Source organism: Sciurus vulgaris, assembly GCF_902686455.1.
Source record: "Sciurus vulgaris genome assembly, chromosome: 3".
NCBI classification, from domain to species: domain Eukaryota; kingdom Metazoa; phylum Chordata; class Mammalia; order Rodentia; family Sciuridae; genus Sciurus; species Sciurus vulgaris.
The window spans coordinates 5,471,075-5,601,881 of record NC_136463.1 but is presented as its reverse complement, the minus strand read 5'-3'; the positions used below and the strand labels follow the sequence as shown (position 1 = coordinate 5,601,881).

The following is a 130,807-nucleotide window of genomic DNA, read 5'->3' as shown; positions in this document are numbered from 1 at the left end:
CCTCTAAATATAGAATCATGTCATCAGCAAATAGGGATAGTTTGAGTTCCTCTTTTCCTATTCGTATCCCTTTAATTTCTTTAGTCTGCCTAATTGCTCTGGCTAGAGTTTCGAGGACAATGTTGAATAGAAGTGGTGAAAGAGGACATCACTGTCTTGTTCCCATTTTTAAAGGGAATGCTTTCAGTTTTTCTCCACTAAGAATGATGTTGGCTGTGGGCTTAGCATAAATAGCCTTTACAATATTCAGGTATGTTCCTACTCTCCCTATTTTTTCTAGTGTTTTGAGTATGAGGGGGTGTTGTATTTTGTCAAATGCTTTTTCTGAGTCAATTGAAATAGCCATATGATTCTTATCCTTAAGACTGTTGACATGATGGATTACGTTTATTGATTTATGAATGTTAAACCATCCTTGCATTCCAGGGATGAACCCCACTTGATCATGGTGCATGATTTTATGTTTTGGATATGGTTTGCCAATATTTTGTTAAGGATCTTTGCATCTATATTCATCAAGGATATTGGTCTAAAATTTTCTTTCCTTGATGTGTCTTTTCCTGGTTTGGGTATGAGGGTGATATTAGCTTCATAGAATGAATTTGGTAGGGTACCCTCCTTTTCTATTTCCTGGAATACTTTGAGAAGTATTGGAATAAGTTCTTTGAAGGTCTTGTAGAACCTGGCTGAGAATCCGTCTGGACCTGGGCTTTTCTTTGATGGTAGGTTTTTAATGGCTTCTTCTATTTCATTGCTCGATATTGATCTGTTTAAATTGTGTATGTCCTCCTGGTTCAGTTTGGGAGGAGCATATGTCTCTAGAAATTTGTCAGTGTCTTCAGTAGTTTCTATTTTGTTGGAATACAGATTTTCAAAGTAGCTTCTCATTATGTTCTGTATCTCAGTGGTGTCTGTCATATTTCCTTTTTCATCATGAATTTTAGTAATTTCAGTTGTCTCTTTCCTTCTCTTTGTTAGTGTGGCTAAGGGTTTGTCTATTTTCTTTACTTTTTAAGAACCAACTTTTTGTTTTGTCAATTTTTTAATTGTTTCTTTTGTTTCAATTTCATTGATTTCAGCTCTGATTTTAATTATTTCCTGTCTTCTACTACTTTTTCTGTTATTCTGTTCTTCTTTTCCTAGGGCTTTGAGCTGTAATGTGAGGTCATTTGGTTGTTGACTTTTCATTCTTTTCCAGAATGCACTCCACGCAATGAATTTTCCTCTTAGTACCGCTTTCATAGTGTCCCAGAGATTTTGATATGTTGTATTGTCATTCTCATTGACCTCTAAGAATTTTTTTATCTCCTCCCTGATGTTTTCTGTTATCCATGTTTCTTCAATAGCATATTATTTAGTCTCCAGGTGTTGGAGTAATTTCTGTTTTTTATTTTGTCATTGATTTCTACTCTCAGTCCATTATGATCTGATAGAACACAAGGCAGTATCTCTATTTTTTTGCATTTCCTAAGGGCTGCTTTGTGGCATAACATATGGTGTATTTTCGAGAAGGTTCCATGTGCTGCTGAGAAGAAAGTGAATCTGCTCATTGATGGATGGAATATTCTATATATGTCTATTAAGTCTAGGTTATTGATTGTGTTATTGAGTTCTATGGTTTCTTTGGTTGGTTTTTGTTTGGAAGATCTATCTAGTGGTGACAGCGGTGTGTTGAAGTCACCCAGAATTGTTGTGTTGTGGTCTGTGTGATTCCTGAAATTGAGAAGGATTTGTTTGATGTACAGGGATGCACCATTGTTTGGGGCATAAATACTTACTATCTTTATGTCTTCCTGATTTATGGTTCCCTGAAGCAGTATGAAATGTCCTTCTTTATCCCTTATGACTAACTTTGGCTTGAAGTCCACTTTATCTGATATAAGGATGGAAACCCCCGCTTTTTTACTGAGTCCATGTGCGTGGTAGGTTTTTTCCCATCCTTTCACCTTTAGTCTGTGGATGTCTTTTTCTATGAGATGAGTCTCTTGCAGGCAGCATATTGTTGGGTCTTTCTTTTTAATCCATTCTGCCAGTCTATGTCTTTTGATTGAGTTTAGGCCATTAACGTTCAGGGTTATTATTGAGAAATAATTTGTATTCCCAGTCATTTGGCTTATTTTTGGTTTTTAAGTCGGCTTGGTTTCTCCTTTGAGTGGTTTTTCTGTAAGGTAGTTCCTCCCTTTGCTGACCTCCATTGTTGTTTTTCATTTCCTCCTCATGGAATACTTTCTTGAGAACATTCTGCAGGCTTTCTATTTGTAAATTCTTTTAACTTTTGTTTATCATGGAAGAATTTTATTTCATCGTCAAATCTGAAGATTAGTTTTGCTGGGTATAGGATTCTTGGTTGGCAACCATGTTCTTTCAGAGCTTGAAACATGTTGTTCCAGGCCCTTCTAGCTTTTAGAGTCTGGGCTGAGAAGTCGGCTACTATCCGTATTGGTCTCCCCCTATATGTAATCTGATGCTTTTCTCTCGTGGCCTTCAAAATCCTATCTTTATTTTGAATGTTAGGCATTTTCATTATAATGTGCCTTGGTGTGGATCTGTTGTGATTCTGTGCATTTGGTGTTCCGTAAGCCTCTTGTATTTGATTTTCCATTTTATTCTTCAGGTTTGGGAAATTTTCTGCTATTATTCCGTTGAATAGGTTGTTCATTCCTTTGGTTTGTATCTCTGTGCCTTCCTCAATCCCAATAAGTCTTAAATTTGTTTTTTTCATGATGTCCCATAGTTCTTGGAGATTCTGTTCATTATTTCTTACCATCTTCTCTGTTTGGGCAACTTTATTTTCAAGATTAAATATTTTGTCTTCATTGTCTGAGGTTCTGTCTTCCAAGTGGTCTAGTCTGTTGGTGATGCTTTCCATTGAGTTTTTTATTTGGTTTATTGTTTCCTTCATTTCAAGGATTTCCGTTTGGTTATTTTTGAGAATCTCTATCTCTTTGTTGAAATGATATTTTGCTTCCTGCAGTTGCTCTTTCAGCTTATTGGTATTATCATTCATTGCCTGCATTTGCTCTCTTATCTCATCCTTTGCTTCGCGAATCATCTTAATCATGTATAATCTGAAGTCCTTTTCTGACATTTCCTCTAACATACTGTCATTGGATTCTATTAATATAGAATCTAGATTTGTTTGGATCATTTTCTTCCCTTGTTTTTTCATGTTGCTCATGTATCTTCCCCTCTAGCAGTGCAGATCTGGGGTATTGCAGATTTCCCCCTATAGGCTTATAGTGGCCCTATAGGTTTCCAAAACCTTTTCTTTAAGGAGAGATCAAAATTAGCAGTGCCCAATTCAGACACTATGCAATCCTAGACCAAATAGCCCCTATGAGGACAATAACAATATTGTCATAATAAACAGAATGAGTTCAAATATTATCTTCAGTAAAACAAACAGATTTGCAATAAGGTCTGCAGTTTCTAATGGAGGACAAAGAGGATGCAGAGGGATGTAGAATGTGGCTGTTAATGGGATAAGAAAAGAATATACAGAAGTTCTAGATATAGAAAGGGTGAGAGTGTAATCAAAAGAAATTGGATGTTAGCATGCAAAAGAGGGAGAAAGAGACTCTGAGGGAACAGGTAAACAAAAGGAAAAGAGAGCAGGAAAAGTAAAAAAACTTAAAATTTTTCAATAAGGAGAAAAAAGAAAATCTACAGTGTAACAGTCATATATATAGTAATGAAACCTCCCAGTGTTCAGTAGCCTGATATATGAGAGGTACCTGACAAAGGGCTTCAAGTCTCCAGCAGGCGTCTCAGGATGGGATTTGCCCCACCTAAAGATCGGAGCTACAGCTTCCAGGACTATCCAAGATGGCCGCTCTGGCTTCCAAATGTGTTAGTAAATGGGGAGCTGTAGCTCGGTGTGTGGACGTGGTCAACTGGAGGTCCTGGAGGTGGGGTGCAGTTGGTTAGGCAGGGGTCCTGGAGGTCGGGTGTGTTTGGTGGGGTTGCAGGATCCTGGAGGCCGGGTGCAATTAGTCGGTCTGGGTTCCCGGTGATAGGACGCAGTCAGTTGGCCTGGGGGTCCTGGCAGCAGGGAGCAGTCAGTGGATGTGAGGGCCCCAGAGGCAGGGAGTGATCGGTTGGGCTGAGGGATCCTGGAGACGGGGCTCAGTCAGTCCGGCCAGGGGTCCTATGGGACCTGGCTGTTGTCTCAAAATGGCGGCAGCCACGTGTAATCAAACCTGCAGGTACTGTAACAGTGAACTTCCAGGTGACAGCAGGCAGCTGGTGCTCCACTGGCGGTTGGCAATCAGTTTGCTGACTGTTGTTGGACGATCGGGAGGTGAACCTCAAGCGTTGGGTGATGGATAGGGGTAAGGCAGGCGATGGACAGGAGAGAGGCAGGCAAACGGTGGTTGATAGGCGCCTGACAGTGAGCAATCTGCCTTATTCTTTATTTTATGATGGGTTTTTGCTAAGTTGCTGAGGCTGTCCTCAAACTTGTGCCCTTCCTGCCTCAGCCTTTCTAGTTGCTAGAGTTACAGATGTGTACCACTGTGTCCTGCTCCAGTGATATTTTTCTTCCTTTATTTTTTCTTTCCTTTATTGTTGTTTGTTCCTTTTGATATTTAATTTCTTTTGGGGAGCAGATTTTTATTTTGTACTGTGTTGTACTCTGAATTTTTCTATTGTATTTTGTCATTTTTAAAAGTTGCTAATAGTTGAGCATGGTGGCTCACTCCTATAATCCCAGATGCTAAGGAGGCCGAGGCAGGAGGATCATAAGTTCAAAGCCAGCCTCAGCAATTTATGAGGCTCTAAGCAACTTAGTGAGACCCTGTCTCAAAATAAAATCTAAAAAAGGGCTGGGGATGTGGCTCAGTGATTAAGCGCCCTTGGTTTCAATCCTTGGTACCAAATAAATTAATTGATTAATTTAATTCAATAATTAAAATTCTAAAAATTGAAAGTCTGGGCATGTCTTTTGAAGGTTAGCGCTCCTGGCTTCAATCCCCAGTAACAAATTAACTAATTAATTAATTAATCACAAAGTGTTAGGGATATAGCTCAGTGGTTAATAGCATTCCTAAATTTCATCCATAGTACTGGGAAAAAGAAAAAAGAATTAGCTAGGTATAAAGTTAGACATGTCACATTGCTAAAAGTTAATTAGAGTTTTTTTGTCTGTTTTTTGAACTCAGGGCCTTGTGCTTGTGAGGCAAGCACTCTACCAGCTGAGCTATCTCCCCAGCCCAAAAGTTAACTAGATAACTGAAAAAGTAGAACAAAAAATTCTAAGGTGTCATAAAGATAACAACCGCAAGAGGCAGTCACCAGCCCCAGGACCAGGAGACCAAAGAAAAATGTTGGAATTTTATTAAAACAAATGAACTTGGATGAAAAACCCGGGGACTGAGGAGAGGCACCTGCCAGCGGGTGCGGGTGTCTCTGAAAAGGGCTCTGGGTGGTGGGTTCTGCAAGGGTCAGAAACACGAAAACTGGATTCCTTGGAACAGCAGCTGTCCAGGCGAAGCTGGGTGGGCAGTGTGCAGAGGGGTAGCAGGAGCTCCAGCCCTGCAGGCCTTCCTAGAGCCCCCTGCTGGCAGAGCCTGGCAGGACGCAACCGCCCAGGGAGGAATGGGGCTGAAATGGGGCTGGCGGAGTTCCAGCCGCAGTCACAGACAGAGAACGTGCTGACTGTGTTCCTTTCCCCCAGATTCGTATGTTGAAGTTCCAACCCCAAACCCCTCAGAATGTGACCTTGTTGGAATTAGGGTTGTTGAAGACATGACTAGTTAAGGTGAGGTCGTTGAGGGGGGACCTAATTCACTATGACTGGTGGTGCCCCATAAGTCATATGGGGCACCGTATGAAAACTCAGACACAGACCTCTGCAGGAGGTCTACCAGTCACGGGTGGTAGACGGCTCACCCTGTCAGCCAGCCACCACCAGGAGCTAGGAGAGCAGCACGGGCCTGTCATCTCTCAGTCTCCAGAAGGAACCAAGCCTGTGGATACCTTGATTTTGGACGCTTGACCTCCAGCTTTGTGCAATGCAACTGGATTGCTTAGGCCACCCAGTTCGTGATACTTTGTCGTGACAGCCCTCATAAACCAATACTGTGGGTTTGGAGAAAGAGACCATGGTATGGGACAATCCCCAAACCTTGACCCAGGAGAGCGAGGCCTTGGCCACAGCAAGGAGCACTAGGGTTGGGACAGTGAGCCTTCCAGCAGCAGCCCTGGTGGACAGGAGATTAGAAGTTCTCCCACCCTCAAGGCACCATGTAAACCCCAGATTACTATTCCACCAGAGGAGAAGGCCCCCAACCAGCTGGGGTTGAATTTTTTACCCTCTTAGCAGAGTAGCTCATAAACCAATTTTTACTTTTTGTATTTATTTGGTACCGGGGATTGAACCTAGGGGTACTTAACCACTGAGACACATTCCCAGCCCTTTTTTAATACTTTATTTTGAGAAAGGGTCTTGTTAAGTTTCTTAGGGCCTCGCTAAGTTGCTGAGGCTGACCTCAAACTTGCAATCCTGCCGACACAGTCTTCAAAGTTGCTGGGATGATAGGTGTGCACCGCAGTGCCCAGCTTCAAGTTTTATCAGACTTAGGATAAATATAAGAGTGGACATTTCTTGTACCGGAGTGTTGTGGAACAGATTCATGCTTGATACACTGAGTTTTTTTCCACCCAGCCAGTTATAGTCTTCCAAATAAGTCAGACAGAAAAAAAGAAAGCTCTCGGTAACCCTCAACATTCTGCCCTTTGCACTAGCTGAGCTGTGATGGAGTGGCAGATACAAGTGACAAGTTGGTGATGTGGATGTGAGTTATTTCAGGGCAGGTCCTTTTTTGGCTGTGGGTATTATGGGAACATAAGTTCCCTGCTCCTTCATCAGGCGGCAGGGCCAACACTCATCTGCTCATCTGGGGCTATTTCTGGTTGCTATGGAGATGGGCCCCACCCTGAGGCTCCCAGCCCGGATCTCCTGGCTCTGTAAAGTTCAACTTCCCCAGACACAGCTGCCAGGTCTGTTCTGAGCGATTCCCGCTGGAGGGGTGTTTATACAAACCTCTGCTGTCCATTTCCACGTTTGTGCCTCCCAAACCCCAGAAAGCTGGAGAGAGGTGGGGTCATTTCTGAAGACGCTGAACCCCTACACTGAGGAGCAAGGCTGGAGGGACACCTCTGTACCAGGGAGCTCAAGGACAGGAGCGACAGGGGAGGCTGAGACACAGAGGGGCCAAGTGGCTTGCTCAAAGGCACACAGTTAGGAAAAGATCGAAGTAGAATTTTTAGCCAAGATTTTCTGATTCTCACTGTTTGTTTTGTGTTTGTTTGATTTTGTTTCATGTTGCTGGGGATTGAATCCAGGGCCCCATGCACACTAAGCATGCGTGGGACCAGCTGTACCTTGAACTGTATACCCCCAGTTTAAATTTCCGATTCCAAAGCTCACACACAAAACCACTTTTCCATGCTGGACCCAAAAAAGCATTGTTTGTATATTAAATCAAGATATGAGGTATTATGTGGTAAAATTCAATATTTGAACGTCATGTAAAGATAAGATATACAAAACAGCATAGAATATTGCCTTCCTGCCCCAGTGCTGGCTTGGTGTACCACTGGGTCTGTGTCATCCGTGGTATGGGCTCCCTCTGCCACCCCTTCTCTAAGAGTTCTTTCAAAGGACATCGAGGTTCTCCATCCGGAGCCCATGAAGATGACCAACGGCCTTCTGCTGTTCTCTTTGGGGGTTTGTTCATTTGCTTTTGGTTGTTCTGCAGTGCTGGGAATCGAACCCAAGACTTCTTACATGCTAGGCAAGCAGTCTACACCCCCAGCCCCAGCCCTGCCCTTCTTCCCCCCAACCCCAGGTACTGGGGATTGAACCCAGGGGTGCTTAATCAGTGAGCTACATCTCTGGCCCTTTTTGTTTTTATTTTTAGACAGAGTCTTGCTAAGTGGCCCAGGTTGGTCTTGAACATGTGATCCACCTGCCTCCTGAGCTGCCGGGATGACAGGCGTGTGTTTCCAAGCCCAGCAGTCCTGAGTTCTTATGCATCTTCCAGAAGGTATGACTGTGCAGAAAGTGAATGAACCCATGTTCCAGATTCGGAATGCTGGCCTGCAGGGGAGCGTGCGCTGGGTGTGGACTTGAGTGGGATACTGACGCTGCAGCTCAACGCTCTTTTCCTCCCAGAGGCAAAAACAAGCTACAGCCCAACGGAGCTGTCTGCAAACCTCAACCACGCCCAGGTCGGCCCCATCTTCCTGGCCAGGCCTCCAGTTTAGCCACAGTCTCGGGTCCAGCCTCACCCTCTCTCCCTGGGAGGAGGGGAGGTGATGTTCCTTGGGCCTTGGGAGGGGACAGAAGAGAGCCAGAAGAGGACTGTGGGCCTCCCTGCGCTCCGGGAGGGCTTCAGGACCTGGCAGTCTCCAGCTGCCAAGAGGCGGGGGATGCAGAAGGCCCTCTCTCCGCGGGTTGTTTGGAGCGCTGGAGCATATTTCCCACAGAAACAAGACTCAAGTAGAGGTTGGCTCCACGCCTGGCCCAGAAGTGCCGTGTTCGGCTCACAGCACCATAGCTCCAAACCTTCACCCTCCGCCATTGTCTAGACTGGCAGGGGCTCTGGCAGGGGCTGCTGAGACCACAGACCCTGGGGCAGCTCTGCCAAGACTCTGGGGACCGTGGGAACAGGGCCTGGCGAAGGGCAGCTCTTATACAGCCACAGTGCTGGGAGGCAGGGCTGTGAGTGTGTGTGTGTTTAGACATTTCTAAGCACAGGACACACCTAAGCTGTGGAGTGCGGAGAGTGGCCTGGACAGGGCCGCCTTGAGCAACTCCTTGCTGCCTCTGTGCCTGGGATTCATCTATAAATGGTAGTGGGACTAGATCTGTGGTTCAGATTTTTTTGAATAAAATCATCTCTGTCTAAAGTGTTGGCAGGGGGTGAGGGGGCAGCTCCCACCCTGTTTCCTTCTCCTCTTAGCCCACCTAGCCCATCCTCCTAGGTCTTCTCAGAATATCGTTGCAAGGCCCTGGGCTGCAACCACACACTTGCACCACACAGGCATACACCCAGAAGGCTGCCGCCGCACAAAGGCACTCCTCCCACACCTTCCCCTCTAGCGCTATCCTAGGGTCACAGAAGAAGAGCAGAGTCCTGGGTCGCACTTCAGACTTGAGGTTCTGCAACCTGGGCCCCAGCCCCAGCCCCAGCCCCTTGCTAGCTGCGCAGCCACAGGAGAACCAATCCCCCACTCTAAGTTGTAAGACCATGGTGCTGGGATTTGGGATTGAGAAGCTTGTTGCACAAGGCTCTGTGCCCATCTCCAAAATCTGAAAGTGGCACACTTGTGAGTGGTTGTGGCAAGAATGTGATCAGTCAGGTCAAATTCCACCAAGGAAGCTCCGGGCCTATTTGTCAAACTCACATTCCAGAACATGTCAGGGCTTCCTGCAGGGTCTGGGAGCAGAGGGTTCCCCAGTAAGAGAAGCATGTGGGGTGGATGGTGCCAAGCTGAGGGAGGAGATGGGACAGAGCAGGTAGCCAAGGGGCAGGCCAGGCCTGAGGAAGGTGGCGACTAGCAGCAGGTGGGGAGGGGCTGGAGGAAGCCCCTGACAGCCACACTGGGCAGTGGAGTGGCCCCCTTGCTGGGTGACTGGGGAGCTGTGGGACCTGTGGGTGCCATGGGAACGAGGTTGAAACACAAAGCCAGGAGCAGGGAGGCCCCGCCCGGAAAAACAACATCCTGGCTGTGCCGCCCCCAGGCTGGGAGGGAGGGCCTATTTTTAGCTGCCCAGGGCTGGGGCAGGACTTGTTTGGCCTTGCTGTCTGGCTGTATAACTCACCCATTGTCCCGCCTGACCTTACGGGACGCTGGGAGGCCTCTCTGTCTGCCCCTTACCCTCCAGGCCCACTCTGGGGTGCACTGGGCCATGGAGAACAGAGAGGGAGCCGGCCTAGAAACACAGGTGCCCAGAAGGCTGTGGAGACCCAGGCCAGGTGGGGCGAGGGAGGTGCTGAGGCAGCAGAGACTGCCCTGGGGTCCCCAGACTGGAGGACCAGCGTTGTGGTGCAGATACACAGCTGCCTGCGGAGACCCGAGGCTGAGGCTGTCCTCTCCCGGAGACGTAGGACCTAGTGTGTCAGTGTGCCACCCTGGGTGGGCTCAGGCACATGGCTCCCTGGGCTGAGGGGTGGATGTGAAAGAAGCCTCGGTTGCCACTCCTGCCCTTCCCCAGGTGTCCTGCCCTGCTCTTGGGAGGTGACCTCTGTGTTTTATTCTGGCCACAACCAGCAAAGGGCAGGTCCAGAACTGGCTGTGGCTTCAAGGATGAAAAGCTGGTAGGAGCTGGCCTGTCCAAAGCAAATACAGGAGCCTCCAGGACGACCACGGGGCTGGAGCCTGTGGAAGAAGCCACCTCTGGCTGCCCCTGCCGAGAACTAGGGAGTGGGGGTGCCCTGAAGGGGCTCGGTTCCATCTCTCACCTGCCCACGTTAGGCCAGCTGTTGAAAGCTGAGAAGTCCTGAGAATTCTTTTTAAAAGGGACTGAAAAAGGAGTCATTCATTCAGCAAACGTTTATTGAGCACCTACTGTGTGCCAGGCACTGTTCTAAAAACCTGGAAAAGGAGGGGTTGGGGCAGACTGGATCCGTCCCAGTTGAAGCTTTCTCTTCCAGAAACAAGACTAAAGGTCCTCCTCCCTGAGCGGTGGAAGGCCAAATTATAGGAGGTGGAAGCCTCTAGAGAGGCTGCAGGAGGCCTCGAAGGAGGATGCCTTCCCTGGGGGCAGGACGAGTCCCCAGACTCAAGCCCCCAAGGGCTGAGCTGCGGCAGGAGGATGGCCCCGCATCACCTCCGCTTCAGCACAGATATGCAGGACTTCTTGAGGGGCCCGATCTGCAGATGGGCATCCACACTCTCCAGGAAGAAGGCGGGCTTGAGCCTGTGAGCGAAGAGCCCTGCCAAGTGGCTGTCCAGGCGGCTCTGGAAAGGGTCAGCAGGGGAGGCCGGGGCACCCCCGCGACGTTGCCGGGAGGCCTTCAACCTCCGCAGCAGGCTCATCTTGCCATCGCGCACGGCGTAGAAAGCCAGGGCCCGGTCAGCGTACTCCAGGCAGATCCCGACCGTGGGCGAGAAGGGCTGGGGGAGAGCCAGCTCCAGCCCATGGAACCAGACGGAGAAGTTGCGTCCATTCCACTGCAGGCAGCAGGAATACGCGTTGCGGCCCAGCCGGCCCCGGTCGTAGGGCTCTTGTGGGGAGAAGCCTTCGGCCATGACCCCCACGCTGACCCAGCCCTCAATGATCTCTACCTCCCAGTAGTAGGTGCCACGGTCCAGGGCGCCTTCCCCTAGCACCTGTTCGCAGTGGGTGAAGCGAGTGGGTGACTCGGGGTAATTGATGGGACACAGCACTCTCTTGACACCTTTGGTTCCAAAGAGTTGCAGGAACTTGTCTGCCGTGTCGCTATCCAAGTCCACGATGTAGGCGACTGACCCCACAGACGGAAGAGAGATGCAGGGCTCAGGGTCAGACTCAGATGCGATGGTCCCCGCCCCGCTTAAACACAGCTTCACCCCTCTTCTGCCACCAGCTGAACTGAACACCCCAGGAGGCGACCCCAACCTGACTTCATTCACCCCAGGGACTAGGGAGGGGCGTCAGTACCACGCGGGGGCCGTTTATGAGACCCGTGGGGGAGCAGGAGGGCAGTGTCTACTTACATTTGAGGAAATAGTCCCTGGGAATGTCACTCTCCAGGAGGTTTGTGCTATCAGGGTCCTGGGACTCGCTGTCAGCTGCAGAAGAGGAGACAGTGGCAAGCATATCTCCCCAGACTGCCCGAGGCAGAGCTGAGCACAGTGCACACCCCAGAGCCTGTGACTGCAACTCCCTCCACCCACCTCCCTCTCAGAGTCACCTGGGGACAGACACACACCCTAACATGCCCCCTCATGTGCTCATACACGTCTGTGCCTGAGCTGTGCATCTCTTGCTCCTTGGGTCTCAGCCCCTCTGAAGCTAGAAGCTAGGCCAGAAGCCCCCTCTGCCCTCCAAGCTGTAGCGAAAGAGCTGACTGATCATCAGAGGTGGCGGCTCCAGTCCCTGGCAGGTTTGAGGCCCCTCCCTGTGCCAAGAACAGTTTCCCTCTTCCATTCCTGAATGGGCACCAGGCCTGGGGGCCTGTGTGAGCAGCCCAGGGGTGAGTGAGTCACCTGAGGGGACACTCACCTTCTGAGCCCGGCTTCTGCAGCCCATCATCACTGCCCAGCCCCCGCAGCTGCTCCCACTGGCTGGCACAGGCTGAGGCCAGCACATCTCTCACTGCCCGGACGGCTTGAGAGGACTTGGTGAAGCTGAGCTCCCTGGGGGGACCAGGTCCAGGGCCGCACCCCTCTTCCAGGGCCAGCCGTAGTGCCAGGAGGTCCTGCACCACGCAAATGCTGGTTAGGTCTCCACTGGTCACAGTGCCTCCAGGTGTGGGGGCAGCCCCACCCAGAGCCTGGCACTGCCCTGGCAGGCCGAGCACTCGCCCCGCCTCCACCTTCCACCCGACCCCGGTTCCACTGTGGCACATGAGCTGCCCTCACCTGCAGGAAGCTGACCGAGTCGGCTTCGGGGACCTGACTGAGGTTGTGGCGGGCCCGGCTTAGACGGCTGCGTTGTTCCTCCTGTCGCCGAAGGTCGCCCTGGGAGCGGCCCAGCATGGCAGCCTCCCCCTCCTCGATGAAGCCTAGTACCTCTGTTTGGAAGCCCTGCAGGGCGGCTGCAGCCTCAGCAAACAGCTGGCTCACCCTCTCCCGCTCTGCCACCGCGGCACTCTGTTAGGACGGCAGTGGAGACAGCAATGAGGGCAGAGAGCAGGCCTGGCCTTTGACCTCACAGGGCCAGCCTGCACTCTTAGGGGGATGGAGGAGCTGGATCTGTGACAGGTCAGGGGAGACACTCATGCTTAGTGGGGACTGACAGTGCCCTGAGCAGGATTGTACCATGCCAAACAGTCACTCTGCCAGGAGGTGCACAGGGATGGGGGTTAGGGAGGGTCTGACCTTGATGAGGGCCACCGTGCGCCGGGACTGTGCAATGCAGGCACCCAGCTCATCCATGCGGTCCTCCACAGCACTCAGGACTTTGGGCTGCTCAGCCTGTCGAGGACATCTCTTTGAGTACTGGGTCAGGCCGAGGCCCCAGCCCTACAAAGTTCCTGGGACTTGCCAGGGTAGAGGGGAGTGGTGACCAGGGAGAGATCTGTGCTTGGACGGGATTGGAGTGGCCATCATATTCCATAATGCCAGAGGTGCCTTCAGCCCAGGGGGGTGGCATTACCAAATTTCGGGTGAGGGGGCAGGCTGACCATGGGTGTCTGCCTTCCTCTGATCAGCCCCACCAATACAGGGCCATCAGCTATCCTCTGATCCCAATGTTGCTGAAATTCATTTGAGAATTTCCTCAGTAGGGAAGAAAGTGGGGTGTGAGTGTTACCACACAAGAGGGCATTAATCAGTCCTGGGGATCACTGTCTCTAAAGAGCCTGTATCCCCAACCCAGGCCTGAAAAAAGGGGATTCCAGGCAAATCCCCTGGGTCTTATGAGTCATTGCTCCAGGCAGGAGAGACGGAAAATCCCAAGGCCAGAGGCGTCTGGACCCGGCAAAGGGCCAAAGGAAACTGGGGGCGGGAAGTAGCGGACGCTGCGCACATGCTCCCACCGCAGCCTGGAACAGTTAGACAGAGGACCTGTGTGTCCAGTCCACCCTCTGTCACACTCTGTCGCCTGCCACACCCATCAGATTTGCCCTAGGCAAATCTGAGCTGGGACCGGCTGGAGCCAAGCCGCATCAGCACCGCTGCCGCTGCTGGAACTAGCAGCTCCCGGCCCCTACCAGGCTCTGGGGGCTTAACCCGGCTTCCTGCCGCCCCAGAGACACTAACCCATGTTCAAGTCCCCTGCTCGCCCTCAGTGTCCTCTTTAGAAATCTCACTAGTCCCTCCTTCCCACCTTCCCATCTCCACCACCGCGAGCAACTGACATTGTCAAGCCGGGACTGTAAAGATCCTCAGAGGAAATTAAGACATAACCCAAGAAGAGCGTGGGATCCATGGCCCTCGGCCCGCTCGCGCACGGCCAGTCACCCCCCCGCTGGCCGCCTGAGGTGCCCACACCCCACCTCCTGGAGCGCGCGCTCTTGCTCCAGTGTCACGAGCTCGTGGCCGCGGTGCTCCTGGGCGGCGCAGGCCTCGCACAGGCATACGCGCTCCACGCGGCAGTAGCGCTCCAGCGGCCGCAGGTGGCGCGGGCACAGGCTCTCCTCCAGCCGGCGCAGCGGTGGCACCAGGCGGTGCCCGCGCAGCGCGGGGCTGCGCTCGTGCGGGCCCAGGTGCGCGGGGCAGAAGGAGGCAAGGCAGGAGAGGCAAGAGAGTGCCGCGGGCAGGGCCGCGCCCTCGGGGCACGCGTCACAGCGCACGGGCTCTTCGCCGGTGGGCCATGGCTCTGGCGCGCACGGAGCGGACGGTTCCGGAGCGCTCGGCGGAGCGCTGGGTGCCGAGGGCTCCGGCGTCGTGCCCCGGGCAGGGCCGGGGGCCGGGGAGGGCATGGCTGGGCCGGAGCCCTGGCGGAGCTGCAGCAGTTCGGACAGTGTGTGGTTCTTGCGGAGCTGCAGGCCGTCAGGGAAGGGCTCCTGGCACAGAGGGCAGCGGGCTGCGCCTCCGGAACCGCTCGTGCCTCCCGCGCTGCGGTGCGGCCAGAGAGCGCCCAGGCAGGAGAGGCAGAAGTTGTGGCCGCAGGGCAGCGTCACCGGCTCCCGAAGCGGCTCCAGGCAGATGGGGCAGCTGAAGGGCCCGCTGCCGTCCATGGCTCCGCGGCCGCCTGGCGCCGCCTGTTCTGCTCCCGCCTGGGAGGGACCCGGACCGTTCGCGCCCCGGCGCCGCCCCTTGGGACAAATGCCAAGGGTCCCGCCCCCCACGTCCCTCCCTCGGCTGGGCCTGCCCTCAGCGCAGCCCGCCCGCGGGTCCTCCGACGCCGGGCCCCGCCTGACTTGAAGAGGCTCCTGCGCGCCCGCCCCTCCTACGTCCCCACCCGGAGCGCTCTGAGGGAGGCGCTGCTGAAAGGGTGTGAAAGGCAGGAACGAGGGCAGGGAATTCGAGTGGGCACACAGGAAGGAGGCTGGGAAAGTGTTCCCACCCACCCTTGGAGGAGTGGTCGGGCCCAGATCTGTCACGCCAGCACCTTTACGCTCCACTCCAGATCTCCTTGGCACCATTTAGGAAAGTTTGTGAGCTGCTGACTGCAGAGAAAGTAACTGCTGATGTCTGTATGTTTTTGCCCCTTAGCGACTTTATTTACCCCCAGTGGGGAACTTGGACTTTTCTAGACTTGGAATGGGAAGTTGACGTCAGCCTCCAAGTCCCTGGTCCATGGACTCTTGCAGGCATCTATGGTGCGCCAGGGCCGGAACTGGGAATTCCCCAAGGGGAGGCATTGGTTAAGATTCACCTAAACATGTGCTTAAAATGGTGTGTCCTCTTGTAAATTATACCTTGATAATGTTAAAAAAAATAAGAACGTCAACGAAATGAGTGTAGCATTGGATTATAACCCAAAGTATGAAAAACAAATCCATGAGTCCATGCTAATACTAATAAGTAATTGGATAAATGAATAATGGGGAAGAGTAGGCTCATTTCTCATTCAGGAGAATTCCGAATACTTTTCGTAGATTCTCCAAGGTGGAGCATAATTTCCCACTCCTTATGTGTGACTGTGCATAGAGACTTTCTTCTAAAAGAAGCAGAAGAGTATTTTCACAGTGGAGAAACCTGCTGAACCCCGTTTAACCAGGTTATCAAGTTCAACATCAAAAGTTAGTATGAACTGAACACTCCTCCCCATCCCCACAGGACCAGGAATTGAACTTAGACCCTTGAACATTCTAGGCAAGTGCTCTTGAGATGACATTCCCAGCCCACCCCCACCCCCACTTTTTTTGTGACAGAGTCTTGCTGAGTTGCTTAGGGTCTCGCAAAATTGCTGAGGCTGGCTTTGAACTTGCAATCCTCCTTTCTCAGCTTCTTGAGTCGTTGGGATTATATGTGTGCTCCAACTAGCCTGGCAGAATGTCTACTTTAGAAAGATGCTATGCTGCTGGGCATGATGGCACAGGTGTGTAATCCCATTTACTCGGGAGGCTGAGGCAGGAGCATCACAAATTCAAGACCAGCCTGGGCAACTTAGTGAGATCCTGCCTCAAACGAAAAATGCCTGGAGCTGCAGTTGAGTGGTAGAGTGCCCCTAGGTTCAATCCCTGATACCGGGGGCTGGGGAGCAGAGTCCCCCCACTCCCCGACATTCCAGGCAAGTGCCGTACCACTGAGACGACATCCCCAGGAGGGGTCGAGGTCTGTTCATCTCAGAACCTGCCACAAGAAAGGTCTAGGATCAGAGTTTCTGGGAGCTACTGTAAGAAACTGGATAGTTTAAAAACATCAGAGGCTTGGGCTCCGTGGTGAGCACCTGCCTCTCAGGCGCGAGGTCTAGGTTCACACACACACACACACACACACACACACACGCACACAGAGTTATTTTCTCACTGTTCAGTAAGGCAGAATCTGAAATCAAGGTGCCAACAGGCCATGTCCCTCCAGAGACTCCAAGATGAGCCCACTCCTGGCTCCAGCTTTTTGTTGAGCTGGCAATTCTTGGTGTTCCTTGGTTTGTCAATGTATCACTATAATATTGGTCTCTATTGTCACATGCCCTCTTCTCTGTGACAAATTTCCTCTTTTTCTTTTAAGCCAGTGCCTTGCAAATGCCAAGCATATGTTCTCCCACTGAGCTAAGCTACAACCCCAGGCCCAGATTTCCTCTTTTTATACGACATCCATTATTAGGTTAGAGTCCTCCTTACTCCAGTATGCCTTTTTTTCTTTTTCTTTTTTTGGTACAAGGAATTGAACCCAGGGGCACTTAACCTCTGAGCTACATCCCCAGCCCTTTTAATATTTTATTAGAGGCAGGATGTCCCTAAGTTGCTTAGGGCCTTGCTAAATTGTTGAGGATCCTCCTACCTTAGCCTCCCAAGCCACTGGGATTATAGGCGCACACCACCACCCTGGGCTCCAGTATGTCCTCATTTTACTTACCTATGTTTGTCGATACCTGTCACGAGCGGCAAAGAGGACTCAATGAGAGTAAATTTGGTCCAAAATCAATTGGCTTTTATTTGATGCCGATCACACAATTATTATAATTATTCTAACTTTAGTCACACCAATATCACACATTACTTAATCATTAAATTATTATAAGCCCCGAATAAGCAAGACTCACTCCTTATTGAGACCCGTTCCTAAGGTCCACTCCTGTGTGACGTGTCTTGAGTTGAAGGGCAGCAACTCCCAGAGGTCAGTCAGGAAGACAGCTCAGGAGATCTCGCTGGGGGCTCCCTCCGGCAGGAGTCCTGATCGGCCAGGATGGTTGGAAGGTAAAGGGGGGCAGCAAGGTCACAGCAGGCAGGCGAGGTGGAGATGTCTCAGGCAGGATGCGCACGGGCAGCTCCGCTGTCGTGGAAGACGAGGAAGGTCCGCAGTCACTTCCACAGGAACGTCTCGGTCACGGTCAAGACCACTGATGTTCCAGCAAGTCAGTGAGTCTCTCCAGACTTGGCACAGCATTGGCATCATTGGTGTAAAATGGGGACTGGAGCTAGGCTCAATATGAATCCTTTTAAATCCTTTTTATCAGACCCTGCCAGCCGGTCTTGGTCAGGGGGAAGTCAGTTATCTTACTCGGGGTCAGTTGCACATGTCTCCTACTTGGGGCAATGTCAATCTTATCTTGGGGCAATACCACATCATTACCTCATTACAGCACAGAGCACTCAAGTTACTTTTTGCAAGTTACACAGCACACAGAATGTCACACATTTAATTTTGCTCCTTACAGTACCCTATTTCCAAATAAAGTCACAGTCATGGGTATGGGGGTTAGCACCTGAATATTTTGAGGGGAGCACACAATTCAACCTGTAACACTGCACAAGTCAGGAGAAACGTAGAGACCACCCAGACTAGCAGTGCAAGGGGTGATGAGGGTCCCTGTTTCTCTCTTTCCGTACTCTAGGACCGTGGCCCTTCCTCAGGCTTCAGCACACACTGCAGCCACCACTGCAAACCCTTGCCCATCCCTCCTGCCTGGCATGCCTGGCTGCCTCTGCTTCTCAGGCTCTCCAGGCTTAGAAGTGGGATAATCTTAAATCCCTGAGAGCAAGTTCTTTTGTTTTTGTTTGTTTGTTTTAACTGGGGATCAAACCAGGGGTACTCTACCACTGAGTTATGTCCCCAACCCTTTTTATTTCCTCAAGACAGGATCTTGCTAAATTATCCAGGCTGGTCTTCAACATGAGATCCTCCTTCCTCAGCCTCCCAAGTTGCTGGGTTCACAGGTGTGTGCCATTGCACCTGACCAGGCTGGAAAGTTTTAGACGGCATTTAATGAGTCAGGAACCAAAGAGAAAACTCAAGCAAAAGAGTGCAGATGAAGAGAAAAGGATTGCTACTCAGACTGGACATGCCTCCAGCAGGAGCACCGCCAGGCCCCCAAGCAGGCCCTTTCAACCTGCGCCATTTTTTTATTTTGGTGCTGGGGACGAACCCAGGGCTTCATGCATGATAGGCAAGCACTATACCATTGAGCTGCACCCACATGCCTGAAGTTTTGTTTTGCTCTCTTTAAAACAGCTTTATTAAGATTAATTAACAAACTGTACAATCTGAGCATTTTAAGTGTGCAACACATTCTTTTTTTCGGTGTACACAGGATTCTTTGTCGTGGGCCGTCTTGGGCAATGCAGGATGGTGAGGAGCATACCCAGCCTCCAATCACAAGGTGCCAGTCAATCAAATTTGTCTCCAGACATTGCCCAGTGTCTGTGAAGGAACAACTCTCTCAGCTGGGGTCCCCTGTTTTATCCAAAGTTCTCAGACTTCCCTCCCACTGATGCAGAAAGCTGTTATTCTTTGGTCCCACAGAAAGACAGGGATTGTCTCCTTACTCCCACCTCCCCGTGTAGCCATCAAGGATTTGTCCTTTAAGTCCTTCATGGGCGCCTCCCCTGGGCTGTCATCCAAGGCTTTGTGGAGGGTCTGGGTTGGGGACAGTCTGTGGAAGTGAAGCAATAAGGAGGGAGCCAGTCTACTGCGGACAGGAGCCCTGTGCGTGTCAGACCCTGCCTTAGTTAGGGCTACTGTAACAGAGTACAGAGTGGGGGGCCTGTAATCAAGAGACGTTTATTTGAGTTCAGCACGGACTGGTTCTGGTGAGGGCTCTTTCCCAGGTTGCGGATTGCTTACATGCTGTGTGCCCAAACATTCTCAAGATGTTTCTGAGACAGAGGACCCGAGAGCTGGGGCTGCTTTGATTGAGACACTAACCTCCCGGGGGCTCCATTCTCAAGAACTAATCACCTCGCAAAGGTCCCTCCTTCTTGGGCGTTAGGATTTCAACATGTGAACTCTGGGGGCACAGACTCGTACTGATGAATGAAAACCCCTTTCATTTCAGGTAGGGCACACGTGCCAAAAGAGGTACAGTCCATGGCTGGGATTCATGGTGAAGACTGGGGGCGTTGTGGAAGTGGCATTTGAGCCCGGCTATCACTGGCTGCTATGGCTCAGGCAGGCAGAGAGGGTGCTGGGAGAAGATCTTCTGGACAGAATTTGTAGTGGAAGGGGGAAGCCTGGGTGTGCCCAGCTTGGCAGGAGGCTGATAATGAGTTCCATACGTTGGTTGTTGGTTTAGAAGAGGAGCTCTTGATCACGGCCGTCCCTTGTTTGCCAAGACCCCCGGGCATCTGGAGGCTCAGGCATGAGCACCACCCTGATCGGAGCTGGCTGCGTGGATTTTGGATTTGCTGAGACCACAGACCTGTGTGGTTCGGAGGGGAAGGACTGCTCTCAGGTTGCAGAGATGTGTCCCAGCCAGCCCTCTGTTCCCCTACCAGCTGCCCAAAGTCCCCTCTGCTTGAGAAACTCTGCTCCTTCAGGGTGATGCCTTTTTTTTTTTTTTTTTTTTTTTTTTGAGACAGAGGCTGGCTTTGAACTTGTGGGCTCAAGCCATCCTTGACCTAAACCTCCTGAGTATCTGGGACAACAGGCTGTACCACTGCTTCTGGCACGGTGGTGGCCTCATAATAGCACATTTCCATGATCAGAGTTTCAAAGTCGTTGCCCAGTGTCTGAAATCTTTTTGAAATAGTTGACTATCAGGGGCAAGGGTAACTGACACTTTGGGCTTAGCAGGAACTTGTTCACACCTGCCTCTGGCACCATCCTTACGAGGACTCTGTCCTATAGGGCGGCAAATGGAAATCTGACAGGTTACACGTCTTGCCATAGCTGGTTCTGCGGAGGAGGAAGGGGAAGGTGCAACCTGAATAACTAAACTGCGCACAAGAGTCTGGCTGCAGTATTGCTTAATAAACAAACCCACAAAGAGAACAATAACAAGCCAGAAACGATTCAGCCGATGAGAACAATTAGAAAGCTATTCCTAGTTTTACTGCACCTCCTTTGAAGGGGATCCAGACTGTGCCCCTAACAGCACTTGTTTTCTTTTATGCTTTTTCCCCCTCTCTAGACTGGGGATGAATCCAGGGGAGTTCTACCACTGAGCCGCAGCCCCAGCCCCTTTTAAAAAAATATTTCATTTTGAGATGGATTCTCACCAAGTTGCTGAGGCAAGCCTTGAACTTGAGATCCTTCTTCTTCGGCTTCCCTGAGTAGCTGAAATTACCTGCGAGTGGTAATCACTGAGCTTGGTTTTCTTTATGCAATTTTTTTTCCAGTGCTGGGGATCCAACCAAGGCCCCATGCATGCTAGGCAAGCATGTCACCACTGAACTTCATCTGCAGTCACGAGGTGAGAAGCAGGGCAAGAGTGGAGTTGGCAGTGTTGGCAGTGGCCGGGAATGGTTATGGTATGGAAGGAAGATCTTTTCTCTTTTTGCCAAACACAGTCGAGTATCTCTTATTTGAAAGTGTTGCAAATAAAGTGTTTCAGACTTTAGAATATTTTCATGTATATGAGGTATTTTGGGAAGAGGGCCCAAGTGTGAATATGGAATTCATTTCTTTTTGTCGTCGTTGTTCTTTCTGGTTATACATGACAGTAGAGTATATTTTGACAAACTCTACATACACAGAGTATAACTTCCCATTCTTGTGGTTGTACATGATGTGGAGTGTAATCATATGTGAACGCGGGAAAGTGATGCTGGTTCCTTCCACTGTCTTCCCCATTCCCTTCCCCCCCTTCCCTTCCTTCCCCTTTGTCTAATCCACTGAACTTCTCTTCTTCCCTCCCCTGCTATTTTAGTCAGCTTTTTCACTGCTGTGACTAAAAGACCCAACTGGCACAATTGTAGAGGAGGAAAAGTTTATTTGGGGCTCACGATTTTAGAGGTCTCAACCATAGACAGCAGGCTCCATTCCTCAGGGCTCAAGGTGAGGCAGGACATCATGGTGGAAGAGTGTGGCAGAGGGAAGCAGCTCACAGGATGATCAGGAAACAGAGAGAGACTCCACTCTCCAGATATAAAATAAATACCTCAAAGGCACACCCCCAGGGATCCACCTCCAGCCACACCTGCTGGCCTTCAGTTGCCACTCAGTTAATCCCATTCAGATTAATTAATTGATTGGGTTAAGACTCTCATATCCCAATCATTTCTCCTCTAAACCTTGCATTGTCTCACACATGAGTTTTTTGGGGGACACCTAATATTGAAACCATAACACCCCCTTATCGTGTGTTAGCATAGCAGACAGAACATTTGGCCTTTGGTTTTTTTGGGATTGGTGTATTTAAAATTCAATTCTGTTTCATGTCCACCTTACACATGAAAGGTGGCCCGTGGCTCAGTGGTTAAGTGCCCCTGGGTTCAATCCTTGATACTTAACAAAACAAAACAAAAAACCCAAACACTTCATTGTGCCAGGCACACACCTGTAATCTCAGCAACTCAGGAAGCTGAAGCAGGATGATTGCAAGTTCAAGGCCAGCCTTAGCAACTTAACAAAAACCTATCTCAAAATTTAAAAAAATCAAAGAATTGGGGATGTGCCTCTCAGTGGAAAAGTGTTCCAGGGTTTAAGCCCCAGTATGTACCCTCCAAAAAAAAACCCTCAAAATTTTTATTGTGAAATGTTTATTTATGAGTACTTAAAACACAGCTATTTAAAAATTTACAAATGCAGACATCCTTGTATACACCACCCAGACTATGAAGTAGAACATTTCAAGTAAAAAAAATGACTTTGGGCTGAGTGTGTGGCTCAGTGGTAGAGCATTTGCCTAGCATGCACAAGGCCTAGGGTTCCATCCACCCTCAGCACAGGAAAACAAAAAACAGCCCCCAAAACAAACAAAAACTCCTGCCAAATGGTCCAGCAGCCCCTCTTTGGAATGAGCACAAACATACAAGGATCTTCATGGAAACATGTTCTGGAATAGCAAAAACCAAACTGAAACAAAAGGAGCTCACGCCTGCCAGCACCTACACACTTCTCTACATCTGATATCTGTAACCCACAGGGCGGGTTAATGGGAGGTAGAGGTCTTGCCATGCCAATTTGCCTAAGTCACCTGGCTGGGCAGTGGCGGGTGGGCAGTCACATGGCTCAGTGCCGCAGATCTGCCTGTAAAAAATATCCAAATGCTCATTGTCTGAGTCAGATGCAGTGGTGCTCGTCTGTAATCCCAGCAGCTCATGAGGCTGAGGCAGGAGGATCACATGTTCAAAGCCAGCCTCAGCAATTTAGTGAGTCCTTAAGCAACTCTGTGAGACCCTCAAAATAAAAAGGGTGGGGGATGTGGCTTAGTGGTTAAAGTGTCCCTGGGTTTGATCCCTGGAACCAAAAAGAACCACAAAATGTTGTCTTATGACAAATAATTCTACTTTAGGAATTTAACCTAACCCTAAATATGGCCAAAACTTCCTGCTAAAAGTATTCATCACAGCAATATTTTTATAGCCATAAATAAAACTATTTGAATGTTCAATAATGGGTAAATAAATTTGATAGTCATTAGACTGTTTCTTGGAGTCATTTGTGGTTCACCTGCCTTCGTGGGGACTGCTTTTTTGTCTGCATGGTCTCCTGGGGGGTAAACTAGGGCTGATAGATCTTATTTGGTCACCTGTGCTCCTCTGGAAGGCCAGGAGTACCATGGGCACTGCTCTAGTCTGTGAGGCACAGGTAATGCTAAGAACTAGGTTCTGCTCAGGACTAAGGTCTCCTATTTTATCCCCTTCCGGTCCCTGTTCCCTTCAAACAGCTAGAAAAGTAAACTCAGTTTGGGCTCCCCATTGCCTCCCTCTGAGTTCATGGAGGCCAATGTCTAGTCCTTCTAGAACTCTGGCCTCGGGTCCCCAGGTCAGAGGCTGGGCTGCACTTGGGCATACAAGGCACAGTGGCACCTGTCCCTAGCCAAGAGTTCCATCCTGTGCCTTCCTCAGTTGAAACCTGAGGTCTCTCCCTGGGATCCTGCAGGGAGCTTGGCTCCAGGCCGATGGCACAGGGTGAGGGTCCTGCCCTCTAGGAGCCAGAAAACCGGGCAAAGGGGCCGGCTGAAGAGGGCATGGAAGGTGTGCAGGAGCTTGGTCTGCGGCTCCAGGCTGTAGAAGGTGAGGCAGCCTGAGGTCAGGTCCAAATCCATGCCCACGAGCCGCCCAGACAAGCTGGGGAGGCGCTGGGCCTCTCCCTCGTGCCAGGCCTGGATGCTGTCCTCCTGCACACAGAGGCCCCAGGAGGAGGGCCCACGGCCGATATTGTCTGTGTGGGTTCCCTGCTTGTGTCGCGTTAGTTCTGGGTAGGCGACACCCAGGGTCACTGAGTGGCCAGAAGCACGCACCTCCCAGTAGTGCCGTCCAGCCTGGAAGCTCTGGGAACACTGCACCTGCCAGAGCTCAAAGCTGCCTGGCCTCGCCGGTCCCCGGGGCTGGCGATGGTGCTTCACCTGCTGGTTCTGGTGGGACAGGCGAAAGTGGCGGTTGGCACTATCTGGGTCAAAGGTGAGATTGCGATAATCTGTTGGGGAGAGATGGACACAAGTGGGCAAAGGTGCCATCCTTTCCCTGGGGCGGGGGGAGAGAAACCACCAAATATCTGCCAGGCATACTGCAGGCTGAGCACTGGGTGTCATCCAGCATTTAATCCTTACTGCCCTTCTGAGGTGGAGTCGTCTATGAGCTCCACTTCACAGGCGAGAAAACTGAGGCTCGGGGTAAGCTAACTTGGTAAGGAGTGAGATGAATCATGAGGGCCTGCAGGTCTACGTGATCAGAATCTCTCCTTTAATACTATGCCGGTTTCACCTGCTGCAGGGCAGATGTGGACGAGGTGTGCATGGGAAGGACCATGGGACAGATGACTCGGACAGGACAGCCACAGCAGGTGCCTCCTGACATGCTCACACAGACATGCACAGCACAGGTACACACAGACAGGTCTTGGGCCTCCTTACTCTGCCAGAGTTTCCTCCTCAGTGGACACACCGGTGTGCTTGAGACCAGTGCCAGGGGACCTGGGGCCTCTAGGGGACAAAGCAGCGTTAGGGGAGTGGATGTGGAGGCCAGAAAGGCTGAGCCCTGCCCTTTCTGCCTCTTAGTGGGAGAACATCTGGGCCCAAAAAGGTAGGGAGAGGTCTGGGGTCAGCCTTACCCATGGGGCCCGAGTCAGCAGCCTTGGCTGGCACCCTGGGGGGGTTCCCCTCTTCCAGGAGAAGACCACATAGCAGGCTCAGCAACTCCTTTAGGTCACCCAGCTGCTGGTCTTCGTCCCACTGTGGAGGGGTCAGTGGCCCAAGGGGCCCTGGGGGCTCAAAGAGCTGCTGTGACTCCTGAGAGCCCAGGGAAAACTGCAGTGAGCCCAGGCACAAGGGCAGGGAAGCCTGGCCTGGGCCACCACCCTCGGGCCTGGTACCTGCAGGAAGGTCTGGTCATCCACTTGCTCCAGGAGACCCTGGACCCTGTGGCCATATTGAGCCAGGGCCTCCAGGTGGCTGTGCAGCCGCTGCTCCTCTTCCCCGGCCTGTGTCAGTGCCTGTGTCTTGGCGGTCTCGATGCCCTTCAGCGCTGAGGCCCTCCGCATTTCCAGGGCCTGCAGCAGGCAGCTGAACTTGCCAGAGACCACTGAGGCCAGAGTGCAGGCCGCGCTCTGTGTGGGCACAGGAGGAGCATCAGGGTGGCCAGGCCCTGCACCGCACCAAGGCAGACCTGGGCTCAGGGGGAGGATGTGGGAAACCTCTTCCCCCAGGGGCCCAGCATCCTGCCCAGTCCCTGCTGCCAGGAGGTGTGTTCAAGATAGCTCACATATCCAGAGACCCTCTGATGCTGTCCACAGGACAGTGTGAGGATATGGTGGGGTGAACATTGACAGGCCCATACCTGGATCTGGCTGCTTTGCTGCTGCAGCTCCTGGAGCTGGGCCTTGGCCTGAGTGGCCTGCTGTTGGGTGATCTCCAACTTGGCTCTCAGCTGGGCCTGTGGTGCCCACCCAGGCAACAAACAAGAGAGGGCCAAAATTGGCTGTGAAATCTCCCTTAGATCACCACCAACACCAGCAGAAGCTGGGCACCCTCCATGTGCCACCCACGTCTAGGGTGACCAGAGGGTTAGCACACAGCACCAGCCTCAGCATAAGCCTGGGAGAGCTAGGTCAAGTCCCAGGGAGGCCTGGACAAAGCCTCTGCTTCCACTGCTGCAGATGGTGCATGGGCAGCCTAGAAACCTTGGGTTGAAGATCCAACTTCCAGTTCCTGATCCACTTATGCCTCTTGAAACCTGAATAACCTGGGGCAGATCCCCTACCCCCAGGTGGGCAATAGCCTGTTCTCCACCCCCAAGCAACAAATGGGAGCAATAATGCTGGTGTAGGAGAACTTGTAGGGAAAGGGCATTTGCAAAGTACCAGAGCTATCTGACAAGTGGACACTCCAGTGCGTATGGGCCCGTGTGGCAGAGGGACCTCTCTTTGGTTGTGTTGATTCCCTTGAGGATTGAAACATGTTCTCACGGGAACAAGAAAGACCACGCTGATGCCGGAAGTCCCTGTTCCCTGGCCACTGCTAGGACTTGGTTCCTGGCACCTGGTCAAGACTTACTACTCCATTCTGCTCCTCCCAGTACCACGCTGAGGTGGAGACTAGTATCCACTCAGATGAGGAAATGGGCTAAGTGAGGCTGATAATTGGGTCAGTTCTCAGATCTTCCTAAGTCTAAAACTTGCCCAGACCCTCTGCCTCCAGCATTACAGTCCACTGAGAAATGTAGAAAGCTGGGGGACAGCCCCTCCTGGCTCACTCAACCCTCCCTGAGGGATGGGCCTCTGCCCCTTACCCCTTGGAGTATTCTCTCCAGTTGCCCATGTTACCTCCCCTCTCCAGCAAAACCGTTCCTCTGGACCATGTGCCATTTGGCAGAATCTCCTTCCCTGGCCCTGCTCCTGTTGCTGTGGTCTCATGGTCTCTGCTGCAGACTCTGGGCCTGGCTCAGTCTCCTGCACCTGCCATGAGCCACGAGGAACATCTCATTCTCATTCTCGGTGTCTTCAGCAGCCACAGGGATCGCCCTCCAATGTCCTGAAGCCCTTTCCTTCATTCCATCTCAGCCACTCACTCCTGTGACCTCCTAGCACTGCTTCCAAATCTCTGTTTCAGGCATTCATTTTCTGACCATCACCTCCTGACCCTTACTTGTTCCAGCTCATCTGTCCCTGTCTTCCCAACTCGGCAGACCCCAGCTATGCAACCCTCTTCCTCCCCATCTGATGGGCCTCCTGGCCACCATGCACCAGCATCCTGCCACTCCTTAGAGCACCTTCTCCCTGCCCGTCCCCTGAGAATTCATTCCAACAAGGGCACCAGCCATAATGGTGCCAATCCGAAGGCCATTTTTGTCCTCTCACCTCCTAGCAGCATGGCACACCCTGGATCACATTCTCCTTCCTGTAACCTACTGTCTCCCAGCCATCGTGCCACGCACTCTCCCAGTAGCTCCTGTTTGGTTTGACTGCAGGCAGGGCTTCCTCTGTCCCGGGCTCAGAAGACCTCACTCCTTTGAAGGACCATCTTTCTCCTTCCTGCTCATCTCTCCTCTGAGATCTTAACAGATGCCTATGATCCCTCTCCTGGTTTGCCCCACTGGTGTCCCCAATCCCAAACTCTGCTCTCCACTCATACTTCTCAGCACACATTAGCCCCAGCACTTGTTCAATACAGAAGCCCAGAGTCTCTAGCTGCTCACGTCCAGTCCCCTGCTTCCCACCTCCCCAAGGCACTGACTCTCTCGCATGGCTTTTCTTCCCCTGACTCCAGCTTCTCCTCGTCCCCAAGTTCCTGCTGTGGACCCACCTACTTGGGTCTCATCTCCTGCCCCCTCCATACCCCAACAGGGATCTGTCTTCATAAAGTTGGGATTTCACTGATGCCCTGTTCCTAGTCTTTGAGGGTTCCCCACCCCTGGGTCTCTAGAGACAGTCAGCTCCTCACCAGGGCCCACTGCTGCTCATGGTGTGGCCCCTGCTGATTTGGAAGACCTTCAGGAGAAGTGCCTGTTCCTTCCCACACACTGAGTGTGGCCCAGGCTGCCTGGTCACCGGGATGCTCTTCCTCAGATCCTTCTCCTCGTCTTGGCTGGCACTCCCTCAGCCCTCACAGTTACCTAAAAGCCACTCCCCCTCCCTCCTTCTGGCCCCAAGCAGGGTTGCCCTGTTGGCTATTGCACGGACACCTGCTCTCCTTTCTGCAAGTTATAATACTATGTGTTGCTGGTGGTGGTTGTTGTTTTTGGTATGGAGGAATTGAACCCAGAGGCACTTTACCACTGAGTGACATCCCCTGTCCTTTTTATTTCTGAGGCAGGGTCTCATTAAATTACTGAGGGTCTCACAAAGTTGCTGAACTTGTAATCCTCCTGCATAAGTCTTCCTAGTTGCTGGAATTACAGGCATGCGCCCTGGTGCCTGACAATGTATTCAGTGACCCCTTAAGTGGATCCTAAGTCTCTCCAGGGCAGAGACCACAGATGATTTACTTATCAGTATGTTCTCTCTCCCCTCATACTGCAGGGTTCTGCGCATTTACCCCTGCACACGACATTCCACCAGGGTCTGGAACGGAGTCGGGGCCCGTTCCAAACCCGCTGGCTTTGCATTCAACCGGAGGACTGTACTGAGCAGCTCCGGAGACCTGGTGGGCCCTGGTGGGGGCCGGTGACCCCATAACTAAGTCCGGGTTCTGGGCGCCTCCAGCCTCCTGCTGCAGCCGCCCGCCCCCGCCCGCGAGCGCCGCGCCGCGCCGCGCATCTGCAAGGTTGCGCGGCCCGGCCTCACCCGCCCGGTCGACCCGGCGGCGTCACCTCGCGCTCACGGCGCTCGGCGTCCAGCAGCGCCCGCTCGTGGAGGCCACAGTCCTGCACGGTGCAGACACTGCACACGCAGCGGCCCTCGGTGCGGCAGAAGAGCTCGAGCGGACGTCCGTGGTGAGGGCAGGGCGCGCGAGCGCTGGGGTCCGCGCCGGGGTCCGCGCCAGGGCCCGCGCGCAGCATCTCCAGCAGGTCGCTGAGCGCCACGTTGCGGCACGGCTCGGCGCCATCCGGGAAGGGCTGGCGGCACTCGGGGCACTCTTTCTGACAGCTGCGCCAACAGTTCTGGATGCAGGCCTTACAGAAGTTGTGGCCGCAGGGCAGAGTCGCCGGGTCCTGGTAGAGCCCCAGGCAGATGGCGCAGGTCAGCTTGTCCTCCAGCTGCAGCGCGGCCATGGCGGAAGCAGCAGGCAAGCAGGAAGGCAGGCAGGTCGGCACCTCTTAAAGGGACCGAGACTGGCTACTGCGGGCGTAGCTGCCGCGGGAGGAGCCAGCACCCCGCCTAAGAAGGCAACGTACCCACTAGGATAGGTGCTGGGCGCCGCGGATCTACCCTTGCGTGGTCCTTCCCTGACCGACGGTCTGCGGGGGCCCAGGCCACCCTGCTGGTCGGAGCTGGGCTCTGGTACCTCCATCCTGCTTCCCTAGGCCCAGCCTCCAGAGATCTAGAACCCCGCCAGGGCTGGAGGCTCTCTCGGCCAAGGGCCATCAAGGAACTTGGGCGGTTAAATGTAGGAGGCCTGAATAAGAACCCCAGGGCACAGCTGGAGCTCAATAAATGCTCCCTCCTGAGCAGAGGTGCTGTTGCACTTTTTCCTGGAGCTGTTTCCAGGCACTTACCAGATTGGGGCGTCTCCCTCCTCTGGGTTGAGTAATTTTGGTTCTTTTAAAATAAACAGCTAGATGGAAATTTCTGATCACCAAGAAACCAATAAACTTTTTTTTTTCAAGGGCCCCCTTAAAGGACACAGAATCACCCTCTAGCTGTCGAGCTTCATGTGACCTCCTGTTAGGGCGAGTTCCTGGCTTGGAATTTCAAGCTGTTCTGGAGCTCCAATTTTTATTGGGTAATCCAAACATTTCGCCTGTGGCTGAGCAGAGAAGGGGCTTGAGCACTTGCCCATGGCCTCCCTGGGCAACTTTCTGGCCAGGTGAGTCAGGAGGGGTAACTCCTAACCAAGCAAGCCTGATCATACCTCAGATTCGGCACCACATCCTCTGCAGTGATACACACCAGCATCTTTCTGGAAAAGGAGCTAGATCCCCCGCTTGACCTTCTGGAAGATGACCTTTAGGGAGGGGAAACACCTAGCCCCCCAGTGAGCCCTCCAGGGTCTTGGCATGGAGTGGTCTCTGCAATGAGTTGTTGCCTTGCCTGGCAGCATCTCATCCCAGGTATGGGGGCAGGAGTCTGCCACCTCGCAGAGGCACTGATGCTTAGGGCTGGCACATTTGTGTCAAGAGCTTATGGGACTAACCAAGGCCCAGGGCCCTCCTTTTCTTCTGTATGTCTCCAGAAGCCCCTGTATCATAGGTACCTGACCCCATCTGGAAGTGGAAGTGAGGGGTCACTTCCTGAGATGGGAAGAAACCCTCTTCCCACCCATGAAGCAGTACAGCTCCACCAGGGGCACTGTGGCTTCTCCTGGAATACAGACCCAGACCAGCAAGAGCAGAAACCGTCTTTATTCACACCCTTCCATTCCCACCTGACAGTCTCCTTTATTCCAAGCCTGGGGCCTGATGGGACAGGCCTGTAGAGGGGCTGCCTCAGGCAGGGGCCAGAACCCCAGAGCTTGGACCACAGGAGCGCTTTCCTTTTTCTGCCAGTCCAGCGAACCCTCCAAGGGGGGTACACTCCGACTGCTCAGTAGATGCCATAGGTGGGCTCATGACTGTCCCTATACCGGTCCAGATAGCGCAGGGGCTGACGGTGTGGGAAGCGCTTCTGCTTGGGGTGGTAAGGGGGTGGCCGCACAAACTCAAACACTGGCTCCCGCATATCTGCAAGAGAAGTGAAGGGCCCAGGGGTGGACTCCTGCCAGCAGCCATGTCCAGCCAGGGGACACAGGAAAGGTCCATGTGCTCAGGCCCACCCTGCTTCCCCTTACCCAGAAGTTGGTGGAAGGTTTGGGTGACTGAGTCATCCCAGCGGCACTGAAAGAAGGCCAAGCCAGCGGGAGTCATGGCGTCCTGGTGTTTCTTGTAGAAATCGAAAGTGTGGAAGGTCCGCTGGGCCAGTTGGTAGCTAGAAGACCGGCACATCTGAGAGGGAGGGGCACCAGAGCCTCCCCGTCACAGCAGCTGGCAGGCCTCTTAGGGCTGGCCTCTTATACTCTTCTACCAGTCTCACGGTTTAGATCAAGAGAGGACAGTGCTGGGGAGAGGGCTCAGTTGGTAAAGCGCCTGCCTCACAAGCACACGGCCCTGGGTTCGATCCCCAGCACCACAAAAAAGAAAAAAAAAAGGGACAGAGCAAGAGCCACCATGCTGGGGAAGCTACTCTGAGCCTGGGATATGTGTGGGGTACAAATTACCAGGGAGAGGGGCGGGTGTCCTCGGAGAAGTCCATTGGCTTGTCTTGCTTGAAGAGAAGAAAGGTAAAGCGGTGGAAGCCAGTGCCTCGGGCAGGGAAGGGGGGGAGGTAGGGACAAGTCTCCTGTCCATCAGTCACTCTGTTGCCTGGGATGTTGGTTCTGGTTGGAGGGAAGTATCAATTAACTGCCACTTGTAGGGTCAGAATGTAGACCCTCGAGGCTGATGTCATTCCCTGTGGGGACAGACCCTGGCCAATCTCTAGCCCCCAACATGATACAAACAGGTAAAGGGAGCAGGAAGGGCCCAGCAGCCAAAGGGAGACTGACAGCAAGGCCAGGCAGCCCATGTACCAGGACCTGGGAGCCAGGGGTCTGCTCAGGCAAGAGTTGGCCTGGCCTGGCACTGGGGTGGCAACTTTACCTGCCCAGGTACAACTCCCCAGAGGGGAGGGTCCTGCTCCACAGGTTGGTAACTGCAGTTGAATAAAAATGACAAACCAGCCTCCCACTTAACAGCTTTAATTACCCAGAAGTCCCAAAGCTGCGGTCACCTGCCTGACCTTACCCTGGCCTGGTGTTCAGAGCCAAGAGCCACTAAGAAAACAGAGGGCAGCCTGGTCTGGATTGCCTGGGGTGGGACAGCCCAGTGGCTCAACGACTGTTTGGAGATGTCGCAGCTGGCAGAGGCCTCGCCCAGTTCTTTCCCCCTTTGTCACAGGGCCCCTCGAAGGAGGTAAGACACTCGGTGTCAACATCCGGTTTTACAGGTGAGGCGATGGGCTGATGAAGAGGCTGTGGGAGCCAGCCAGGCCCACTGCTGCTTCCTTCTGTGGTCACCTTCAAGACACCACTTCATCCAAGGGCCCTGATGCCCCAGGAGGCACAGGTGCGGGCTCACCTCCTATGGTTAAAGGCTGGGGCTGGGGCTCAGTGCTAGAGCCCTTGCCTAGTGTGAGGCACAGGGTTTGATTCTCAGTACCACATAAAAATAAAAGCACTGTGTCCATCTACAACTAAAAAACATATATCTATATAAAAATAAATAAAACCTATGGCTAACCTATAGCGGAGCCAAGACTGAAATTCAGGGGCTGTTCTTTCCAGGTTCCCAGGGCGTCTCTGCATCCCCTGACCCAGCCCTGCCCCCAACCAGATACTCACAGCAGCCAGTGGACGTACTCGGCATCTGGCTCCAGCAGGTGTCCATCTGCACGGAAACACACCACTAACCAGGGTCCTCCCTTGGAAGGAGGTGGTGCTGGAGCTCTCCATCTGGTTTGGCCCAGTGCCCTGACCCAGGGGAGGCAGGAGGCTCAGCAAATCCCAGAAACCTACCCAAATTGGTGAGCAGCAATGTCCACATTGAACCCTCATCTGCCTCATAGGTCACCTCTGGGGCCTGGGCAGCCTGGCGGGGAGAGAACAGGAGAGCTGTCACTCCAACCAAGGACAGACAAGTACAAACAATTTCTGGAGGGCTACAGCTTGAGGGGGGTCTTGGAGAAGGTAGGGTTCACTTGGCTTAAATCAGGCCCCTTGACGGCTGCTCGGAGGCATGTGAGCAAAGAGACGCTTACAGAAGGAGCCCTGCAGAGTTGCCTGTCCTAAGACCTAAGTGCAAAAAGGACCACATGCCAAGGGATGAGGTCTGGGCCTGGGCTCCAAAGACAGTGGCCAGTCCCAGGAATGTGCAAAGAAGGAGCTTCTTTTTTTTTTTTTTTTTTTTTTTGGGGGGGTGCTGGGGATCGAACCCAGGGCCTTGTGCTTACAAGGCAAGCACTCTACCGACTGAGCTATCTCCCCAGCCCCAAGATGGAGCTTCTTTTTCCTGTTTTGTATTATTGTCTTTGTCACTGTCTTGTGTTGTTTCCCAGAAAATGAAAAAGACACGGAGATCAACAGAACCCTACCCAGGGGGTGTGAACGTGCGATGGGACCTGTCATGTGTGCCTGCAAGGCAGGGAGAAGGGCACACTGCATGGTACCTCAGTTGGAGTCACTTCATTGCCATGGTACACAGGCATCAGGTCCTCCTCACCCACAGCATAGGCCACGTGCAGGGGAACCCAGGGCACGAAAGTGGCACCGTGGAACAGGTCTCGGTAGAGGCCATAATACTCAGCCAGGCGCTGCTTGTGATAGGGGCCGCAGGTCCTCTCCCACTCGGCTCGCACAGCCTCCAGGGGGATGCTGGCTGGGAAGGAGCGAGGCCAATCAGGATGCAAGGTGGGGACAGGGACCCACCTGGGGCCCCTCCTCAGTGAGGGCTCACCTGTGCGGAGGCGAGCAGCCCGCTCCTCTTCCACATTGGTCCGAAGCTCCCGTAGGACCTGCTTCCGTTCCTGTAACTGTTGGGTCCGACAGACTGCGGGTGGAGGCAGTCCAATGTCAATTCTGTCTTTGGGATCTGTGGGGGAGGATGTGTTGGAGGAAGCAGGGTCCCATCTCTGGGCTGAGCTGCTGTCCCTACCTAGTCCTCCTGCTCTGCAGTTTCAGCCTCTGCTGCTCTTCCCCTTAAACACACTGTGCAGTCTGCTTCCCGGATCCGAACAGGGCCAAATAAACAACATATAAGATGCGGTTGTGCTTTCTGATTTCTAGACCAGGTCCCACTGAATCATGTGGGTCATGGGAAGTTGAAGCAGACGGACATCCTAATTAGTCAGGATTCACAACTGGCCATGGACATGCACCTGGTCCCTGGTGGGATGAACAGCTGAAGCCTGAAGGATCAATGAAGCACTTTTCACCTTTAATGGAGAGATAAACTGAATAACCTTGGAATTTTGTTAAAATTCAGATTTTGATTCAGGACCCTGCATTTCTTTCTTTTTCTGGGGTAGGGGAGTGGGACTGGGTATTGAACCTAAGTAGCCTAGTATATCCTGAGCCTTTAAAAAAATTTTTTTTTAAATTGTGGGGGCTGGTCCCCAACTTGCCATCTTCCTGCCCCTGGTGTTCCAAGTAGCTGGTATTACAGGCCTGCACCACTACACCAGCTCGGACTTTGCTGTTGTGGTTCTGGTCCCAGAACACAGTATAAGTAGTAAAGAGCTGGAGACTTTCAGTCCTATATCTTTGTCTATTTACATTAGACACACCATGTATCAAGCTCTCATCAGGAATGGTATTAGTTAAAAAATTTCTGTATCCTATAATCCTCACAGCGATTTGGTGACAAACCCACAATTATTTCATTTTACAAGGCGAGAAAACTTGAGCTCAGGAACTTCACCCGGAAAAGCTTGAGCTGTGGTTTAAATTAGGCTATTCAGAGTGCATGCGTATGCCTTTAAGCACCATAAAAACTGCCTCTATAAATGCTTTCAAAAAGGATGTGCTCAGTAAGAGTTCAGGTTGGGTCCCCAAGTCTCCTGGCCCAGGGCTTTAATTTAGCAAAGCACCGCACACCTTGTGCTAGGAACTGCGCGGGTGCAAGGATTCAATGGTGGGCAAGTCAGGCAGGATCTGCAGGGCGCTTGCTAGCTGCCGAGAGACCCAGTGGCCAGGGCTACGTGGAGTATTTTAGGAGCACAGAGGAGTCCCAACCGGAACGGTCAGGAAGGCTTTCAGGAGTGGCTATTTTAGAAGCTGGAACTCTAACTTGGCGGAGGGGATTTGCCCGGTAGGGCGCTGAACCGGCCGCAGCGCACAGAGCTGCCCGGTGCCGGGGGCTCGCCGGCCGCCTCCTCCGCGGGGGTCCGGGGCCCGCACCTGTCTTGTCCCCGAAGTGCTCCCAGTAGGTCCGCCACCAGTGCGGGGCCCGCGCCTCCTGCTCCGCCCGGCGCCGGTAGCGGTCGAAGCTCCGGTACTTCTCCAGCTGCTCCAGGCTGCTCACGTCGATGTCCGCGTTGGGCATCGGCCCCAGCGGGGGCGTCCGGCGGCTCAGGGCGGCTGCGGGCGAAGAGCGGGGCGTCACGCGGGCTCCGGCCCGGCGGAGCCCCAGGCCGCCAAGAGCTCCCCGCCCCAGGACCCTCACCCGAGGAGCCGAAGCCCCGCCACGACCGCCTCCCGCACAGCACGGTTCGCCACCAGGGCGCCGCCATCTTCGCGCAGGCCGCCGCGGGACGCCGGAGCCCGCCCAGCGCCCGCCCAGCGCCCCGCCCGGCGCCGACTCCTCCCCCGCCGGGGCCGCCTCCGGAAGTGCCCGGGGCCGGCCTGGCTGGAGTACGAGCGGCCACCAGGGGGCGACGCATCCCGGCCTTGAACCTCCTCCCGGAGCGCTCAGGGGCGCAGGCGCGAGTGCGGAGGCTGCGCTCATGGCTTCTGCAGAGCGCTCGAGGTGAGGTTTCAGATAAAGGCCTTCCCATCGCCGGTGTAGTTCCGTCACTTTGCCAAGAACCAGGTATAATAGTGCGTACCTTATAGAGCTGTTAGGAGGAGGGGATGAATTAACGTATAGAAGTTGAAGTACGTGCTAGCCCTAGATCTCCAATTTACAATTATCCACGCAGCAGCATAAGGGACTTGTTCACACGCACGCGGGATCGTCTCTGCCAGGGCTCAGCATTGCTCTGCGGATCCAGTCTAACAAGGTAGAACTTGGTAGCCGGGGTGATCTAGACCCTCTTCTGCCCCCGCCGCAGTCCCTCTGCCCTGGAACACAAGCTTCCAGCACAGCACACCCTCTGTTCCTCCACAGTTTGCTCTCCAGGCCAGAAAGCCTTTCCACACGTTTTCACTTTGGTCTTTTACCTTCTCACTTTTCCCTGTGGCCTGACTGCCTTGCAGCACCAGTAGAGAGGTCCCTCTGGAAAGTCTGCCCTGACATCCGAAACGGGGGCTGGTGGCAGGGTCAGTTGCTCTGACACTAGCAGAAGCTTGACCCTCACACTCACACTGAAATGGACTGAGGGTTCTCTCCATCCAGCAGGAAGTGGCCATACCTGTTTTCATAAACAGCAAACACCTAAACCTCTCACCATCACTTCTACTTCTAACAGTGTGCACCTGCTGTCTGCTAAGTGGTGAGGGCCATTCACAGGCCAGTAACACCTAGACCTGCCACGGAGGAGTGGCTGCTTACTGTGAGGTTCCCACCGACATACAGTGGAACTCAACAGTGTCAGCACAACTGGATTGTGCGTGGTCATTGTGGCCTCCTTTGCTGTTTCACCTTTTCATTTCTGAAACCTCTTCTGTGTGCCTGTAAAGCCACCCCAGGTCTACAGAAGGCCTCTAGCAGTACAGAGGCTTGGGGCTCAACCTGGTGGCTTGTACACTTCCTTTCTTATTCTCTCCGCCTGGAAGACCTTAAGAATGCGACTTGCTTCGACTTCAGTTATTTGAGAGTACTAGCATGGATTGCCACATGTCAACTTGAGGCAAATAATATGTATGACAACTCTTGGAACTTGAAGCAATGGCTCCACCAGTATTTCTCTAACAGGAGCTAAGCATTTGGATTATGACCATGAAGGAAATGTTAGTTTTTTCCCTCTGGTGCGGGGGATTGAACCCAGGGACATTCTACCACTGGGCTACACCCCAGCCCTTTTCAAAACTAGGAGACAGGGTCTTGCTAAATTGCCCAGGCTGGCTTCAAACTTGTGATCCTCCTGCCTCAGCCTCCCAAGTAGCTGAGATTCCAGGTGTGTCCCACTGCACCCAGCAGGAATTGTTACAGTTTTTGAATAGGGAAAGACCAGCAGATACTGACACTCCTGTATGCAGCCCTCTATGATGTCTGTGGCCTGGGAGAAAGTAATGTATAGTTAGGCTACTATGCTGGTGACAGCAATACTGAGCAGTTCCTGGCGCTGAGGAGTCAGTCAAGGGCCTGTGGGATGTCTCTTCTTGGCATGAGAGCACTGTCTCATCATGAGTGACATTACTGTCACCCGTCAGGGATCTCGGGTCCTCCTTGACACATGACCTACACCCAGGCACCATATTCCACCGGGGTACTCCTCACAGCCCTGCAGGGTGATCTTGCCTCCTTCCCTACCCAGCACCGCTGCAGACTTCTAAGACTTTCTCTAGTCCCACTTTTGCCCTCTTATCTGGTCCCTACCCCACAGTCACAATGGGTTCTCTAAAATGCAAATGAAGCTCTTCAGTGAATACTCACTTCCCTGAAGATGAAAGCTCAAACACTTTAACAAGATATACAAAGCTGCCGGGTGTGGTGGCACATGCCTATAATTCCAGCAACTCTGGAGGCAGAAGCAGGGGGATTGTAAATTCAAGGCCAGCCTAGCAATCAAGCAAGGTCCTAAGCAACTTAGTGAGACCCTATCTCAAAATAAAAAAATAATAAAAAGGGCCGGAGATGTGGCTTAGTGGTTAAGTGCCCCTCGATTCAACAATAGTACCAAAACAAAACAAAAAATCCATCATCTCCACCTGTTCCCTAGTTCTAAACTCTTCTTGTTACTCTGTCCTGAAGGCCAAAGTCCTGTGGGTCTCCCTGCACCACACTCCCTATGTGCTGGCCATCCTCCAGTTGACTACACAAACACCAGCTGTCCCCATAACTGCCAGTGGATGTGCGTTAGCAAATTCTAAGAATGCAATCATTAAGAATATGGCCGTTTATGGGCTCAGTGATAGAGCACCTGCCTAGGCGCTAGGTTCATCCTAGCCCCCAACCCCCCATTAAAAATTAAAAATACAAGGCTCAGTTGGTAGAGTGCTTGCCTCACAAGCACAAGGTCCTGGGTTCAATCCCCAAGCACTGCAAAACAAACAAACAAACACACAAACAAAAAAACCAGTTACTTGGGAGGCTGAAGCAGGAGGATTACAAATTCAAGGTCAGCCTTGATAACTTAGTGAGACCCTGACTCAAAATAAAAAAATAAAAGGGCTGGGGATATAGTTAAGTGGCAGACACCCCTGAGTTTAATCCTGTATCATAAGTAAGTAAATACAGAGTAGTTTAATGGGTTCAAGACCAAAACTACAAACTGGGTTGGCAAATAAATCAGGTCCCTCTGAAAGATGTTCTGAAGAACAGAGAGCTACGAACAGTGCCGCTTCTCCCTCCTGTCTTCCTCTCTGCCCTCCTGCTCACTTGGATGGCTTCCTCTGGGATGAATGGTGAGGAATCGCTCCTGGACAGAAGTTGCTTTAGCAGCAACTGCACGTTTATTAGTTGAGTTGATTTGTCCTGGGTCTGTTGGGTACAATGACCACCCCTCCAGCCTCTCCTGGCATCCCTCCACCTGACCTCGGCACATGGCCTGCACAGGGAGCACGGCAAAGGCAGGTGGCAGTAGAAGCCTAGGTGCGTGGGGACCCACAGGTCACCTTTCTCCCCTGCCGGGGCAAAGGCTCTGGCTGTTTTCCTTCCTGACCCTCTCCATACCCCCAGCACCCTCCAGAGTTCCCTACTCCTGCTTCTGGTGGGCGCCTAGGTGAGGAGGAAGAGGCTGCAGGCCAAAGTCCATGCTGAGCTGGTCAGTCACTTGGACAGACCTGGTAGTGAGCGGGTGGTGGTGAATCCCAGGAGCTCATCTAACTGTGAGAAGAATCTGGCACAACGTCCTCCCCGCCCCCAACCAGACCTCCCACTCCTCATAGGAGGCCTTTCTCTATGTCCCCATTAGGAAGGGGACCTCTCAAAGAAGGTAGAAGGCTGTTCATGGCACCCTCAAGAAAGCACCCGTCTCTGAAAAGGCCCAGGCACACAGACCCCAAAGCAGCCGCCTGTGCAGAAATGGAGGTGCACCAGCTGCGCGGGAGCTGGGGAGCTCGCTGCCTCCCCAGACCCTCAGACTGGGTGTGACGAGGCTGCCTCTGTCACCATGACTCCTGGGGGCTGTGGCACATCAAGCCCCAGAGGTGTAGGAGTGCCTGCCTGCGTCCGAGTGGCAGGCTGCAGGGCCTGGCAAGAGCGCACTGGCACGCTGTCCTCATGGAGAGCTGCAGCAGGTGCCGGTAGCACGGTGAGGGGAGCTCCAGGTCCAGGTGTGCGCCGAGGGGCAGCAGGTCCATGTTAGGTGGAATGGGGTGTCACATTGTAGGACGCGTTCTTCAGGGCATTCAGGAAGAACTGTTCGTTCTCCAAGAAGTCACGGTCCTGCCAGGCAGATTCAGAAGAGTGCTCAGGCTCTGGGGCACTGAGAGGCGGGCCTGGACACTGGCTGAGCAGCCTTCACTTAGGGGCCCCGCCCCCAGTTGTTGGCTGGCTCTGGGGGGTAGGTAGGGACATGAAAGAGTCAGGTGTGCAGTGAGGCAGAGCTGGCCTCAGTCCTGGGGAGGCCACTTGTAGCAGTGCGACTTTTCAGCACCTGACCTCGTCTCTATGCCTCAGTTTCCTGGAGAAACTGGAGATAAGAACCTCTCCCGGGTAGAGCCGAGTGTGGGTGAAGCTAATGCACCTAAAGCCTGAGCCTCAGGCCCAGCACACAGGACATGCTCCCTGAGTGGTGGCTGCAGTCCCAGGCTGCCGTGAGGTTTAACTGAGACGGCACATGCCAGCTGCTGCGTACAGAACCCAGCCGAGGGCACAGCCTCCAAGTTGTACACCAAGTAGTCTGCCTGCTGAGTCTCATCCAGGAGCTGGGGGCAGCTCTCCCCAGAGCTCCCCGATGCCGCTGCCCTGAGCTAGGACTCTGCACGTCCCCACGGTGAATGTGAGGACCCACGCCCAGTGGACACTCACCTGCTCGGCTGTGTGCTTCAGCAGCACCAACTTGGCAAGGAGGTGTGCAGGGCCCGGGCTGGCCAGCAGCTGGCTGCACTGAAGGGTGGTGGGTGCAGGAGTCACGAGGGCTGAGGAGGCTGAGGAGGAAGTCAGGGCCGAAGTGTTGGTAGGAAAACAGGACCCCATGGCTGTACCTCCAGGGCCTGCTCACATGCTGCCCACCAGGGGAACCGGGACAAATGCTCTGGGGGTATGTGGCTCCAACTCTCAAAAGCCTCTGAAAAATACTCATGTGCTCCCATCTGACAAGTCTGCTTCTAAGAATCAGGCAAAGGAGCCAAGATGCACAGATGAAGGTCTCCAGGGAGGCGCTGCTCCTCTCAGCCACATGGAACAGCCTCAGAGTGGAAGCTGTACTCATCAAGAATGTGAAAGTACTGACATGAAGACACGTTCCATATGTGTATCACTGAGTGGTAAAGGCCAGCTTATAAAACAACATGTGACATATTCCCAATTTTGTTTTGAAAACAACCATTGGTCTGGAACATTAGGCACCTAAATGTTCAAGGTGGTTCTCTCTGCACTGGAGACTGGGATTGAGGCTGATATTGTAAAAAAGTTTCCCCGACTATTTCTGATTTATTCTGCTGAAGTTAACATGCATTAATTGTTAAAAAAAGAAATAACAAGATGACTTTAAGACTCATGCAGCACCAGGTATGGTGGCACATACCTGTAATCCTAGCAACTTGGGAGACAGAGGCAGGAGGATTGCAAGTTCAAGGTTAGCCTCAGCAACTTAGTTTTGTCTCAAAACAAAACAAACAAAAAACAAACAGGAAAAAAACCCAGCCAGTGCTAGGCAGGTGGTGCACACCCATAATCTCAGTGACTTGAGAGGCTGAGGCAGGAAGATCCCAAGTTTGAGGTCAGCCTCAGCAAGTTAGCAAGACCCTCAGCAACTCAGAGAGACCCTATTTCTAAATAAAATACAAAAAAGGGCTGGGGATGTGGCTCAGTGGTTGAGTGCCCCTGAGTTCAATCCTTGGTACCCAAAAATAAAAATAAAAATGGCCAAGCATGGTGATGCATGCCTGTAATCCCAGTTACTCTAGAGGCTAAGGTAGGAGGATCACAGGTTTGAGGCCAGCCTCAGCAACTTAATGAGACCTTATCTTAAAAACAAAAACAAAAACCCAAACCCAGACACTCCCTAACTTGAGCAGTTGAAGGTTAGCCAGCTCTTACCTGTGCCCCTGCCCTGGGCTGGCTGAGCCCCATCCCTTCTTCCTTGAGCCACTTACCACCTGGGCTGGAGGCTGCTGGGCCCTGGCCTGTGGAGAACAGCCCTGGGAGGCTGGAGGGCAGGTCTTGTCGCACACGGTCCAGCTGTAGCCTCTGCTGCGCCAGGCTCAGGTGCTCCTGTCCCCAGCCACAGAGAGGAGAACTCAGTGGGTGTGGGGGTGGTGGGTGTGGGGACAGGAGCTGGGGGAAGGGAGCCTTGCCTGATGCACATGCTGCTCCTGCTGCTGCAGCCGCTCCTGCTGCCTCCGAACGGCCTGCAACCGGGCCTGTTGCTCAGACTGCACCTGCCGGGCCTCCTGCAGTGCCTGCTCACCCTCCTGGTACTTCTTAGAGGCCACCTGCAAGGAGGCTTCAAGGTCAGGGCTGGAGTCAGATGATGTCCCACATCCAGACACCCTTCCAGCCTCACCTTGCTCATGTGCTCCACCTCCTCAGCACGGAGCTGGAGGCGCAGGGTGGCAGCTTTGACCCTTTCCTTTTCCTGCTGCAGCTCCTGCCGCTCCCGCTCCACAGCCTCCCTCTCGGCTGCCAGCTGCTCCTCCTTGGCCCGGAGCTCGCTGGCCCTGACCTTTAGCTCTCCTTGTTCCTGGAGAAGGCAGAATCTTTGCTGCATCTGCCTCTTAGGAGCTACACCAGGCTAAGCAGCACCCAGGGGTCCCTTCTGCCTACTCTGCCTCCGGGAGCGGGTGTTGGAGCTTCCAGGATGGGCTTCCAGGATGGGCCAGAGAGCCATGAAGCCAGCTAGGGTGTTCCACCACAAGCTGTGTAACTGCAGCAGGTTCACCTTTGAACCTCAGTGTCCTTATTTCTAGACTATCAAAGTCATGGGAGCCGATGAGGATCAAACCCAGGGCCTCGTGCCTGCTAGGCAAGTACTCTACCACTACACATCCTCAGCCCTTTTTATTTTTATTTTTTGTTTTTTGGTACTGGGGGTTGAACCAAGAGGTGCTTTATCACTGAGCCTCATCCCCAGACCTTTTTGTTTTTTATTTAGAGACAGGGTCTCACTAAATTGCTTAGGACCTTACTAAGTTCCTGAGGCTGGCCTTGAACTTATGATCCTCCTACCTCAGCTTCCTGAGTCACTGGTATTACACACATGCCCACCAGGTGTGGCCTAAATCCTTTTTATTTTGAGACAGGGTCTCAGTAAATTGCCTAGGTGGGTCTTAAACTTGAAATCTTTCCACATCAGCCTCCGAAGTAGCTGGGATTACAGGTGGGCACCACCATGCCTGGCTCTAATGAGGACTGAATGAGAAAAAAAAGGGTATAAAATGCCTCTGGTGATGCAAGAGGGTTACTGTGGCGACAGTCACTTGTTTAACTACTGCACCCTAAGTATGTCATCACTATGCTCTTCTTTTGTAAGCCTAAAGCTGACACATCTCGGAGGAAGGCTCTGGGCCCTACCTTGGCCAGGCTGATGAGGGTGCCCTCCCGCCGGCTGTCCACCTGCAGTGCTCGCTCGGCCTCTCGCTCAGCCCGCTCCTTACTCAGCTTCTGTTGCGTGAAGAAGTCAGCCCACTCGGCCGCCAGGCGCCGCCTCTCCTCCCCACATTTCTGCATGACGGACTTCTGCTCCTCCAGCAAGGCACTCTGGATTTGGGAGTGGGGGCATGGTGAGTGGCCATAATGGTGGGTGAGCAGCTGAGCCTGGTGCTGGACTCACCTTGGCCCTCTCCAGCTCCTCCCTCTCGATGGTGATCTGCTGGGCCATGACCCTCCTCTGCTCCTCCAGAGCACGCTGTGTGGACTCTGCCTTGGACTGCTCGGCACTCACTCGCCAGCGTTCCTGTTACGAGCCGGTACAAACGAAAGAAAATGTTATTCCTTTTTAAAGAACAGAATTCGCTCTTTTATTTGAATACATATTGGGAGTTCAAATGAATCTGTCACAGCTTAAGAGCTTAAGTGGCATTTAGTGACACTGAGTGCACAGGAGCATCTGTCCCAGTGCCACAGCATCATCTGACATGGCAGATCTGGGTGACAGGAGGAAGCACAGTTGATGGTGGGGGAAGATGTGGAGGGGCCCTCAGGGCCAGAGGCCAAAGAATCAAGTGATAGGTGGCCCTGCTAGGTAGACTCTGCGTGCTCAGGTGGCCAGTGCTCAGGGCTGGGCAGAACTGGAAGGCACAGGCAGGAAGGGCGGAGGGACACTGAGAGGAGATATGAGAGGGTGGGTCAGGGAGGCCGACCTCCCAGGGCAGCTCTGTGGGAGGAAGCTCTGGTAGGAGGAGGCTCGCCTTCTCTAGGAGCCGGCTCTGCTCGCTCAGGCGCGCCTCCATCTTCCCGATGACCTCCTGCAGCCGAGCACGCTCCTCCTCCATGTCCTGCTGCTGCCGGCCCAGCCGCTCCTGCAGCGCTGGGGTGGCCCACAGGGTGCTCACTGCCAGCCCTCCTGGCCCCAGGGGAGCCTGGGCTACTGAGACGGGGGAGGGGTACCTCGCAGCTGCTCGTCCTGCTGCCGTAGTCCCAGTGCCCGCTCCTGCGAGGTAGTGAGGTGTGAGGCCTCCACACGGGAGGACAGCTTATTCAGGCTGCTGGAGAACTTTTCCATCTGCTCGATGATGCCGTTCAGGGACCTGGAGGACGAGAGGGGAACCTCAGCCTGCAGAGGCCAGCCCTGGGCCCCTGGGTGGGCAGTGCTGGGCCAGACACATACCGTGTGTGGGAGGTGGCACTGGTGACGGCATCGATCTCTTGGTCCTTCAGCAGCTTCAGCCGATGTAGCTGCTCCTCGTGGTCCTTGCGCATTTCCAGGATGGATGCCCTGAAGAGGGGGCAGCGGTGGGTGGCCCAGGGCTGCTCTCAAGAACCACACAGACTGGACGTGGAGAGCACACCCGGCAGCTCTCCATGGGAGCAGCGCCCCTCCCTCTTCCTCCCCCAGGCATTCTCTGTCTCCTTGACTCTTCTTTTCTTTTCTTTTTGGTGCAGGGGATTTTGATACCCAGGGGTTCTTAACCACTGAGCCACATCCCCAGTCCTTATATATAGATATTTTATTTAGAGACAGGGCCTCACTAAGTTGCTGAGGCTGGCTTCGACCTTGCGACCCTCCTGCCTCAGCCCCGAGCCACTGCGATCACCATGCCCAGCTTCCTGACTCTTCTATCTTATCTGTCCTGGTACCTCAGGGCATGTGCACCAAGATTCCTCCTATTACCAAGCAAAGTCCACTTTTCACAGAGCCAAAGAAAGCTGTGTACATAACCCCTGTGTCTGGTCCATCTGGCCAGTCTTAACAAGCCTGCTCTGCCCTCAGCAACCTGAGTCTCTCAGGCACATTCTCTTGGTTTCAATCTCATCTCGGAAGGCAAGCAGATCAATACACCAGGAATGATGAGCACAGCTTTCCAAGGGTGAAGCTAGCCTCCACGGGTGAGGTGTGTAACCTCGCCTGCTAGGTCAGGTGCTTGCTGCTACTATGCCCTGCCTCCGGGAAGGCTAGCCCTCCTTGGTTCATTCCCCCTCCTGCCTCAGCAGAAGAGATGGCACCCCGCTCAGGTGGGCCAATAGGCTGGTGTGCTTAGCACTGGCCCTCACCTCAGTGGGCCAATGGGAAGAACTCAAACTCAGGCCGAGCCACAGCTTGGGGGCTCTCAGGTGTGGCTCCCCTCCTCTCTGCCCCCAGTGTCTCCTCCTTACCGCTGCAGCTCTCGGAGCCGCTCCATCTCCTGGTCTTTTTCTTGTGCAGCTGCTGCCAAGCGCCGCTGGTGCTGGGCTGTGAGCTCGGCTCGGGCCTGCTCAGCCTCACGGCAGTGAGACAGATACTGAGCTGACAGCTCCTCATTCTCTCTCCGGAGCCGCTCCTCCCGTTGCTGGTACGATGTCTCTAGCATCTTGAGGTGGCTTCTGCCAAGAGAACAGCCACCTACAGGGCCTTTCTGAGCATATCAACATGGTCTCAAGTCTCAGGGTTCAGTGAGGAGATGCAAGCAGAGCTGAGGCATGACACCAGCCTGGGGCAACCGAGGCAGACCACGGGAAGGAGCTGGTAGGTACCTGTGCGCGTCCTCAATGAGCTCCAGGTCTGCCTGGTGCCGCTGCTGTAAGCTCCCCAGCAGCAGCTGCTGCTGGGTGCGCTCCAGCTCCAGCTTCCGCACCTAGCAGATAGTGGGAAGCCAGTGTGCTGCGGGGCCGAGGTCTGCTGGGTCTACACTCCACGCCACTTTGTGCCTGCAGTCCCTCCTCCCCTCGAGCGAAGCCTCCAACTCATTCCCCCTGGATCCCCACCTACAGGTGCCCAGGGTCCCTTACCTGGACCTCAAGCTCTGCCAGCCGTGCATGGCTTTGTAGCAGCTCTGCTTGGAGCTGGGCAGTGCCACTCTGAAGCTGCGCCTGGGCTGCCAGGAGCTGCTTCTGGTACCCCACACCTGGCAGCAGGCTCTGCTCCAGAGACTCTGGGAACAGGGACTGTGGGGGAGGATGAGAGCTGTCCCACATCAGGAGCTGAGCTTGGCTACCTCCTGGCCCTCTGCTCACTGGACTTCCTGGCTTTCCCCTCCTCTGTGGCTGCAGACAGGGGACAAGGCCAGGACAAGGTCTTAGAGAGTCCCAGGTCCTGCCACTGAGTAGTCAGCAGCATCTCCGCATCAGCTCTGGTCAGGAAAGTAAATGTCCTTCTGTCCTCCAAAATGACATCCTCCCCTTGGTGTCTCTAGCTTCTGACCAAGAAGCAGTCTCAGCTATGACACTGGCCCTTTCTATTGGGTCAGAAACTCTATAAGCCACCCCTCACCACTGTCTCCCAGGGTCACGATCCTGGGTGCCACACCTCCCAGGCCAGGTGTCAGAGGTGACTGCCACGCCTGGGGAACACAGTTGAAGGGAGGATGGCAGGAATGGAAGAGGCTTTCTAGATGGATGCAGCCCAGCTTTCTGACTGGAGCATCCCTGGCCATGGCAGCCTGGCTGCCACCAGCAATTCCCTATTGATGCTGGCAGATTTGCACCCAATGCCACCTGGGAGTAGTGAGGCTAAAAGTTCAAGACAATGCTGGTGAGGCATGCCAGAGCGCACTGGCACCACACTGGGCATATCTGACACATCTTTCCCAGAAGGTTGTCATAGTCAACTCCTGGAGTTGCCTCTGAACGTGGATGAATGCCCCAAGCCCAAGAGCTGTGCCTGTTTGTCTGCACTCCCTACCTGGACAGGTACAGAGAGCCCTGTGGACTCCTGGGAGCTTAGGGGACAAACTGCAGGCTCTGAAAAATAAACAGCAGAGAACTGAACAGGAGGCCCAGAGGAGCCCAGGGCTCTTTGCCTTGGCCTGTTGCAGGAGTGCCTTGTTACTCATCTTCCAGGGACCTCAGAGGAGCTCCAGGTACCTCTTCCTCACGCAGGACTAAACCCCAAACAAAGCAGAAAACGAACCGGTGCCAGAGGGATCTCCAGAAGCTGTTCCTCTCTTTGGGTCACCTGCAGGGAAGGCCAACGGAGGGTGGCTCCAACTCTCAGGGGACCTGGGGACACAGGGATGGGGGCAAGGTAAACAGTCTTCTATGCAGAACGCAGGGGAAGGGTGGCAGCAGGAGTCAAGGCAAACTTCAGGTGAACAACTGTTTACTAGGAGAGCAGGACCTGGCTGTGTTGCTGGCTGGTAAAGGGGATGGGACAGAGCCTGCAGCAGGTCTGCCATCAGTGGGCCCAACAGAGACAGAGAGCACTACGCCTGCTCCACCTGGTCCCAGCACGGCCACCTGCTATCCGTCTGTGGGGAAGGAGGTCTGGGCAGGCCCCACTGCCTCACCCGCTGCCAGCCCTGGCTGTGGACATACCCTGTGACGAGCGGCCTGGCAGCTGGCGTTTCTTGCACTGTTGCTCCTGAGGTCCTGCCCGCAGCTGCCTGCTCAAGCCCCTGAGTGCGGCCGACAGGTTGGCTGAGGACAGTGTGTGTTAAAGGCAGAGGTGGCAGAAGGCCCAGGTTAGGCTGGATGACACCCAGTGTGACGCTTGGGCACCCTCTCCTCTTCCTGCTTCTCCTGGCCCTCCTGTTGCCACCATCATCTTGGGGAATTCTCCCAGGCCTGAGCTCCTGGGATGTGTGGACTGTCCCTCCCTTTCAGAACCACCCCCCACCTCGGTGGCCACTATGGCAGTGACTGGATGCTGTCCGTGGAGTGACAATGGCACATCACACACACCGCAGTTAAGTTCAAGTTCAAGCCTTGTCTCACTTAGCTCCCCTCAGCCTTAAACCTCAGCTCTGCTCAGGTGACCCCAGGACAGTCGCCCTTCAGTTACTCTCTTGGGTTATTTGTACCCGCTCTGGGCTTTTCTATTTGGGTCACAGCTCTGCCTTGGTTTCAGACCAAAGTCAAAGCTGTCCTCTGGTCATCATATCCAGCCCAGGTGTGGTGGTGTCCCTGGGCTCTCTCACAGCTCTCCGGAGCATCTCCCTGCTTCCTCTGGACTCAGCCTTACCAGACCCTGTCCTCTTCCTGCCCTCAGAGGTCACTCACCAGTCTGCCCCACCAGCTGGTTACTCTGTGGCTCCCCAGGAACTATGTCTTAGCCACCATGTCTTCTCAAACACCCCCGAGAGACACGACAATCTCTACTCACATGTACTTCAGTCACTTCAGTTGGGCTGACAAAAACACTGACAGTCACACTGCTGGGTTTCCCTGCCCGCCCGAGGATGCTGTGCAGAGTCCCTGCTTAGAGGCAGAGGACAGCAGAACCTGCCACCGCGGGATCTTGCCTGATCCAGCAAGTCCCTGCTGCCATGGCAGTAGGGGCATGCATGTCCACAGTTCCCCAGCTCCCTAGCATCTGTGTCTGGGCAGATGAGCAGCCCTCTCCAGTGTGCCCAACATGAAGACAAACAGAGCTCAGAGTGGCCCATGGCACACTGCTGGCGTCTCCTAGAGAGACTACAGCACGCACATGGGAAGGCTGGCCCTTGAGACCCTGCCTGGTCCTTCCCCTAGACAAAGCAGCCCAGGCCCGTACCTGTCAGAAAGGGGACGGCCTGCTGTCCCCATTGAGTCCAGGCCCTTATAAGCCTCAGTGTGCTCCTCTCTGGTCGCACTGTGGGACTTCTTCCGAGACAAGACGTGGCTCAGCCAATCCTCCTCCTCTTTCTCCTCAGATACTCCCAGCCAGGAGGCCTGGCTGGCTTGGGCAGAGGGCCCTGTACTCTCTGCTGGTGGCTTTGGCCTCAAGGAGGGCAGCCCAGATGGGGCAGAGTATGGGTCTAGGGCTGAGTGCTGGCTCACGGGATGGGGTACAGAGGGTGTAGATATCGCCAAGCCTTCCCGGTAAGACTCCCGGATGGGAGATAGTGGCAGCAGATCCAAGTCGTCATCTTTCAGGCCCAGCCAGTCAGCTCCTCCCTTCCTGGGGGAGACTGGGCTGGAAGCCACTGGGGAGCTTTGTTTGGGGCCTGGTTCTCCCTTGGGGTCTGGGCCACCTTCTAAGACCCTGTTTCAAGACAGAGAGGAGGGCATCAGGCAGGGGAGGCATCCTGTCCCAATAGCCCCTGGCCAGTTTTTCGCCAGCAGGGACTAGGAGGCCCACAGCATGGAGTCAGCAATGCCCAGAAACTGCCCAACCAACCTGAGGCCCAATGAGCAGCAGCCCCTGGACCAGCTGCTGGGGTAGGGCAGTGGCATGCACTATGCTATTTGAGGATATAGCTCTGGGTGAAGTGCTTGCCGAGCATTCATGAAGCTCTGGGTTTGAATCCCAGAGTGGAAATTAAAGAAACAACAAAAAAGGAATATTCTGGGACTGAGAGGCTGGGGATAATGCGGCTCAGTAGTAGGATTCCATCCCCAGCACCAAGGAAAAAAAATATTCTGGGACTGGGAAGAAAAATGCACGTGGAGTAGTTATCTAGATGGAGAGAGAGGCTGACAAGGCCAGTGCAGCAGAGCCGACCATGCCGAGCCTGGTGAAGGGGAGGAGGGAGTTCTTTGGACTGTTCTTACAACTTTTCTGTCAGTCTGAAATTACATCAAAATACAGTTTAATGTAAATACTGAGAGAAAACAAATTCAGAAAATTCCATCGCTGATGTAATTTTCTGTTGTATGTCAGGAGGCTGCTGGTCGGGGCCCAATCTAGGATCAAACTTGTCTCCACCCTTCGGCTTGAGCTGCTGGGACCAGGCAGCCTTCCTCTCCCTTCAGCACCCACAGAGACTTGCACCCCGCCTCCCCACTCTGTCAGGTAGGATGGGGAGGACTGCAGGGATCTGCTCTCCAGAGGCTGGCCTCCCCAGGCCCCGCTTACCTGACAGACTGCCGCCGAGACTGCAGACCCTCAGAGGAGCCCACAGTGGGTTGGTAGGCCCCAAAAATGAGGTCCTCATTGTCCCAGCTATCTTCTTCTTCTTTGTCTGTAAAATAAGGGGCCTGTGACCCTGACCCAGAGCCAGGGCACTGGCAGCTCTGATGCAAGGTAAGCAGAGGTGGGGCTGCCCGAGAAGAAGCACTGCAGCCACAAGAACAGCAAGGGACTGTGGAGACACACGGGCCGAGAGCTGCTGGGTCACAAGAACAGATCCCAACAGGTTGCTGGTGGGATGACACTTTGAGAAACACTGGTCCACAGAAATTTTTAAGACATGAGCGGCTGCCTATCAAGAGGCTCAAGAAACCACCTTGAATAGTGTCAACCAGCAGATTCATAAATCAAGCAGCATGTGCGCAGAGCAGCAGGGTGCAGGACAGGTGGGGCAACGGTTATCTCTCGACACCTCTGTCTCCACCACAGACGTGCTGATCACGTGTATGTGTCATGAGATCACGTCAGGGTGCCGGCTGTGGTAGAGAGCAGGTTTGGAGGTGCTCCCCTTCCCTCCTAGCTTCCTCACCCTGTGGTCTCTGGTACTTTTTGTCTAGTTTGAACTCTCTCTGTTGTCCAGTACCCGGATGAGCCAGGAGTTTTGTGGCTGTGCTTCGACCCAGCAGTTCATCCAGCTTGGAGCGAGCAGGGCGGGGCCCTTCCCTAGAGAATGGGATTTGGGGAAGGAATCTGTGGCAAGGGGGCTCCCAGGGGGACCACACTGTCCCCTCTCTTGAACTTTTCTTGAGGTGGCGGCCTGGCCAGGAACCCCCCACCGGTAATCATCCTTACTGGTCACCCGTCTGTCTCCTCTCTGCCTTCGGGCTGTCTCCAAACCCCAAGGTAGCCATGATGTCATCCCCGTCATCAAACAGCAATTCCTTCTTTCGGATGGGCGTGTCTCCAGGAGTTAGAGGAACACAGGGACCTAGAAGACAGAACCAGGACCCAGTTCTCACGGACTTCCTGCCCTCTATGACTGAATGGGCCAGGAGGGCGGTTTCTGGGCAACTCTGAGCTTTGAGTGGGGGAAGAGACACTGCCCCTGTCTGGGTGCCCATAGGAACCTGACTCCCCCTCACTCCTAGGCCCATGCTTCCACCTCCCTGCTCCTGGACACTGATCATCTTTTCTGGATCTGAGACCTGTGGTCCCTGCGGGGTCCCTGCTGCGATCCCACATCAGAAAGTTCAGTAAACTTGTCTGTTTTCAACAGACTCTGCCCCCAGGATGAGGAACAAGCTTCTCCACCCCACCTTGATCTCTGACTGTGCTGGGACTCCTGTTGGAAGCTGTTTTACTCTCTGTCACAAGTGGCTTCTTGGCAATTTCTTCCTCCTCATCAGAGAGAAGTCCTGCCAATGGGTCTTCCAAGTCTCATAGCCAAAAGGGAAAGCAGAAGTTAGACTACAGCACTTTGTCCAGGAAAAAGAGCTGGAGCTGGGGCAGCTACGACCAGAAGACAAACAAGCTCTTCAGCACTGCAGGGTGGAGCCGCGGCAGGGAGCCTATTACACAGAGACAAAGCACACAGAGCCGGCCACTGGGCAACTGACTATGCTAGCTAGATGCATGGGCTCCTGGAAGCATCCCAAACATCAGAAGTAGAACATGTGTGCATTCATGAAGAGAAAGAGCCCTTTCCCTATACTTCAGAAAATCTGCGGTTTGATACCTGGTTTCCAAGTCCTTGCAACTAAGTTCCCCAAACGTCCTGGCCAATACAACACAGCTCATCCCTCCTCCAGGACTTAAGGGGAACTGCATCAGGACACCAGCTTTCTGCTCCTCCTCTGCTACTCTGATATACAGACTTGACCTCGGGCAAGCAGCAAGCGTTACACTGACTGCTCTCAGAACCAAGTGTCCAGGAGCAGTACTGGAGCAGAACCAAGTGTACCGGGCCTCTGGTACCTTCAAAGGAAAGCTTCTGGTGCTGATGTCCAAAGCTACTGGGAGAAGCAGGTGGCTGCTTGGTGGCAATGATGTCCCCTGAAGGAAGAACAGAGAGAGAGAGAGGTTGTGGGCTAGGTCTTTCCCAGCTGGGGTCCTAGTCCTTGGACTAGGGACCCTGGATGGAGAATACTTCATCCTAGGAAGCCTGAACTCGTGGGTGTGGGCACAGCCATGGAGGGGTCCACACCCCTTCTCACCAGGCTTCTGGCAGGAAAATGTGATGAGAGGCTGCTGTCAGCCCCCTGTAATGCATCTCTCCAAACAGAGGTGAGGCGCAGGGATGGGAGAGCTAGGAGATGCGGAGGCTACCATGCAATGTTCCTTTTGAAATAGAAATTATTGTTGGGCGTGGGAGCGCACACCCGTAATCCCAGCATCTCTGGACACTAAGACAGGAGGGTCACAAGTTCAAAGCCAGCCTCAGCAATGGTGAGGTGCTAAGCAACTCAGTGAGACCCTGTCTCTAAATCAAAAATACAAAATAGGGCTCAGTGGTTGAGTGCCAAGTTCAATCCCTGGTACCCCCCCCAAAACATTATTGTTCTCGGAGGTGCTGGGGACCAAATGCAGGACCTCATGCGTGTTAGACAAGTGCTCTACCACTGAGCTACACCAGCCCCAACTTCCCATTTTAACTGGAAAAGCTCCTGAGGAGCTGCGCATGTCAGACTTAGAGGAAATGGAGCCACTCCCTCCCCCCAAACACCCACCCACACAGAGGCACAGGACACGAGCGCATCCTTCTAAGCATCTCCAGGGCACTGTCCTCCACTCACCCTTCTCGCCAGCTGCGAGCTTGCTGGCAGGTTTGGGGCTGCTAGGCAGCTCCTCTTTCCCAGAACCCTTGGTAGCTGTTTTGCCAGAGGCTGGATGAGACTTCTTCAAACCCAGGACATCAGCATCCATGTCATCTAGATCCTAGACAGCAGGAGATGGGGCACAGGCCTGGGAAGACGCTATGGTTTGCATGCTCAGTGTCCTCCTAAGGTCTGTGTGAAAAGGCTTGGCCCTAGAGTGGTGGCGTTGGAAGGTGGGGCTTTGTGCAAAGTTTGTAGGTCACGCAGACTTTGAAAGGCACTGTGGGACAGCCGTCCTCTTTCATTGCTCCAGGTCCAGAAGTGATCACTTACATCTCCCTTGGGGCTTAGCTGCCATGATGTGCCACCATCCGTCACCTCAACCTAAGGCCAAACCAATCCCCACCTCCAACCTCATCTTGGACACTGAGCCTCCAAAACTGTGAGCTAAATAAACCTCATCTCTTTACAAGCGAGCCATCTTGGGTGTTTCGTTGCTGGCTAGACAGAATGGATGGAGGGGTTCTATCTAAGGAGGGTGGCAGGCACCCAGGGGACGAACTGTGAGAGGACAGAGGAAAATAAGAAAACTCTTAAGACAAATGGTGAGTTAGGAAAGAAAATAGAACTGAAGGTGAGCACAGTGGGGTCAGGGTTCACGGTTCGGGAATGGGGTGACTCAAAGTCACCACCAAAAACAGAATCAGAGGACCTGAGGGTCATGCCTGGGGTTGTGGCCAGCTGGCTTCAGGGAGGAAGATTTCAGGTTGAAGCAGCTGAATCTGGAGCCAAGAAGGGATAGGGTGCCGATTCTTTCTAGCTCCACGGAGACTGGAGCCAAGTGCTCGGCCTTCACCCAGAGAATGTGACAAATGGGGTGAATGCAATGAGTTGAAATGCATTCTGCAGTTATATGTAACTAATGAGAACAAATTTTTTAAAGATAGGGTAAATGGATGGGCCATGAAGCCTGGGGTCAGAGGGCAGGCTGCCACTGGCTGTAGGTGAGGGAGAACCAGAGGTGACCAAGGCCAAGCCACCTGAGCACTGTGTGATCATGTGCTTATACATGGTTCAGAATTTACATCTTAAGATTCCAGTGCAAAGATTAGTTCTGGGCTGGATGTGATGAGAAGGGGATCCCAGTTAGCAGGGGACGTGGAAGAAATATAAGGAACAGGCTTTAGAGGAGACATGATCCTTCTGAGTCCCTTCAGGTAGTGGCAGGTGGTGGAAGGAACCCAGCCAGGTGAGCCTCCAGGTAGAGTTGGGCCCCCTTTAACCAGAGGCCTGTGGTATAGACTTGCCAGTCTCCAGAGCAGGAAAGCTCACTGTACCCAGAGGGCAACAGTTCAGAGGAGGGGAGGTATTGGGATGGAACTGACCAGTGTGTCACATGCATGTGTGAAGCCCTGATGAAGAATCACAATTATGTATGATTATGATGCACCAATAAAAAACAATTTAAAAAAGGGCAGTAGCTCAGGGTTTTTGTGTGGTGGTACACACCTATAATCCCAGTGGCTTGGGAGGCTGGGGCAGGAGGATCTTGAGTTCAAAGCCAGCCTCAGCAACTTAGTGAGGCCCTAAGCAACTCAGTGAGACCCTGGCTCTAAATAAAATATAAAAAGGACCAGGGGTGTGGCTCAGTGGTTAAGTGCCTCTGGGTTCAATCCCCCGTATGAAAGGAGACATTAGAGGGAGAGTGAAGCCTTGGCACAAGACAACAGCAGCCCAGCCCGTCCCAGCCCTGGGGACTGGGAGCTGTTTCCCTACCTTCATGGTCTGCAGCAAGGCCTGCGGGTCTGCCTCTGACACATCAGAAATCTAAGTCCACAGGAGGCAAGGATAAGGACAAGAGGCACATTAGTCAAGGCCCAGTAACACTCAAGGATCCAGCCCCTGTTACCTTGCTTCTGTGGGAGCAGGTGGCTCAGCAGGGGTACAGCTTGGCCAATACGCATAAACAGAAGGGTCCCTTGTCCTTTTCCCTTGGGGCTTAGCTGTTGTGAAGACAAACTTGCCCAGCTCTGGAGACCCATAAAGCACTGCCACTTTCTGTTCCTCCAAAAGAGAGGTCACTTCCATCACAGCACCCCAGCTTTGCTGCTTCCCAATCATGTGACCAGACAGTGTGGAGATTTTAATGGGAATGGGCAACATCCAGCTCCCATGAGAGCTCTGTTTTCCAGCTCATGGTTCTGGTGGGTTCCCATGGCAGCCCTTGGGCATTGTTTTGCTTTAAGAACAAACTGACTTTGCAGGGATTTCTGCACCCTTCTATGAGGCTCCGTGGCCACCACACCAACTCACTGTTCTCAGGGATAAATAGAGAGGCTAAGGACTGGGGAGTGGGCCAGGCTCACCTCAGCATCAGCTCCTGTCAGGGTGTCAACAATATTGTCTTCCAGGAGGGACCTGCACAGAGATGGGTGGAATCAGCACTGACCGCTCTATACCTGGTCAGATTTTTCTCAAAAATGGAGAATGGGGGGCTAAGAGCCAGCTCAGTGGTAGAGCACATACTTGGCACATAGAAGGCCCTGGGTTCAATCGCAGCACCACCACACACAAAAAAAAAAAAAAAAAAAAAAAAAGGCAAGTGGCTTAGAGAGTCAAGTGAACTTGGACTTCTCCAAGAGGACAAACATGCAAAAAGGAATTCATGGGCCACCTAGTTCTCTCTCTCTCTCTCTCTAAAAACAAAAGGAAAGAGGAAGACAACTGCTCTAGCTAAAGTGAAGGTGGAGGTGGACCATGACAAGGTTCCTCCCTTACTGCTCACCTGTCAGGAGAGGAAACACAATTTGAAAATCACTGGCCTGGGCCAATGCCCTTATTTTGAGCATAAGGAAACTGAGGCTCAGAGAGGTTCAGGAATTGCCCAAGTAACGGATGAAGGACTGGAAGCCATGGCTTCTACCAGGTCAGGTGTCCTTCACTCCTCTAGGATCCTAGGAGCTAAGGAAAGAGGGTGGAAGTCCCTGACATCAGCAGTGGGCATGCACCAAGAGGGAAGTGTGCTGGAGGGACAGGGTGCTGGGCTGAATGGGCAGCCCAGGCCGCCCCAGTGCTCACCGTGCTCTGCTCTTTGAGGAAGGGAGCCCCTGAGATGCACGTGTGGCACCTCTGGCATGTGAAGCTAGTTCAACAGGCTTCGCAGGGAGTGTCACTGGAACAAGGGACAACACAAAAGATGTCATTCAGCTACAGAGAACTCAACTGAGATGGAAAGGATGTCAAGGGCTGGGCTGTGGCTCAGTGGCAGAGCACTTGCCTAGCATGAGTGAGGCATTGGGTTCAAGCCTCAGCATAAAAATAAACAAATAAAGGCATGCTGTCCATCTACGACTACAAAAAAAAATTAAAAAAAAGAAAAAAGGATGTTAAGTCCCTACACCCCTACACCCAGTTGTCACCCCGACCTTCCCAAGGAAAGAAGGGCAGTTCAGAGGAAGGCAACCAGTGCCAGAGGCAGGTCCCAACATTATCCCTTGGAAACCTGAATGAGGGAGGGAGTAGTACATTTCCAAGGAGGATGTCAACCCTAGACATCAGTGTGTGTCACATGGAGAGCTCAACTCAAGCCACGCCAACCGCACCCCAGGGTTGGCAGGGGCACCACGGCATATCTGCAGCCCCACACTGTAGCTTGGAAGAGGTCAGCTTAGACTTTACGAATTCTCCCTGCCAAGGAGGGGAGGCTAAGTCTCACTATCCCCAGTAAACTCTGCCCAACGTGAAGCCCTGCTCCTCAGCACAGCAACACAGACATAAAGGGTAAGGGGCCAGTCTCCAGAATATGTCAGGGGCCCACAGAGGCACAACTGCAATGGAAAGCACTTAGGTGGTTTCTCAGAGTTACCACGAGCCCCAGCAAGTCCACTCCTAGAGTTCCCTCAAAAGAACTACAAGTCCCCACAGAAACCTGTACACGGATATTCACAGTAGCCTTATTCATAATAGCCAAAGGTGGAAATAACCAAATGTCTTTCACCTGATGAACAGATAAACAAAATGTGGGATACCTGCACTATGGACTATTCTCTAGCCATAACAAGAAATGAGAGGAGGCATGGAGGTTCACTTCTGTAATCTCAGCTTCTTAGAGGCTGAGGCAGGAGGATTCCAAGTTCAATGCCAGTCTGGGTAACAGTGAGAGCCTGTCTCAAAATAAAAATTTAGAGAGCTGGGGATGTAGCCCAGAGGTAGAGCACTTGCTTAGCAAGCCTGAAGCCCTGGATTCAATTCCAGTACCTCAAAAAAAAAAATGAATAAATAAATAGGAAAACGAGGTACTGACACATGCTGCTATGTGAATGAACTTGGATAATATCATACTAAGAGAAAGAAGGTGGCTTGTCTAGCATGTGTGAGGCACTGGGTTCGATCCTCAGCACCACATACATACACACATAAATAAATAAACAAATAAGACAAAGGTATTGTGTCCATCTACAACTAAAAAAAAAAAAAGAAGTTGGTGGCAAAAGGCAAAGGCCAGATTCTATATGGTTCCATTTCATATAAAATGTCCAGAATAGGCAAATCCATAGAGACAGAGAAGAAATAAATGTGGCCTAAGGGTGGGGAAGGAGAGTGAGGACTGACTATTAATGGGCATGGAGTTTATTTACAGGGTGATGAAAATGTTCTGGAATTCAGTAGTGGTGATATTCTCGTATTTTAAATGTCACTGAATTGTACACTTTTAAAGAGTAAGTTTTAAGCTCGGTGTGGTAGTGCACACCTGTAATTCCAGCAACTCGGGAGGCTGAGGATTAGAAGCATGAGACCAACCTTGGCAACTCTGTGAGACCCTGTCTCAAAAAAAAGGGGTTATTGGTGGTGGCTGAGGATATGGCTCAGTGGTAAAGTGTCCCTGGGTTCAATCCTGTACCAGAAAAAAATAAATAAAAATAAAGAAGAGTGAATTTCATGGTCTGGCCTGTGAATTAGAGGGACACTTACTGTCATCCCCCAGGAGGTCACCAAGGACATCATCGATGGAGCCTGGAACAGAAAACGGCAGGCGTGACTTAGGAAGGAAAGAAGAGTGGTGTTCACAGACCTGGAGGCCTGGGATTCGCCCAAGGCCGTGTGGCTCTTGAATGCTGGGTCAGGCTGAGCTCTGCCTCCACCCGCCGTGAGACGTTTTCCAACCCACTGGCAACCAGTTACCACACTTTGTCGAAATACCTCACATACAAATTTAAAATAACTTTCTCAAAGGATGCTGGTGAAGATTTTCAGTAGAACCTCCTTTCTACCTGCCTCCCCCACAACACGCTGGTCAACACTCAATCCTCTGGATTCTGAAAAGTCCAGTGTGAGTCTCTGGGAAAAGCATCCAAAATTTCTAGGCACATGCAAGCTTCTTTTATGCTGATAGCCTCCTGTACCTTTCCACCTGACAACCCCCCCAAGTGCTCTGGATGCACCTTCCCTGGTGACTTCCTGATAGAGCATGTTGGGGAAACCGAGGCAAGAATACTGAATCAATTCTCCCACTTGGTGAAAGTGCCTTTACCACAGTTAACCTCAAGCATGTCATCTGAATACAGGAACTAACAAGAATTTCTTCTAAAATCTCTCTTCTTCTTCTTCTTCTTTTTACCACCAATCTATACCCTCAGCCCCACAAACCTCATTTCTTATTTGTTTCTGAATTTCTCTGAGGGCCAAAGAGGCAGAATAAGGAGCCATAAGGCACAGGCTGCCTATGGACTTAACGGAGAAACAAGACTCTCACCAAGAACATTTAAACACAGACATCTCTATGTTGCATTGGTACCAAAGAGGGAAAAAGGCACATTTGATTTAAGAGTGATGGTCCATCTCTCTACTCACCTTTCAATCCCTTCTTGGTTTTGGGTGCCTAAAAATGGGGGGAAAAAAAAAAAAACAAAAAAGCAAAAAAACACACACATTAACAAAATCAAATGGTGAGCCTGTGTTGAAGCTAGAAAACAAGAATGAATTGTTTTGCTTTAGGAAGGAACACCAATGGCATTTTGAGAAAGAAGTCCTTTATGTCTTCCTATAGTGTGTGAAAATAAACTTATTCAGAACATGGCAAGAGTCACCACTATGCAGCAGTAGCACCCATAGGTGGACAGAAATCTCTCTTCCCTGATTTCTAGATACCACATGCAAACCCTCCAAGCTGGGATACAATGTGACTAGTAATGTTTCCTTCTATTCCATCACCTGAATCCTCAGTACTACTGATGGCTGCTTAAAAGTGCTCCCAGCTGCCTGGTGTGGTTCTGCATGCCTGCAATTCCAGAGACTTGGGAGGCTGAGACAGGAGGACTGCAAGTTTGAGGCCAGCCTCAGCAACTTAGTGAGGTGCTAAAGAAACTTGGCAAAACCCTGTCTCAAAATAAAAAAGAAAAAAGACTGGGGATGTAGTTCAGTGGTAAAGTGCTCCTGGGTTTAATCCCCAGTATCAAAAAAAAAAAAAAAAACCCTCCCAGTTAGGTTAGGGATGTAGCTCAGTAGTGCTCTAGTCTTGTGTGTGTGAGGCTCTGGATTCAATCCCTAGTACCACAAAACCAAAAATGCTTCCAGTTGGAAGCTCCCAGAAACTCAGGAGAAAATCTGCTGCAGCTTAAATCTGAGAGTTTGATACAATGCTTTTTCCTATCACTCTTCTCTAGGAACCACATCCTGGTCCTTGCCACCCAGCTTCCAAAGCATTCCATGCAGTCAAGATTTTGGGGGCCTGGGGTGGGTGAAGGGGTAGTGTTCACATTCCTACACATCTTACTGTGCACTTTGCCTACCATTTTGCTCAGGGCTCTTGGGGGCTGCTTGCAGATTCTTCACAGCACTGCCCAGCTCATCTGAATTCTGCCCACATCAGGTTCATTCTTCCTAAAGAAGAAAATTGAAGTAGTTGCTTAAAAACAATGTAGCTTTAACAGAGCTTGACCCCGAGGGTTGTCAAGGTTTCTTTCACTTTATTCACTCAAGAGGACAAAATCTACTTCCACACATTAAAAGTTTCTTATGGGAGGCATGGTGCCTGTAATCCCAACAACTTGGGAGGCTGAGGCAAGAGGATTCCAAGTTTGAGGCCAGTCTCAGCAATTTAGAGGCCCTAAGCAACGTGGTGAGACCCTGCCTCAAAAACTAAAATAAATTAATAGGGCTGGGGATGTGGCTCAATGGTAAAGTGCCTCTGGGGTCAATCCCCAGTAAACCCACCACACCCAGCAAAAATTGAAGTTCCTTATGGGAAAGTGGTTCGGATGAAAAGCAAAGTATTCTGGATAATTTAATGGGTTTTCTGAGTGATTGAACAAAGTGCAGTGGTCAGTGTTCCCTGCTCTAAAAAGAGGATGCAGAAAATGACAGGAACCCACTTCAGAAAGGTGGGTTCCCAGGCAACATTCAAGATTATTTTCTTGACAGCCTTCAGCACGAAGAGCAGGCGTGCGCTCTGGTTACCCCTTGACACGATCTTCACTGATGATGGAAAATTTCCCTAGCTGTAAATCGAAGTCTTCCTCAGAAACCTGTCTCCCCCCATCTTCTTTAGGAAAACCCACCTTTGCCACGCCTTGTTAGAAAGGAGTCAGAGGCAGTCATCTCTTATTTCCCAGGTGTTGGCCTGTCCTGTTTTTAGAATGCCAAGTTTATCTGGGGTTAGGGACAAAGGCCACTTGGAATGGTCGTGTTTCTCTTTCTTTGCAATGGCAACTTCGGCGACCTACAGGTCCAAACGCGTTTTGGCTCATAACAGACACACCAGGAGACTTGTCATCTCCCACCCATTCTGTCCCAGCTTCCAGGCGGCGGGAATTTTCTGTGAGAGGTTTGTAAAGGCCAAAGGGCTCCAGAGCAACGTCGCGTCAACGCGTCTAGCCAGCCAGGTCCACGCCAGGCAGTGTTTAAACCCCGCGCCCGCCCAGGTCAGAGCCCTTCCCAGGGTCCTCGCCCGTGACACTGTGCGCTCTAAGCGTCGCCCCTCGCGCCCGTCCGTCCCGACCCCAGCGCTGCCGGCGCAGCCTGCAACCCCCAGGCCCGGCAGGTGCCCGTTACGCGCCGTCCGCTCGCAGGCCCGGCCGCGGGAATCTGGCCCGGCCGGAGCCGCCGATCCCGGCCCCACTCGGCCCTCCCGACTCAGCCAGGCCTCCCGCTCCCGAGCCCGGGACCGCGCCGTCGCCGGTGGGTTTCAGGCGGCGCGAGGCGTCCTGGGAGTTGTAGTCCGCGCCCGTTCACCCGCGGGCGGAGGCGCCCAGGAAGCCGCGCTTCCCAACATGCCCCGCGGTGAGCCCGTCCGCTGGCGCGGCGGCTCCGCGCGTTGCTAGGCGCTGCCGGGTCGCCACCTGGCGGAGGGGCGGGGCCAGGAGGGCAAGCTGGAAGTGTCGCTCACTGCGCAGGGAGGCCGAGCAGTTTGTCCTGCGCCCCTCGGGGGCTCGCTAGCGGCGGGTGAGCGTAGACTTTGTATTTATGAAAATGTTGTACCCCATTTGTGTACAATGAATCGAAGTGCAGCCTGTAAAAACTTAAAAGAAGCCCGATAGCTAACACATGGTAGGATCTCCATACTGCTTAAAATTAATTTTTTTTTTGTATTTATCCCACGCCCAAAGTTTGAGGGAGGTGACTGTGACTTTCCTGTTCATTGATCAAAGCTGAGCAGCCAGGGTGAAACCCAACACCATCACCCAACAGAAAGAGAACTCTTTTCCTTGTCTGTGCTTATTATTTATTAAGGGTTATGCAATTTCACAAAGCAAAGCATGGTTAGTGGTTTGGCTTAGCCCCAGATCAAGCAGAACCGGTGAGTCATTGCTGTCCCATGATTCCCACTCCCACCCCCACAGGATGGTCAGGCCAGGGTTTAGTAAGAATTCCAGCTAAATGCGTGGTAGGTAGGAACCAAACTTATACCCCAAAGGATACAAGTTATTTCGTTGAATCCATAGCTATTGGAAATTATATGGTTACCAACATACTCAGCAGTCGGACTATTATGTTAAAGATCACACATGTGCTACATAGAAATGATGTTATCAGTCAACAGTATTGTACCAAAAGTTTTGATTGAGAATTCTTAAAATCACGCCTAACTGTCCTTGTAGTCCCAAGACAATGAACGGTCCAATTAAAAAAAAAAAAAAAAAAAAATTTAGGGCTGGGGAGAGAGCTCAGTTGGTAAAGTGCTTGCCTTGCAAGCACAGGGCCCTGGGTTTGATCCCCGGCACCCCAAAAAAGTTTTTTTTAGTTGTCAATGGATTTTTAATTTATTTATATGTGGTGCCAAGGATCAAACCCACTACCTACCTCACATATGCTAGGCAAGTGCTCTACCACTGAGCCACAACCCTAGCTTTGGCCCACTAAGGCAAAACAAGGGATGAGGCAGTAGCTCAGTGGTGGAACACTTGCCTAGCATGTGTGAGGTTCTGGGTTCAGTCCCTAGTACTGGGTCCTGGGGGGGAGGAAACATCCTGAATCTTGGGATCTGCAACCATCAAGTGGTTTGTAACTCTAAAAACAAGACTCATTATATTCATGCTATCCTGGATCACATGACTAGGTATTGAAAATTGTGTGGAGTTACAAGCAGAACCCTACCATCACTGTTTTAACATGAAATCATTTAAGTACAGTGTGATTTGTTTTAACCATACAAGAATACAGTACTGAAAGTTAGCTGAGATGACTTCCCTGCATCATTTCATGAAAACCACTAAAACTTATCTAAAAAGAACAAGTCTTGGTCTCAGAATAGTCAATTTCCAAGCATAGTTACTGCTTGAAGACTGTAATTCCAGGTGTACCCTTCACGTATATAAAAAGTTTAGTGGTATTACAGACCACATGCAACTAGTTCACTTCCTTCCTAGTAAGATGGATGGGAAGAACTCAGAAAAAGGGGAGCAGAAACTCAGCAGCAATCGTCTAAAGAATTATTGATCCCAGAAAACTATAGGATGATGGAGAGTTGTGTATCTCCAAAGCATTATAATGAAGAATTAAGATCTGACATGTTCGCTTTAGGAACTCTAAAATGTCTGCATATATATGGAATCTGAAATCACAAGAAAACATGTGAACAGTTACTATTATAATTAAGTAAATGTTAAGATTAAAGTCCACAGGGGCTGGGGAGATAGCTCAGTCGGTAGAGTGCTTGCCTTGCAAGCACAAGGCCCTGGGTTTGATCCCCAGCACCGCACCCCCCCCCCAAAAAAAAAAAAAAAAAAAAAAAAGATTAAAGGCCACAAAGGCTGTGGGACCAACTTTTTTTTTTTTAAACATGGAATGCTTCACAAATGTGTGTCATCCTTACACAGAGGCCTTACTAATCTGTCGTTCCAATTTCAGTGTATGTGCCACCGAAGCAAGCACTCAACTGTGCTTTGAAGTCACTCATGTCCAAATGTTAGAATACCTTGGTAAAGATCTTGTGGGGCAAAAAGTGAGGAAGTTAAATTTTCATCCATTTGAAATAACAAATGTCTATAACAAATGTCTAGTTAGCTTCAAATTTTCATTTTTGTATACTGTCCAGACTACTTCTTAAAAAAGGTTTAGTATTATCTAGTAGGAAAATCTCATTAATTCTATTCTTTTACATCTGCTAATTGTTCAGGCATGTCTCCTTTTCTGTTCATTCTCAGCATTATTAAGACCTTACAAACCTATATTTAAAATTTCTTCATAAATTAAACATATTTATGTGGCATGCTTTATCTCTCAATAGTACAAAATCAATGAGGTTTTACTATATTTTTATTCTTTGATTACATTGCACAAAGTTCAAGACAAAACATTCCGATATTAGTAAAAATACTAGTATCAAATGTCAGATTTACTTTCAAAATAAAACTCAAGGTGCTGAATGAAAGTGACTCTGTGGGCCCACAATCTCTGCAAACCTGCTAAGACTGATCCCACCTCTATAGCTGGATTACGTGGGTCAGTTCAGACAGCAGATTGCTGCCCACAAATGTTCATCTGTGAATACAGCATTTAAACATTAATTCTGAAATTCTTTTTTTTGTGTGTGGTGCTAGGAACTGAACCTAGGGCCTTCCACATGCTAAGCAAGTGTCCTCCACTGAGCTATATCCCCAGCCCTTTTCCTTATTATTTATTAAATTGTGAGACAGGATCTCACTAGGCTTCTCAGGCGAATAAACTTGCAATTCTCCTGCCTCAGCCTCCCCAGTAGCTGGGATTACAGGCATGTACAATGCCTGACAATCCTACATTTAACTGATCAATATTAAGTTGTATAATTTATTTCTTAATTTTCTAGAATCTGAACTGTCAATATACTCAGTGAGTGACAGGGCAACTCTTCAATCGTAACACAATTATCAGTTGGTTCTCAGAAAGATTAAGGTTTGGGTCAACAGACAGTATTTCTGCCGAAACCTGAAAGTCTCACATTACCAGTTCCCCTGGGATAGATTTTATGTCAGGATCACAGACAGAAACTGTTTCCACTGAATTTTACCATATTCTCAGGAACTGTTTTAGAACTTTTTCACAAGGCAGGGGTCACTGATATAAATAGCTGACAAACTAAAAAACAAAAAAAAATTGGCTGGCACAGTGCCCATGCCTATAATCCCAGTTACTTGGTAGGCTGAGGCAAAAGATTCATGTTTGAGGCCAATCTTTGCAATTTAGCAAGACCCTGCCTAAAAATAAAAAATGAAAAAGGTTGGGGATTTAGTTCAGTGTAGAGAGCCCCTGGGTTCAATATCCAGTATTAAAAAAGGAAAAAATATATATATCAAGTGACATTTATTATATTAAGAAAAAAATTTCATTAACAGGTATATATTTAACCTTTAAATATAGAATAATTGTGCAAATTAGATTTCACTGGAAGAACAATTCAGGACTCAGAGAAAGCTCTTGAGACATACAACAAAATCAGATAAGAAATACTTTATGGAAATTTCATTTATCCTTTAGTCACTGTTTCAATGATTATATTTTCTAAACAAAAATCAGAATACATGGTTTCTCTCAAAGGGTTTTTCTGTTATTTCTGGATCTAACTGGTAACCTAAGTGACATTTTCATTTATCTTTCTAATGCCGAACATAGTAACCTCCAAGTATTTTAATGGCTTATGCCAAGACGACAGAATACAAAATCTGGATTGTCCCAGGAAATATGGTTAATAAGGTCACCAAAACTACAGCAGTGCCACAGCTGAGGGTTCTCCTACACGTGCTCTACCGAGGAATGCTTTTTCCTCCCTTCTTCTCCTTTCTTTCAGAGGACAAGAGGGAGGGAGGAAAAAGACGCAACACCCTGACTGAGGCCCCAGCAGTGGCCAAAAGTCATACATAGAGATAAACTTTGCTATCTATTCCTTCCTAAGAAGCTGGGGACAAAACGAGTCATAGTCCTCTGAATGACAATTAGAAATCCCTAGAGTGGTGATGAATTCCTAACTAGTAAGACAAAGGGCCCACCATGGGCCTCTCTGAAGGAGGCCTCTTGGAAATGCTAATGTGCACCAGAAAGGAGCAACACATCCCAAAGGAGGGAAGGGCACAGGAAATGTGCCAAGCACACACTCACTCACATTAAGTTTTGTATTAGTTTCTCCCCCATCCCGCTTCTTCAGGCCTACTTTTTTTTTTTTTTTTGCGGTGCTGGGGATTGAATCCAGGGCCTTGTGCTGGCCAGGCAAGCACTCTACCAGCTGAGCTATCTCCCCAGCCCTTCAGTCCTACTTTTTTTTTAGCCAAGATCCTAGTAGGATAGGTCATTTAGCAGGAAAGCCTGAAAGGGTTCTGCCCCACTTAAAAAGTACTTTTGCTTAAAGTAGCAAAATACACTTACACAGCCTGTGAGTCCAGTGATTAGCAATTAAAATTTGAAAATAATTAAGTACTCAGTAGATAAATTCTGCTAATTATCAAAAGTCAAGACCTAATGGGATCAGCAGCATTACAAATAGAAGTCACACTGCATTTCTTTAGTTTTTTTTCTGAATGCTTGAGAAGTCTCTTTCAGTGTTAATTGCACTTAGAACGCATCCTTTTTTTTCATTTAATCTCTGAAATCTGTTCATTTTTTTTCTCCATTTATAGAAAGAGAAAAAGGGCCAATTTATCATTTGCTCTACAGCTACATGAATTTGATAGAGATTCCACGCAGACGTGAGCACTGCTAGGAAGGAGATGCACACGGCTGCTTTCTGGAGCCATTATAACTTGTCCTTCTCACACTTCAGAGCTTGGACTGCAGCGGCTTCAGGTGCTTGTGGTAAGACTCATGGACCTGCAGGGAAACGAGAGGGAAGACACACTGTTAAAGAGCTTGCCAGATTGCCATGTAAAGACTACTTTATTTTATTTTTTTAAATATCTTTAGTTGTAGATGGACACAATATTTTACTTTATTTATTTATTTTCATGTGGTGCTGAGGATCAAACCTGGTGCCTCACTCATGCTAGGCAAATGCTCTACCACTGAGTTACAACCTCAGCCCAATAAACCTAACTTAACTGAGAAGTTATCTGGGCTTCATTTGGATTCAGATTCAAAGTAGAGAGAAAGAAAGAAGAAAAAAAAAGTCAAATTGAGCAAATATTGACACTGGTATTTCATGACTCAATCATTGCTTATAGGTATGAGCCTGGTACTGTGGTTGTTTTAGAGCTATGTATTGAAATGTTAGTGGACAAACTACCTGAGGAGCTGGGTGTGGTGTCACATGCCTATGGTCCTATTTACTTTGAAGACCGAGGCCAGAGGATCACTTAAGCTCCTGAATTTCAGACCAGACTGTCCAACAGAGACAGTCTCAAAACCCAAAAAAACCAAAAACCTGTAATCCCAGAAACTCAGAAGGCCAACAAAGGAAGATTCCAAGTTCTTGGCAACATAGCAAGATCCTGTCCCAAAATAAAATGTTCAATTAGTTATTAAATATTCAAGGAAATTAAAACCCTGATAACTGTGGGAATGAACCAATTCCTTTCTGAACCTGTTGCCCCAATAAAGTGGCCACAGTGCCTCTGGGCCTTCCAGAGGCCTTTTCTACCTCATACTGAAAAGAACTTCAGTGGGCTGGGAGCATGTCTCAGTGACACAGCACTTGCCTTGCTAGCATGTGCAGACCCAGGGTTCCATCTCTAGCACCACAAAAAAAGTTTCTTACCTCTGTTTGATTCAGTGGGGATTTCTTTGCCCACTCAAACAAGTTTTCATAAACATTCCCATCATAGCGGCCAAGAACAGAGCCCAGCGTCATATCCTTAAAATCAAATGCATCGACCAAAGCAACGGCATTGGGGCGAATTATAGTGAGCAACTCCATTATACGTTGGTTCACTTGGGTAATCTGAGTCCCTGTCATGATGTTCCCCTAAAGTAAACCAAAATAAATGAATAAAAATTTACATGTGGACTGAGGTTTATACACAAAAAACTGAACTAGATAATTATTTTTCTACTTAGAGAATTCTTACCTGGAGAAAATCCCCTGCCTTCTGACTGATTCCATATAGACAATATAAAAGACATAAATTCCTTAAGACAGCTTGGATGGATTTATCTTGAATTTTGTGGAGTTTTTCAGAAAACAGCTTAACTACCACATAGTGGCAATGTGCCTAAATAAAAAGAACACAATGGTGTGTGGGGACCTTGGGGAAGCCCCGTGACCAGGGCAATAAAGAAAAGTGGAGAGGGCAGAGGGAGGGGAGAGAACTACTACTGACCTCACTTGCACGAACAAGGTCAACAGAAGTTAGGTTCCATGCTATCTCCTTGCTTTTCCTATGACTCATTTCATTCTGAAGATTTTTTGCAGCAATATCGACTAGTCTGTTAAGAAATGAAGGAAAAATGGAGAGCTGAGGAAATGATCCACAGTACCTGTGCCTTCTCTTGTCTACCCAGCTCACTTCCCAGAGGCCCCCACAGCGGCTTTCAACTCCCAAGGGTAAGCTCACCTGGCTGCACGAAGCTTGTACGCTTCTGTCAGGCTGTCTGGACTGTTGATATCCACCACAGTTGGCCAGACTGCCACCTGCTGTGGTTGGATGCGCTGACTGGGCAGGTCATTCAAGTAGGACACCATGCCACACACCAGCTCTCCTGAGTGCACATGGTCATAGCTTTTCATCAAGAACCTAAAAAAATCACCAGCACAAGTGCTTTCAGTAACCCCACTCCTGAAACAGACTACACCATGTGACAGGTGCTTCACACCTGCTAGACTGCCCACAGATAAAAACAGTGAGTCAGGACAGATGCCAAACTACACCTTTTACAAACAAATATACATGTACATGCGTGAGAAAGCATGGCAACAGGAGCCGGTGGGAAGGACTCAAACCAATATGAAACATGGTGAATTCAGTTCTCACCTGGCTGTCTGGAGCATCATGACAGTGTTTTCTCCCTCGAAGGTGCAGGCTGGGGTGAAAGTGACATAAATATTTGGAATACCACTGCTATGAGAATAGCCATGACCACCACAAGCCATTCGACACTCTTCGATAGCGGCGTTTGCCGTCCAGGTGGTGAAAGCTTTAAGCCCAGCAGTGAGGGCATGAAGCTGAGGGACAAGCACAGTCCGTCAGAACACCTGTGGTGCTAAGTGATTGTGTCCCAAAGAGAAAACAGACACCCTTCTCTAACACGCTAGTCGCTGTCCAAATCAACTGAAGCTGCAGTCAGCTCACTGGCCTGAATTAACACTCTTTTGAGTGTTTTGAACATTTGATTTAGCTAAGTCACCTCTTTTCATGTTCCCTTGATTGACAATTGACCAATCTGGTTCAATACTTATGATACTTAAAAACAAAACCCACCAAATTAAAATCATGTCTTTGTATCTGACCCATTTTTAATCAGTTAAAGTTCCAAGAATATGTCATTCTGTTTTAGGAAATCCCAAGATGTAGTTTTTTTCGGGACATTTCCCAATAGGCAAATGTGAAACAGAAGGGCACCCACAAGTAAATGAGACTCAACATGTACCTCAGGCAGCTCACTCAGGTCTCCCTGGCCGATGCCCTCATTAATCCGATGGTAGGTTTCCTTCATGTATGCGCCTACAAACTGGAAGGCATAGGCAGTGGCCAGGAGTGGAAAGAGTTTATACTGCTGGGTCTGAAAATCCAAAATCTGTGGTTCTGGTTCACTAAATTATATAGAAAAATAAAAAATAAAAAAATACTTACACAGAAATTGCCATGTGCCAGGTTCTGGTCTAAGCACTCTGATACACTTATTTATCCACATAAAGACCCTGTAAAATAGCTGTTATTATCTTCATTTACACACAGGGAAATAGGCTGACTCAGAGGTCACACAGCTAACTCATGGCAACCCTCAACATAAACCTACTTTCTTTGGCTCTGTAAGACCATGCCCCTTAGCCACTTTACCACCGTAGATGGACAAAATCTTGTAGATGCAAAAGTTCCATCCATTCTAGTCTTTCCAGTACAACTAAGGAAGTCACACCTCATGAGCAACACACAAAACCAAAGCTAGATAACCTCACAAAAGGAAGGCGATGCCAACGAGGCCCAGAATTCCATGTGGTGATTCAGCTATATTTTGACCACAATCTTAAAGAAGACCAAATACATAAGAGAGAAATATTCTGTGTTAAGAATTAACAAAGGTCTGCTCTTAGTGGACTCTAATTTCTGCAGCTCTGGGGCTCAAACCTAGGTTTCATATATGCTAGGCAAGTGCTCTACCACTGAGCTACACTCTCCAGCCCCAGTTTCTTTACTAAGGGAAGCAAGTTTAATGCTACTTCCATTATACACAACTCCTAACTGTTACCAATAATTTTAATTTTCAAATGGAATTCAGTGTTTTGAACATTTCCTTTATAAACTTCAAGTAACATTATTCCTATTTACTTGGAAGGCTAAAAATAGTAAGGCAGGGCTGCAGATATAGCTCAGTGGTAAAGTCTGGCTTAAAACACTTGATGCCCTGGATTAGAGATCCAGCACTGGTGTGGGGCAGCAGTAAGGTGGTTATTCTCATCTTTCCTCTTAGAACAAGGAAGTCTAGATACTAAGTAAAAGGCCTAGTACACTGCCACCCTATTTTTTTTTTTTTTTTCACCTGGGGATCGAGTCCAAGATCTCATGCAAGGTCTTACTCAGTTGCCCAGGCTGGCCTTAAATTGCAATCCTCCTGCCTCAGCCTCCTGAGCAGCTGAGATTATAGCTATGGGTCACTGTGCCTGGCCACCCTAGCTAAGTTTTCACAGCTAATGCCTCCTCTCTACTCATATTCTGTAATTCTGATATCTCAAAAGAATCAAAGCCAGGCCATGAGTACTGCACCATCTCAGATGCCACCCTCACCCTGGCTTGATTTCAGACTGGTGCCTCACGGCGCTGTAGCGGATGGCAATGGTGCAGGCCTTGGACAGAGACCGAGCTGCTTCTCCCACAAGGAAGGACCTGACGAACACCATGGTCCCATAGGTCAGCTTGTCACTCAGGGGTTTCACATATGTGCCATCAGGTTTCACCTGGAAGAACAATATGGGACTGATGTTTCCTTCTGCGAGTCCAGTGGTACTTTAGGGTTCTCCAAGTGATGTTCCTGGAATAGCAGCATCAGCACGAGAGGAAACTTGTCTGAAACAGTGACCTCAGTCCTACGCTGACTCACTGAATCAAGAAGTTCTGGGGGCAAGGCCTGGTAATCTGGGTTTTGACCAGTCCTCCAGGTGATTCTAAGCATGTAAAACTTTGAGAATCAGGGTTTAGAAACCAGGTTATGTTCTTTACCCCTGTCAACTTCTGATTTCACTACCACAAAAGAAGCATCAGAAGTAAAAACATCATCGCCTTATAAAAGCATGGTTCTTCTAGCCCCATGGTTACCAATGTTTATCAACGGTCATTGGGACCCCACACTGGGCACCCTGGACCCTGTTTTCTATCTAAATATACCTGGGCATACTTCATCAGCATATTTTCTCTGGGAATGCGATAGTTGTCCATCTTCAGGTAGCCATTGTCCATCTCTTCATAACCAAATTTGGGGCCAATGTCTCCAACAGTAATACCTACAGCAGATGACAGAAAGACACGAGAGTCTTATGCTCTCGAATTCCTGGTGCAACTTCCTGCCTCCTGCTTAGTTGTGCCTTATACTTTTTGCAGAAGAAAGTGCTCAGTTTAATTTTTACCTTGATATCCAACGAATAATCCTTACCTGGCAAGGGCTTGTGGGTCCCAATTTCACGAATAGGTACAATGAAGGCATGTAATCCATAGCACTTCCCCTGAGTGAAAAGTTGGGCAAGAACTATAGCATGATTTGAAGTCTTCCCGACTGCATTATCAAAGAAAACAGGAGAAGAGAGTGAGCAGGCAGATGCTCTTACATTTTTACAAGGTGGAAACATAACATAAGCCAGAGCCAAGTATGTCCAGAAAGCCTTTTCTCCTTTTTTTAAAAAATATTTTTATTAGTTGTTAATGGACCTTTATTTTATTTACTTATTTATATGTGGTACTGACAATCGAACCCAGTTCCTCACACATGCTAGGCAAGTGCTCTGAGCCAAAACCCCAGCCTGCAGAAAGCCTTCTCTAAGACAGTCTTCCACGTAGTTTTCAGAAGGAAGTCACTTAGTTCAGTTATTAAAATTTATTTTGGCAAGCAATCCTTCATTTAAAAAAAGCTTTAATGTCTATTCTACTTATTTCTCATGCACCTACATAAAGAAAATTTTAGGATAACCATCAGAAAGTTAATTTAAATTACTTATTTTCTCCCTTAAAGCAGCATTGTCCAAAATTGTAGCCAGCAGCAACATGTGGTATTCACATTTAAACTAATTATAATTATGGTCTAGGTTTGTAGCTCAGTGGTAGAACATGCACTGGATTCGATCCTCAGCATAACATAAAATAAATAAAACGAAGGTATTATGTTCATTTTTAACTAAAAACGTAAAAAAAAAAAAAAAAATTAATTAAATTTAATTAAAGTTTCAGTTCCCTAATTACCCATATTTCAACTGCCCAACAGATATATGTGGCCAGTGGCTACCACACTGAGAAGCAAAGATTAAAAAACACCCCCACCATGGCATGACATCCTGTGGGGTAGGGTGGTCTCTGGCTAGCACATCCAGAAATATTCATCCTTCTGCAGTCTACTTTTCTTCACATCAAAATGTAATGTCACGTAGTAAAAACAATGTAATGATAAAATCCTTCAACCACTGATGCCATGTGAACTATACATCCCACGAAAATAACTCAGAATGAAAAACACTAAAAATAGTGGTTTGAGGGGCTAAAGCAGAGGATCCCAAGTTTAAAGCCAACCTCAGCAACTTAGCAAGACCCTGTCTCAAAATTTATTTATATATTTAAAAAAAATTTTTTTTTAAGTTGGCAGTAGACCTTTATTTTATTTATTCATTCATTTATATGCCATGCTAAGGATCAACCCAGGGTCTCACCTGTGCCAGGCAAACACTCTACCATTGAGCCCACAACGCCAGCCCTCAAAATTTAAAGAAATAAAAAGGGTTGCTCCATTACATGTGATGTATCAAAGTGCATCCTACTGTCATGCATAACTAATTCGAACAAATTAAAAAAATAAATAAAGAAAAACAACTGGGGATGTGGCTCTGTGGTAAAGCATTCCTGGGTTCAATTCCCAATACAAAAAAAAGCTATGTACAATAAAAATTTAAAAACTACTCAACTGTTCAGTAAGCTGAAACTAACAGATAATATTGTTACTGTAAAGGATGACTATGGAAAGTATGGTAATATATGGGAACATATGATGAAAAACTAAGAAAAACAGCTTAAGACAGTAATCACTTCTGTGCTAAGATGTATAAATATATATAATATGTACCATAGAGGAAGTTAAGAATAGTTTAAGACTATTTTTCTGTATTTCAAAAGAATATTCTCATATAAGGTCTACACTACACATACAATCTCATTATAAATCTTCAAACTATCCAACGAATGCTAAAATATTCACTTACGCCCACCAGGCCACCACTTAATGGAGGTCACCGTAGGACTGTTGAGAATGAACTCTTGGGTTTTGGGGTCATATGTGGCAGTGGTTTCCAAGCCTCGAAGATGAGTTCCTGTGGAAATAAATTACATTTCCCTCAGATAAATTACGGGTAACAATACTGGTGCAGGGTAAAATTTCCTGCCCAGTTCATAGCTCTAGTATCTCGAAGAAAAGCGAAACCTAACAACCACATATTTGTAAATGAGTACAAATAGTTGGTAAGCAAGGTACTTAAATTTTCCATAGGCTGAAAAGGTAGCATGCATGTTCCTTTTCTACATTTGATTTAGTGAATTTGTAACAGTTCTTTAGACCAATCAAAAGAAAATGCAAAGGTAGCTTGGAACCATATTTTCCTAAGATTGCAATATATGAACCTACCTGGCAAGTTTACTATCCTTTTAAACCCATCTCTGAGTTTCAACTGTGCCAATTTCAACTAGGTGTTCTGCGTTTACCATACCACTTCCACATCTGGGAACTTTGTACTACTGAAAATTAAAGATAATGAGTGACAGGAACAGACTTCAGCTAGTTTTTTTTGTAAATTGATAATTTATTTCAGAATGACTGCTAGGATGGAAAATAAGAACTTAAAAAGGTATAATCACTGAGGAAAAAGACCTTCAAAAGTAACTCGAAGTCCTCGCTTGGGTCACGAGTGTTCCCAGTTTCATCTTTTACTGAAGAAAGAAGGGGACTTCTGTTTTAAAGCCTAATACAAATATGCTAAAGTTCTTCAAAAATAACCATAGAAAAATGTCCTTGATGGTACTCTAATAAAACTCTACGGAAGCAAATGCTGAGGACCTTTTACCAAACTACTTGGATAATGTTAGATCTCACCGAACGCTTAAACTATGAAATATTTAGAAATTTCCAAGACAAATAACAGAAATGGCTAGTTTATGTGTAATTCAGTCTTTCCCTGCAGGGGAGTCGAGAACCCAGGCACTTAAGAGTCTTTTCACCAAAGAGGCTTTTACAGAAATAAATAAAAAAATATACTGAACAGAACAAAGACAAAATGTTTTCAAATGCACAATGAACTGAATTACTCTGCTGTGCCTCTTGTGAAAATCCTATGAAATACTACTTAGCACTGAGTAGTAAGAGATAATTATAAGAGGCAATACATTAGGTTTCCTGAAATCTCAGAGCAGGAAAAAAGTAGGAAGAACTAAAGGAATGGCAAACAGAGACACTGATTCAGTTTAATAATTAAATAAGAGGAACAGCTACTACCTTCAGCCCCATTTAGGTCATGAAACAAGGCTGATGGGGGTGAAGAAAAAAGAAAGGTGCTATATACAAAGTCTGAAGCCAATGGCCTGAAAATATTGCTTATCTTAACTTTTCTGGCCAAGTCACCTTCAGAACTTTTCTGGATTTACTGACTCAAAATACAAATAACTTTAAGGCATAAAATGTCGCAAATTTTCATTATAGTAAGCTACTCATTTCCCTCAAGCAAACCAAAGAGCATACATACAGTTAAACATGTACTTCTGGGATCTGTCAAGGCACATGAGGGTATCAATAGTAATCAGACAAGAACAAAGAAAACACATGGGTTCAGATTCTATGTGTAAATTCTATACAATATGAATGAACTTGAAAAATCATTTGGTAAACAAGGCCTGATTTGTCATTCTTGACCTTCTGCATAGGAACCATAAAAAATTAATCATAAAAATCACAATAACATAACCTTTAATTTCCATGACCAAACCATTATCTATGCCCAAACCTGGCCTCTGCAGAAGGAGCTCATTTAAACAGCCATTGTTGGCTCATACGCCCCTCCTAACACGGGATGGGCGCTCCAGACCTGCCCAGCTGGCAGGTGCCCGCCCCACCCAGAAGGTAGACTGAATACACTGTACCATGACCCATCTCTGTCTGGGCATAAGTGCCAGTGATCTCCAAATTCCAGGCAGGCATGAAGAAGCGCTCCTGCTGCTCCGCAGTGGCCTGGTGAAGCAAGGTGGGTAGGAACATGCCCAAGTGAAGATCCAAAGGCTCAGGTCGCCCTCGGTGCACAAAGCTTCGGAGAAATATCAAGGATGGGCATTTGACAGAAGCATCATCAGGTGTGAAAGAATCATCAATTTGAACAGAGAGAGTGAGGGAAGGAGAAAAAAGAGAAAAGCTGGGTGAGTATCAGTGAGTGGCTGCACTTCGTGGGGTGGGAGCACTGCTGCTTTCTGTATTACTTCAGGACTCGCAGCCACCGTCACCGTTCCTACGTGGCACGGAGGACAGCCGGGACAGCTGCCCGTCCCCAAGTCCATGCAGCACAAGCCACGGACACAAGGCAGCACGCCAGCCCGGCAAGTAAATCAAAGTTAGCAAAAAATCTGAAAAGACTGTATGGGATGGAGAATTTAGGTGGAATGAGATTACTCTGAGGGAGAGACAGGAGAACGCTGCAGTTCTCAGAGTAACCATCAGAGTCCCTCCTGATCAAGTTTTTCCTAGATGCAGTTTCAATAATGCTTCTAGGTTGGGGCATTTTGTTCACAAAACATTCACCACAGATCAATATTTCTCACTAACTGATCATTTCACTCAGATTAATCATGTCAAATATTCGGCTGTGCTCTACTGAAACAAATTAATACAAAAATCGACAGTGCTCTTCATCCCAATAGTTTCAATAATCAAAAAGACATGCCATTTCTAGTGAAGACTCTAATAATCACAAATTGCAGAACCATGCATAACAAGCTGTCCATTATTATTATTTAGGAATCATCACCAATGATTGTAAACATCTTGGTTTTAGTCTTAAATCCACTTTATGTGGTCATTCTGTTCCACTTAAAGTTTGCAGGCGTCTCGGACTTCTGTGTGACTTTATTTCTAAGAATAGGAAACAGTTCTATATGCCTCTGCGTATTTCATGTCACCAGCTTTCTGCTTTACCTCCAGCTCACAACGAATCAACTCTATATTGCACTTATTATTCTACTTAATTATCTTAGAAATGAGCTTACACAACGTTTCAGTTTTTAATTTCGCAGTTCTATCTAAGATAAGCAGGAAAATAATGAGGTCATGTTGCTTAGGCAAAGGCTGATCAATGACTTCTTGCAATCAAGTGGCTGTGCTTTTAGCTAACCCACCACATCAAAATCAAACAATGTGTGGCACACACCAATAATCCCAGAGACTTGGGAGGCTGAGGCAGAAGGATGGTAAGTTTGAGGCAAGCCTCAGCAACCTGTCAGATCCTGTCTCAAAAAATAAAAACAGCCTAGATATATAACTCAGGGCTAAATCACCACTGGGTTCAATCCCCAGTACAGGGAAAGGGCTATAAGTCAGGTAGGGGGGAAAAAAAAATATCAACTGAATTCTTATCTATTATGATCATTCATGAAACCCCAGAAAAAAGATAATTTACAAAAGTAACAAAATATTGAAAATTTACTACGCAACTTGGTTCCTTGCACTGGCACTGAAACCTGGGAGCAGCCCTTTCGGCACTGTCATGGGAGGCTATTTTGTGTTACTAGAAATCAGTGATTCCTGGTGAAGGCAAGGCCACTAGGAAGCCCCCATCAGACTCGAGGGGTGGATCCGTGTGGTGTGCTGCGGAGTAATACTGAACACTGAGGGCCACCATGGAATACAAGCAGCAGGGCAGGGGGTAAAACTACTACAATCAGAAATGGAAGAATGCCCTTGGTAAAAATTGTTTCTCATGAGTAAGAAAGTATGATTCAGAAGTGGATAAAATTTAGGAATGCTGCAAAGAGAAAGAGACGGGTTATTTGACTTAAACCAAGTATTTGTTATAAAAAGTTGATTTGGTATGATAATGATTATATATTACTTTTAAATAATTTTTTGTAAAATTAAAAAGCACCAACTAGGCTTGGTGGTGCACTGCTGTAATCCCAGCTATTCAAGAGGCTGAAGCAGGAGGATAGCAAGTTTGAGGCCAGTGTGGGCAACTTAGCGAGACCCTGTCTCAAAATAGAATTTTAAAAAAGGGTTGGGGGTATAGCTCAGTGGTAGACTGCTCATGCATGAGGCCTGAATTCAATCTCCAGTACTATAAGAGAGGAGAAACAAAACAAAACAAAACAAAAAAAACAAAGCATCAACATTATACTGAGAGAAGCGCTAAAGTCAGTTTATTTTATACCATAACACCAAACAGCCTTTCCAGGTCTCTCCTACAAGCTATCAGGATGGAAAACAATACTAGGGGAAAAATAGTTAGCTTAATACATAATAAAAATTAAAATAAAAATAGCATCCCTATGGACAGTATGATTATAATTCTGAAATCAACAAAAATGACAAAACACCTGCAAATAATAAACCAACTGAGAAAAGCTTTAAGGTTATAAGCAGGGGGTAGGAAAAAAAAAAATCAGCTGAATTCTTATTCATTAGAATCATTCATGGTGGTTAACTCCAGAAAAGAGAAACAATTTATAAAAGTAACAAAATATTGAAAATTTGTTAAGCAACTTAACTCAGGATATTACAAGATTTATTTAAGAAAAAAAGTATTACCTGCGAGTGCAGTGGCGCACACCTTTAATCCCAGGGGCTTGGGAGGCTGAGGCAGGAGATCAAAAGTTCAAAGCCAGCCTCAGCAACTAAGAAAGACCCTAAGAAACTTAGTGAGACCCTGTCTCAAAATAAAAAGGGCTGGGGATATGGCTTAGTGATTAAGTACACCCAGTACCAACAAAACAAAACAAAACAAAACAACAATAACAACAACAAAAACCCCACTAAATATGTGTATTTCTTTTTTACTTAAATACATGTTTTTTTTTTTTTTTTTTTTTTTGGTGCTGGGGATCAAACCCAGGGCCTTGTGCTTACAAGGCAAGCACTCTACCGACTGAGTTATCTCCCCAGCCCAAATACAAGTATTTTGATGTAACAATAGTAGCCTTACCCTATCAGATTTAAAAAACATACTAAAAAACAGCTATGAGTCAAAATTTATGATGTTTAAAGAAAAAAAGAAATGAATGGTATAATATATTTAAGGTTCCAGAAATAAATTAAAATTTTATACAACTCGAAATTGGAAAAGAGTCAATAATTAATGAACATTAGAAATACAGAAACTGGGCTGGGGTTGTGGCTCAGTGGTAGAGTACTTGCCTAGCATGTGTAAGACACTGGGTTCGATTCTCAGCACTGCATATAAATAAATAAGCAAAATAAAGGTCCATCAACCACTTAAAATAAAATACAGAAAACTGAGCTGGGCATGGTGGCAATATCTATAATCCTAGTGGCTCAGGAGGCTTGAGACAGGAGGATTACACGAGTTCAAGGCCAGCCTCAGCAATTTAGTGAGACTGCTCTCAAAAGAAAAAGGACTGGGAATGTGCTCAGTGGTAAAGCACCCCTGGGTTCAATGCCCAGTACCCCCCCCCCAAAAAAAAATAACATAGAAAACTGTATAGGATTCATTCTCACTCCTTATCACACACAAGTCAAAGAATTAACTACGAACCAAACAAAAACAGTGAAAAGAAATAGAAAATAATTATCCAAGTTATGAGAGGGAGAAAATTTATACCTACTCAGAGAAGAATGTTGAATATACAAGGCCAAAATGTTTAACAAAATACCAAGTAATGAAAAATAGTCAATGGACACAAAATTAATATAAGATCAATATGCAGATTCTATTTAATTATACTCAAAGGAGAAAAAACATTTTATACACAGAAAAGGTAAACAGTAAATGAAAACATATAACAATATCCAGACTCAACAGCAATAGAAAAATCAAACCTTAACTCTTAGGGATCTATAAAAGCAGCAAAAAAGAAATTAAAGTGACCACATATGTTAATGGGTCTATGGAGACAGATACATTAAGAAGTTGCTAAATATATCATAAATTTTGTTTTGTTTTGTTTTAGGAAAAGTCTCAAACTATGCATGCAATACAAACTAGAAAGTGTTCCTTCCCTTCAAAGCAGTAATGCATTTCTGAGAAAGATATTCCAAAGATAAACCCCAAGAATACTTTTGTGTGTGTGTGTATGGTGCTGGCAAGCAAACCCAGGACCTCACAAATGCTGGGCAGGCACTCTACCATTGAACTACATCCTAGCCTAGAATACAGATCACTGTAAACTTTACATTATTATTAATAATAGTGGGGAAATCAGAATAACCCAAATACTCATGGAACAAGTCTCATGGGAGAATCAACAAAAAGAAATTACTTGGGAAAAAGAGAACAGAAGACTATCTAGCATGGGGAGAGAAAGCAAAAGTGAAAAGGCAGGGAAAGATTAATGACTCAAACTCAAGTTCACTACCAGTCTTCAGTTTCAAAGGAAAAAAGGTGCTTTATTTAATATTTATGTATCAATAAGCCAGGATGGTGACATGCACCTGTAATCTCAGCTACTTGGGAGGATGAAGGAGGAGGATTGCAAGCTAGAAGCCAACCTGGCAACTTAGACCCTATCCCCAAATAAAATTAAAAGAACTGGGGATGTACCTCAGTGGCAGAGTGCTTGCCTAGCATGTGCAAGGCCCTGGGTTCGATCCTCCCAATACAGGTTTAAAAAAAAAAAAAAAAAAAAAAAGTCATAAAAGAAGTGTTAACAGTGGAAATTTGCAGATACTGCATCATCTTCTAAGACAAAAACTCTGTATGATATAAGCTTGACATTCCTAAAATAATAGAAAACAAGGCAAGAAGAATTCCCAATGAAGAAACCAATGAAGAACTAATATGCTAGTGGAATTTATTGGACATTATTACTCTATATATGTATATGAAGGAACGACCAGTGTAATTCTCCACCATGTACAACCAGAAGAATGACAAGTTATGCTCCATTTATGTATGATGCATCAAAATGCACTCTACTCTCATGCATAACTAATTAGGAAAAAAAAAAAAAAAGAACTAACATACTACCCATTTGTGGTCTAAAGAAATGTGTGGTCAGGATGGTAGTGCTGGACTAGCTTCTGCAGGCTGTCCCTTCAACACCAGAACCCCAGGTAGGACAGTCTCCTTAGAATTCTGGCCTCAGCCTTTGATTAAGGCTCATAATTCCACAGAGCAAGTGTGTCAAGAGTTTCCTGGCAAGTTTTTAGAAGAGGGACGACATGTTGTGGGGGAAGAGAGAAAGCTGGTAACGAGTTCTTTCTGCAAGTGACTAAACTGCCATCTCCTCGATGCTGACAAACTTTTTTTTTTCCCCAGTACTGGGGATTGAGCCCAGGGTACTCTTCCTTCCTCAGCCTCCTGAGAGGCAGGTCTGCATCACTATGCTATGCCTATTCTTTATGAGGTAATACTCTCATGTGATACAAAGTGACTGGCTTACTTGGAAGCGAACAGAAGTCAACATAAAACATCAATATAAATGAACAAAATTCCAGCAAGAAACAAAACAATTTCAAAACACTGTTCTCTAAAGTAAACCATAGAGATTAAGACAAAAATCTGTTTAAACATAAGAAAATACACAAAGACATCTGAAAGCAATATGGGAAAGAAAATTTAGCAAATGTAAATAAAACAACATAGAATCTTAGCCCAATTTCTGTTCTTGAACCAGTAAAGTTCAAATCTTCATTTCTTCCTCCCTCTCTTTGAAATGCAGGGCAAATATACATTTACAATGCACTTTATAAATAAAGGCAGAAGTATTAAACCAATTAGAGACCCATTAGCCTCAGGATAGTTCACATCTTATGTCTCTTATGAAGGATGCTATTAAGTCAAATAAATTCTAAAGTGATATATACAAAAACAAAAAAAGGGTCTGTACCGCAAAGCTACTTCGAGATTATAAGCACTCATGCGTGCACGGAGACACTCACACACACAGAGGAAGACTGTATAAAGAATGTCAGTTATCTTTCTTCCCTCAGGAAATCTCTCTTCAGGCTTCTAATTTCAGAACTGGTATCCTAACACTAAATGTCTTGAGTTTAGTAAGGAGCTTGTAAACAGAATCTGCAGTCCCTGTGGAGATACTATGATGGACAACACTTTCCTTAAACCAATTCATAAATCAAAGAGCAGCCAATTAAACACAAAATACGTTTTCCTGATTCTCACAACCCTTCCTCCTTCCCTTCCATTCTTACAGTGAGATGAGACTGAGCAAGTTCAAATTCAAAACACTCAAACCTGCTAATGACTTTATCTATGAAATGAAACCTATTTCCCATTAAGATCACAAGCAAAGTTTACTCAAAGTAGTCAGGCATTTTAGGTACACTTTAACCAAGAATTTCTGGCAATACAGGGTCCATGGACATGTATGGAAAAAATGTATATAAAGACTGTTGGAGTCAGATGAAGAGAACCATGAACTTTTTCCTAACTGCACGGCTGCTAGTGGCCAATGGAAGAGGAAGACATTTACCTGCCATTACCCCGTACCCATTAAAATATACATCTCTAATTTTGTTAAAGCAGAGAGACATCGTCCAAATATTACTAATCCTCCAAAGAATTTCCCAAGTTTTTAATAATAATAGTGTGCTCTGACACCTTTAAACCACAGCCTTCCAAACTGCTTAGTACTTGTTTATAGGACAATGATAAAAGGTTTTAAGAAATAACACTGAAGGATGTTTACAGGTCAGAGTTTTGGATCAATTTATGTGAAAATAATTAACACAAGAGAAAAAGAGAAGTTGAATTTTTAAATAACAATTTAAAAATAAAACCCCAAATAGCTAGCAGCTGAAAAAAAATCAAATGGCAGGAGTCACTTTTAACTGAAGTCCTGAGGTGGAGTACCCATGGACCCTCAGATGTAGACTAACCGTGACCCATTTCCGTCTGGGCGTAGGTGCCAATTATCTGGAGTCCTTTGGACGAATGCAGCCATTTCTCTTGCTGAGCAGTGGTGCCCTGATTCAGCAAGGTAGGAATAAACATGGAGTAATTGAGGCCCACAGGTTCCACAAAATTGACCAATTGTAGTCTACAGGAGAGAAAAGAAAAGGATCTCAGCCTTACTCTAGAAACTGCAACCCTATCACCCAATCCTAACAACCTTATCCCTTAGGATGAAGGTCAGGAAAACTGAAATCCCTTTCTTATTAAATTAAATGTCAATTTTACCATTTTACTACCTAAGAGTCAACAACAGGATCTGGTTGGTATTTCTCTCCCTCTGATCATTTCAGGGTCATGATTATGGTGCTGGGATTGAAGCTAAGGCCTCACCATGCTAACAAAGTATCTACCACTGAGCCCCACCCCCAGCCCCCAAAATTCCTTTTTAAATTCTACACTTAACCATTCCAAACAATTCATTTTGTTGGTATTATGTAATGGTTTGATTGGTTGAAAAAAAAAAAAATTTTTTTTATGTTTTATTTGGTTTTACATTACTTTCAGACTTTACTAGTTTGTTTTGAAAATCAAAAGAAACTCCACAGAATACTGATTTCTAGAACTGTTAACAAAAACTCTTAAGAATAATTTAAACTATCCTTCCCTAAATGATCTAAGCAAATATCCCAAAAAGTAAATATATGTTCCAGAGCGGAATTAAAAACGTCCAAACGTAGGCAGGCTGGGTTTGTGGCTCAGTGATAGAGTGCTCAGTCTCACACATGTGTGAGGCACTGGCTTTAATCCTCAGCATCACATAAAAATGAAAAAAAAAATAATAATAATAATAATAATAAAAAAGATGTCCGAAGGTCTTTAGGATTATAGATGGGCAAGTAGGTGATGTGCACAGGTTAAGACTTATCCAAGGTCAATGAACATTACCCCAGATTAAGGGAACGGTATAATACTAAAATTCAGCCCACAACTGTCTTCTCATAATACAAATCCAGGAAAGTCAAAAATACAAATTTCACATACTAATGTGTTTTGGTTATGTCTTGTAGACTTTCTAGGAGTCCGCTTTGTACCGACACATCCTAAGAGCTTAAAGTACAAAATACATGTTATCTTACTATTCTTCATGTGTTCTCAATGAATGACTGTATCTCAGCCTGTACAGAAACACAGAATGAACTAAATATGCTCCGGGGAAGCTCTGAAGCTATCATACTTAACAGAAGCACTAGCAAAACACCATACCCTCTTATTTTCCAAGTAAATACTATTCAAATTATCTCACTCTTTTCTATCTTATTAAATCATAAACCAATTAGAAACTAACAATTCTCTCCACACATGCTCTTTAGCTATTACTTTTTTTAGGTACTGGCAATTGACCCAGGGGTGTCTACCGCTAAGCTATATCCCTGTTTATTTTTGTATTTTGAGGCAGGGTCTCGCTAAGATGCTAGGGCCTTGCTAAATTGCTGAGGCTGCCATCTTCCTGCCTCAGTCTTCCAAGTCACTAGGATAATAGGCGTGTGGCCACCTCCCCTGGCTAGATATTAATACCTCAAATTAATCAGTGATCTGTTATGATTCTTAGATTCCACTAGAAGGAATGTGCTCAAAGTCATGTGTAAAAGTGAATAAAGGTTGCACGTTAGCATCAGTGAAAAATGTTTTTTCTATACCAATGGTTTTAGTCATAAGCTTAGGGTAGAAAAATCATATTTCAAGAATGTTAGGGAAAAACTCGTCCAAATATCCAAGAAATGGCCTAACTAGCAACATTTAAATAAGCAAATAAACAAAAAAAAAAAAAAAAGTCCCGAAATAGTAAAATGCCTTTTAGCCCAAAACATCAATTGTTAAAACTAAATTGGAGGAAAATAGGACAAAGGAATAAGAATATGCAGAAAAGGTAAGTTCATTTCTAACTACTCTAGGTAAGAAACAGTTTACTTCTTTAGTGTGGGTCATAATGCAGAAAATATACCACATCTCGATGATGTGAGCTCTGAAAGCCTGATGGAGATGGACAAATCACTCTCGAGTACACAGCATCACAGGTATTCCACTTCTCACTAAAACCAACAAGTAGTTACACCCTTCCCATTTCCTTTCATAAATCTATAAAGAAATGAACTTACAGATTACAAATTCAAAGTCAGCCTTGGGTGATATACTGAGACCGGCTCAAAATCAAATTTTTTTTTTTCTTTCTTGAAATAGTTTATTTATTTATTTTTTTTATCGTAAACAAATGGGATACATGTTGTTTGTCTGTTTGTACATGGGTTAAAGGCATACCATTTGTATAATCATAAATTTACATATGGTAATGTTGTTTGATTCATTGTATTATCCCCCCCCCCACTCAAAATCAAATTTAAAAAGGGCAGGGGACATAGTTTAATGGTAGAAGGCTTGCTGAGCATGTGCAAGGCCCTGGGTTCCATCCCAGTACCACAAGAAAAAAGGAGAGAAGAACTGGCACTGTGGCACACACCTGCAATCCCAGCAACTCAGGAGACTGAGGAGGGAGGACTGAAAGTTCCAAGCCAGCCTCAGCAATTTAGCAAAACCCTGTCTTAAAAAAATTTTTTTTTTTTTTTTGTGGTGCTGGGGATCGAACCCAGGGCCTTGTGATTGCAAGGAAAGCACTCTACCAACTGAGCTATCTCCCCAGCCCTCAAAATTTTTAAAAGTAAAGATTGGGGATGTAGATCCATAGTAAAATGTCCCTGAGTTCAATCCTCGGTTTAAAAAAAAAAAAAAAAAAAAAGGAAAGAAGAAAAAAAGTGGTATGATTACTTAGGTGAAACTTATTAAGGCACTCACATTCCATGAGGGAATCAAGAAAGCCCAATAATTTAGTAAAGTACCCTGAAGTTTATAAAATGATAATAATGCAAAACAATTTAAGAAAATAATAAAAAATATGGGATACAATATAAAACACTATCAAATATTTTCATTCTTAATAAAAATACTAAAGTTTTTGTTTTAGCCCATTTGAAATTCAACTCAAGAACAGAATTTGGAGCTGGGGATGTAGCATAGTGATACAGCCCTTGCCCAGCATGTACAAAGCCCTGGGTTCCATACCCAGCACAATAGGAAAAAAAGGGGGCAAGGTAGGGAGTAGTAGACTTTGAGTTCAATTCCCAGTACTGAAAAAAAAAAAAAAAAAATCAATAACTGAGTGCGTGAGTTAAATGATGTTTAATTCCATCTGAAAATGGTTTTCAAGGAGCCAGCTTTAATTAATTTTTAAATTTTTATTTCTGGGGTGCTGGGGTGAACTCAGGGCTTCACAAATGCTATGTGCTCTACCACTGGGCTATACCCCCAGCCTCAGGCAACAAGCTTTAAAAACCTAAGAAGGATATCAAAAAACAGGACTAATCCTCATTAGAATTTCAAATAACTCTTTAGAACATTGTACAGTTTTCTTTTCAAAGCAAACAGCATAGTTAAAGACAAAATTACAGGAAAGATTAGTAAAACATTTACATTTCCCAAGCAGCAAAGCCTAGAGTAAACAGTTCTTTACTGAACCTGGGAAACCTTAAAAAAGTATTTTTACCAATATTCAGTCCACTTCAAAATAAGCTCTTTAAGTTTTATTTTGTGATAGGAGAAATGGATGTAAAAGAGACAAACAAATGCCCCAAATACCTAGAAATACTACTATATTTCATTAATCCTAGCACCCTCCCCCTCATTTTAGCATTTAAGAAATCCAATACTTCTCACAATTATTGTATGTCATAGTTAACTGGCAACATTATTTTTTTCTTAGGGTTAACCAAGATAGTGGTTACAATTGATTGGTTTATCATATTTATGGGATTATTTATATGTTCCAGGCTTATTGAAGGCAGGCAGCAACTGCCCAAACTAATTCCCAATCTAACTTGTGATCTCCTTGTCATTGCCTAGGGACACTGGGAGGATGCCAAAGGGTACACTGAAGTTGGTACTTTTCAGGTGAAAAATGATCCACAAAAAATCTGACTGGAGTCCACAGGCTCTTTAGCCAACACAAAGGACTTTATTCCAGTTCATTGTGACTTAACTTGTGTTTGGTAACACACAACAAACTACCAAGTTATGAAATGTACACCAATTCTGAAAGATGCTGCATCAACCACTTAAAAAACTAAAACTACCTAAAATTTCTCTTCATTTTTTTGGTTCTGGGGATTGAACCCAGGGGCATTTTACCACTGAGCTCCATCCCCAGTTCTTTTGATTTTGAGACAGGGTCTGAGGGTGGCCTCAAACTTGCAAATCCTCCTGCCTCAGCCTCTTGAGCTACTGAAATTACATGCATGAGCTGGGATGACAGCAGGTACATAATCTTAACTAATTTAAGTTTACAAACCCAACTCAGGTCTTTCAGTAACAATTTAGGATTTACTCTCTCAGTATCCCCACAGCCACGAGTCACCAACTTCAGAAACAAAAATGAGTACGTGGCAATTGGTGAATACTCGAATTTGCAATACCAAAAATAAATTTTAAAATGTGTATAAAAAATTGAATGGAGTTCTGAGGAAAGTCTTAAGGGCCAGAGTGGGTCACTCCATCTTTACAATAACTAAGCCAAGTTGAAAATCGATGCTAAATGCCTTGGAGAAAGTAGTATAAGGGAGCATTACTACACAAAGGTAGAACTTGCAACATGTCTCATATATCTTCATTCCTGAAAATACAACATTCACAAAATTAAACCTATTTTACTTATTTATTTATTTAGGTGCCAGGCATTGAACCCGGGGGCACTTAACCACTGAGCTGCATCCCCAGTAGTTTTCATTTTGAGACAAGGTCTCATTAAGCTACTTAGGGACTCACCAAGTTGCTGAAGACTGGCTTTGAATTTGCAAACATCCTGCCTCAGTCTCCCGAGTCACTGGGATTACAGGTGTGCTGCACCGCATCCAGCTTTTTAACTTACTTTTTTGCATTGCTATGGATTGAACCCAGGGCTTTGTACATAACTAGGCAAGCATCTACCACAAGCTACACTCCCAGCCCCAAATTTAATCTTTACTGATGAAAATATTGGAGTTCCTCTAAAACACTTAAACTTAAAACAAGGAGATGCCCAGAAGTAAATCAGACATGTAAGAGATGCTACAGGCCAAAACGATCTGATACAGGAGTGTTAATTTAGGCTAAGTCAATAAGCCCACATTTCTTTATCTAATTAAAAACCAAGTGCAACAAAAACGGTGGTCTGAGAAAAGGACATACTCTCTTCCAGCACTAAGACCAAGGCAGATTTTTCTGCACAAGACAACCATTTAAAAACCCTGTCACTAGATTCAACAATGCTAGGTTCTAAGAATACTTCATATTCATTCTGAGGTTGGACTAATGTTCTTTTTTCTTCCATCCCCATAGTTCCCATTATTTTAAACTCAAGAACCACACTATCACATAAAAATAAAATGCTATTATTGCAAATATTTCAATGTTTGGTTTTGCAACTGAAAACATTTCCAAACTCAAAAATTCAGTAGGTCTCCTCACAAAGAGCAACCTCATTCTGCATTTAAATCACTCCAAATTGAGATGCTTGGGAAAGAATTTGAAAAATAAGATTCTTGAGAATGAAAACTCCAGCTTCTCTGTTCATTCTCAGCATTCTACAACTATGTCATCTCACTAAAAGGTCTAGATACAAAAGTAACCACATTATTTTCCACATACAACTTTAAAGTGGCAAGAAAATATGCCTGTTTGGGGCTTCAAACGCCAAGCACGATAATAAAAAGCCTTACAAGGTTCGCAGCTGTAACGTATGGGCTAACAGTACTTGCCCTGTGCGAAGTCAATACCTACTTTTTAAACCACATGATTTCGTCAGGATCTGCGATGCCAAACTCCCTCATCTTCTTCACCATGTTAGCACTCTTCTTGACAGCCACCTCGTAACGCTGGCTGCGAGTGAGGAAGTTATAGTCTTCATGTTGGAAGTCTGGGTCGTTCATAATCAGGTTCTCTACAAAGGAGTTAAAGGACATCAAGCGGAAGATAGACATTTCTTCCCCAAGCCCCGCCCCTGGTACTGGGGATTGAACCTAAGGTCACTCTGCCACTGAGCTGCAGCACTGGCCCTTTAAAAAATTTTTTTGAGACCGGGTCTTGCGAAATTGCTGAGGCTACCCTCGAACTTGCGATCCTCCTGCCTCGGCCTCCTGGGTAGCTGGGATTACAGGCTTGCGCCACCGCGCCGGGCGAAACCCACCCTCCTTGAGTTACCGCAGGTTTAAATCGCGAGCACACCTCGGGAAGAGCGAGACCCCCCAACCCCTGTCACGGGCCGTCCCTCCAAGTGGGAGCCTCTGCTCTCCCGAAGCCCCACAGCACCACCGACTCCTCTTCGAGGGGGGTCTCAGCCTCGCTCGCGAGAGAAGGGAGGCCGGCCCGCCGCCCTCACCGATCTCTCGACGGCGCCGGGTGTTCTCGGGACTGCCGTCCAGGATGTGTGTGATCAGCTCCGGGTTGAAGGTGGCGGCGGCCCGCTCCCTGCGCAGGTCCGGGTTCATGGTGTCGGCCAGTGTCACAGACGAGGGGAGCAGCGAGGGAGGTGACAGGCGCGACAGTGTCGCAGCTCCGGCGCCAGCCGGGCCCTAAGAGCAGTCCCAGGACGGCGAGTCCCCGCCCCGCTCGCCCGGCCCGCCCCTTCTCCCTCGCCGCCGCCCCTCTGCGCGTGACGCTCCCCGCCCAGGCCGGCTCGGAGAAGGCGGCGCCCGCGCCGGGACCGCCCGTAGAGCGGCCGAATCCCCTGCTCCCGACCAGGCGAGGCCCGCGAGCAGCCCCTCGCCAAGAGGACCCAGGTAGAAGGCCGAGAGATTGCCCGGGGCGGAAGCGGGGAGCGAAGCGGGGTCGGTATCCCGCCTCTCTCGCGTCACGTGATCGCGCCGAGCGGAAATAGGGAATCTGAGGCCCGGCGACGCCCAGAACAGGTTGGCTGGGGATTTGGATGGGGGCGGAACGAGAAGACAGGAGACTGCGCCTGCGCCCTGGGACTCGTCCGCCCCGCGCTTCCGGGTCCTCTTGCTAAACCCTCCCCGGAAACAAGTGGAAGAATGGGACCCGAGGGTCTGTGGATGAAAAGGGTGTGGGTGACCTTTTCGGAATTGTAGTGGGAAGACGTAGGGTTTCCCAGAACCTTCCCAGATTGGAGAAAAAAGAACGGGGACAAAGGTCACTGGGGGAGCAGGACCTTTGTTTTCTGTTAAAGTAGTGGCGTGCTTGCAGCCCGCGTGGGCTGTGGGGGCCTGGGCGGGACTGCCAAGGTTCCCCTGTTTTTGAGAGAGGCTGCTTCTCTTGAGACCTCTGCCTTAGAGGCCAGGCCAGGCTGTGTGTGTGTGTGTGTGTAACTTGTGACCCTCCTGCCTCAGCCTCTCCGGTCGCTGAGATTACAGGCCTGCGCCACCACGCCGAGCCAGACTTTCTGTTCTTGTTTCCCTAAACTGACGGACGGTTCTTAGAGGTCTTGGGATCCAGACTCTCTCGTTTGCCCTGCTGTCGTCGTCGTCAACAAAGTGGCAACTGCACACGTGCCTAAAAATCACAGAAGGATTCATAATAAAAAGCACGAGTTCCCCATCCTCAGAAGCAACCGCTTTTCATTCTTAGTTCTTATTGCCCAAAAAAAAAAAAAAAAAAGGCAACGTTAAACACTTAAATTATTTCTGCATTTGTTTTAATTACTTTTTGAGGTCGTGCCTTGATAACAAAGACGGAGCACACTACACAATGCCTTTACATTTCTCTCATTTGTTTTTGTAAATTTTGACATAATGTTTTTGTAATACAGTACTGTCATTCACCTTGGATACTAATTTTTAAGGAAGCTCAAAAGCTAATACTCAAGATGAATAATAATAATATTTTAATGCATTTTGTGTGTGTGTGTTTGCTGGCGAAATGGAACCCAGCACCTCCAGCATGCTAGGCAAGTGCTCTACCACTGAACTACATCCCCAGCCCACAAATCAAAATGGAGGAAAAAAACCCCCGCAATGAACAAAATATCAAAAAATTAACGATAAGATCATTGCTGATGGTTCCTTTTGTCTTGGACCCAATATACCTGGGCGAGGCACTGTTAACGGAAGGTGTTTTTAATGCCCTCCTCCCTCACTAAACATTATTTCTTCAAGTTATTGTTGATTTTATTCCTTTTGTCAAAAGTTGGCACTCCAGGGGCTGGGGAGATAGCTCAGTTGGTAGAGTGCTTGCCTTGCAAGCACAAGGCCCTGGGTTCGATCCCCAGCACCGCTAAAAAGAAAAAAAGTTGGCACTCCATTGCTGGTTATGGTGGCAACGCCGAAGGCTGAGGCAGGAAGATCACAACTTAGAGGCCAACCTCAGCAATTAGTGAGGCCCTGCCTCAAAATAAAATATAAAAGAGGCTGGGGATGTAACTCAGTGGTAAAGTGCCACTGGGGTCAATCCCAGTCAAACAAACAAACAAACAAAAACCCTTAAGAGAAAAAAAAAAAAACTGGTGGCACTACAAATAGAACCAAAACAAGCTGTTGGTAAGCTAAAGCTGAGTTTATCTCTTGCTGGATAAAGGGGGAGCACTGCTCCCTGGCAAGACTTTGGCAGTGCCTCCGGGGGATGGAAAGGCTAGGATTCATTGAGACTTGAAAGATTGATTTAAGGCAGGTCTTTCAGTTCTGGGTCTTGATTTTGAGTGGGCAAGAACCATAGTCTAAAATTATTGGAGACAGCAAGTCAAGGGAATTGAAAGAATCTCTGGGCAGACAGGCTGTTGATGCTCCAGTAAGGAAGGCAGATTTCGGGCAGAGTCCTGTAAGCAGTAAGGTGTAGCTTTGGTTCTCAGTGTCCAGGCTGAGTGTGGGGGCAGGTGCTTTTGGTTTTTGCTTTCCTCTCGAACCTCTTCACCCATTCCATGAACATTTACTAATGTCCCAGGTCCTGTGTGAGGCACAGGGGACCCATCAGGGAATGAAGCTTTGGAATCCCCCTCCTGGAGCTGCGTGCAGTCTAGTGGGTGGCGTTTAAACACACAAAAAAACAAAAAACTGAGCTAGGGCTATAGCTCCGTTGGTAGAGTGCCTGCCTCCCAGGCACACGGTCCTGGGTTTGATCCCCAGCACTGCAAAAAAAGCCAAACAAACAAAAAACTATGCTGTTTGAAATCCAGTTGTTTAGTAAACTAAAAATGAAATAGATCCAGGTGATGGGTAGAGGAGGTGGACAGAGGAGGCCTCACTGAGGAAGAGGTGTTTGAACTGAGAGCTGAAAGAAAGGAACCAGCTCTGGGAAGATCTTGGAAAACCTGATCTCATCTCCCGGAAGGTGCAGGTCCAGGCCCTGAGGTGTGCCGAGGAAGGGGAAGGCAAAGAGGGCAGAAAGGCAGGCAGGAGAGGACCCCCCCCATGGTATTAATAGTGGGCCAAGGTAAAAGCTGTCAATTCTAGTCATTATCACTGGACACCTTTCATAGATTTTCAACAGGGAGTCATGTGATCTGATTGACATTTCTAAACATGTAAAGTAGGAGGAATACCACAGTGAATTCTGCATGGCCTCTGTACCCAGGTTCCACCTCCAACCAGTCATCACAACATTAATTTTATGCAAGTTCTGGAGGTTATCCATAAATAGAGTCAGTATGTTATGTTTAAACTATTTTTATTTCAATACAGTTATCACATTTGGAAATCTTAACTAAAGTTCCTTAATGTCATCACAGACCCAATCAATAAACAAATTTCCTCCATTAAAAGATGAGGGACAGGGCTGGGGAGATAGCTCAGCTGGTAGAGAGAGTGCTTGCCTCGCAAGCACAAGGCCCTGAGTTCGATTCCCAGTACCGCAAAAAAAAAAAAAAAAAAAAAAAAAAATGGACAGTCACTTTGTTCAAATCTGGGTCCACACAGAGTCCACAAGTTGCAGTGGGTGGGTATGAATCGTAACCTGTACATCTTTTTTTTTCCCCTTCAATTTATTTTTTGAAGAAACTAGATCCTTTTGCCTGTGAAATGTCCCACAATCTGTATTTTTCCACTCTCTGTGGTGTCTTTGACATATTCCTCTGTTCCTGAACTTTCTGTATATTATTGGTTAACATCTGGAGGTTTGTTAGACTCTCAGACTTGAGGTTTGGCAAAAAACAAAAACAAAACAAAACAAAACTCCCTAAAGCATTTTTTTCCAGTTTAAAACATTGCTCTGGTTGTCGTGAAGAGAATGAATGTAGCAGGATGAAAATAGAAAGAAAAAGAACAGTTATAAAGATGGTAAAGTCTTGGATGGGGCTGGTGACCAGGGAGACAGAGGGAAGGGGGCAGCTTCAATACCTGGCTTGGATTGAATGGGGACATGAGAGAAAGGGAGACATCTAGAATGATCCTAGGTTTAAGCAAATGGACCTCGGTGACACCGTCAGGGACTGCGAGGGACAGGATCCGAGGTGGTGTTTAAAATCGGAGAACTGCTGGGCCTGGTGAGGCAGATCTACAATCCCAGCGGCTCAGGAGGCACGCACCTGTAATCCCAGCAATTTGGGAAACTGAGGTGGGAGGATCCTCAGTTTGAGACCAGCCTCTACAACTTAATGAGACTCTGTCTCAAACTGAAAAATAAAAAGGACTTGGGATGGCCTGGGGTTGTGGTTCGTGGTAGAGTGCTTGCCTCGCATGCATGACGAACTGGGTTGTGGGTTCGATTGTCAGCACCACATATAAATTAAAAAAATAATAATAAAGGCCCACTGACAACTAAAAAAAAAAAAGGGACTGGGGATGTAGCTTTTTTTTTTTTTTTTTTTTGTACCAGGTATTTAACTCAGGGACACTTGACCACTGAGTCATACCCCCAGCCCAGGTTTTGTGCATTTTTATTTAGAGACAGGATCTCATTGAGTTGCTCAGTGCTTCAATTTTTGCTGAGGCTGGCTTTGAACTCTAGATCTTCCTCCTGCCTCAACCTCCCAAGCCGCTGGGATTGCAGGCATGTGTCACTGCGCCTGGCTGACCACAAAAAATTTTAAAATGAATTTCTATTCCAGTCCCTGTGCAATTTATATTTCCTCCTAGATCAGTTTTGCTATTCATTTTATCAGTGTTTTTCTTTCACATTGCAATTATCCCCAGATTTCTGGTGACCCACGATTATTCACATTCAGAAAATAGGTCAGTGTAATTCCAGTTACTTGGGAGATTAGCAGAAGGATCAAAGTTTGAGGCCAGTGTGGGCAACTCAGCGAGACCCTGTCTTGAAACAAAAAGACGTGGGGGATGTAGCTCAGTGGCAGCAGAGACGCTTGGGTTCAATTCTGGTATTGCAAAAAAAGAAGGAAAAAAAAAAGAAGAAGAAAATAAATAAATGGTCAGTGTACAATTAAAAAAAAAAAAGGGAAAAAATAGAACAAAATTAATACAAGAAAAGAAAATGTGTCAGTGCAAAGACCCTGTCCTACAGAAGGTGCTCAACAGAAGACTCTTCCAGTCCTGATATTCTAGAAAGTCAGTTGTCGTTGTTAAAGAAAAATTAGAGCTGGCCACAATTTCGGCTCCTGCACTGGGGCCCAACAGGCCAGACCAAATATTAAAATGGAATCACCCATGCTAAAGGTCTGCACCACCACATGGACACTGACTTGTTACCTGAACATCTGAAATCAGGAGAATGAGGTCAACAGCCATTCCCAAACAGGCCAACAGCATGACATTGAGATTCCCTCTGCCTGAATCTGCAGGTTCCCTTAATCCTTTAATCCTTACCAAAAGTAACCTTGAAGTTAACCTATCAACTACCTTTCTTTTGGTCTGTCTCCCTGTCCCTGCCTTAGGAGAAAAGTGACTCTGAAATGACCAATCCTTTCTGGTCTTTGTTTCTTTTTTCCAGCCCTTCTCGGCTTCTGTCTTTTTTCAGGCCACCTCTGCTGCTCAGAACACTTATTCTGTGCCATGGAATGCAGCAGTGCCTGATTCTAGAATGGAAAATAAAGCCACTTGACATCCTTAAACTGTGGTATTTCCGTCCTTCGCCACTCTGGATGTAATGACGATAGTGAACTCAGCATCGAGTGGTGTAGCTTAACTGGAGAGCTGGATCTGGTGAGCTTTGTCTTTTTATTACAAAATATTTTCAAACCGATAAAGAATTGGAGAATGAAGAATCAACATACCTTTCACCCAGATTTACTAGTTAACTTTTTGCCATAGCTGCTGGGTCAACTCTTGTCCACTTGCTTTTTGTTTTCTGAACCATTTGAGAAAACAGGATAAAAATCTTGATCCTTTACTCATAAGAACCAGTGTGTATATCCTAAAAACAAGGTCACCAACACAACAATTCCCAAGATAATGTAACATCGATATAATACTATTATCTAATTTGCATGCTTTGAAATGGTTTTACAATTGTCCAGTAATGACCATTACAACGTTTTTTGTTTTTTTTTTTTTCTCCCCTTCCAGCCTAAGATCCAGTCCAGCATCATAAATGATATTCTGTGGTGTTGGTTTCCTAGGAATGTTATAGCAAAGTGCTACAGGCTGGGAGACTTAAACAGCAGAAGTTATTGTCTCAATTCTGGTGGGTAAAGTCAGATCAAGTTGTCCAGAGTGGGTTCCTCTGAGGCTGTGAGGGAGAATCTGTTCCAGGACTTGCCTTTAAAAGGCTTCTGGTGGGCTGGGGAGATAGCTCAGCTGGTAGAGTGTTTGCCTTGCAAGCACAAGGCCCTGAGTTTGATCCCTGATACCGCAAAAAGGAAAAAAAAAGGCTTCTGGTGATGGGATTTTGTAAAAAATATTTTTTATTGTTGATGGACCTTATTTAATTTGTTTATTTATATGTGGTGGTGAGAATTGAACCCAGTGCTCCACACATGCTAGGCAAGCATTCTGCCACTGAGCCCCCACCCCAGCCCCTGGCGAGGTGACTTTGTGTGTGTGTGTATGTGTGTGTTGTGGAGCTGGGATTTGAACCCAGGGTCTCATGCATGCCAGGCAAGCACCTTACCACTGAGCTACTTCCCCAGCCCCAGTGTCTGGTGACTTGCTGGCAGTCCTTGGCATCCCTTGGCCGTATTCACATCACTCCCCCCTCTGCCTTCGTTTTCTCTTGGCCTTCTGGTATTGTGTCTGTCTCTATGTCCAGATTGTCCCTTTTTATAAGGACACCACTCCTGCTGGGTTAGAACCGCCCTGAGGACCTTGTGTTAACTTGGTGACCTCTGCAAAGACCTTGTCTCACTGGAAGGGACCTTCTGAGGCCCTGAGCCTTCTCCACCAGGTCTTTTTGAGAGGACACGCTGCAGACCATGACAGTTGTCTTGTTATTTTCCTCTCTTTTCACTGGAACCCTTTGCTGTAACTGTGGTGTTTTTGGATTATAGAAGCTTGTTTCCAACAGTGTCTCCCAACTCAGACTTGTCATTTCTTACATTCAAGTGACACATTTTGGCAGGAATACCAACAGAAGTGATGTGCCTTCCTTAGGAGGTCCACAATCGCCGTATCTGCTGAGTTTCTCCACCAGGAAATGGATCCTTTTCCCCTTTGTAATTAATAAGGAGTCCCCAGGGAGACCTATTTTTTATCAGACTTTCCTAGTATTTTTAGCATCCATTGCTGATTAGCCCCCAAATCTGTCTTTATTCTAGTAGTTGCAAAATTTTTAAAGGCACAGCTGGGCATGGTGGTGCACACTTGTAATTCCAGCCACTTGGGAGGCTGAGGCAGGAGGATCGTAAATTGGAGGACAGCCTGGGCAATTTAGTGAGACCCTGTCTCAAAATAAAAATTAAGAAGGACTGGGGGACTGAGATTGTAGCTCAGTGGTAAAACGCCTGGGATGAATCCCCAGTACCAGAAATAGGCCTGGGATGTAGCTCAGTGTCAAAGTGCTTGCTTCGCATTTGCGAAGCCCTGGATTTGATCCCCAGTTCCAAAACAGAAAAGAAAATACCCAAAATAAAAATAAATAAATAAAGGCACAGGGTTGCCTCTTCCTCTGCAGGTAGCCCACTTTCTCCCTTGAATGTGTATTCTTTACTTTATCCCAAAGACCTCTCTCAAGATCGCCCCTATTCTTTGAATATGCATCTACTTTCCTAAATAAAACTCTGCGTGGGGCCTGGGGTTGTGACTCAGTGGTAGGGCACTTGCCTTGACTGTTTGGGGCACCGGGTTCAATCCTCAGCACCACATAAATAAATAAAATAAAGGTAGTGTGTCCATCTACAACTAAAAAAAATATTTTAAAAAACTGTGTGGGTGGGCTGGGGAGATAGCTCAGTTAGTAGAGTGCCTGCCTCGAAAGCACAGGGCCCTGGGTTCAATCCCCAGCACCACCAAAAAAAAAAAAAAAAAATGTGTGTGGGTGGGGGTTGTGGCTCAGTGGTAGAGCACTAGCCTAGTACTGTGAGGTAGTGGGTTTGATCCTCAGCACCACATAAAAGTAAATAAATAAACAAGGGTATTGTGTGCAACTACAACTAAAAAAAATTTTTTAAACTCTGTCTTTGAAAAAATGTTTAAAATAAAGGCACAGGAAAATAACCCTTTTATTTGGTTACTATAACAGTAATTGAGATTACATTTTTAAGATTTGTAATAATCCCTATGAAATGGATTTTTTTTTTTTTTTTTTTTTTTTGGTACCAGGGATTGAACCCAGGGCTGCTTAACCACTGAGCGACATCCCAGCCCTTTTTATCTTTTTATCTTTTTTTTTTTTTTTTTTTTTTTTTTTTTTTTTTTTGAGACAGGGTCTTGCTGAGTTACTTCGGGCCTCCCTGGGTTGCTGAGGCTGGATTGGAACTTGCGATCCTCCTGCCTCAGCCTCCTGAGCCTCTGGGATTACAGGTGTGCCCAGCTAAAATGAAATGTTTTTAAGATGTATGAAAGGGGACTTACTAGGGCTGTGACGTTGGCAGCTTCACGGCCACACTGCAAGCCATCTCCAGGCTGGAGACCCTGAGGTATTGCTCTTTGAGGTCATAGTTCAAAACATGTCATATAACCTGAGTTTTACATTGAAACTCATTGTGCAATATAGGCTAACAAAGAATTGTAATTTTTAAAAATTGATGAATTAAAACTTATAAAACTATATGTTCCCAAAGAGTTGATCCTACTGTATGATGAGTTTTTAAATAAATGTAAATATAATATAGTGAAATGTTGTGTGTACTTATGTTTAGTTTACAATATATATGGTACTTGAGGGTGGCAAACTTACTTAAAAAAATCTTCTGAAGTTTCAGCTTTTTTTTTAACAGTACTGGAGTTTGAACCCAGGGGCATTTTACCACAGAGCTACCTGCCTATCCCACTTTTTTCTTTTTTTTTTTGGCAGAACTGGCGACTGAACCCAGAAGGTCTCCATCATGAGCTCTATCTCCAGCCCTTTTTTTTCTTTGTTTTAATTTTTGGCTTTTATTTTGATACAGGCTTTCACTAAGTTGCCCAGGCCAGGATCCTCCTCCCTGTGCCCCCAGGGTGGAATTACAGGCGTGTGCCACCACAGCCATCACGTGTCAGCTTTTTGCTAGGCCAAAGGGGATTGTCCCCCATGACCCCTAATGGACCACTGCTCTCTTTTTTCTCTCCTTAGTTGTTTTTTGTTTTCTTTCAATTTTTGCTTCTGTCACGCTGGAGGCGGTTAGGAGGCTGTCTCATGTCTAGTGACTGACAGTTATACTCCACGGCCACAGCAATTCACAACATGCACCTTTAGGGGGATGGGTCAGCTGAGACTCAGCCAGTTGCTCCTGAGCTGCACAAACCAAGCCTATTCTTGGCAGCTTCTCAAAATGTCCATTGCACATTGACTTGCAACACTGTCCAGTGACCTCCTTGTTAGAGGGTAATAACACCAATTGTGCAAGAATCGAGGTTATATTTAACTTCTGGGCTAAGACTGTGTCATCTGTTTTCTACAGGGATTTTATGCTTATTTCATTATTGTTTATCTTCATTCCTATCTCTGTGTGCTTGTCCTATCCAGAAATAGTTGAAGGCTCTTGCTTTCAGGACTCTTTGGTCATTGAACAATTAATTATCCCTAAATCCCCAGTTCTCTGACATTTATTTTATATTTTGTGGTACTGGGGATTGAACCCAGGAATGCTCTACCACTGAGCTACATCCCCAACCCTTTTATATTTTTTAATTTTTTAGTTCTTATTTTGAGACAAGAGTCTTGCTAAGTGCTAAGGCTGGCCTTGATCTTGTGATCCTCCTGCCTCAGCCTCCTAAATTGCTGGGATTACAGGTACGTGTCACCAGGCCTATCCAGTTCTCTAATATTTGAAAGAAAACCTAACATAAGGAAAAAATCCTCTAGCCTGTGAAGCTGGAAATACTTACCGTCTGCTCTTTACAGACCCATGCTTTCTGGCATTGGTAGGGAATGGGATGCATTGAGATTGGAGTAGGAGGCAGTACCTCTCCACATGGTGTGTGTGTGTGTGTGTGTGTTTTATGTGAATTCATAACCTAGCAAAAAAAATTTTTGGTACCAGGAAATGAAGCAGGGTATTTAACCACTGAGCTACCTCCCTAGCCCTTTTTATTTTTTTATTTTGAGGCTGGGTCTCACTAAGTTGCTGAGGCTGACTTTGAACCCACAATCCTGCTGCTTCAGCCTCTCAAGTTGTTAGGATTACAGGCGTGTGCCCAAACTGTTTTTAAGTGTGTCTCTTTCCCCACTAGAACTAGTCTTCCAGATGTTGTTGCTCGTCTTGTGCATCTGTGGGTCTGTCTTGTGCTCTGCTTGCTTTATCAGGAGTCTTCAAAAATCCATCCCATTTGGTTACAGAAACCAACAATGCTGCCCAAACCTGGGATCTATTACTTCCCCTGGGAGGTCAGTGCTGGCCAGGTTCCTGACGGGGGCACCCTGAGAACATTTGGCAGGTGAGAAAGGTAGTCTTTTTACATGGTGGGAGGGGGAATGTTTAATGTCTTCCCCCTGAAAATAAAGCAGTTACAGTAGTTTTATATCATTTTATCTATAAAAAATGCTGAAAATGAATATGTATTCATTGTAAAAAATATGGACAGTTCACAAAAGAGTAAAGAAAGCAAAATCACTTATAATCCCATTGCCCAGCCAACTACTGCTAATATTTTGTGATTATCTTTATACACTTTTTCATGTTCATATTTATGGATATACATATATCTGGGTGGCAATATATGTATATACATGTATACTCGGTTGGTTACATATTCAGTATAACAAATCACTGTCAAATATAGTGCCTTAGCAGGGCATGATGGCACACGCCTGTAATCCCAGTGGCTTGGGATGCGGAAGCCAGGGGATCCCAAGTTCAAGGCTAGCCTCAGCAATTTAGTGAGGCCCTAAGCAACTTATGGAAATCCTGTTTTGAAATTAAAAAAAAAAAAAAAAAAATTAAAGGCTGAGGGTGTAGCTCAGTGGTAAAGCACCCCTGGGTTAAATCCCTAGTAACTGCCCCCAAATGACAACAGACGTTTCTTATCTCACAGTTAGTATGAGTCAGAAGTTCAAGGGTGGCTTAACTGGGCGGATCTGGCTCAGGTCTCTCTTGAGGTTGCAGCCCAGATGTTGGCATGGTTGCCATTTGTCCCTTGGTGGACTGGAGAATCTGCTTCCAGGGTGACTCTTACACATGGCTATCAAATTGTTGCTGGCTCTTGGCAGGAAGACTCAGCCCCCAACAATGTGACTTTCTCTATAGGTCTGCATGAGGTTCCTTATAACAGCTGTCTATCCCAGAACGAGTGACCCAAGAGACAGAGCAAGGTGGAAGCCACTATGTATTTTATGGCATAGAGTCAGAAGTCACTCTCGATCATTCCTGCAGGATCCTTCTGGTTACGCAGAGCAGCCCTATTCAGCATGTTAGGCCACTGCATGAAGATGTGAATCCCAGGAAATGCAAATCATTTTGGACCATCTTGGGATATATGTGTACACATCTGAGGACATATTTTAGCCTAGACAAGGTCTTATTGTATTCCTATTTGTACCGTTTATTTACTAACATACCTGCAAGTGCTGGACCTACTTCCTTGCCACATGTATACATCTACATCATTACATTTTTAATAGGTTCATTTATTTCACTGTCTAAATATACCATCTTGTATGGCATAACATATGAGTCAACACAGATTTTTTAAAATATTTTTTTAGTTGTCAGTGGACCTTTATTTTCTTTATATGCGGTGCTGAGAATCGAACCCCATGCCTCATACATGCTAGGCAAGTGCTCTACCACTGAGCCACAACCCCAGCCCTCATCAGCAGATTTTATGACGGGTCCCATAAGATTATAATGGAGCTGGGTGCAGTGGTGCCTGCCTATAATCACAGCTACTTAGGAGGCTGAAGCAGGAGGATCAGAAGTCTAAGGCCAGCTACAACCACTTAGCAAGACCCTGCCTCTAAAAACAGAAAGAAACAAGAAGGCTGGGCATATAGCTCAATGGTAGAGCCCCCCTGGGTTCAGTCCCCAGAACAGCAACCCCCACAAGATTATATTGGAGTAATGGAACCAGAAAATTATGATCACTTCATATTTTTACTGCACCTTTTCCATGTCTAAATATGTTTAGGTCCACAAATACTTACTATTGAGTGACAGTTGCCTACATATTCAGCACAGTAACCTGGTGCAGGTGTGTAGCCAGGAGCACGAGGCTACGGGACATAGTGGTAGGCAGCCACCTGGTTGTGTAAGCATGCCCTATGATGCTTGCACAAATTGCCTAGCGACTCACTTCTCAGAACATATCCTGTCATTTGGTGAACATGACTGTGCAATAGTTTATTTAGCCTTTTCTTTAATGTTTTTTTTTTGTTTGTTTTTGTTTTTTTATGGTACTGGGGATCGAACTCAGGGCCTTGTGCTTGCAAGGCAAGCACTCTACCAGCTGAGCTATCTCCCCAGCCCTCTTTAATGGTTTTTGATAGTTATCAGTTTTAATTTAGTGGAAAAAGAGAGTTGTTTCAATAGATGGTGCTGGAATTACTGGATATTTTTAAGGAAGAAAAACAACTTGATCCCTACCTCACAACATACAAAAGAATAATATTTGCACTATATCACGGAAATACAAGCTAAAACTTACGAAATGTCCAGAAATAACCAAGAACACCTTCACAATGCCCTAGTGATGGGTAGAGATCTCAGCTAAGAGCTCAGAAAGCAAAAACCATAAAAGAAAAAAAAGTGAATACATGGGATGCCAACAAGATGAAATGATTGTGCTCATCACAAGATACGATTAAGAAAATTTAAAACAAGAGGAAGAAAATGAAAAGACAGTCATCTCCTGCTTTATAACAGAGACTGAAGCATTTGTTCTCATTTGTCATTTCTCTGTTTTTCTTGGAAGGATTGAGGGTGGCCATGGATTTCCACAGATTTATTGGCCTCCTCAAACCTTTTGAGTTCTGTGGCTGGTTTCACCTATGGATAGAAACGATCTCGCTTCCTCTGCTCTCCAGGTTGTGCCTCTATGACGTGACCCAGTCCCGGGTGACCCTCAGGGCCCGGCACGGATCTGATCAGCACCAGGTTCTTGTCTGTACCAAGTTGGTGGAGCCGTTCCAGGCCCAGGTGGGCTCCTTGTACGTGGTCCTTGGGGAGCTCCAGCGTGAGGAGGGTAAGCGGCGGCCTCGGCTCCGTTGCACTCTAGGTTCTGAGTGGGGGAGTCTCTGGTGAGTCAGGAATTAGAAATCAGCCTCACTGGGTCAACATTCCTTCCAGAGCAGTCCACAGGTCAAGGACTCTTGGGAGACAGATATGATAGGACTCAGAGTGGACCTGCCATGTGGTCCCAAGTCAAAGAGAGGGACTGTGGGGAAGTGAGAAAGAGAAGACAGAAACCACTAATTTTTTTTTTTTTTTTTTAATACCAGGAATTGAACCCAGGGGCATTTAACTAATGAGCCACATCCCCAGCCCTGTTTTGTATTTTATTTAGACAGAGGGTCTCGCTGAATTGCTTAGGGCCCTGCTAAGTTGCTGAGGCTGGCTTTGAACTTGCAATCCTCCTGCCTCAGCCTCCCAAGCCGCTGGGATGTAATAATCAACTAGGAAGTCAGTGTGAGAGAGAGGGAAAGAAGAAAAAAGGAAAAAGAAGAAAGAATGCTGCAGATAACATCCTTCTGCACCAATCTTTAAGGGTTTTGTGGGTGCTGTTGTTTTGTACTGGGGATTGAACTCAGGGGCACTCTACCACTGAGCTACATCCCCAGCCCTTTTTATTTTACTTTGAGACAGGGTCTGGGTCAGTTGTTTAGGCTGGCCTTGAACTTGGCAATCCTCCTGCCTCAGCCTCCTGAGTAGCTGAGATTACAGGATATGTCACCACAACCAGCTAATCTTTTGTCTTTTTTGAGTTTTTCTTCAATGCAGTTTCCTAAAGTAGAATCCATGGTTTAAAAAAATACAAGTATTTATTTTCTTGATTTATACTTTCTAAAAGTCATAATAGTGTTTTAACTCTGGATGAAATATCAGGGAAAAAAGTAATTAAATGGTACTTACTTTAATTATATTCGACTTAATAAAAGTTAATCTTTATCCAGGCTTAAGCCTTTGAACTCACAGGCTTCCTGGCCTCATAATTTGATTTAGGAGAGTTGTGGGAAGAGGGAGGGAAGGTGAGCAGAGAGAGCCTTTGCATAAATGATTTCCACCTTAAACACAACCCAGCTCCCACAGGCTCTCCCCCACACTCCCACTCCTGCCATCAATCCTGGGAGCTCTCTGGTCCCCAGCGCCTGCCCATGTCTGCAGCCTTAAGGCCCAATTGCAAATAGAGGCCGGGTTGAAACACGATGGGAGGGCAGGCCGGGCAGGCCAGGAGGTGGGCAGGGTTTGGAGCAAAGAGTTGGGGTTAGTTGTGGAAGTAAAAATGGGAGGGGGGACTCTTTAATATATAAAACCACCTGTATTTATTTATTTATTATTATTCGCATGCGGTGCTGGGGATCAAACCGAGGGCCTCTTGCATGCTAAGTACACTCTGCCACTGAGTGTCACCCCCAGCCCTCTTTTTAAATTTATTTTTACTTTGTTTTTATTTTATTGCAGCACTGGTCATTGAACCCAGGGGCACTCAACTACTGAGCCACACCCCCAGCCCTTTTTTTATTTTATTTAGAGACAGGGTCCCACTGAGTTGCTTAGGGCCTCACTAAGTTGCTAAAGCTGACTTTGAACTCACTGTCCTCCTGCCTCAGCCTCCCAAACCACTGGGATTTCAGGGGTGCACCACTGCACATGGCTTATCCCAGTCCTTTTTATTTTTTATTTGAGACAGGGTTGTGGTAAATTGCCCAGGCTGGCCTGAAACTCGTGCCTCAACCTCCTGAGTCATTGGGATTACAGGGGTGTGCCACTGTGTTCAACAGCCATGTTTATTTTATTTTTAATTATTATTGTTTTTTCAGTACTGGGGATTGAATCCAGGGGTGCTTTACCACTGAGCTGCATCCCAGGCCCTTTTACATTTATTTAGACAAGGGCTCCCTAAGTTGCTGAGGCTGGCCTTTGAACTTTTGATCCTCCTGCCTCAGCCTCCCAAGTAGCTGGGATTACAATGTGCCACCATGTCTGGCCATGTTTCCTTTTTAAGAGCCCTGATGAAATAATAAATCTAGGTAAAAACTCATTGCTGGCTGCTAAAACCATTAGGTAAAAGATTGATGTGTTGTATGTTGTAATGAAGGAGCAAGCCCAATCAATCCAGCATTACAAGACATGGATCAGTGAAGCATCAAGTCACACAATACCACACCTGAAGTATGAAATATTCTTATTCTTGCTTTTTTTTTTTTTTTTTTTTTTTTTTTTGCGGTGCTGGGTATTGAACCCAGGGCCTTGTGCTTGCAAGGCAAGCACTCTACCAACTGAGCTGTCTCCCCAGCTCCATATTCTTGCATTCTTGCAAAACAAAAACAAAAACAAAAATCCCCCAAACCTGAACCTTATGAAGCGGCCTTAGGTGGCCCTGGCCTGTTGACGGCTTCTCATTACTTGCCCCACAGCCTGTTTGAGAGAGTTTCCCATATACCACATTTTCCCCTTGATTTTCTAGGTAACGCATGCACATGGCTCACAGCTGGCTCCCGGAATTCATTAAAGAAAGGATGAGGCGGGAGGGGCCGCGTGCGGACTGAGCGGGGGCCCTGAGCCCTGACCTCTGGCCTGGGCAGAGCAGGCACCCTGTGAGTGCTGTAGACCTCCACGGGCCAGGTCCAAAGTCCTGTGGGGAGACAAAGGTCAATCAGACACGGATCCTGCCATGTGTACAGGTTCACTGATCTGAGGACAAAGGAGAGGCCACTGAAAACCGCCTTCCTGATGGTCTGCTAGAGCTAGCTGAGGCTGGAAAGGTGAATGCATGCCGTGTGATAAATCCTGGCCTCTGACAGTGTCTGTGGCACTGTCCAGGGGCGAGGGGCTTCCTGTCCAGGGGGAGGAGCTGGGACACATCTTTCTCCCGCCTGGAGGTTGCTCCTTTTTTGGCAGTTCGGGGACTTGAACCCAGGGGTGCTCTACCACTCAGTGACATCCCCAGCCCTTCTTAATTTTTATTTTGAGCCAGGGGCCTTGCTGTCTTGACAAGGCTGGCCTTGAACTTGCCATTCTCCTGCCTCAGCTTCCTGAGAAGCTGGGATCACAGGTGCGCAGCACCCACACCCAGCTTCTTGTCTTAAGGATCTTTAATTGATACGTGGTAAACTCTGTGTATTTATGAGTATAATGTGTGACGTTTCATGATAGGTCTGAATGCGTAGTGATATTTCTCACCTCAAACCCTTCTCCTTTCTTCAGGGTGGGGTAGTCTCAGTCCTCGGTTCCAGCTGTGCTTGAAATACACAGTTGCCATCAACCATAGTGATCCTGTGATCCTACAAAGCTCTATAAAGCTCTAGGGCCGTCCCTCCCAGCCAGGTGCACCCTGGAGATCTCCGCGCAATCCCACTCTGTTCTCTATTATCATTATTATTATTGATTTTCTTTATTTATCCGTACAGGGTGCTGAGGCTCAACCCAGCGCCTCTCCCAGCCCCGCCCCCACGTCCCGTCTTCTTCCCTGAGCCGCCTGTTCCTGCGCTGGGAAACCTTCCTGTGTGTCCTGGGGCGGGTTTTCACCCCCTTTCCCAGCACCCCAGTTGTGCTGCGGCCTCGCTGAAGCTGGCTTTCCCCCGGGCCGAGCCCTCCCCGCGGGGCCTGTGCAGGCTCCCACGACACACCCCACGGAGCCCAGAGGTGCGCCCGGGCTCCTGCAGGCTCCTCCGGTCTGGCACCGCCACCCGCTTCGCTCTCACGCCACCCTTCACCTCTGCTCCAGGTCCGCCGCCCACGCCCAGCACGGTGGACCTGGTCTTTCCAGGTGGCTCGGCCGCTGCCACTGAAACTTGGCCCGCAGTGACTTCCTGCCCTTTCGCTCACTCCCACACCTTTGTTCTTCACCCTCGGGGCCCTGGACTTGGGACTCCTGGGGTGCTCTCACCCCCTCCCCTCAGCTGGCAGCCACTTTTTAAAAATATAAAATATATATATTTTAGTGGTTGATGGACCTTTGTTTGATTTATTTACTGCAGTGCTGAGGAGGGAACCCAGCGCCTCTCACCTGCTGGGCAGCGCTCTGTCCCTGAGCCCCAGCCCCAGCCCTGTCCAGCGCTTTTCTGGCAGAGGTTTCCTGCCATCAGATCCACCTGCCCTGGGGGTCCCACTGACTGAGTGCAGAGAGGTCGCGACCTCGTGGATCCGAGCATCCCGGCTTGGTGCCTCTTCTCTCTCTGGGCCCCTCCACACTGCCTGGAAGTCCCTCCGGGTGTCCTGGTCGGCCTCCTCCCCAGCCACCCCTCCCTTCCCATCCCTCCTGGCAAGGTTCCTCCCGGCTGATACCCCAGCTGAGGCCAAGGCTGCAGGCAGCAGCCCCTCCTCAAATCACACCCACCCACCAGTGCCCCCTCCCTCCAGGCCCAGCAGAAGAGGGGCTCCTCCTTCCTAGGGTACCCCCAGGCCAGGTCCAGGGTCCACCCCAAAGTCAATTAAGATCCTTAGACTTTTTTTTTTCTTGTACTGGGGATTGAACCCCGAGCAAAAATCATTCAATTTAAAACAAAAAGGCATCTCATTGTACCTTGGCACCTGGCCCTGGCCTTCCTCCCTTCAGACTCGCCCCCTCAGTGACTCCTCCTCTCCTCCACATCTCAGGCCCCCTGCGTTTTGTGTGACCCAGCCCCTTCTTTGTTCTCGGTTCTTTATCTTTGCGAGGGGAGATTCCCCTGTGGGATCATTTCTCCATCTGTGAGTCAGACTCCCTTCCCTCCTCCCACACTGCAGAGGCCCTCAAGCACCTTCTCTTCCTTCTGTGCACTCGGGCCTTTTGCAGATGGATGACTGCTTTCCTAGTTTGTCTAAAGTTCACTTCCTTAGTTAATGCTTTTTTTTTTTTTTTTTTTTTTTTTTTTTTAGTGATACTGGGGATTGAGCCCAGAGGCGCTTTTACACTGAGCTACATGCAGCCAGTCATTTAATTTTGAGACAGGGATCACTAAATGGCCGAGACTGGCCTCAAACCTGAGATCCTCTTGCCTCAGCCTCCTGGGTCACTGGGATTACAGGCTTGACCACCACACCCTGCAAGTCTTTTTATTCACAGGAGAAGCAACATATTTTGCAATGTAAATCCAGAAGTCTGGGTTTCCCCTGACTACAGGGAGGAAATAGCTGCCAGGCATATGCTAAGGAGAATTCTGTGAAATTTAGGCAGATTCCTGAGAAAATCTTCACACAGGAAGTATGGAAATATTTGATATAGGATCCTCTTTTGAGTTTTTTTTTTTTTTCCCCCAGTGCTGGGGATTGAACCCAGGGCCACTTTACCCTACTGAGCGATATCCCCAGCCCTGTTTTGGTTTTCAGTGATGAGATGGAGCCCAGGGCCTTAACACAAACTAGGCAAGCCACTGAAAATACCCTGAGCCCTTATGTTGAGAATCTTAGCCATTCCAACTCTGAACTAAAGTGCTCTGCTTTTGTTCTTGTTCCGCCCAGGTTGTGCTGAACATCTTCAGGGCTGTGTGTGTCCCGAGAGAGCCATGCTCTCATGGTCTAGTGAAGATTAGTCAGGCCGGACACCGGGGCCTGCACCAGTAATCCCAGCAACTCTGGGGGCTGAGGCGGGAAGATCACGTCTGAAACCAGCCTCAGCAACTTAAGTGAGACCCTGACTCAAAATTTAGAAAAATAAATAAATAAAATAAAAAGTCCTGGGGATGTAGCAAGGGGTAGGAGTGTCCCTGGGTTCAATCCCCAGTACCACCCAAAAAAAAAAGAAGAAGAAGAGGAAATAAGCAACGAATGCTGTTTGATTGATCAGGATAACTAGCAGACAGAAGAGTCCTGGGTGGTGAGAATCAGTAACCTACACCCCTTAGTAGATTCAGATATTGTCACGCACCGCACCTGCTCCTGTGTCTGTGCCGTGGTGCTGGGAGATGAACCCAGGGCCACAGGCAAGTGCTCTACCACTGAGACCCTGCACCCACGCCCCCACTAGGCTGTGCCATTTTTGCATCCCAGCACTGGGCTAATGGAAGCTGACGACACCCAGCCAACCTCCCGGGCCCCTCTTCCAGTGTAGCCGGGGTGGACAGCTGGAACCCAGGCAGCTGACACTGAATTCTCTCCTAGGCAGTGTTAAAGGGATATCTGGCCTGGGCTGGAAAGAAGAGTAGGCTAGCCTTTAATAATCAGAGAGCCTCTGTGCAGCAAAAGAAGACAGGATAATGTCCCAGAACATCGAATGTATTTACTGAAGTGTCCAAAGACCTGAGAGAACACAAGTTTTGTTTTTGTTTCTCTTTATGGTGGGGAGAGGAGTTGTTTTTGTTTTCTTGGTACTGGGGGGTTGAATGCAGGGGCTCTTTACCATTGAGCTATATCTCCAACGCTTTTTATTTTTTATTTTGAGGCAATCTCACTAAATTGCTGAAGGTCTCACTAAGTTGCTGAGGCTGGCCTCCAACTTGTGATCCTCCTATCTTAGCCTCCCAAGTCTCTGGGATTACAGGTGTGAGCTATTGGGCCCACCTGAAAATAGATGGCCATCTTAGTGTAAACCCAAATGTCCTTCCTGTTTGATGTCACCTGAATACTGATATTATGTATCAGGTCACCACTGCAACTGTTAGGAGCCCCCCAAGTCCCTCGCTCTGGATGAGGTGATTGGTCCTCTAAGTACAAACTCACCTGGAACTCAGTCCCTTGTACTTACTAAATATGAGTTTCTCAAGTGGGCGAATAGCTCACCCTGTAGAGCTCTTGCAGAGCGTGTGCACAGGCTCGTGTTCGAATCCCCAGCACTTCAGAAGAAAGCAAAAAGTAAATATGAGTTTCTCTTTGCCCAGTTTCCAATTGCCAGCTGCCAAGGAGGCCCTTCCCTTGGGAAGCAGGAGAGCTAGGATGGTAATAGGACCCGTCCTTGACCCTGGGCACCGGGAAACAAAGGAGGCCAAAGAATTACGTGGCAAAGGTGGGAAGCTGGGGGTTCACCTTCCTGAGCCCACCTTCCCAAAAGTGGAATATTCAGGATGCTGGCCGAGTTCCAGGCAGGTGCATGGCAGACCCACAGTTCTGAATCTCGAGGACAAACGGCCTGCGTTTCATGCTCTGCCCATCTAGTCTCCGTTTCTGGCTGTCAAAACTCAGGACCCAGCACGTGGAAATAGCCAGAAGCATCCATAGGGAGTATCCTTGTCATGGCTGGTGCCTTGGTGTCTTCCAGATGTCGGTTCCGTGGTGAAGGCCCGCGTGCTGACCTGTGTGGAAGGGATGAATCTGCCTTTGTTAGAACGAGCCATCCAGGAGCAACGGCTGTACCAGCGAGAGAGAGGCAGCCAAGAGGAAGCGGGGGCCCCCAGTAGCCCCCCACCTACTCCTGAGGCCAAACCATGAGCTGCCAGAGCCACTGCAGAAGTATAGGCGCCTGAAGGACAGCTTCTGACTGGAGCCAGAGAATAGAGGGCAGGGTGGTTAATCCAGCCTCCTCAACTTTGGGACTGTCCCAGGAACGAGAGCCTAAGAGCAGGTGCCAAGGCCTGACACCCCCACCCTCCAGGAGGCTACAGGCAGTGGAGCTCCAGAGCCCTGGGGCCGTGCCTTGTGTGGGTCACAGAGGGTTCCAGAAGATCCTTCTGAATAAAGGCCCTGTGGGCCTGACTTGGCAGTGTGCGTGTGGTGTAGCGCCGGAAGGGACCAGGAGGGGGAGCCGCGGAGCAGGCAACCCTCTTGGCAGTGAGGCTGCAACCACTCAGAGCTTCTGGTGAATTCTGGGCTGGGAGTTTGCGGGGCTGGTGCTGGGGACCCAGGGGCCAGGTGAAGGGCCCAGGACTCACAGGGGCCATCCTTGCCAAGGTTTTGCCCTCAGAGGAGGCTGAACACTGCCAGACAGGCCTAGCCTAGGCCCTGGCCCCTGACCGTGTGGCCTAGAGCAGGACTGTGGCTTCAGAAGCCCTTCCTAAACTATGACCTCCGCCTCCCACTGTCCCCCACCCCTGGATGCCCTTTTGGGCAGTCTTGTGCCCCAGGAACCTGGGCTTGGCTGGGCTGACGCGGGGGCTTAGGCAGAAGAAGTTTGGACCCTTGTGCATTCCGTAGCCAGGCGCTGGGCACGAGGTCTGAGGCTGGGCTGGGCTGGGCTGGGCGAGGGGCAACCAGCCCCATCCCTGAACCAGGTTCCCAGGCAGGCTGGGCAGTGTGCAGGAGGGGCAGGGCCCCGGGCGGGGGCTGGGCAGGGGGTCGCATGGAGGCTGAGTCGGGCAGCCTGGGCGCTGCGCAGGGTGCGAATGCCGGATGTGTGTTTCCAGGGCAGCTTCGCGGACATGGACATGTTCCAGAAGGTGGAGAAGATCGGAGAGGGCACCTATGGGGTGGTTTATAAGGCCAAGAACAGGGAGACTGGGCAGCTGGTGGCACTCAAGAAGATCAGGCTGGATTTGTGAGTGCTGGGGCGGTGGGGACCCCTGCCCCGCGCCGCAGCAGCCCGCAGCCTGGAAGCTCCCCTTCCGTTCCCTCATTTCAGGGGGTCACACTCAACCCCCTTTCCAGTGTGGCCCAGTCACACTGCCACAGTGGTACAGCCCTTGTCCTCGTCCCGGCTCCCTGACCTCTGGTCAGCCTTCGCCCTGGCCCTGCTCTGTGAAGCTTGAGGCATGCAGGTGCCCATCTTGGGGACAGGAGTGGGGACCACAGGCGTGGACCCTCTGGCTTGCTGCTCATACCCACTGGCTGTGCCCTCCTTTCCTGCAGGGAAACTGAGGGGGTTCCCAGCACTGCCATCAGGGAGATCTCTCTGCTCAAAGAACTGAAGCACCCCAACATTGTCAGGTGAGCTGGGGAAGGAGCCGGGGAAGGCAGGCCCGGTAAGATGGCGTCCTGACTTCCCTTCCCCGCCAGGCTGCTGGACGTGGTGCACAGGGAGAAGAAGCTGTACCTGGTGTTTGAGTTCCTTAGCCAGGACCTAAAGAAGTACATGGACTCCACGCCAGCCCCAGAGCTCCCCCTGCACTTAGTTAAGGTGCCGAGGGAAGGACCGAGGGCCGGGGCCACCGTCCCCCTCCCCCACCCAGCACCAGCCACCTAGGCTCAGCTGGCTTCTGCTCCTTTCTGCAGAGCTACCTCTTCCAGCTCCTGCAGGGAGTGAATTTCTGCCACTCTCATCGGGTCATCCACCGAGACCTGAAGCCCCAGAATCTGCTCATCAACGAGTTTGGAGCCATCAAGCTGGCTGACTTTGGATTGGCTCGGGCCTTCGGGGTGCCCCTGCGCACCTACACCCACGAGGTCGTGAGGGGCAGGGGCAGAGAAGGACAGCCGAAGGGTGGCACCATGCACTCAGACACCCTGAAATACGCAACTTCCTTCTTGACTCCCCAGGTGGTGACACTGTGGTATCGTGCCCCCGAGATCCTCTTGGGCAGCAGGTTCTATTCCACGGCTGTGGATGTCTGGAGCATCGGTTGCATCTTTGCAGAGATGGTAGAGAGAGGACGAGCCTGGTCCCAGGGAGTCGCAGGCAGTGTCCTATGGGGTGGTGGCGGGCTCACTGATACTTCTGTTATCGGTGGACTGAGGGGTGGCTAGGACTGGCTATAGGGCCAGGAACCCATCTTCATTCCAGAAAAGGCTGGAATTCATAGTACATTCCTGGGAATGATATCCTGAAGGCTCCTCCCTCGTTCTGGCCACTTCTCTGGTGTTGGAACACTTTGTTGAACATACACCCCCCTTTTCTTCCCTTTTCCAGGTGACTCGTAAAGCACTGTTTCCTGGTGACTCTGAAATTGACCAACTATTTCGTATCTTTCGCACCCTGGGGACACCCAGTGAAGCCACATGGCCAGGAGTCACCCAGCTGCCTGACTATAAGGGCAGCTTCCCCAAGTGGACCAGGAAGGGGCTGGAGGAGATTGTGCCTAATCTGGAGCCCGAGGGCAAGGATCTGCTCACAGTAAGTACTGGCGGGCAAGAAAAGCCTCCTGGCTTCAGCATCTGCTTTAAGCAGACTGTCCCTTTTGTTAGACAGCCTCTTATATAACCCTCGTCTTTTGTGTGTGTGTGTGTGTGTGTGTGTGTGTGTTACTAGGAATTGAAACTAGGGACTTGCACACATGGTAGGCAAGCGCTCTGCCACTGAAATGCATTCCCAGCCCTTTTTTGGGGATAGGGCCTTGCTAAGTTATAGAGGCTGGCCTCAAACTTGTAGTCCTTCTGCCTCAGCCTCCAAGTAGCTGGGGTAACCCTCATTCTTTCCTTTTTGGGGGATGGGGGTACTGAGGATTGAACCCAGGGACACTTTACCACTGAGCTACATTCCCAGTCAGTCCTTTCTATTTTTTATTTTGAGAAAGAGTCTCGCTAAGTTGCTGAGGCTGACCTCAAACTTAGGGTTCTCCTGCCTCAGCCTCCTGAGTAACTGGGATTATAAGTGTGTGCTACCGTGCCCAGCAACCCTCTTTCTGAGTCCAAGCTGGTCTTCTTCCTGACCCTTGTACACACCTGGATTGTCCCAGGTTGTGTTGATTGTCCAACCTGGAAGCCTCTATGTGATAAGTCCAAGGTTCACCTTCCCTTTTGAAACTTCTCTCCTCTAGTTGAGCTTTGTTTTTATGTTCAGGCACTCGCCTGCCCTCCTAGTTGTTTTGTGTGTTTTGTTTTTGTTTTGGGGTCCTGGGGATTGAACCCAGGGCTCGCTCAGGCTAGGCGGGCACCCGACACTGAGCCACACTGCAGCCTGCCTTGTGCTTCAGATCACTGCCTGTGGACTTCACGGCCAGTGTCAGGTGCGTGCGAGCCCAGGCAGGGCCACCTCCTGCTGCCCTGGTACTCCCTGCAGTGCCTTCCCTGTAGCTGGCCTTCACACAGGGCTATTCAGAAGTCTGTTCCCTGCCGCCCAGGCCCCTGCCACTGCCCTCACTTATCATTCTTGTGGCACCACCTTGACCCTTGGGCTGACCAGAGTGCCCAGACGCCTAAGCCAGAGCCATCCCTGCTGACCACAAAGCCTCCAAGCCACTTTCCTTTTTTCAGTGCTGGGGATCAAACCAGGGCCTCATGCTTGCCAGGCAAACATTCTACCACTGAGTTACATCACCAGCCCTTTTATCTATGTTGAGACAGAGTCTTGGACTCGCAATCCTCTTGCCTCAGCCCCCAAAGCTGGTGCAGGCACAGGCCGCTGGCCCTGGCCTCAGCTACTTTTCTGTCTTTCCTCGGTGGAGTCAGAGGAAGGCAGGTCAGGATGTTCATCTTCAGGTCACGTGTCCCGCTCTCCAGAAGTCTGTGCATATTATCTACCGACCTGGTGCCAGTAGGACATGGGCTTCCTGGCCAGGCCCTAGCCCTCCGTCCTGGCTTCCCCATGACACTAGGTTTAGAGACGCTAGGGTCCCTCTCCCTCTGCGCTTTGTATTCCTGCTCCACCTTAAGTATGCGCTAACCTCAGGTTTGGGGCTGGACACAGGAGAGGCCTGTTCTCAAGGAATGATTGGGCTTCAGTTGCCTGAAGGCAACTGACTCAGGGCTGGAGTAGAACTAACCCTTTGTCCCCAGATTCTGGGAGTGTCCAGGACTGGCTCCCGAGCTGGGAGGCAAGTGGCTTCCTGTGGTTCTGGGAGGGGAATTGCTCCCCAGTCTGACAGCACCCAGGCCCAACCTCTTTACCCCTCCTCCTTCCTTCCCAGAAACTCCTGCAGTATGACCCCAGCAGGAGAATCTCAGCCAAGGCGGCTCTGGCGCATCCCTACTTCTTGTCCTCGGATTCCTCCCCGACCCCCCAGTGTGTGCTGGAGCATGTCTGCCGCTGAGCGCATGCGCACTCTCTCTGCCTCTCGCTCACTCCCCAGGGAGAACGAGCCTGGGGAGAGGAAAGCGCTGAGGAATTCTGCATCAGCCATCAGAGAGCTGAGTTTGGGTCAGTCCTGCCAGCAGGTTAGCTAGTCCCTGTGTTGTTTGTTGGGTTTGACAGTCCTTTTCAAAATAGGGGTGCAGATGCTCCACGCAGAGTGGGGAAGGTTAGCTCCCCAGTCCCCCAGCACTGGAATGACGGGTGCCAAGTTGCGAGCGGGAGGCCTGCCCAGGGCTGTGGCCGTGGGCCCCAGGGGCCCCCCAGGCCCTTCACCTGACCTGGTTGCAGCTGCAGAACCAGCATCCAGGCTCATCTGGAGGAACGGTGCCCCCTGCTGGTGTTTTTGGATTTCGAGTGTTTGCAGAAAGAATTGAGTTCCATTTTGGAATCCCAAGTTAAACTGGAGGGGGTGAGAGAGGGAGAGGGGCTGTATCCTGATCCCCAAAGAGGTTGGGACACAGTGTAGCTGTCACTTCACTGAAGATATTGAAGTTGGTTTTCTTCTGCTTGACAAATGTGAAATAAATGACACATTCCTATGTTTTCTGGCATTGTTATGTTCATGGGGACCCTGGGCTTGTTGGCAGAGGGAGACAGGCAGGACTGGAGACAGTCTTGGCCCCGAGAAGGTGGGGAAATGGAAGGAGCCGGTGGGGAGGTCAGGGCTCTTCTGCGATCTCTTTCCAAGACCTCCCACTGCACCTCTGCCCAGAATCCAAGGAGCCACCCCGCTCCACAAACACCCTGTCGGCCAGGCAGGCAAGCTGGGCACGTCCCTGCCCCGACCCAGAGAAAGACCTAAGCCAAAAGCTTGCCATGCACTCACACCCAGACACACAATTTACATCCCCAAACGTGAGCAGGACACCGCCCTGGGAGAACTCCTTTATTGAAGCAGCAGGGCAGGGAGCAGGAAGGAAAGCTGAGGCAGTGTGGTCTGGGGGAGGATGGAGCAGGCACCGCGGCTGGGGGAGGGAACGAGAACCATGACGAGTTGAGTAGTAGGTGCGGTGGGTGGACGGGGAGGAGCCACTGCCTGGAATCAGGCAGCTGGCCGCATCAGCGCGCATTAGCGCACGCAGGAGTGTGGCAGGCCAGGGGAGGGCACGCGATAGCAGTGGTACCCCTCCAGCGCGGCTGGGAGCAGCAGCAGGCCGCTCAGCGGGTCTTTGCGGCAGCGCCCCATGGCCTCCCTGTAGCTCATCCGTTCCTTGGAGAGGGGGTCTGTCAAGTCCTTCTCATAGCTGGACTCGTCCAGCAGGAGCTGGGCCAGGTCTTCACTGATCATCCCAGAGGCCACAGCCTGTGCGACGGGGATGCGGCCTGTCCTCTTGGGGTCGATGAGCCCGCCGGTCAGGTGTTGTACCTGCAGGTGCGGAAGCACACTTTCCCGGGGCACCCAGCCCTTCTGGATGGCCTCGCCCACCGACAGCCTCTTCTTGGTGACGGGGTCCTCGATGCCAGTGAAGGCCTTCTGGGCGTTGAGCAGCCGCTGCGTGGAGGTGTTCTCGATCAGCCCCCTCTCCACGGCCTTGTGCACAGAGTAGCGCTCACGGCTGAGGAGATCCACGATGCCCCCGGTGGCCGCCTGGGCCTCCAGCAGCTTCTGCCCAGTGATGGGGTCCAGCATGTTCTTGGCCACGGCCGTCTTGATGCTGCATTTGTTTTCTGTGGTGGTGTCGTAGACCCCAGCGATAGGAAAGCTGTCATCCGTGAGCCCGAGAGAGAGACTGGGGGAGAAGAAACCAGCGCTCTGGGGGGCTGGGGAGCCGAGTGGGGACTTGGAGATGATGGAGCCGATGGAGAGTGAGGAGCAGGGCTTGGTCTCCCCCGCCACGAGCAGGGCGAACTCGGAAATGGGGAGGCGGCCGTCCTTGTACAGGTGGTACTCCTCCTTGGAGATGCGGCGGCAGCGCAGGGCGGCCTCGATGGAGTACTGCTTCCCACTCTTGCGGTCCAGGAGTACAGACTCCTCTCCACAGGGGCCCGAGGTGGTGACCTCCTCCCAGTCACACTCCAGCTCCTGCAGCTGGAGGTACTGGCCCCGGTCAATGAGGCCCCTCTTGTAGGCCTCGTACGGGGACATGTCGTTGCCCGTCTCGGGTTCCAAGATGCAGATCTTGGTGGAAAGGTTGGTCTCCCGGGTCTGGGTTTCCTGGCTGAGCTCCTCCCGGGTGACCTTGGTGTGCAGCTCCCGAAGGGTCCTCTCCTTCTCATGGATCTGGTCCTTCTCTTGGAGGATGGCTGCCTCCAGCTGCGCCAGTGCCTGGCCCCTCTGGGCGGCCTTCTGCCGCTCGCTCTCTGTCTTCTGGCTGAGCAGCGTGGCCTCCTCCTGCAGTCGCAGCACCTTCTGCTGCTTCTGTCGCTCCAGCTCCCGCAGCCCCTGCTGCAGCCGCCCACATTCCTGGCCTGCCTGGTCCCGGGCCTTCTGCAGCTGGGCCTCCTCCTGGGACCAGGTCCTTCTCAGTGCCTCAGCCTTAGCCACCCGCTCCTGCAGGCGCCGCAGCTCCTCCTCCCGGCCCTGGCGGGTGGCGCGCTCTCTGTTGAGCATCTCCCACACCCGGGCCCGCTCGCCCTCCAGCACCTGATCCTTCTCCACCCTGATCACTTCTTTATAAATGGTCTTCTCCTGTGATTTGGTTTTCTGGAGGACATCGATCTGGACCTGCAGGCTCTTACACTCCCGATTCAGCTCCATCACCTGCGTCTTCTCCTGGTCCAGGTCCCGCCGCAGGGCTTCAGTGGACCTCTCCAGGTCTGGGTCCTTCTCCAGCTTAACCACCTCCTCCATGATGATCTTCTCCTGCACTGCGGGAGGCCGCTTCTCCAGCTCCTGGATCCTCAGGGTCAGCTGCCGCAGCTCCTTCTCAGCAGCCAGCTTCTTGCTGCGGTCCTCCTGGAAGCTGAGCAGACCCTCCTTCTCCTCCACACTGGTGCGCAGCTGCTGCACCTCCCGCTCCAGCTGCCGCCGCCGGCCCACCTCCTCATCCAGGCTGCGGCTCAGCCGGCTGTGCTCCTCGTGCAGCGTTGGGTCTCTCTGGGTGACCACCACCTCCTGCACCACCACCTTCTCCTCGGGCCGCCTCCTCTCCAGCAGCAGGTATTTGTTCTGCAGCTCGTAGACCACGTCCTCAGTGGCCCGCCTCTTCTGGGTGGCTTCCCGCACCTCCTGGCGGAGTCGCTGGGCCTCCTTCTCAAGCACTGGGTCCTTCTCGAGGCGCACCACCTCCTTGTTCACCATCTTGGTCTCCACCTTGGACCGCTCCCGCTTCCACTCGTCCCGCTCCCCCCGCAGCCGGATGAGCTGCTCCTGGCAGCGCCCACTGGCATTGACCAGCTCGTTGAGCTGAGCCTTGAGGCGGTCGATCTCACGCAGCACTTCCGGGCTCCTCTCGTGCCTCACCACCTCCTGGGTCACCTCCTTGTACTCGACCGCAGGCTTCTGGGCCCGTAGGACCTCTAGGTCGGGCAGCAGCCTCTCCACCTCCTTCTCCACGCTGCTCCTCTTGCCAGCCATCTCCTGCAGCTCAGCTCTGAGCCGTGCGATCTGCTGCTCCGTGTCCGGGTCCACCTGGAAGATCTCATTGACTCGCTCCTGGAGCTGTACCTTGGGCTTCTGCTTTTCTGCCACACTATACTTGCCCCGCAGGTCCCTCAGCTCCCTGGCCAGCATCATATTCTTGTTCCTCTCCTCCTCAAGGAGGCTTCTCAGCCTGGAGGACTCTTTGAGAAGGGCTGGATCCTGCTCTACCTTCTTCACCTCCTTCACAATGACCTTGGGCTCCACTGAGCTGATCGTTTGCTCCAGGTCTTCTATGCGAGCCTGTAGCTTGGCCACAGCCTCCTGTGCCCGCTTCCTCTGGGCAGCAGCATCCTTAATCTGCAGCCTCAGCGCCTGGGCTGCCTTGACCATTTCCAGATCCTTCTCCACTTTGACCACTTCTTTCACCACGACCTTCTCTTTCACATTCACCTCCTTCTGCTCAAGGGCCAGCAGCTCCTTCTTCAGTTCCTCCAGCTGGGCTGAGATGAGGGTGTTTTCCCCCCGCAGATGCTGGATCTCGCTGCCCAGCTGAACTGCTTGACTGTCCAGGCTGGGGTCTCTCTCGATTTTGGTGACCTCCTTGGTCAGCAGGTGAGGAGGCTGCATGGTCCTCTTCTTGCTCTCCAGCTGGACCACTTTCTGGGCCACTGCCTCCAGGTTTGCCTGCAGCCCAGCCCTCCTCCTACCCTCCTCCTCCACCTGGGACCTCACCCTGGACAGGTTGCTCTCCATCTGGGGGTCCCGGTAGAACTCCACCACTTCCTTCTCCTCCAGCCTCTCCACAGGCCGCTGGGTCTTCAGCTGCAGCAGCTGCTGCCTCTGCTCCTCCAGCTCATGCTGCACCTGGGCCACCCGTTTTCTCTCCTCCTCCAGCTGGGACTTCAGGGCCTCTGCCTCCCTCCCTGCTTGGGCTGGACACTCAGACCCTTGCTGCACATCAGCTGTCACCTGGATGTCCTCACTGAGCTCCTTCTGCAAAGCGAGAGGAAGAAGGGAGAATAGTGGGCCAGGGGGAGACAGGAGCCCTATTTTTCTTTACCCCATCCTTGAGATCAGAGACACCCCCACACACACACTTCCTGAGATTTCTTTTAGATCCTGAGAAGTGGAGCTGAAGACCTGAGATGGCTGGATACAGGATTTTGAGAGCCAGTCAATGCCATGACGTTAGGAAGCAAGCAGACTCAGGCCAGGTGTGCACTGAATGGTGCAAACAGGACTGTGCTCCTTTCTGAATCTTTCCCCTGCCTCTCCCCTCAGGCTCTCAGAAGTAAGCCCTTCCTCCTCTAGTAGGATGCTGGCGGATAGCTCAGGAAGCAGAAGACTAGCAAGCCACCAGGAGCCAGGGATGGAGACCCAGGTGGCCTATTGCCATTGTGTCTGGGTCCAAAGATGAAGAGTCAATAAGGATTTTCTCTGCTCTCTGGGGTCAGAAGTCCTGTCCCTACCAGAGGACTGCCCAGTGGCTAAGCTGTCATTGCATTAAAGGACATCTGCAAGGCCTGACAGGAAAGGATACCAGCCTGTTAGAGCTGCTCAAGGGCTGCAGGCGGCAGGGCAGGAGGAAAGGAAGACAGCCGGATCTACTGTGAGAACAGAGTGGACCTCATTTCTGTACCTTCTCTAGCACCTTTCTGGCAAACTCCAGCTGGTGCAGCTGCTGCTGGTGTGCAGCTGCGACCTCAGTGTAGGCCTTGGCAAGGCTCTTCTCCTGGAGAGAGCAAAGGGGGCGGCCGTCAGCTCCTGCCTCAGAGGCTGTGCAGCTGTGCTAGGGAACCCGCTGAGTCCCGTCTCACCTGGGCCTGGATGCTTTTCTGCAGGGGGGCCATCCTGGGTCTCTTGGGGGCGGACCCTGCCAGGGTGGGCTCCAGGGAGCAATGGTAGGTGTCTGCCTGCAGCTCATAGTCCTGAGCAGGGAGGAAAGTCAGTGGGGAGGCTGGGCATGGGACGAGGGAGGGAGGCAGGTGGGTAATAAGGGATGAGCTGAAGTGCGTACCTGGAGAGCTGCCTGCAAGTCCTGGGAAAGGCGGGCTACTGTGGCTCTATCCCGCTCCCGGCCCTGGATCTCCTGCATCAGCCTCTGCCAGGGAGGCAGTGAGAGTCAGGGAGGCTAGGAAACTCTCTCACCTGCGTCTCCACCAGCCTGGGCCACCAGGGCCACAGGCCGTCAGTGCAGCCAGGGGGGGAGAGGACAGGAGGGGCTGCTGGGAGACCTGAGAAGTCCCTCCTTTGCTTGACACTATTCTCTCTGACCTTCCTCCTTCCTCTCCTGGGCAGACTCTCCTTCTCCTGCCTGGTGCCCCTCAGAATTCTGCTGGGCTCAGTGGCTCCAGCTGTGTGGCTTCGGTGTGCAGCAGAGTTAAACCACACCTCTGCTGGCCTGCGTGCCGGTTACTCAGCAGCTCAGGGTGTACCTGAGAAGGTGCATTTCAGACAGGCTTCCGGGTGACACTGCTGCCACAGGCCTAGAGACCACCCTTTGAGAGGCATTGCTCTGCCTCGATCATCTTTTAACATTTTTTTAGATGTCGAAGGACCTTTATTTTATTCCTTTATTTATATGTGGTGCTGAGACTCGAACCCAGTGCCTCCTGGTGCCAGGCTAGCGTCCACTTCTGAGCCACAACCCCGGGCCCCACAATCACTCTTAACCCTGGCTGCTCACTTTTATTTACCCAGGGACTTAAAAACAAAGATACTGATGCTCTGACCCCAACAATTCAACTACATTGTCCACCCTCTCTCGCCTGGACTTCTGCCCGGCCCCTGGCCCTCAGCCGTCATTCCCACCCCCTTGGTCATTCTTCATCTGTCGCCACAGCCATCCCACAAGCGCCCATCTGAGGGTGCCCCTGCCTGGGCCTCCCAATGCTGCCCCGTAGCATCCAGCCTCTTCTCATGCCTGGAAAGGGCTGGATGGTCTGCTCTTCCTCTGCCCATGAGCCCCCTCCTTTCCCCTGCGCATTGTGGCCTGTGAGGGACATTTTTCCCGCCCCACCTGGCTCCCCTACTGATTCCTCAGGTCTCAGCTTAGAAACTGCTTCCCTCTGCACTGCTTGTCCAGACCCCTATGAATGTCCACCAGGGGGCTCCCAAGGCACTCTAACGTGGGGTGCACCAGCTTTCCCCAAGACTGAGTTGCCCCCTCCACCCCTGATCCATTGCCCACTGACCCCCTGGACAGAGATGGGCTAAACGTGTGGGGCACTACAGGTGGGGTTGGGGGAGAGCTAAGGCTTCCGTCTCAAATTTGAGGCCTTGGTGTGCTTTTGATCTGTGGCCACTAGGGGGCAACACATGCCCAGGCAGCTGTCCCTGTGGCCAGGGAGGTGGAGGTGGCTTGAGACACTAGCTCTGGGCAGGACACCCACAGCAGCCCAGCCCCACCTTCTGTGCTTGCAGCTTGTAGGTGATCTTGCTCGGCCCGTCACTGGGCCACACCTGGTTGTGGGGCAGGTGATCCAGCCAGGAGCTCAGGTTGTCTCTGCAGTTCTTGAACTGCTGGTAGGTGAGGCTGGCGTCCTGCAACGTCTTCTCCCTGCAGTTCAAGGTCCAGGGCAGAGGTGAGAGTTGTCCTCTGGGGAGGTTTCTGGGTGTGCCTCCCTGGGACAGGTTAGCGGTGAGTGAGCTGCCAGGCAGATCCCCTACTCTCTGCCTGTGTGCTGGGGCTGGGAATTCAGAGATGGAATGGACAGTCTCTGCCTGGTACCACTCAAAGGGTTAAGTACTGTTATCGTTCAATTTTAAAGATGAGGGAACAGCCTCAGAGAGGTGAAGTCACTGACCCAAGCTCACACAGCTGTGCCTGGGTTCCGCCCTGACCTGCGTATCATGGGGACGTGTCACACATGCACCCTGAGGACCTAGCCACTCACCGCAGATCCATCTGGTCCCCCACAGCATAGTAGCGGTCAGTGAGGGCCCGCACCTGGCGCTGCTGGCGGGGCAGGTCTTGGCAGAACTCCTGGAAGTGGTTCTGCAGTGCACTGCACGCATGCTCAGTGGTCTTCAGCTGGCGGTGCATGCCCAGCACACAGGCCTGCTGCTCCAGCAGCTCCCTCCTCTGACGCTGTAGGAGGGGGACACACACCACAGACCCTCAAGGATCCGTGAGATGCCACACTCACTTTCACTGACCTCTGAAAGCCCCCTCTCCTGCCAGGGAGCTGCCCGTCAGCCCCTACCTGCAGCTCGCTGACCCTCTCCTGCAGAGCCCCAGGCCCATCGGGGATGGGGCCCTCCTGCACCAGGATGGACTCGAAGCCTCGGATGATCCTGTCTGCATCCTGGATCTGCCGCTCCAGACCCAGGGCAGCCTCCGCTCTGCCGCAGGAGGAGAGGGTCAGGTGACTCCTCAGCCACACCCTGTCGCCCCCCCCATGCAACATGGTCCCCAAGCACTCACTTCTCCCCGTAGAGGGTGCATAGGGCCTGCACATCACTGTACTTGTTCTTGACGTTGTTGAGGACCACAGGCAGCTGCAGGGCAGCTGGGCCCACAGGCTGTTCAGACAGAAGGGCCTCACATTCCTTCTGGGTGGCCTCCTTCTTGGCTCCCAGATCCTGCAGGCGCTGTGCCGTGTCCTGGAGGGGAGGGTGGGCTCAGCCATCTCTGTGCCCAGGTGGGTAGGAGAGTGTGGTGGGTAGAAATCTGGGCTCAGGTGGGCCCCACTAGTCCCCTTGGGGATGGCTGATGGCAGGCCAACCTCTGACATTCAAATGATTGACAGGAGGAGGAAGTGAGATCTTGTGTACTGGGCACTCCACAGCAAGAGCAAGGACACAGTGGCATCTTATGGTCTTCATGTCTCTGTCCTGCTCACAGAATATTCAGGTCCTCACCCTATTGCTCCAGGATCAGGCTGCCAAGATCTGGCTCTGTCCACTTGGGGTCACCAGTTAATACTCAACTGCTCTGTAAATCGTGGCTTAGCACTGACTCTGAGCCAGGCACTCAGGCCGTCCAGTCCAACTGAGCTTCTTATGGCCCCCAACACTGCTGAAGTGGCAGGTGCTATGACTTCAGAACTCAAGGATCTATTTTGGTGACAACTTCCGCTATCGGAAACATTGAGGACAGCCGTGCCTGGGGCAACCAGTGAGCCCTCTGCCATTCTGTAGGTGCCCCACCCGTGACACACCCTATTGGACACTGGCTCACATTTCTCAGTCCCAGAGTGGCCTCTCCAGCCCAACCTGCAGCACTGAGCCCCATGCCTCCCAGCTCGGGAAGCCCTTCCTGCCCCTCCTGCCCTCTGCCCAGCTGAACTGCAGCCTCCAAACACCCACACTATGTGATCGAAGGGAAACAACAGGTTGCACAACGACTTGAACAGCATGGTTCACATTTTTTAAACCAAACACAAACGGTACAATATATTTGAACAGAAACCGGTTTGGATGGATAACCAGATCTCGGCCCTTGGGCATGGGGAGGGGCAGCTTCCACTAGAGGCACTTTCGGGGTGTTGAGATCACCAGCAGAGAACACGGTCTTCTCCGGTAATTATGTTTACTCAGGGCTGCCGTCTCACCAGGAGAAACAGCCCTGCTAAGATGCCCAGGCTTCCTTGGGGCTCTCAGGACCTTTGGCAGAGGACCTCCCAGGGGGAGGGCCGCTGCTAGAAACTTCCTGGGCATTACTACGCTTCATCCTCAGGACGACCAGATGAAGTGGGCAGCTTGTTCCAGGGACGAGAAAACGAAGACCCAAAGAGGTTAAGTGACTTGCCCTCGGTGGCAGAGCTCACCGGTGGAGGAGCCAGGATGGGAACCTGGATTCTGCACTTTCCTCTCCCACCTTGGGCCCCAGTAGCTGTTCTGCACTCGCCCTTTCTCTCCCGAGCAAGTGTGCGCTCCAAGGCAGGGCTACTTCTGGTCCCAGCAGCCCTGCTGGCTGCTCACCAACCTTGTGGCTTTGAATACGGCCCTCCAGGTCCTCCAGCGGAGCACTGCGGTTCAGCGGGGTTCGGGCCCACACCAGCACCTGCTTCTCTATCTGCCCCAGGTTCTTATCCAGCTGGGTCATCTGGGTCAGGAGCTTCTGGGCCTGTGGAGCTGTGGGCAGAGGTACTGGTGAGAGTCCAGGGCCTGAGGTCTCTGCCTGTAAAGAGGACCTCCCTGGGTGTCCATGGAGTGTCTGGGCAGGGCCTAAGGAAGGGACAGCCCCAAAAATGTGACAGATACGAGATGGAGTCCCTAGAGCAGGGTCACCCCCTACACATCACAGTCCCTTCTCCAGAAGTGACCGAAGTAGGAATTCACATTCCCTTTCCCAACAACCCCTCTCCCCTGCCAGCCCCTAGTACCCTGCTGGCCAGGCCCTAATGGCTCCTCAGCACTGGCCTTCAGGCTGCTCTGGACTGTGGTCAGCTTCTGCTTCAGGGCCTGAAGCTCTGAAGCCAGACTGGAAGGAAGAGGAGATCAGAAAATGAAAACAACGTTCCTCCTCTCTCCTTCCCCAGCCCCGGCATTCGGTGTTGCAGGGGAAGGCACATTTGGGCAGGGGGTCTGTGGGCAACGACCTTGGGAACCACAGGGCCTGGTCTGGGCCTCCTGCTCCCAAGTATCCCTCCCCAGGCAGACCCACCTGGAGGCCTTGGCCACAGCCTCAGGGTCTGGTGCTGGGATGTAGAAGCAGGAGGCTGGGGCACTCTTGGTCTCCCCACCTGGGCCCTGCACGACCCAGGTGTATGGGTCAGTGTTGTCCATCAGCATGTACCTCTCTCCCCGAAGTAGCTGCACCTGGGGGGACAGGTTGGGAGGGGCTCATGCAAACTCAGACACAAGGGCTGGAGAGAGACAAAGACAAAATAGGTAGGGCCAAGGACGGGGAGGGAGAAGAGCTAGAACAGGAGGAGAGGCTGGGGCGGGACAGAGTCAGATTAGAGGTGGGCAGGGCTTGGGAGCCTGGGTCAGGGAAGGAGTGATGCAGAGGGAGGGGCAGGGTGGGGTGGGTGGAGCAGAGGCAAAAGTCAGCTGGGGCTGGACCAGGGGTGGGGACAGGGGATGAGGCCGGACAGGGCAGGGCGGGCAGGGCTTGTACTTCTCCTGAGTCCCAGTCGCAGATGCTGTCCACGTGTAGGGGCTGCTGGGGTGGGGTCCTGCGCTTCGGCAGAGGGGCTACCTCCTGGCTCTGCTGCTGCAGGTCCCCAATGGCCCTCTCAGCAATGGCCAGCTGCTTCTCTTCTGCCTGCCAGGGGCCCAAGCCAGATTGCACTGGAGGCCACCTACCCCATACTTACGCGCAAGAGGGCCAGGGCCCAGCCTTGTCCTGGAGGGGTTCTAAGACAGTGGAGTAAAAGGAGCCCCTCCCCAGGGGCTCAGGTTGGGGGAAGAACTAGGCTGCCCAGGCCTCCAGAGTGGAGGCTGGAGAGGCCTCAGAGCTTTTCCAGGGTTTGGGGCAGAACTAGGGACCTGGATGGGGAGGAATAGGTTCCAAAAAGACAAGTGGGACAATTCGCAGAGTAGGAGGCTATGGCCTGGTGGGGCTGTCTCACCTCCAGCTGTCGCAGCAGCTCTATGGGGGAACCAGAGGGGCCCAAGGCAGGGCTGTACTTGGTGTCCAAGTTGGAGTTGAGCTTCACCAGGGTCTGGCTGACTGAGTCGGCCTCTTCCTGGAACTGAGGCCACTGAGTTGTCAAGGCCAGAGCCAGGGGCAACTGGCTGCCCACTGACCCTGCAAACCATCTCAGTATAACAAGTCTAAAAGAAAACCAGGCTAAACCCAGACCAGCTACTCTCAAACCAGCTAAACAAATCAGACCAATCCCCAACTGCCCCTCAACCCCAAACCCAGCTCCATCTACCCAGGCAATGGAAGCTTTTTACTTACTTTTATATTATTATTATTTTTGGTACTGGGGATTGAACACCGGGGCACTCTAACACTGAACTACATCTCCAGTCCTTTTTATTTTGAGAGAGGGTCTTACTAAGTGGCCCAGGCTGGCCTTGAACTTTCCATCCTCCTGCAGAAGCCATGCAAATCCAAATTGCTTATTATAAACGTGTAGCACCACACCCAGCAGGGGACTTTGGGAACTGGAAAGTGTGCAAATGGGCATATTTTGTTCACTGAATTTAATGTTTTAAGCATGTCATAAAACACTTGGTTTTTGTGTTTCCTGCACAGGTAAGGGTCTCCTCACCTGCCACCCTCTGTGGTCCTTCTGGCTGGAATGGGGTGTTTGGACTGGGCTTGTCACTGCCTCAGAGAAGAAGCTGGAATGTGCTTAACAGAACATCCATGGTTAGGTGACACCATGAATTACTGTAAATGGGTATTGTCATGTTGGTATTGTAGTTATATAGGGACCTTTCAACACAAAGAAAACAAGAAAATTCCTTGGGGTTGTCTCTGTCAAAGGTACATGAAAGCCAGGCATGATGGTGTACCCTGTCATCCCAGCAGCTTGGGAGGCTGAGGCAGGAGGCTCTCAAGTTCAAAGCCAGCCTCAGCAAAAACAAGGCACTAAGCAACTCAGTGAGACCCTGTCTCTAAATACGATACAAAATAGGGTTTGGGGTGTGGTTGTGATGGAGTGCCCCTGAGCTCAATCCCTGGTACCTTACCCACCAAAAAAAAAGTACATGAAAGGGGGCAACTCATACTGGGTCCCCTCTCACTCTGTAGGAGCTCTGTCTTTTTCCTTATCACTTGAATAAATCCTATTCTTTAGACTTTTTTTTTTTAAGGTGCATAAAAAGGGTTGGGGATGTAGCTCCGAGGTAGAGTGCTTGCTTAGCAAGCTTGAGGCCCTGGGTTCTACTCCAGCACCCGCCCCCCCCCACACACACACACACAAGTGTGTGAGACATTTTGGGTAGAAATTATAATAACAAAGAAAATCTTGGTGGTCTATTATCAGTGTCTCAGCCCTTTTCCATTATCATCCCTGTAAAGGCTCTTTCAATCATTTTTTTCTTCCCCCAGGGCCAAGGACGCAACTCAGGGACCTGCACGTGCTAGGCAAACGCTCTGCCACTGAGCTAAATCCCCAACCCCTAGACATTTTTTAAATTCTCCCACTATCCCTGAAATTTTAATGCCTCAGATATGCTGCAAGTCTGTATATGCGCCCTATGTAGATCTGGGCTTTTTACATTGGCTTAGAAAGAGTTCAACTATTTCTCACCTTTAAAAACCAATTTTGACACCCCCCACACCCCCACACCCCAGCAATATTACCCTGTTAGGAAGGACATTATTTCCCCTCTGTGACCTAGGCACGACACAGATCTTTTTAGAGGCGCCCGTCCTCTCAGGATGGCAGGTGTCCTGGGTGCCCTCCAGTCACCTGTGCACCTCACACGGTGACCAGTGGCCGCCGGCCGGGGCGCCCTGGCTGCAGACTCACCTTGCGGTAGTCTTCCACACGCTGCAGCTGGCTCTCCTGGCAGATGCACAGGTTCAAGAAGTTCTGCCACTCCATCTTCAGAGCCTCCTGGTGGACCTGCAGACCGCAGCACCAGTGCTCAGACCCCGCCCACCCCAGGCCTCCATCCGCTGATTGGGGCAGCACCGGGCCGTGGGCGAGGCCTCCTCACCTGGATGGGCCCCACCGCCGGGTGCCCGAGCCCCACCATGCGCTCGCCGTCGTCCTCCAGCTGGTTCACGCTCTGCTCCTGGTCCAGCAGCTTGTGTTGCTTGAAGTGCTGGGGGCAGGCGGGGTCGTAGCGGCGGTGAGCACCAGGTCGACCCCGGCCACCCTCACCGCCCTGGCCTCTCCCTGCCGACCTCGTACTCCCGTCGCACTCCAGCCGGGTCCGCCATGAGGTCGCTCCAGTCCTGCTGCAGGATGCAGCGCTGCTGCTCCGCCAGGGCGCTCAGCTGCCTCGTGCAGCCCTGCAGGTGCGTGTACAGGCTGCCCAGGTTCTGCCCGCGCCACGAGGCTGCCTTCTGTGCTCAGGACCATTGGCAGCAACAGGGAGAGAAAGAGGGTAGCAAGGGAAGCCATCAGGAGCCCCCAAACACTGGCCCTATTAAGGGTTCAGGCGGCCAGCCCCTGCTCACCCCTGCAACCAGAACCTGGCCCTTCCTTCTGCTCACCAGTAGGTCCCGGTATTGGTTCCGGATGGTGGCTGCGTCCTGCCTCAACCAGGGAGAGAAACACAGGGCCAATGAGAGGCATGTGCAGTAGGTGGTACCCTCCATCCAGGCCAGCCACCCCTCCTCCCCATCTCCCCAGAGGGCCGGCAGATCTCGCCCTGCTCTGGTGGGAGAAAGTGGGGCTGGGGCTGGACTGGGACTGCCACCTGGCGCAGCTCACCCACCGGCCCCACCAGGGTCCGTAGCTGCTGCCCGTAGGCCTCGATCTCCCTCTGTAGGATGTTGTGCTCTGCAACCTGCTGCTCCAGCTCCCCCATGCCTGGCCCGTACTGGCCCTCGCAGACCTGCTTCTGCAGAAGAGGCAGCCACTCAGTGCTGGAGGCTTACTCCCACCAGCAAGGCCCTGTGGTGGGGGAGTCCAGAGAAGCTCACACAGCACCTCCGCTCCCCCTGCATCCTTATTGGGAAATATGGTCATTTGGGCAGAGGGCAGACAGCCAGGTGAGCAGCCTGGAAAAGTGGCCAAGGGGACATGCCATTCTCTAGTGTTACCACGGCCACAGTCCCTGAACCCCCCCTGGTTCTAGGCTCAGCCTCTGAGGCCTCCCCACTCTGTCCTGTCCTCTTTCGTAGTCCCAGTCTCTGTGCCTACTGCTTGGACACCCCCAGCCAAACTCTGAGACCCTCAGCACACCCTGATTCACTCAGGTGCTTTCCTAGGGTCCCTTCCTTGTCATCATGACACCCCGCTGCAGCCTCAAAGCACAACTCCTCACCTGGAAACTGAAGACCAGAGTGTCTTGTGACCTGGTGGTGCCCACCTGCCCAGAAAACCCCACTCCCGTCACATCCCAGGACTCCTGGGGGGGAGCCTTTGTTCCTTCTTTCTGGAATGTTCTCCCCGCTTTATCCTGACCCAGCCAAGCCCTCGCACCTCCCGTGCGCTTTCTCCTGCGGGAAGACAACCCTGGCTGCACTGTCTGCTCCGCTGGCTCCTCCTAGACCCTGAGCTGTCCCCAGGTCCAAGGCCAGGCCCAGGATAAGTGCCATTCTGTTTTGCTCTCTGATTGAGCCAAGATACAATTTTGAGTTCTCCAAGGATGTCCCAAACATGGGGTGCCCCTGACCTGCTTCTGCTCCAGTACACGTGCCCAGTCGACCCTGGGCCCCACGTCAGCAGGCAGCACCATCTGCTCGTACAGGGCGCGGTACTCGGCACACTCCTGGGCCACACGCTCGTGCAGTTGCTTGATGCTGCCAAGGATCAGCCAGCAGGTCAGCTGGGCCAGGCAGGGCCTTCCCCAGGACCCGTGCCTCCATCCCAAGCCCCACTCACTCCTTCTCCATCTCCTCAGCCTGTGGGTGCTTGAGCCTCCAGGCCTTGTCCACATCCAGGAAGAGGTCTTTGAGCAGCACCTCTGCTTCCTTCAGGTTGCGACCGGTCTCCTGCTGGTGCTGCAGGGCCTCGTTCTGCTCATTCCTCAGCCGGTCCTGGGAGCAGGAAACAAAGGCTTACCAGGGCCCAGAGCCCCATGTCCTCCCTGTGTGTCCTTGCTGACCTGTCATTGCCAGCTTGAGCCTCAGCTCTGAGACGCAGCTACATTGGCCCAGGTGGCAAAGACATGAGGGAAGTCTTGTGCCCTCCTGTTCGTCCCCAAAGTTGGGAACACAGAAGAGAAGAAGGCCGAGCATGTCTCCTGCAGTGTCTGGGGGGCAGGCAGTGAAGGGCTAGGTGTCTGTTCCAGGGGCTGCCATGCAGGATGCTGGCTACTGCATGGGCCTCACCTGCTGCAGCCTCTTTTGAGTCTCCAGGATGTCCCTCTCCACCTGGTCAGCATTTGCTTGCATGCGGGAGATGAGCAGGGCCAGTTCCTGAGTGGCAGCCCTGGTGGATGGAAGGCAGAGGGCAGCATGGGGAAAGGTTCCTCTGTGCCCTGCCAGATAGGGTCCCCTACCCTTCCATAGCCAGGCTGTCTACCCTGGAGGCAGGAGTCCTTGCCTAGGGGGACTCTGAGATAGCCCTGGGGCCAGGGTGAGGGCACAGTTCTCCACATGAGGGTTCAGAAAGTGAAAAGTCCCAGGGGTGTGGTGCTGTGGAGCAGGTGGACCAGCTTCTGCCAGCTGGCCTGGCAGTGAGGTCCCAACTGTACCCAGTTGCCTGCCAGGTTGGTGGATGGGTGGGCCAGGGAGCAAGTCAATCACCAGTTCAGCCACAAATACCTGAGACAGCCTGGCTGGGCTCACAGAGGAGGAGGCGTGGGCTGGCTGGGGGAAAGGGGGCAGTGGCACGTCCTCCACTCCAACCCCGCTCACTCTACCCTGTCTCCCCATCCCACCCCTCTCTCCAAGGGAATTTGCCAGAGTCAAGGTTTTAGCGACCACCTGGAGGAGCCACACAGTGCTGGGGCAGGAGACCAAGACAGGGCTGGAAGACCCAGATATTCTCCAGACTCTGGAATTCAAAGCCATGATTGGGACCTGACGTGCTGTGGGTCACACAATCAGAAACAGAAGGTGACCCTGCTGCTGTGTCTTGGGGTTCTTTTCCATGCTTTAATTCAGCAGTCTCTATAGAGCTCCTGCTGTATGAATTTATTCAGCAGCCTCTATAGAGCTCTTAGTGTATGCTTGCACTCACTCTGAGGGTCAGAGGGTCATGAAGACCTAAGACAAGGCCAAGTGGGCCAAGCTTCATGAGCATGGTATCCTGTAGTAGGGGACAAGGGAGCCTTCACTGAGCTGGGACTTGAATCAAAGGTCAAAGTACAGGGGCCCTCAGACAGAGAGGTGGTGACAGTGAAGACACAGCAGTCTGAAAGAAATCTATGGTCATGAATGCCTGGGTTTTTTGATTCCCAGTACTGTTAAAAAAAGAAAAAAGCCTGGGCTTTTATAAATTTTTATACTGCTGTGTCACCTTGGGCAAGTTATTCAGTCTCTCTGCCTGAGATTCTCACTTGTAAAGCAGGGTTTTAGAAATATCCTCCACACAGGGTTACTGTGTTAATGAATCCATAGGAAACATCCAGTACAGAGCCTAGTGCAGTCAGCACCCAGTACATGGCAGTTTTATTGCACTGGAGTGTAAGCACTTTGAAGGCAGGTCCCTCAGCTTGTTTACGGCAGCACACGCAGAGCCAACAGTGTCCTGGCACACCGTAGGTGCTCAATAAGTACATGCTGAATGAACAGACTGCGCGAGTGGAATGAGGAGCCCTCCTTCAGGTCTGCAGCCAGAGCCAGCTGGGCACTGTGGATGGAGCTGCCCAGGAGAGTCCTGTCCTCAGGTCTGGTCTCATGGGAGGGCTGTTCCCATAAGAAACTTCACACTCCACCCTGGGCTGGACTCAGGTGCCCCGGGGAGGACAAGTCACTCCAATAAGAGCGTTAACCGCTGTCTTTCCTGGTCTGCCCAGATGCCCAGCCTCCGTGTCAGCACCCTGATTCCAATCACGGTAATGGGCATCCTCAGCCCAGCCTTTCATCTCTGCTCTTATCTTGATGTCATGGCACCCTGACATGGGAGGGAGGGTGCCACCTCCACCACAGAGGGGCTAAAGCCAGTGAGCAGGAAAAACACAGCCAGGCCCGTCTGCAGAGAGCTGGGTGACCCAAGGGAGGCACGGCACCCCCTCCTCACATCCACAAAGGGAACCCCCAACTCTTTAGCGACTCTCAAGGTCCCATGTGAGAACCCTGGGGAGAGCCGGGGCTTAGGTGCAGATACCCTGCCCTCTCACCTCTGTCCTCTGCTCACCGGCACCCAGGCCCCAAGGGTCATCCCAGCTTGGTGGGAATTGGGGGCATAGCCTTGGGTTGCAGCCAGACTCCCTGCCTCCCAGCAGAGGAGGCGGCTTCCCAGGCCCCTGTCCAGCACTCTTCCTCGGGCCTCCCTGGAGAATGTGAGGGGCCCAGGCCGCCTGCCGCTTCCTGCGAGAGCTGGAGTTGGGCTTGGGCCAGAAGCTCCTGAGGCAGGAGAAAGCCTCAGGCCTCTGGACACCAAATGCCAGCACTGGACTTCTGCATCCCAAGCTGCTCGCGAGGTAGATCTGAACACCCGGGGACCCGCACCGCCCAACCCCACATTTCCAACCCGCGCCCTGCTCACCGGCTGTTTTTGCTGGGGGATCCCTTGGGGGACCCCTTGGCTGGTGAACCCTTGGGGGACCCCTTGGCTGGGGATCCCTTGGGGGACCACTTCCCATGGGAGCCTTTGCTCAGCCCCTTGAACATGGTCGTAAAGGCAGGTGCCGGCTCAGGCTGGGCTCGCCGACACGGGAGGAGAGCAGCGGGCAGCGCGCGTCCTGGCTGGCTTCTGGCCGGGCTGTGGCGAGGCGGGCCCGCCGGGGAAGGCAGTTTCTGGGAGGCCCCTCCCGGCAGGTGAGCCGCCGCGCCCTGCCCTGCCGCCGCGCATGCCCCGCCGCGGACCGCGGCCGGTTCGCACAACCAGTCTGGGAGGACCGGCTCGGCCCAGGGGGCGGGGCGCCAGGGCCGACTCCCACCGAGGCCTGGACCTGTTACACCCACACGCCCGCAGGGAGTGCGCCGGGCACGCCCCGATGGGGCAAGAGCCGGGCGGAGGCGCGGCGAGGCCCACTCATGCAGGCGCAGGCCCAGCGGCGAGGCCCCAGCCCGGCCTCAGAGCCCGGTGAACCAACTCCTCCACCGGCGTGGAGGCCGCGCTGGCAGGCAGGCCCCCAGGCACCGCGCGCGCCAGCCCGGGCTTGGCTCTGGACCCGAATGGGGCAGCTGGGGAACATTCGCCCCATGAAACTGGCACAAGGAACATTTTTAAGTTCTTACCACCCAGCTGGCTGCCCAGGGCACGACCATAAGTCCTGCTGCCATTGCGGCTAGCTTGGGGTTCACCTGTCCGGGCCTCCAGAGTCATGTTCATCAGCTTTTGCACGGCTGGACTCCTGAGAGAGTCTCCTCCAGGAAGGCCCGGAGGCCCACTGTGCACTCCCAAGCACCACCAGAGTTGGCCCGCTGTGATGCTAGGCCCTA

General features: G+C 50.0%; 8 protein-coding genes across 19 annotated transcripts; 2 read left to right on the top strand and 6 right to left on the bottom strand.

Moving 5' to 3' along the window:
- Nucleotides 1–10,542: 10,542 nt before the first annotated feature.
- Nucleotides 10,543–14,871, bottom strand: TRIM47 (tripartite motif containing 47). The gene is made up of 6 exons (XM_079135221.1): nucleotides 14,151–14,871; nucleotides 13,033–13,128; nucleotides 12,574–12,804; nucleotides 12,215–12,410; nucleotides 11,707–11,781; nucleotides 10,543–11,474 (listed from the first exon to the last, which is right to left on the bottom strand). The coding sequence occupies exons 1-6, from the start codon at nucleotides 14,832–14,834 to the stop codon at nucleotides 10,834–10,836; spliced, it is 1,923 nt and encodes a 640-aa protein (XP_078991347.1). The 5' UTR covers nucleotides 14,835–14,871; the 3' UTR covers nucleotides 10,543–10,833.
- A 6,456-nt stretch (nucleotides 14,872–21,327) lies between these two features.
- Nucleotides 21,328–29,919, bottom strand: TRIM65 (tripartite motif containing 65). Of its 2 annotated transcripts, XM_079134687.1 has the most exons (6): nucleotides 28,398–29,919; nucleotides 25,428–25,523; nucleotides 24,964–25,197; nucleotides 24,703–24,880; nucleotides 24,506–24,574; nucleotides 21,328–24,069 (listed from the first exon to the last, which is right to left on the bottom strand). In XM_079134687.1, exons 1-6 carry the CDS (start codon nucleotides 28,797–28,799, stop codon nucleotides 23,495–23,497), a joined length of 1,554 nt encoding a protein of 517 aa, XP_078990813.1. In that variant the 5' UTR covers nucleotides 28,800–29,919; the 3' UTR covers nucleotides 21,328–23,494. The 2 variants fall into 2 exon arrangements, with proteins under 2 accessions (XP_078990813.1, XP_078990814.1); XM_079134688.1 differs by lacking the exon at nucleotides 25,428–25,523.
- A 152-nt stretch (nucleotides 29,920–30,071) lies between these two features.
- MRPL38 (mitochondrial ribosomal protein L38) lies at nucleotides 30,072–35,068 on the bottom strand. Its single transcript, XM_079134689.1, has 9 exons — nucleotides 34,920–35,068; nucleotides 34,655–34,834; nucleotides 33,213–33,347; nucleotides 32,926–33,134; nucleotides 32,276–32,348; nucleotides 32,102–32,147; nucleotides 30,941–31,099; nucleotides 30,515–30,651; nucleotides 30,072–30,407 (listed from the first exon to the last, which is right to left on the bottom strand). Exons 1-9 carry the CDS (start codon nucleotides 34,984–34,986, stop codon nucleotides 30,271–30,273), a joined length of 1,143 nt encoding a protein of 380 aa, XP_078990815.1. The 5' UTR covers nucleotides 34,987–35,068; the 3' UTR covers nucleotides 30,072–30,270.
- Nucleotides 35,069–37,541: 2,473 nt separating this feature from the next.
- Nucleotides 37,542–60,160, bottom strand: FBF1 (Fas binding factor 1). Of its 3 annotated transcripts, none has more exons than XM_079134685.1 (30): nucleotides 59,456–60,158; nucleotides 58,688–58,778; nucleotides 57,750–57,777; nucleotides 56,871–56,912; nucleotides 54,978–55,071; nucleotides 54,266–54,317; nucleotides 53,676–53,726; nucleotides 51,879–52,020; nucleotides 51,061–51,138; nucleotides 50,403–50,522; nucleotides 49,939–50,074; nucleotides 49,676–49,809; nucleotides 49,093–49,198; nucleotides 47,809–48,279; nucleotides 46,632–46,733; nucleotides 46,228–46,316; nucleotides 46,000–46,058; nucleotides 45,108–45,362; nucleotides 44,853–44,953; nucleotides 44,496–44,702; nucleotides 43,510–43,617; nucleotides 43,290–43,429; nucleotides 43,091–43,209; nucleotides 42,514–42,636; nucleotides 42,255–42,440; nucleotides 41,248–41,424; nucleotides 41,039–41,176; nucleotides 40,838–40,955; nucleotides 39,549–39,667; nucleotides 37,542–38,963 (listed from the first exon to the last, which is right to left on the bottom strand). In XM_079134685.1, the coding sequence occupies exons 2-30, from the start codon at nucleotides 58,688–58,690 to the stop codon at nucleotides 38,880–38,882; spliced, it is 3,582 nt and encodes a 1,193-aa protein (XP_078990811.1). In that variant the 5' UTR covers nucleotides 58,691–58,778; nucleotides 59,456–60,158; the 3' UTR covers nucleotides 37,542–38,879. The 3 variants fall into 3 exon arrangements, 2 of the variants coding, with proteins under 2 accessions (XP_078990811.1, XP_078990812.1); XM_079134686.1 differs by having other exon boundaries at nucleotides 45,108–45,263; XR_013762944.1 differs by lacking the exons at nucleotides 37,542–38,963; nucleotides 41,248–41,424 and having other exon boundaries at nucleotides 39,636–39,667; nucleotides 41,039–41,187; nucleotides 59,456–60,160.
- Nucleotides 60,161–62,633: 2,473 nt separating this feature from the next.
- ACOX1 (acyl-CoA oxidase 1) lies at nucleotides 62,634–87,406 on the bottom strand. 3 transcript variants are annotated; one of them, XM_079134208.1, is made up of 14 exons: nucleotides 87,221–87,406; nucleotides 86,623–86,782; nucleotides 80,745–80,905; nucleotides 71,908–72,015; nucleotides 70,101–70,220; nucleotides 69,836–69,951; nucleotides 69,239–69,408; nucleotides 67,884–68,046; nucleotides 67,268–67,458; nucleotides 66,851–67,030; nucleotides 66,617–66,722; nucleotides 66,365–66,508; nucleotides 66,055–66,261; nucleotides 62,634–65,171 (listed from the first exon to the last, which is right to left on the bottom strand). In XM_079134208.1, exons 1-14 carry the CDS (start codon nucleotides 87,327–87,329, stop codon nucleotides 65,121–65,123), a joined length of 1,986 nt encoding a protein of 661 aa, XP_078990334.1. In that variant the 5' UTR covers nucleotides 87,330–87,406; the 3' UTR covers nucleotides 62,634–65,120. The 3 variants fall into 3 exon arrangements, with proteins under 3 accessions (XP_078990334.1, XP_078990333.1, XP_078990335.1); XM_079134207.1 differs by lacking the exon at nucleotides 80,745–80,905 and adding an exon at nucleotides 73,832–73,992 and having other exon boundaries at nucleotides 87,221–87,404; XM_079134209.1 differs by lacking the exon at nucleotides 87,221–87,406 and adding an exon at nucleotides 73,832–73,992 and having other exon boundaries at nucleotides 86,623–86,763.
- A 104-nt stretch (nucleotides 87,407–87,510) lies between these two features.
- TEN1 (TEN1 subunit of CST complex) lies at nucleotides 87,511–108,019 on the top strand. 4 transcript variants are annotated; one of them, XM_079134216.1, is made up of 5 exons: nucleotides 87,512–87,749; nucleotides 92,701–92,885; nucleotides 97,597–97,694; nucleotides 100,279–100,436; nucleotides 107,586–108,019. In XM_079134216.1, exons 3-5 carry the CDS (start codon nucleotides 97,606–97,608, stop codon nucleotides 107,753–107,755), a joined length of 417 nt encoding a protein of 138 aa, XP_078990342.1. In that variant the 5' UTR covers nucleotides 87,512–87,749; nucleotides 92,701–92,885; nucleotides 97,597–97,605; the 3' UTR covers nucleotides 107,756–108,019. The 4 variants fall into 4 exon arrangements, with proteins under 4 accessions (XP_078990345.1, XP_078990342.1, XP_078990344.1 ...); XM_079134219.1 differs by lacking the exon at nucleotides 92,701–92,885 and having other exon boundaries at nucleotides 87,511–87,749; XM_079134218.1 differs by lacking the exons at nucleotides 87,512–87,749; nucleotides 92,701–92,885 and adding an exon at nucleotides 95,615–95,639.
- CDK3 (cyclin dependent kinase 3) lies at nucleotides 107,995–112,746 on the top strand. Of its 3 annotated transcripts, XM_079134212.1 has the most exons (8): nucleotides 107,995–108,122; nucleotides 108,672–109,017; nucleotides 109,109–109,186; nucleotides 109,256–109,376; nucleotides 109,472–109,642; nucleotides 109,736–109,837; nucleotides 110,106–110,309; nucleotides 112,042–112,746. In XM_079134212.1, exons 2-8 carry the CDS (start codon nucleotides 108,725–108,727, stop codon nucleotides 112,162–112,164), a joined length of 1,092 nt encoding a protein of 363 aa, XP_078990338.1. In that variant the 5' UTR covers nucleotides 107,995–108,122; nucleotides 108,672–108,724; the 3' UTR covers nucleotides 112,165–112,746. The 3 variants fall into 3 exon arrangements, with proteins under 3 accessions (XP_078990338.1, XP_078990340.1, XP_078990339.1); XM_079134214.1 differs by lacking the exon at nucleotides 107,995–108,122 and having other exon boundaries at nucleotides 108,586–108,797; XM_079134213.1 differs by lacking the exon at nucleotides 107,995–108,122 and having other exon boundaries at nucleotides 108,661–109,017.
- A 330-nt stretch (nucleotides 112,747–113,076) lies between these two features.
- On the bottom strand, nucleotides 113,077–130,076 carry EVPL (envoplakin). Of its 2 annotated transcripts, XM_079134196.1 has the most exons (22): nucleotides 129,909–130,076; nucleotides 127,586–127,685; nucleotides 127,137–127,291; nucleotides 126,928–127,054; nucleotides 126,025–126,150; nucleotides 125,801–125,839; nucleotides 125,489–125,650; nucleotides 125,299–125,406; nucleotides 125,109–125,204; nucleotides 123,249–123,371; nucleotides 122,795–122,941; nucleotides 122,339–122,493; nucleotides 122,058–122,155; nucleotides 121,658–121,806; nucleotides 120,155–120,333; nucleotides 119,934–120,072; nucleotides 119,625–119,818; nucleotides 119,137–119,287; nucleotides 117,746–117,829; nucleotides 117,546–117,656; nucleotides 117,368–117,460; nucleotides 113,077–116,721 (listed from the first exon to the last, which is right to left on the bottom strand). In XM_079134196.1, the coding sequence occupies exons 1-22, from the start codon at nucleotides 130,031–130,033 to the stop codon at nucleotides 113,275–113,277; spliced, it is 6,108 nt and encodes a 2,035-aa protein (XP_078990322.1). In that variant the 5' UTR covers nucleotides 130,034–130,076; the 3' UTR covers nucleotides 113,077–113,274. The 2 variants fall into 2 exon arrangements, with proteins under 2 accessions (XP_078990322.1, XP_078990323.1); XM_079134197.1 differs by lacking the exon at nucleotides 129,909–130,076 and having other exon boundaries at nucleotides 126,021–126,150.
- Between the last annotated feature and the right edge of the window lie 731 nt (nucleotides 130,077–130,807).

Coding starts and splice junctions, on each gene's coding strand:
- CDK3 (XM_079134212.1), top strand. CDS start 108,725: ATGGGGTGGTTTATAAGGCCAAGAACAGGGAGACTGGGCAGCTGGTGG. Junction 109,377..109,471: donor TCCCCCTGCACTTAGTTAAG/GTGCCGAGGGAA, acceptor TCCTTTCTGCAG/AGCTACCTCTTCCAGCTCCT. Junction 110,310..112,041: donor AGGGCAAGGATCTGCTCACA/GTAAGTACTGGC, acceptor CTTCCTTCCCAG/AAACTCCTGCAGTATGACCC.
- MRPL38 (XM_079134689.1), bottom strand. CDS start 34,986: ATGGCGGCGCCCTGGTGGCGAACCGTGCTGTGCGGGAGGCGGTCGTGG. Junction 33,348..34,654: donor GCACTTCGGGGACAAGACAG/GTGCGGGCCCCG, acceptor CCTCCCCCACAG/ATCCCAAAGACAGAATTGAC. Junction 33,135..33,212: donor GGCTGCTCGCCTCCGCACAG/GTGAGCCCTCAC, acceptor GCTCCTTCCCAG/CCAGCATCCCCCTGGAGGCT.
- TRIM65 (XM_079134687.1), bottom strand. CDS start 28,799: ATGGCCGCGCTGCAGCTGGAGGACAAGCTGACCTGCGCCATCTGCCTG. Junction 25,524..28,397: donor CCGAGCGCCGTGAGCGCGAG/GTGACGCCGCCG, acceptor TGGGCACCACAG/GCCCAGCTGAGAGCCAAGTT. Junction 24,881..24,963: donor ATGACCAGACCTTCCTGCAG/GTACCAGGCCCG, acceptor CTGGGCTCTCAG/GAGTCACAGCAGCTCTTTGA.
- TEN1 (XM_079134219.1), top strand. CDS start 97,606: ATGCTGCCCAAACCTGGGATCTATTACTTCCCCTGGGAGGTCAGTGCT. Junction 97,695..100,278: donor ACCCTGAGAACATTTGGCAG/GTGAGAAAGGTA, acceptor TCTGCTCTCCAG/GTTGTGCCTCTATGACGTGA. Junction 100,437..107,585: donor GGAGCTCCAGCGTGAGGAGG/GTAAGCGGCGGC, acceptor GGTGTCTTCCAG/ATGTCGGTTCCGTGGTGAAG.
- FBF1 (XM_079134685.1), bottom strand. Junction 51,139..51,878: donor GCTCGCAGCTGGCGAGAAGG/GTGAGTGGAGGA, acceptor TTCTTCCTTCAG/GGGACATCATTGCCACCAAG. Junction 46,734..47,808: donor GGCCGTCCCCTTTCTGACAG/GTACGGGCCTGG, acceptor CACTGTCCTCAG/CCAACCTGTCGGCCGCACTC.
- TRIM47 (XM_079135221.1), bottom strand. CDS start 14,834: ATGGACGGCAGCGGGCCCTTCAGCTGCCCCATCTGCCTGGAGCCGCTT. Junction 13,129..14,150: donor AAGAGCGCGCGCTCCAGGAG/GTGGGGTGTGGG, acceptor TGTCCTCGACAG/GCTGAGCAGCCCAAAGTCCT. Junction 11,782..12,214: donor GCAGAAGCCGGGCTCAGAAG/GTGAGTGTCCCC, acceptor CCTCTTCTGCAG/CTGACAGCGAGTCCCAGGAC.
- ACOX1 (XM_079134208.1), bottom strand. CDS start 87,329: ATGAACCCGGACCTGCGCAGGGAGCGGGCCGCCGCCACCTTCAACCCG. Junction 86,783..87,220: donor CCGGCGCCGTCGAGAGATCG/GTGAGGGCGGCG, acceptor ACTCCTTTGTAG/AGAACCTGATTATGAACGAC. Junction 67,459..67,883: donor ACCTGAGTGAGCTGCCTGAG/GTACATGTTGAG, acceptor CTTGTCCCTCAG/CTTCATGCCCTCACTGCTGG.
- EVPL (XM_079134196.1), bottom strand. CDS start 130,033: ATGTTCAAGGGGCTGAGCAAAGGCTCCCATGGGAAGTGGTCCCCCAAG. Junction 126,151..126,927: donor GTGTACTGGAGCAGAAGCAG/GTCAGGGGCACC, acceptor CCTCTTCTGCAG/AAGCAGGTCTGCGAGGGCCA. Junction 116,722..117,367: donor CCAGAAAGGTGCTAGAGAAG/GTACAGAAATGA, acceptor CTCGCTTTGCAG/AAGGAGCTCAGTGAGGACAT.